General features: G+C 37.6%; 1 protein-coding gene and 1 long non-coding RNA gene across 2 annotated transcripts; one reads left to right on the forward strand and one right to left on the reverse strand.

Annotated features, from left to right (window-relative positions):
* Positions 1-54,249: 54,249 nt before the first annotated feature.
* On the reverse strand, positions 54,250-68,731 carry LOC139668977 (uncharacterized). Its single transcript, XR_011697155.1, has 3 exons — positions 68,629-68,731; positions 56,677-56,771; positions 54,250-54,694 (listed from the first exon to the last, which is right to left on the reverse strand). It is a non-coding gene; the product is annotated as an uncharacterized lncRNA (long non-coding RNA).
* A 9,948-nt stretch (positions 68,732-78,679) lies between these two features.
* On the forward strand, positions 78,680-121,376 carry NOX3 (NADPH oxidase 3). The gene is made up of 13 exons (XM_071549275.1): positions 78,680-78,724; positions 79,390-79,485; positions 79,682-79,792; positions 81,582-81,666; positions 90,063-90,208; positions 93,277-93,458; positions 96,211-96,340; positions 103,515-103,607; positions 104,675-104,928; positions 108,889-109,051; positions 115,802-115,948; positions 119,158-119,282; positions 121,250-121,376. The coding sequence occupies exons 1-13, from the start codon at positions 78,680-78,682 to the stop codon at positions 121,374-121,376; spliced, it is 1,704 nt and encodes a 567-aa protein (XP_071405376.1).
* The last annotated feature ends 520 nt before the right edge of the window (positions 121,377-121,896 follow it).

Consider the following 121,896-nt stretch of genomic DNA (forward strand, 5'->3'; position numbering starts at 1 on the left):
CTGGAAAAGCTGGTAGCCCACGGCCTGGACAAGTGTACCCTCTCCTGGATTAAGAGCTGGCTGGAGGGTCGGGCCCAGAGAGTGCTGGTGAACGGAGCTGCATCCAGCTGGCGGCCAGTCACCAGTGGTGTTCCCCAGGGGTCTGTATTGGGTCCAGTCCTGTTTAACATCTTTATTGATGATTTAGATGAGGGGATTGAGTCCATCATCAGCAAATTTGCTGATGACACCAAGTTGGGAGGGAGTGTCGACCTGCTGGAAGGCAGGAGGGCTCTGCAGAGGGATCTGGATAGACTTGAGAGATGGGCTGATTCCAATGGGATGAAGTTCAACAAGGCCACGTGCCGGGTCCTGCACTTTGGCCACAACAACCCCCTGCAGTGCTACAGGCTGGGCACAGAGTGGCTGGAGAGCAGCCAGACAGAAAGGGACCTTGGAGTACTAATTGACAGGAAGCTCAACATGAGTCAACAGTGTGCCCAGGTGGCCAAGAAGGCCAATGGGATCCTGTCCTGTATCAAAAATAGCGTGACCAGCAGGACCAGGGAAGTGATCCTTCCCCCGTAATCTGCATTGGTGAGGCCACACCTTGAGTACTGTGTTCAGTTCTGGGCCCCTCAGTTCAGAAAGGATATTGAGGTGCTGGAGCGGGTCCAGAGAAGAGCAACAAGGCTGGTGAAGGGACTGGAGCACAAGTCCTATGGGGAGAGGCTGAGGGAGCTGGGGTTGTTTAGCCTGGAGAAGAGGAGGCTCAGAGGTGACCTCATCACTGTCTAGAACTACCTGAAGGGAAGTTATAGCCAGGTGGGAGCTGGTGTCTTCTCCCAGGCACTCAGCAATAGGACAAGGGGGCACGGGCTTAAGCTCTGCCAGGGGAAATTTAAGTTGGATATCAGAAAAAAATTCTTTCCAGAGAGAGTAATCAGGCATTGGAATGGGCTGCCCAGAGAGGTGGTGGATTCACCATCCCTAGAGATTTTTAAACACAGATTGGACGTGGCGCTGTGTGCCATGATCTAGTAAATGGACTGGAGTTGGACCAAGGGTTGGACTCGATGATCTAGGAGGTCTTTTCCAACCCAATCGATCCTATGATTCTATGATTCTATGAAGGCTTTTGTGGACCACATGGACACATGGACACATGGACACAATGGACTAAGCATTGAAGTCTGCAGAAGTGCATACACTCAACAACAAAACTGAAAATCAGGAAATGGAGGTGAAAGGTTGTAGAGAAAAGTGTGTGGCTTTCTTCTCTTCAGTGGTATTTGTGAAAAAAATTAAAAAAGAATTTTTTACAGAAAAGCTGGGGTTTAGGCAGAAGTATTTTTCATTTATTAATTCAGTCTTCATAATGGGGCACATTCATCATAACTGTATTATAATTAACTGAAGTCATTCAAGGTTACTCTTGCCTAATCATTTCAAAGAAAAAATGAAACTCTGAGGGATTTGAGAACATTTTGTTCCAACATGAACACTTTATTTGGGTCAAATGTTTATGTTTCATCATTCCTCCCTGTTGTATGTTACTTTGCTTTACATTCAGAAGATGAAGAGGAGCAAAATTCCTAAAGCAGAGTTGTAATTTGACAATGCAATATTTTATATGGCATCTTTATTACATCTGAAAGATAATACATCTGTCTTACAGTGAACTGCAGAGCACTGAAATGGATGGAGCCCATAACCTGGGACAGAAACTGTGAGTGCCTACTGGGAAGTGCCATGGGATTGTTGATGACTCTGAGTGGGTGGTCTTGGGTTTGTATCTCATTCAGCACAAAGGGCACTTGTGCTGCTTGTTGAAGGCAGCTGAAGAACTTGGCTTTTTGCTAACCATGGCATTAACAGGACTCATGTGTTTGTGCCATGGGAGTACAACTGTTTGGACGCTGACCAGATGTGATCCCGTGTAGCTTCCCATGACTGGCCAAGTCACAGTTCAGACCAATGATCTCTGGCTCTATAAACTTTAGAGAGGTGCAGGAGCCCTTCAGATTTTGTTCATCCTCTCAAGTGTATTACATGATAAAGAAACAACAGTAACACATGTAATAAATGTTGAGAGTAGAACTATTTCAAGAATAGGAAGAGAATGACTTTCAAATGAAAAGGGAAATTCTATCTAAACCAAATAAATTTTAAAGCCACTATTCTCTTTAAAAAGGCATTACATGATCTTGTAAATGAGAGATGAAAACACTAGGATCCTGATAAAGACTGTATAGAACACAGGATGTAGAAAAATATGCAAAATCTAACATGCAGGCTGTATCTTACAAATGCCTGTTAGACTGACAAGACAGAAGCTGTGAAATACACAGCTCTGGTACAGGCAAGGTTTGTGGGAAAAAGAATGTATTTTATCCTCTTATGATATGTGGAAAAAAGAAATAACCTTTCTCAAACACATAAGTACTTCATCAGGACTGAAACAGAAGCTTAAAACAATAGCTTGCAGTAATAAATTGGTGGCTTATGTTAATTTTGAGACCCAAAAAGGCACATTGGCTTAGGTTTGCTTTAAGAGTATCTGAAATCTCACCAAATCTTGGCATGGCTGTCAGAGCTGGTACTTCTGTGTTAATAAATAAAGTGGAAGAAACAAAACACATTTCGTTAGAAACTATCAGACTTTCTTTTCTTTATGACTTCTGTTTTGACTTCAAATTATTTTATTCTGAGTTATTTTCCATAATTTAAGCAGGAGGAAAAGCTTTGTACTTCATGGCCAAAAAGGCTTTATTTCCTTATAAAATAATAAAGTTAGGAGACCTATTTAAAATGACTCACAATAGTTTTGTGGTCATCCCTGTAAATAGTCCAAAGTGGTGAATAATCCTAATGGATCTGCTTTGACTTTGGTTGTCTAGAAGGGGCTTTTATAGTGTTCTTGCTCCACTGAGGTTACTGAGCTTTCAGATTTCTACTCAGATTCTGTAGAGAATTAGAAAAATGTTACATATATTGTTTCATAGCTGTACTCACAATGTGCAACTCAGAACATCAGTTACAATTTAAGGGTCCATAAAACAGAGAGCTTATTTAACTCTTTGCTTCAGTGGGTGCTGAACTTGCAGCACCCTGTGACAGTGCATTTTATAGTTCTTTATATTAAAATATGACAAGCCTCAATATATGCCCTGGGACATTAGAACTTTTTTTTCATGAGGATACTGGACTTCAGGCAGCAATGTTCTGTTGGTATCTCAGTAGCCAATTACAAAACCATATAAAACACTGCAAGTATAAGTAGAGCAAAATCTATTTCTAGAACTGATTTTTTTTAACTGTGCAAACGATCAAAACCCCCTTAGTGCTGTTGAATTACAATCTGGCATTTTTGCCAGAATCCCTGCACAAGGTGTGGCAAAAAATGCAGGGAAGTCTGCTGAATTTTCAAATATTGGCATCTTAATAGGCTATACGAATTGCGCATTTGGGTACTTACATGGACACTTAGATGTGTAAATGCCCACTCCGTGGCTCTAAGTACTGATCTGAGCATTCATGTCTGAGATTTAGACAACCCATTAAAACATCCATATTTGATATTGGACCCATAGTGTGTGTGTGTATTATTAATGTTTAAATAGAGCAAGAGCATATGAGCTAGCTATGTACCTTATATTATACTAGGTAGCTGAATAAATTTCTACTGCATATACACATATTGAATGTAAGAAAAAAACACCATGGAGGTTCCCAGTAAATGTACAGACAATGCCTTGAACATACCTTGCATAGAGAGAACATGAAATATCTGCACTGTAAAATAAAAAGAATTTTCAAGATACATTTTTACTTCTAAATACACCATAATAATGTTAGGAATATAAATAGTGAAATAAACATTGAACCTTGTTTTTCTGTGCACCATTCTACTAGAATCTGGAGAAAGGTCACTTAGTGTAATAAAGATGTTCACAGTTTAAGATGTTTCCCTAAGCAGCAGTTGCCCAGAGTATTGGATATTAAGGATTCTGTACATACCAGATGCATAGCCTCATTTGGTCAGGAATTCATGACTCTACCAAGCTTTTTTATGCCTTCCCCTCTTGCTCATTGAGCAATCTTCTTTTATGTTTCTGTGGGGCTTTCCAAGCATTCTTCCATGTACTCTAGCTTAAACATAATCTTCTGTGCTAGGAGCACTTCAGGCATTAAAAAAACATGATTAGACAGGAAAAAAAATTACAAACAACCCATCCTCCTGTGGAACTCCTGAGAGCATTGCGCAAATCTTTGTATTTGGCTTTTAGTTCCAATGTGCAGAAGTGGTTGATATTAAGCTTGAAGGCATAATGAAAATACCAAATTACTGTGACAGGTTTGAAGGAGTCTTTCAAAAAAGAAAGGACAAACAAAATCCCCTTGTTTGCAGAAGGACTGGTCTCTTAAGTCTAGCACAGACATCCAGGACCTGTATTTCTATGGAAGCCCTGAAGCATGCTCATCCTTGAATCAGGTGGCTCAGGGACCCTTTTCATGGCAGCCCTGCCTGGGGATGGAGAGAAGTGTTGGCTTCCCCTTAGTTGCGGAGTCCCAAGGGTGAAGCTGAGAAGAATCACAGCAACTTTACATATAGAAGGTGCAGCTATTCTCTGAATGGCTTTCTTTTTATCTGAAATGGGAAGGTAGAGCTGTACCAGGCATTTCCTTGGGATGTTTACAAGCTCCATGATCAATGGCTTCCTGGGCTCCATTTTTTGCAGAGTCAGAGCAAGATCTAAAATGTGCATCAGATATGAGAAAGCAGAGAGCTTGAAAACAACATGGAAAATTAAAAGATAAGGGAGTGTGTGGGAAACCACATGGGTCTTGGTATTATTGGAAAAGTGGCAGTCTGAAGCAGACTGGAAGCAAGCATACAAGAAAAGTAAACCAGCAGTTTACAATGAAAAGATCTTGATTTCCACAGGGGAAAGATCAATGAAAAGTCAAAATCTGCTCAAATTACCACAGAGTGAAATAATTTTAACAGTTTTAAGAGTTTTAATATTTTTAAGAGTGTAAGTTACAATTATCTTAAACAATCATTCAGGTATAAATTGTGTTAAAACTCTAGAATTTGCATCAGGGAACTCTAACTATTGGTGATTTTTCCACTGTTCAGTTTATGGTAGCTGGGAATAAACAATGATTTTTATTCTTTTCAGATACACTAGAGGTTGCCTAAAATGCACTACAATTAATTCCAGGCAATATTTTTTTAAAGTCAGAAGCTAGCTTTTTTGTTCTGCATAGCTTGCAGGATATTTTAATGCTTTAGTTGACATTGTAAAATGTATTGCAAAGCTGTATTTATTTCTGGTGCAAACAAATACAGGGTTTGAATTGTTTTGCTTCTAAAAGGCCTAACATTATGACCACTTTCTTCTAGTGAACGTTATGACCACTTCTTCTAGTGAACATTTATTTTCTCACTGAAGAAATTGTCATCACTTGTGCATAAAAGCATAATAGAACTCAGTGGTAAACGATATTCTTGATTAATTAAACTTTTTAATTTGCCTGAGAAACACTGACTTAACAAACAATAGCTGTTGCTGAAGAAATATGTTATATCAATAAAAATGTATTACCTTTACATTACAATATTATTAATTTCAAGCTAATCATCTACATTTCAGGTAGGACAAGACCACAGAAAGTAATTTCTCTTTAAACGTAAATTTTGGATCACACAGTTTATATGATTTTAAAATAAATACCTGAGTTTAAGAAAGGATTTAAACAACGACATGAGTATGAGGGCAGTAAGGACTTATAATGAGGCCTTCCTTTCTGTAGGTATTGTCTCAGAGTTTTCTGCTTTGAATGTCTTGTGAAATAGTCCATGGCTAAAAAGGACAATAAAAGTTGGCTTTAAAACTTCTGTACAAAATCTCTGAGGAAGATGAGGAGGCATGTTCTCATTTCCAAAACAAGATATTCTTTTATGTAATGGTGAAAAGAAAAGATCCTTTTCATTTCTTTTGCTTTGCACTAAAATATACATGCAATTTTTTCAAAGGTTTTAAAACTTTAAGAAATGTTCAAGATGAACTTTTCTGGCATAGGAATTTGGGTTTTTTTGATTGCTTTTTGTAGAACTATTAATTAAACAAGACTCTCATTTATGCATGGCTCAGACCCAGGAAAATAATAAATTTGTTTTCCCAAAATATAAATAAATTACCCTGCTCTGTTTGCGGCTTGCAGGTCAGGAATTGCCAATATCTTCTCTAAATGTGATAAACCATCTAATAATAGAATTCACTTAAATAGAGTTAATTCTTCCTGTGCCTTTCTTTCCTGAAATAGAGATAGGCTGCTCCCTGTTTCCTGACTGCTGAGATGGGCTGCTGTTGCTACAAACCTTCCATGCTTTAAAGTAAGATTACTGCAATGCTGAATACAAGTAGTGTAAAAGGAAATACAGTGCGATAAAGTTTCAATCTGAAAATGTTCACCATTAGGCGTCTTTCAAACCAATCCAAGTTTTATGAGGATTTTTTGTTGTTTTTTTTGTCTTTGGCATTTGAAGATAGGGAATATTATTTGTCCCATCTACTACATTAAATGTATGGATTCTGTATTCATCTCTGAAAGGGACAGATTGTAAAAAGAAAATATGTCTATGGACCTTAATCATCCATATATCACTATTCTGCATCTCATTTCGCAACTGCAACTGTCGTGCAATTAGCTAACAATCTACTCAGAGTCTTCAAGGAATCTTACAGGACATAAAGTGAAATTAAAAAGAGAAAACCAGCTTCTTTAAACTTCTAGATGGTTTATAAAAGCTTGGGAAATCCTTTAAAATGTCAGTGCTGTCCAGCTTAATACCGCGTGAACAACCAAGGTTTCATAAGTGTTAAACTTGATGAATATTAATCCGAGTCAAGCACTATGCATGAGACTCTTTTTCTTCCACCTGAGAATTTTTTCAGTGAAATATTGCACTATAATGAAATATTAATATTTTTAAAGATGGATCAATGGGAACATGAAGATGTATTTTTATTGCAAACTGGTCTGTTTATAGAGCATGTTGTTAGAAAGGCATTAGTTTCAATGACATTTTCAGATACAACCAATCAGTTAATTAATTACCTGGCACATTTAAATTTACCTCTGAGAATTCTTTTTTCTTCTTTTTTCCCCTCCTTTCTTTCAGGTCATAAAATTGAAAGAGCATTTTGTTTATTCACATTGTAGCAACAGATCTGGATTTCAAAAGGCAACTTGTCATCCCCCTCTTTATCTTTCACAGGATATTGGTTCCTCCTGTGGGGGATGAGATCCAAAGCTTCTTCAATGGAAATCTTTTCTGGATGGTGGTATACCTACTTCTGTGGTTGCTTTTCATTACCATACCACCCCCCCACCCGCCCCCATTATTAGCCTTGTGGTAGTTGCCCTTTTTTATTTTATTTTTTCCCAGGCATATTCCACATATTACCTTTGGGGCAATTTTTTATTGTGTTCAAATTTTGGCAAAATAAGGTTACTTGATTACAGTTTATTTAATAAGCTTCTGAAGACAACTTCACTTCATCTTATTGAACAAATTATTTAATAGAAACTGTATCTTCTGCTGGTTTACAACAATAATTCTACTATCTTGACATTTTCTGGTTCTCAAATGCTCTACCTTGTTGCTCAATGTTCTTTGAAGATACAATATTTGTGTGGAACATGCCAGTAAACCTGTGTGCAGATACAGGTAATTTTTACCTTCAGATCCTTTCAGTCAGAGATTGAGGTTATGAGAGAACCATTTCTATGTTAAGGGAACTTTGATCATTCCTTCATCTAGCTCAAAGAGGGGTTTTTTTGCCCTGCTTTCATCTGTGCTTGAAAGTTTTGAAGCCCTTGTATTGGTAAAGTATGTGATCTTTTCACACTTTGGGGGGGAACCACTGGGTGTTATATTGCCACCAGAATGGTATAAGTGCTCTTTTGCAAGCATAAGGTGTGTTTCCATGCTGTGAGGTTTTCTTGCAAAAGCTAAATAGGCAGACAGGTCCAAAAACTCAGTCAGCCGCAGGAGGATTTTAAGACCTTTTTCAAAATACTAATTTTGACTGCTATGTCAAGTACTTACAATGCTGACAACCTGTGCAAACCAGGAGAAGATGATACTTTAGATATAAATGCTGTCTTTTTCTGATATGTGGCCCACAATCTCCCATACTCTTCTGAGTTTATGCAGATTTGACAATATTCACTTACCAGAAATGCTGCACTCTTTAACTACACCTGTGCTACATTTCCCATTGTACTTGTTGCATCTAATATAGCTGTTCTTCCCCCTGCCATAATTCTAAAGCAGATGAAAAGTGCATTTGCCTCTGCAGATTTAAAACAACATTGGCTGTCTTGGATCACACAGGGAAAAAGCTAAAGGAACAAAGAGAGTGTAGCACATGCTGAGTGAAAGTGCAAGAAATAAAGAACTGACAGTCAGGTATCTCTGTCTAATTCAAAGGTCCCAGGGAATGACCTATCATTTTGGATTAGGTCAGACCTGGAGGCAGAGTTAGGGCCCAGTTACTCTGATTTCCAAAGCTGCCTTCATGGCTAACTTTGCTGATGACATCACACTTACATTCTGACTTACTGTTATATCATAACTGTCTCACTCACAGTAATGAGCAGCAGACTGTTAGGCAGCAGACCTGAAAATATGAGGAAAAAACTGGGAGAAAAAGGAGAACTAGGTAACGGATGATTCAAAGAATAAGGAGAAAGCAAATAGCAGAAGATAAAGCTGGAAATAAAATTCAGAAGTATTTAACTAGGAGATGGAACATCAATTGAATGGGACTGTGGATAGATAGGCTGTTAGGTGACTGCACAGTCTCTACCTGTTTTAAACATGCCATTTATCAGTGAGGGAGCTGTAGCCAGGAAGGGTCTTGCAGAATGGAGAAAACATTGCTAAGGCACTTCAAGGGATGCCTTGAGGTACTCTACCAGTGAGTAAGACCTCTTAGTTTTCTATCTTGTTTCAACAAGCTACAGCACACTTAAGATGTGATTTGGATGAGGGCACAGCATGACTAAGTTGCATGGCAGTGAAAATTATACATCCTTGAGTATCAAGGAGAAAAGAGGTATAATTTGATTGTTGAAGGGAAATTTCTCAAAGTTGAATTGCAGGAGGTAGTAGCTTTAAAATCTGCTAGAACTATTTGGAGAAGCCAGTGGTGTTTTTTAATAGTTTAAGGTAGCTATACAGGTGATGTTTTCTTGTTTCTTTGGAGACATTTCCCTTGCCATCTATGTTTTTATTCTGTACTTTTTGCTGGACAGGGCTTGAAAAGTGGTTCAAGCTGGAGGCTGGCAGAAAAAGAGGTCTTCAAAAGATGTGTTCCTGATTCTGATATGAATTGCACCACAGATATATGGTGAATTTATTTATGTCAGTTCAAGACCTTTAAAACTGAAGTACTTTCTTCTATAATGCAGAAAACGAAATAGTTTTGTTCCCAGAAAAGAGGTAGTATAAGGGTGGGAGAAATGAGATTGCTCAGGAAAGGCTTATTACTTAGAATAATACAGTGATGGGTTGTAGGAAGAATTAATGACAGAAAGAGTAATAGCACAGCTTAGAGATTTAAGACAGATTTTTACTTTATTGTTTAAGTAAAGAGTGGACAGAAGGAAATTGAATTTTTTAAAAGATATGTAATTTCCTCAACATCTAAGTAAATATATATCTCATTTTTCTAAATTTTCACCTGTCCAAATAAAATACTGGAATTTAAAACATGCAAAGTTATCAAATATTTTCATAATCAATATTAAAGAAAAAATCTGAGTTTTCCAGATGTGGCTGCTATCTTGTTATTTTTTTACACTTGTTAGCCCTAACATGCTTCACAAAGTACTGAGTTACTTACTACACACTCACTACAAAATGGTGCAGTTTTAATCTCTGTATTTTATGATTTTGTCTGTCCTTATTCTGTAAAAGCTGAGGCTCTCTCAGCACAGTTGATCATGCTCTTAAAATGTCATCTTCCTTGACCTCTTGAACCTCACATGGTTCTAACTCTCAAGATTTGTCTCCCAAAGAAATGCAAAAAGGAATTTTTTAATCCCTTGATTACTTCTTCCTTTTTGTTACAGAAAATGAAGCTGATTCCCTTGTCTATGATCTTTTCATGTTCTTGCACTGATGCTGCCTTATATTCAGGTACTAAGTCTTTTTGGTCATAGTCCATCTTTTCACCTGTTCATGGGCAGGACCTTGCCATTCAGGAGACTTGTCCTTTCCTGGTTTTCTTAGGGGCATTACTAATACAGTGAACTAAAATCATAAGTCTAAGGTTTTTCTAGTCTACAGGGAAGGGAAATGAATACAAATGAGTAAATGGTCAGTCAAAAAATAAGAGAACCCTCCTTAACAACAAGGAAGTGACAAAAAATTATTGACTATGTAATTACGAGTACAACCAGGGAAAAATATTGCCTTTGCAATATATTGTGGAATACAATTTTTTATTAACTTAACTTTTATATGTATCTTACAAGACTCTAACTGATTGCTACTCAACTAAATTTTTATGATAAAGATTATGTGATTTATAGAAATCCTTCCAAAAATCCTCTTACTGTTTAATTGAAATATTTTCACTTCTAATGAAAAGTAGAATACAGGAATATCCCAGTTTTACCAAAGCTGTACCTCTCACTTTTTTTTTTTTTTACAAACTTGCTTTTCTTTGTTTCTCTCCCTCACCCAAGATATAAACAAGGCTGTATCTGAGGAGCTGTGTTTATAGGGTGAGGCATTCTTCTTTGCAGATTTTGCTCTACATGACATTTTCTGGATCAGTTAGTTGCTCAAGACAGTTTATGTGCATATTTATGAAGTCTTGACCTGTCTACTGCAGCAACCTACATGCTGAACACACCCTACAAATGAAAGAAATGCTAGCCTCAAGTGAAAATGAAGGTTTGCTGTAGTTGTAGCACCCCATTGTTGGAAACAGGATGGCAAATCAGTCATGAAACTGAATGTGCCATATTTCTCTTACAACATATCATTGTGAAAGTAGACTGGTGAATCCTTGACTGACAGAAAAAAGTATGAGCCAAGATGATTAATTAAGTAGTCAATAGCAAACTCATCCCAAATGTTTGCAATAAGCAATATGACTGAGAGTGTAGAAGCAGCATTGCATTTAACCCCCAGATACTTATCAATACTGGTAGAAAGCACTCCAAAAAATTGGATGCTGTTTGTAGTGGATCATTTCAGCAGTGATTTATCAAATGCTATCATGTATATCTGACAGAACTCAAAACTGGCAAATGTTCTAATGGAACATAATAACAATGATGAGTCGTTACATTTGTAGCACTTACTAAAAAGAATTCCAGGATTGACAAATTAAAGAAGCAATGTTGGCAGACTGAAACCAAAGCATTTGTACAGTATATACAGTACTCAGAGATGTGGAATAGATTCCAATATGAAATGCAGAGAGGTTTCCTAACATCTTTCTCAAACTTCATGCCAAGATGGTGCCTAATTTTTATCATGTCACTCACAAACCCCCTTGCATCTGCTGTTTCAAAGTGTGAACAGTGACCCGGTTCAAGCTGCTGCTAAAATTTGAGTACTAATTAATAAGAGAGAAACTGGCTGATGGATAATTAAGATTAGAGAAGGAAATTCTGGACAATGTATTTGCAAAACTGCACTTGGAAGAAAGATGTAGTTTGCTTTAGAGAAAAATAAAGCCATTTTGAAAAGAGAAGTAGCTGCAGAGAGTATCACACATTTTGATTACCATAGGAAGCTCCTACCCTTCACCTTCCTAGGAAACTTCACCATAATCATCCCAGCTGCTGGACTGGCCTTGTACTTGACTAAGAGTTGCATCACTTCTCCCAAGAGCACATAACCAAAGAGCAACTTTTAAAGGGCTCTAACTCATCAGTGTTACTCATAGTGGCAAATCTAGAACAGGTGTAACTGCTAATCTGTCTCTTCCTGCAGACACCCTTATTGGGAAATTAACAGAGGGATTCCCTTACACCAGTATGCCTGAAGGCCTCAGCTTTATATTGTTGTTGTACTGCAGGAAAGTCTCATTTCATCACCAAAAATTGCTTGAGGCACAAGTACTGCACTTTTATGCAGGCTTTTTGTGTGGAACTTGGAACTTTCTATGGAACTTTTGTCTGTTTGTCCAATATATTTACAATTTATTTCTCTATGATAAATCCTAATGGGACACATTATATTGTGCTAATCAATTGGGTTTTGCCGTCTTGTGTCTAATAAAAATTTGTCTTTGAAATTACTATCTATTTTTTACCTTATCCTATCTTATTTCTCTGAAGCACAATAGAGGAGTAATCCAGATTAGAGCTTTTCACAAAATAAATGGAGTTTTATATGTAGCTTTACAGAAAATATTTTGCAATGTTTTTGTCCCTGAAGATTCTTTTGATCTACTGTTTGTTTCATTTTAAAATACAGTTTCACCAGCAGGATTATCTGAATTTTTTTAACTGTTGGAGGTGATCAAGTTAAGTGGAAAAATTGTAGCTATACACACACATATACAAATTAGTTTACACTCATTCATATTTTGATTGACATGTAAAATCATGTTAAGTAACAATTTTATTCAAAGGCCCTCACCATAGGTAAACTTACCAGGCAAAATTCCCTAGGAAATAATCCCAGGCATTTTTTGAGTAATAACTGCTGGTTTACACTGCTACACGGATACTGAAACACATGAAGGCACAATTATTGGAAGGCACAAGAAGGGCTCTGGGATTATGAGTGTATCAGCCGTATTTGCTTGGCCATGTGATACCAGGACGGGCACAATGCTGGAAAGCAGAATTTTCTATCAGACCCGTGTACTGCAAAAACTGCTTCTTAAAGCACTGCAGCTGCTTCTTGCATAGGTCTCAGGCCCTAAAGAAGATGGAAAACAAGATCTGAGCACATTGATTGTAAATTCTCAGTAAATCCAATTAATCTCAGCAAGTCCATTTATGGTGTATGCTTTGATCAGTGTCACACATAAATGTCCACACACATGGTTATAAGTGCACCCTGACATTCGATCCCGTCAGATCTCAGAAGCTAAGCAGGGTCAGCCCTGGATTAGTACTTGGATGGGAGACCTCCTGGGAAATGCCAGGTGCTGTAGGTTCTAGTCCTGAGGACTGCACTGGCACCGTCCAAGGTTGCTTGGCCGTGGCAGATGAACCTCAGGACTTAAACGGTGGGGCCAGTTCTGCGCACGCTGTACCTCACCTAAAATCCACTGCGCAGGCTGGAAGGGCACACCCACGTGGGGACAGCCCTTCCCAAATCTTCATTAGCAAAGTTTGGCCATACATACATGCAAAGTACATTTTAGGAGGGAAAGAAATAAAGACACTATCAGAAATAAAGTTGTTGTGTACTGAACTAAATGACTGGCTTTGTTCTTTCATTTTCTTAATTTTCTTTCTTTTAAATCCTAGCACTCAATTTCTAAACTTCACTTTCAACAAAGATGCCTTAATGGTCATTAAATATTGCAACCCTTCTGAAAGGAGGATGGTTTCTCCTTCTGCAAAGCACAGGATCTGGTAGAGCTAACTCTGCAATCACATCAGTGTGATCTTCCTTACGTATCCCTGCAATCTGCCATCACAGAAATACATAATTTTGCATTTGAGTGCCTCTGTGCTGGTTTAAACGTAAACCAGCAGAAGAAGTGAACCCAACTCAAAAAGAGATTGCAAGTCAGAGTTACAATTTAATAAAAAAGATTACAATAAAAGATAGAGTGGAAAAATTGGTTTTAACCCACAAAACCTACATGAATAACCCAGTAACCTGGAGCACAAACAGAATGGTGTTTGTTAGCACCTGGGTTGATCCCCAAGTAATCCCCCTGAATGCAAAGTAAAAGGAAAGGGAAACTTGTTGGTGAGGATGATGGTCACAGCCTGGTCGAGAGTGGCAGTCACAGTCCTGTTGAAGTTCTGGTTCTCCCCTGAATCCAATGAGTGGTACCAGAAGTCCCAAAACACAAAGGTTATATATGCTCAGGTTCAGGTGGGAATGCCCAGGACCTCCCCCAGGGCGGGGAGTTTCACACAGTGATTTAACTCTGTGAGTCATGGGATACTTTTGGAATCTTTGGTGACCCATTAGCAGACATGACCCCTCAGGCTGGATGTGAACATGCTAACGACTCCCCAGAGGGGAGTTATCATGACTGAGTCATTGGTGTGAAGACAGGAACACTCCTCTGTCTCACAGGGTTCTTTGACACCCAGCTGGTAGCCTGAAGTGTCAGGTGTGCCCTGGGCAGCTGCTGCAAACAATCCATTATTAACAGTTAGTCAGAAATGCATGGAGGGTGTAGAATACACAGTTTTGGTTACACTCACACGTGATAAGCTGGTCCTGGCCACTGTAACTAGGACAACCTCATTCCCAAAAAGTGCGTAAAAAAAGATTTTTAAAATTCTGTTTATCTAAATAAAATATAGTTGTTATTTCATGTCAACTTTTTTCAGGTCACGTCAACTTTTTTCTTTCTTTGTAGCCCTGTGCTTGCTGTTAGGTTGTGGCAGTTGGGTGATATTTTGGCCATATACGCCAAACTCAGCAAAAGCAAGGAGTCAGAAGTATTGGCCTTATCTGAGATATAAAGGATCCCACCTATCTGAGAGGCAGAGACTCTGATTTGCAGACAGGGATGGATTTTCTCTCTAGTGACAGGCAGAGCCTTCTGGATCTCCATTTCTTCCGCAACCTTGCCATGGCCAAGCGGCAGAGACTTGGTCTGCAGCAGCACATCACTGAGCTCAGCAAGGTCCAAGGGAACGTCAAGTCAGGCTGGGAGGGAAGCAGACCTGGCACATGCTGCAGACCTGGAGCCTGCTGCTTTACACAGCCAGTAGAAAGGCAGAGGGAGAAAGGGCTTCTGCTGAGCTCCTCCAGGATTCCTGTGTGAACCACCCCTGCAGGGAGAGGCAGAATCATCCCTGTGTGGTGGTTCAGCATCCTGCCTCATCACTAGCAGCTCTGGACAACAGGGCCTCTTTCTAAGGCTTGGGAAGACATGCAACATGTAAACAGCACCTTCCCAGGGCTGGGAAGGTTTTCATTTCTTCTTTCCTTGAGCAGCAAAGTGAGACACCAAAGCACATAATTTGTTACCTTTATGCTTCTGTAACTCAAAAGCAACTCCTTTACAGTAAAGAGAAGATGAAAACAGTGAGTATCAATTCCCAAGACAGTTGGGAGGCTGGGCAAAAAAGGAGAAATCTGCAAATAGCACTGTCCCTGAACAAGATGTCTCTTTTCATAATAAACATGAATGCAAATTTTATTTATTTGCATAATCCATGTAAAAATTCCATTTGTAACAAAGATCACTCAATATTTATACTATTGACAAATACATTCTATGAGGTGAAATGGATTATTTTGGTCAAAGATCCAAAATTATATTTTTATTTTTTAGTTCATCTTGGAAACTAGAACTCTCAATATCTATTGTGTGAAAAGTGATACCTTTTTTCAAAATACTTTATAGCCTTAAAAGAAAGATAATATTATTTGAGAACTCATTTCATTTATTTCAAATATTTTAATTTCTAGATGGCCTGAAAACTAAAGTTGTTAGTCCTAACTTCTTTATGCTTTTGACTGAAAGGTGCTGCTGATATAAAACAGCAAACCTCTAAAGGCTATGAAAAAAAATCTTTGCAGCAGTTCTATTCTAGCAGTCTACAACAGGATGGGCTGGAGAACTAGGGTGAAAACAAAACTGAAATATTGAAAAATATACACTTGCATTCATTTCAAATAACCATAATTACCTAAGTTTATAATGACATGTAATCAAAATATGATTTGTAAAAGGTGTCTTTGTAGCTATAAAAACCTTTTCTCACTGAAAAACATAATAATAACCACATTTAAAGACAATCAAGATGCAGCTGGATAATGACTTGATATTCTCTTTGATAACTATTTCAAGGTGTCAGCACATCTGAATATCACACTTTCCATGGGAATTCATTCTGCTTTAACACCACTGATGTTAGGGTGAAGGTTTTAACCTATTGTGCTTGGTTAAGAACAAAAGGAATATGTTTGTGTCCAGCATCTGCTGGAAATGAAAGGCCTGTGGACTGCTGACAGGCACTGTTGACAGCATTGGCAAAAGGCAAGAAGTTAGAAGGAAGGACTGCAGATGTCTTTCTCCCTAATGTTAGGGTAATGGAAAGATGAAGAACTAAATTCTTGGCGCAGTGTTGTGTCCCAATCCTGACTCCCTCATCACAGATTTTGTTTGATAATTTCCTAGGATTTGGGGGACTGTGGAACTTCACATCCTTTGACAGACCTCTGCAGATCAATCACTCTTGAACTACTGTCTCCAGAAAAAAATTACCCTGTTTAAAACTGTTCTGGACTTCATTCTTGAGAACCACATGAAAATGTTTCATTAAAACCTCCATCCAGAATATTTCATTGTAATTTGAAATTTTTTGGAAACTAGAGCAACCCTCCAGGCTCAGAAATTCAATACTAGTCAGGAGAACCAGAGGGGACTTGGGTAAGAGAGGCTGTGTGATCACTGAGTTATCAAAACTTCTTTTAATACCAAAAATGTACTTGCTTTCTGCTGTTAGGCTTTATTATGCTTCTCCTTTCTAGTGTCTACAGTTTGAAGGATCTTTCTGAGCCTCAGCTCGCCCATGACAGTTTGAAGGTGGCCTCTCTGCCTCTCTGAACCAGTTGGGAAATTTCCCGGTTCACATGCAGAACAACTGATAGTGTTGTGTCCTCTTCATTGACTAGGGGGTGGAAGCACTCCATTTTCCAGATTTGTCCTGATGGGAGAAATGGTCTCTACTTAGAAATTTCTCTTTCACCAAGAGCTTGGGATGGGAACCCCCTCATTCATTTATTTTCATATATAACTCTCTAAAAAACCAGATCTCAGCCTTATGAGCACAGTCATGGCATTAACCAGACAAGGCACATAAAACTGAAACCTCTTTGTGGTTTCCAAAGTCTGGGCACTCTTCTCTGTAACTAGTTCAACCTGCCACAGACAAAAACTGTAGGTAATATTTGTTGTATTACAAGGAATTCTTTGTTTACTGCCAGAAAAGTATTAGCCATTATACATAAAGGAAGGATCTGAAAATATCCTCAAGGCAGCAGCATTCAGAGGCATAAAAAAGGAGAGAAATGGATTTCTGGGAGTTGTGCATATCTATTGAAATCTAGCAGGCAATTCACACCTCATACCCCTCTGTAGTGGCAGTGCTCCTTCAGATTAGTGTTTAAAAGTATCTATACAAATATTAAGCATCATGTCATCCTCCTACCCAGTGTGCTTTGCACATGGAAGGGACTGGACCCACAGCTGAGGTCTGATGCAGTAAGGATGTTGAAGAAGAAATCAACAAGAGCAGCCCTTCCCTGAGCAGACACATACAGCACTTCTCATTATAAAGTGGCAGAGCCACAGTTTTCCACTTTCTCTATTCTGCAGTGAGCTGTTCCCTGGAGACTTCAACTTGCCAGAGTACCTGCTGACAGTACCTGGCCTTTTAAGCCTTACATGCCCTCAAAAATGTGTGTGCATGTTGTTGCCAAACTTTAAGTATGAAGTCTGTAATTTTTAACTGTTGTTTAGTCTTTCATACAGCCATACATCTCCATACTGTAACCATCAGAGAATGAAAGCAAACTACTTACTCAGCAGTATTAAAATATAGTAACTTCTGAATATTTTATGGCAATGCTTTAGGTGTAAAACTTTATCAAAGGCTGTTATAAAATAATTGTGTTAAGGAAATGAAAAGAACAAGTGGAATACAGCAGGAGAAGGGTATAAATTGAGTCACTCTTACAATCCTTTTCTATTTCCTGCAACTATTTAGGGATGATTAACATCAGTGGCTCGTTAAAAATTATCTTTTATGACATATAAATATATTTTAAAAATAAGCTTTCTCTGTATAGCATACGTGTAATAAATTGCCATAGCAGCCTGTATGAAGCAGAAGATGTAGAACATCATACAGTATGTGGTGGGGTAGAGGTATAAAATTCCTTTCCCCCTAAAGCTCAAAATGAGCCATTTCCCAGACTTTGGTGGCACATTCTTTATAGCTGTAATGTGATAACACAGTATTACTGTGGTTTATGACAAATTATTCTAAGTTTCTATATATATCTATCTTGACCTTCTGTGTGTTGATCACTTGGACCACTGGAAATTTTCAGAATGTTGTTGCTTAACTGAATTTTCCCACATGTCCTTCAAACTTATTTGGAAAACATGCAGTCAAAATATGTACAATAATTTTCAAGTAAATTAATGCAAAACCAAAACAGAAAAATGCACAGTGAAGTTTAAATATGTATGGCTGCACTATCAAATTCTTCCTCTCCACTATACCCTAAAAATTATTTTGTTAATTTTCCTTTACCTTCCTGCTCTCTCAAAATTCCTTTTTGTTGCCTTCACTTTTTGTGATTCAGCTTTTCTACTCTTCTCGTCAGAGATCTTTTCAACCCCTGGATCTTCTCTTTTCCTGATTTAATGAAGATAAGAAAAAATAAACCCTCAAATCTTAATTAGTTTGGCAAGATATTCACACTGAATGCTCTTTATCAGCATGATTGGATTAATAATAAAGTTCATTAGCAAAGTATTTGTGCTACAATTATTTTATTTGTTTTTACAGAGGATGTTATCATTAATATTCAGATCTAACAGTCAGAGGAAAGCCACAGGGTAGATAAAGCTTGTCAGTTATTTTGTGTGCAGAAACAAGCTCCCCATTGCCATAATACCCTGTGTGCAGGCAGACATCTGATGGTCTGGTTTTGAGGTGAAAATACTCAGTGTGTGGTAGATCTTAGGGTTATGCCAGAGTGCAGCATGTGTGAGGTGAGCAGCTCTAGTGCAGTCGATAGCTGAAGTGCTCCCCGTTTCCTTACTCCTCTTTTGTGGAGGTAAAATGTGTGCTTTCCCCAGTCATACTAATTTCTTTAAATTCTGAAACAGCTTGTTTTAAGCCATTTTAAGGAGCTGTGCTTTATACAGCACATCACAAAACATTTTCAGACACAAACAGGGTCCATAAGAATTTAAGAATTGTTCTTCACTTGTAAGAGTAGCTCACATAGTGTATATCAGTCTGGTCCACTGGTTTACCATCTAGACAATTATCATGTATTCAATTTTATACAAGACAACATCTGAAACAGCTACTGAGACCTGGATAAAATGGTGTGTGCCTTTCACCTTTGTGTATATCCTACAAGTTGCCTGAATTGCACAAAAGTGACTTCAGAAGATGATTTCACATTTAGATAAAATATTTATCATACTAATGTGAGGTAACATACCAAGACAGAAAAATGGCTCTAGTTAGAACATATTTCATTGCCTAAATAATGAAGTTTTCTTCAATCTGTTAAAACCTACTGACTAAATCTGCCTTGTCAGCACTGTCATATTACACAACTTTGCAACTACACAGTTAAAACCCCTCACAGTTAAGTACCTTCTTCTTTCTGCTAATGGCAGCGTGTGTAGGAGCTGTGCTTGACTTGCAGTTATTGCTGTTTTCTGCCTCTCCCTTGCACTGCTCAGCCTTACAACAGCCCCTTATTAGGGTCTGATTGCACTAATGCCGTGCCTCATTTTCCCACTGCTGCTGGCCCCACTATCTGTCACCAACTGCACTGTCAGGGTCTTGTCTGTGCCCCACCAGGAAGGGTTTCAGGGGAGGACAGTGTGGTGACTTCGAAGGATGACACCTTTGATTTCCTTACTCACCCCTGGGGGTGCTTGAGGACAAGACTCTTGAGTGTATGGCTCTGCTCTTGGGTAACTCCACAGTAAGTTTGGCATGTGATAAAAGTTGATTTAATTCCTACTTCTTCAGACTTCACAGCCTGCTGGCTAATCTGCTAATTGGGTTGGAGAAAAGGGGGGAGGAAGTGGAAAAAAGGGAAGTGGTGATGAGAGAGGGTTAAAACCCATTGCTGTTGGGATCAGTAACAGGTCCGTAGAGGAACGGGTCTTCAAAAGGCTTCTGAAGAACCAAAGTTTCCTCAGACATGTTTTAATCACATAAGAAATAGCAACCTTTCCAAATAATTTCTGGTCATTCTCTGTATTTTAAGGGAGGCAAAATAAATCTCCCCAAGCCCTAACAAAACATTGCCCCTCTGTCACAATTTATGCAGCCATCTAGATCAGTTCTTTAGTTGCAACTATTTTCAAATCAACATTTTATTATAATTAATGTGATATTGTACTTTCAAATATCATTTATAAATATGCATAAACTGAAATAATCTGTATCAGAAAGGAATTGGGAGTAAAAACATTATGAAACCTGTGCCTCTCCAATATAAAATATTATAATATAAACATATTGCACATAATTACATATAATGACAAATGTGTCTCTGTGTGGTATGATTAGTACCACTGTAACAAAAGAAGAAAGAAGGAGATGATATCATTCTAGCTGTCAGTTATGTCAGAAAATATGTACAGATGAAGCATCTCTCCCTCACCCTTTTTCTATTTACTCATTAAATAGTCACTACAAACTAACCAACAACTTGTATTCAACTATAGAGTTACATAAGTCCGAGAAGAGAATATAATAAATGATCACCCGTATCCCTTTATTGGTGACAATAGGCTGGATTCAGATTAATATATCTCATTTAGTCTAAGAACATGTGCAAATGACTTGTCAACTTCAGAAAGAGCAGAGAAGCTTCACTAGTGTTATTTAGAAACCAGATGACAAATTATGCTCTGAGCATGCCTTCAAAAGATTATTCTTATGGGGAGACCTAGAAAATTGTTGAAGAATAAAATCTAAATTGTATTAAGCAAAAATAGGATATTGAGTAGCTCTATGAAACTTTCATCAGAAGTTTCATGTGAGACACTTTTGGAGAACATACATATATGAAATACTTTTCTGTGAATGTCTGTGGAAAAATCAAAGCAGTTAACCTTGAGCTAATGATGCAAAGGTGCCTGGGATATTTTTACAAATGTTTCAGAAATCTCTGCAAAATTTCTCAAGCCCTGCCTGGGAGAAAATCATTAGTCTGAGGGCAAACACCAATTCCCCGCACTTTGGTGGGGTGGAAAAGGGCAAAATACAGTCCGTGCTCTGAGTAAAGTAGGTGAGTGGGATAACCAGTGAACTGTTGGCTAATGAATGATGGCTCAGTCTTGCCACCTCATTTTTGTAAGAGATTTCTGAAGATCTCATTTTTATCCAAATATGTAACCATCCCAGCTTCTAAAGCTTTACTATTTCACAGAACAGAAGCTTTGTTTTCTGGACAATTTGGACAAGAGCAAGTAACACCAAATGCTGAGATGAACCTAAATGTCCTGGAAATAGAATGATAAAAAGTGGTATATTGGAGTAGGCATGAAGTTAGAGCAGATGCGAAGTACCTTTTAAGAAATATAAGTAGTCATATGTGTGTCCAGTCCTAGTGCTGCATTACATTTATAGCCTTCTAGTCTGTTCAGGAGTGCTTATGAAATACATGCATTAAACCTTTAACCAGCTACTCACACAGAAAAGGAAAAAATACTCAGTGTTCCTTTCCACATAAAACAACTACTGTGACAGTATAAGTCAGTAAATGGTAAACAGAAATATAAAGGTAAGCCAGATTTTTCTTGGCACACATAGAAGTAATTCAAGTAAATGTAGAGGCTGTTTATAAGTCTAAGTTTATTGCTGGCTAAATGTCCACAATAATTTTCTTCAGACATGAAAAATGTATACTGTCTTTTTGAAACTGTAGACTGAAGCAGAGTGCTTCTATAATTACTAACACAGTATTAGAGATTTTCTCGCTGTCAACACCACTGAATTGTGGAAAAAAATATCCATCTATGAAGTATTTTGTGGGAATTATATATCTCCCCTTCCCTCTATCTTCCTTTATTTTTTCAAAGAAATGAAGTAAATCATGAAAGGCCAAATGAATATCAATGAAGAAAACACACTTCTATGTTTTTTTCTGCACACAAGAGATAAATGATCAGAAAGCAATGTTTACTACTATGATTTCGTCCCATAAGAGCCCTTGATTTTGCAAGAATTGAAAAATGCTCATCATCTGCCTACAAAATCACATTTTATAAGCTAAACCAAAATATCATGGGAGTGATAAAACCTGCAAACAGAGAGTTGAACCATGCAACAGTGAGGCCAAAGGGGAGTGAGGAAAATTTCAGAAGCAAAGAAGGACCTTCCCAATGTGAGAGCATACCCTTTCTTTTGCTCCCCCTGAGGGAAGAGAAGCAAGTATGCATGGGATGAGGGAGGCTGAGCCTTGTGTGCTTCGGTGGTGTAATTTATTGATCTGGAGAGACAGACCATTTGGCATAGAATGGGATGCTTGCTGAATCTGTCTTTCATCTTTGAACTTTTACATGAGGTCTGTGGTACCAGATACAGTTTAAAACAAGTCAAGATAGGATTTTTTTTTTGGTTTTGGTAGAGCTCTTCCTCCTTGCTTTCTATTGTGTGCTCTTCCTCTCCAGGTGGTACCCAAAACTACAGTAAACTGATTCACTGAGCTATGATAGGAGTTAATGCTGAAACGACTGGCCACATGTCCTTAATTCTGACAGAGGAACCCAACACCTCCTTGGTAACTCAATGAATTTTGGTGGGGAAAGAGTGGAGGATATTGGAAGACTAATGTCTCTTCTGCATCATTGTTTCTTTTTTCACAGTAAGGAAGAGTGAGAAGGAAGACATCATGAGTCTTCCTTCAAATGAAATAACCTGAAAGTAGTTTTGGCTTATTTTAGCAAAAAGAAAAAGGTATCAGAAGAGACTGAATCAACCCAATCAATTTTTGGCTTATCTAGCACTACAGTCTAGCTGGGCTGGCTGGAGTTCCACATCCCCTTTTAAAGCCTGGGATTCAGAATTACACTGCAAGGGTAAAGCAGGAATATTTTCATAGAGTCAAAAACCTTTACTGTCCAAGGAGTAGCTTGAGTACATCTCCCAAATGGGAAGGCAGAAAAACCATTGCAATGACAACCAGTTTTGCCTTTGCTTTGTGATAAACTTCTGGCTACTGATAACAGGGGCAGCATCTCAGCACACATTCATCTTGCCATTACAAATACTCCAAGGAGAAGCAGGGCTGTATTCTATATAGATCTTATCTCTTGTAAGTTAGACTCAGCTCTAAAGCCTACAGCAATCTCAGACCTCTGGGATCCTTTGTTTATTCTTAATTGGCTTTTAAGATCTGAGAGGAAAATTTCAGAATGTCATTTTTAGTCAATACAAGGCTCACATTTCTTAGTCCCATTTGTGAGTGTCAAGATCTTCTAAATTTTTTAGCAATTCCATTTTGGATTATAGGCTTAAAGTGGTCATTTTGGAAAATTCTACTTCAACATTTTATTTAAAATGTACTGTGAAAAAAAGAGTATGCTTTCAAATGCACTTTTTCCAGACAGCTTTTCCTGAAGTTTCTGGAAGAAGATTTCAAACATCTAGTGATATCATGACTTAAAGCATAATTTTATGTTAGATCTGTTTTAAACTCTTCTGAAAATTAAATTTGAGTCCCAACAAAGCCACTATGAGGAGACATGGAGCAGGAAGATGCTGCAATGCTGGAGCATGCAAGTCTCTATTCAACCCTGTTTTCCGTCATAGTTGCACTTGAGATTCACTGTCCGAGTGGAAGAGTCTGGAAACACTGCAACAGGCAGGTGTACAAGGTAAGCTTCTGCTCCTAACCCATTAACTACAGGTTGCCAAATCCTACCAGCCATGACAATTTTATCACATTCAGAACTATTAACTTTAACTCTTTTGCTAGCATAACACTGGGTATTTTTGTCACTTGTTAATGTCGTTTGTTTGTGGCTTGTTATGTTTGGTGTTTGCAGAGCTTTCATAATTTATTGCCTGATTATGCCACTGAATAGCATACACAACTCTTATTGACTTCAAGGGGAGTTTCACACAGAGAACATGGCACTATAATACAACACTTCTAAAGTGCTTCCTATAACTATTCATGACTTTGTCTACATTGGTGTTAAGATGTAAACTGAAGAATGGAAAATTATTCTCAGTAATTCTTTTTGTCATACCCTACTTTGTGTGCTATGGAGACAATAAGAATTTGCAACATTATGGTTCCTACCAGAATGGGAGAAAGCAAAATATTTGCCAGTAAAGTCCACTACAGAAGCAGGCCAGATAGAAATCTATATAAAGAGTTCTTGGCAAACATCAAATTCAGCAATAACTGACCAAAACTGAACAATGAATGGAAAATTGCAAGTGCTGAGAAATCTCCAGCAAGAATATGTGATTGTAAAGCAATTTTCAGACAGTATATTGCGAGCAGACATTTGTAGTCAAACATCCCCAGTTCCCTGCTGAACACAGGATTATGGGTACAATTAGATCATCTAACACTAGTTTTAATGGTTGAGGCACTCTTTCACAAAGGGACTTATTGCTCATTTGCTGCATTTGAGAACAAATGTGTGAGAACATCGAACTAACCTCAAGGAAGGTGGTCCACCAGCATATGAACACAGAAATCCTGAGGACAATCAACTCCAGGGCTCAAAAAATGTTGAACTCATCAGCCTGGAAAGGTAGAATCTGATGATGAAGTGACCCAGAATCAGATAGAAGATTATTCACAGTGTAATGCAAGATGGCTGACTCCTCCAGACCAAGGTTTCTGAATTCTTTTCCAATACTTGTTGATAGCATATTTCCCTGAAGGACAAAAGATGATTTACAAAGGTGTCTGCTGAAGGATGAAGAAGTACTGGTTTGCCCTCTAAAACAGGTCAAGAAGACACTGTGATAGTGATGCTCTGTCAAGAGAGTGAGAGAGATATATCTCAATATACCTAAGCTGTAAACAGCAAAGACTGATGTTTTCTTAGCATAGATGAGAAACTAACTGCATTATGTTGGTAACTTGACCTAGGATGCAAATTATTCCAAAAGTATTGTTTTACTTTGTTGTAAGCTTTGATTTCAAATGTCTAACTACTCCATCTGAATTGAGTCAGAGCAATTGGGAAAAAAAATCTGAAGGGCAAAAATGCCTCCTTACCACAGAAAATGATCATTGAGGACAATGAAGCAAAAATACCTCACTCAAAAACAAGGCAATTATAACTTGGGAGTGTTATCAAATGTAAGCCTTTGAAAATCCTCTTGCTAAAGAGAAGTGTATTCAGAATAGGCAATACAAGGCAATGTCTCTGCAAGGATAAAAGTAAATGCTTGGGAACACAAAATGTAGATTCTTGTTTCAGGAGTTCTTTGATTCTATGTGCAGAAAAAGTGAGACTCAGCAGAAATTAGGAAACCAGCTCTAGAGACAAATAAGATTGCATGAGGTGCCAAATTAGGAAAATAATGTTCTTAATTTAATATTTTCATAGAATCACAGAATCACAGAATAATAGAATGATTGGAGTTGGAAGAGACCTTAAAGTTCATCCAGTTCCATCCCTCTGCCATGGGCAGGAACACCTTTCACTAGACCAGATTGCTAAAAACCCCATCCAGCCTGGCCTGGACCACTTCTAGGATGGGGCATCCACATCTTCCCTGGACCAGTGTCTGATAACTCTCACAGACAAGAATTTTTTTCCTAATATCTAATCCAAACCTACTGTGTTTCAGTTTAAGGTCGTTATGCCTATCATTACATTTTTTTTTCTGATAGGTTATCTCAGAGGGGTTTTTCAGGAAGGATACCGATGTATCAACACTTTCCACTGTACCATAACCTCTAATGTGTCAAAGAGGACAAGCAAAGCTGAGTTATAATATTGCATGACCCTTTCTTTCCTAATTTCCTTTCTTGATCCTTCATACTTCTTCGCCTTTCATGATTACCCTACCACATCCCTCTGTTTCTCATCAAGGGATGAAATAAGGTATCTACCACCAGGCATCAATATAGCAAAAGAAAAAGGGGAACTTCTGCAATTATAGAAAAACCGGATATTTTGTTTTCAAGTACTTGAAGAAAGAATACTGCCCTAAGACAGGAGATGTTATCAAAAAATATTATACACCTGTTAGCTGCCTTTGACTGCTTGTAAAGCACCTTGTTGCAATGCTGGTGAAGTTAATGGGTGAAATTCTCTTCTGTAACACCTGTGAAGTCTTCAGTGCTGCTTCATGTACCTGGGGATAAAAAGTGATTCAAAGTGTCAAGGGTATTATGGAAGAATGGTTTGAACATATTATGATCTGAATTTAATTTCTTAATTTTAACTCAGAGGTGCAGATGTAACTCATATTTTGCCATTCTTTTACTAAAAAATGCATTGTAACTTGATCAATTGAAAGATAAGATGGAAGGAATTACTATAATTAAAACTCTAAATAGTAGCTTTTGGAGGCTGAAAGGATTAATGGGTTATAGTAACGTTCAGCAAGTACTATAACATCAAAACTTTTTGTAAATGCAGGACAAGAGTTAGGGTCGTTCAAATTACCAGTATCAAAAGGATAACTTCCAACACAAAAACTGTACATGCACAAAAACTCAAAAATACACAGATATATCCTGATCAACATTCTCAAACATGGGGAACAATTATCTCCTTTTACTTTACAAATTATTTTAATTATCCTACCTGTGGGATAAAAAATAATAGAACTATAGACTGAGTTGACTTGGAAGGGATCTTAATGACCACTCAGTTCCAATCCCTTCTTACACCTCCTCAGGTTGCTCAAGGCTCCATCCAGCCCGACCTTGAACGTTTCCAGAGCTGTTCCAGTACTTCACCATCCTCATAGTGAAAAAATTCTTCCTATTATCTATTCTAAATCTACCCTCTTTCAGTTTAAAGACATTCCCCCTTGTCCTATCACTCTATGCCCTCCCCAGCTCTGCTGCAGGTCCCCTCTAGGTACTGGAAGGCTGCTATGGGATTTCTCTGGAGCCTTCTCTTCTCCAGGCTCAACTGCCCCAGCTCTCAGCCTTCATCATAGTAGAGGTGCTCCAGCCCCACAATGATCTTCATGGCCCAAATCTGGACTCACTCCAGGAGGTCCACATCTTTCTTCTGCTGTTGGCCCCAGAGCTGCACAGAGTACTCCATGTATTGCAAAAGAAAAATAAATACACTGATGTTTTCTGTTACCTCCAGACCCTTCTTCGCCATATTGTCTTTTGTTATAACAAATTGGAAAGCAAAACTAAAAGTGGCAGCAATCTATTTACTAAACAGGAGATTTTAAAATAATAGTCTTAAAGTTATCTGTTGTCTCATTTATACTGCCTGGCTGCTTTTTTTTTTTCATTCTAGAAAGTCTGTGCCAAAAATGTTCCCAAAATTTGTCAGAGTTAACTATTTCACTAAACTTAAAACTACCACCTCTGGTGATTAATCAATTTTTGCTCTAAATAGGATTAATTCGGGTGTATCTGTGAAGAAGCTTGTCAGAGTGCACGTCCCTCTTCTCATCAGTCCTCGGGTCTTTTTTTCTTGCTGAATTTAAAATGAAGCTGGAGCTATAATCTTGCATGGCAGATACTGGATCGTTCCTTTGATAAACATCTAAAATGCTAATGAATGTGGGCTGCAGTTCTGAAACAGCAAAGCAAATGATTTGACAAGAATCTGGAGGGTAAAAAAAAAAAGGAACTTTCTGACTTAAAAGAAAAACTCTTTTTGTTCACATAGAGTATTGTTTCCCCAAGAAAATTTTTTCTGCTCTGCAGAAAACAGAAAAAATCCTACTACATCAAAATGCAGAAGCATGAAAAACTGATGAGCTTTCAGATTGTCCTCTTTTGCATGCAAATCATATCAGAAGTTCTCATTAGCATAAATGCATGAGCAGCTCTAAATGCTTTTAATTTCCAATCTCAGCCAGCAGAGGAGTAATTTGTCACTGTCAGGGTGAAAATCTAAAAAGAAAAAAAAAAAGAGAGAAGGACTCCATGCTAAATTGGAATCATATAAATTTTTGATTTGCTAATTGACTGATGCTGCAGTTCAATCAGCTGCCTTGAAGGTGTAAATAATTCAGTATACAGTCAGAAATAAAAGCATAATGTGCTTCTACTGAAGTCATATTAGCATTCACTGCACCAGGACACACCTGACCATGATTTTTCCACAGATACCCTTTAGTTATGTTCTAGCTCTATGCTGGCAAGTGCACTACACTAATAAATAAAACTACCTCTAAAAATATTTAGGCTTTAATATTAAGAAACATGATGCAAGAGATAGTTTAAAATATTTTCTCTCCAAATATTCTAATAAGTCAGTCCAAATACTTGCAGAAATGCTGGAATACATTTGTATAACACTAATGCAATTATAAAACATAAAAAGTGCACAAATGAAAATTCAACATTTCTATCAACTTTTAATTATCCTTTTTCCTTAATCAATCACTTTAAATGTCATATGCAAAGTGTATTTCTTGCAAAATGCATCTCATCAGTGTTCATACAATGAGGGTATTGTAGAATCTATATAGGTAGTTGCAATAGTTTATGATTTACAATAGAGGAATGATTTTCAGATCCTTTGTACCACTTGTGTTAATTAAAAATGTTTCTTTAAAAGCTGTTGCTTAAGTAAAACTTATTTTCAACTGGCTAGACGCTTTCCCCTCACCTAAATGAAGGATTTGTAGCCATTGTATAATTTTGAAATGCATTTATACTTTCTAGAACATAAATTAAGAGCTAACAAAAATAGCTTGAATATACAAAAAGCCTCATCTGGAGTATGTATGAGTAAAAGATCCAGTTTATTGTTTCCCAGATGCCTTAAGTTAATCATTAATGTCTCATCGACTGGTGGATCTGAAAATCAAATATGGCTACATTGAACCAAAATGTGAGCAGTTGCCTTAGTTGTGAATTATAATTTGCACAAATTCTAGTTATACTACTTTTTTTGCATAGCACCGAAATTTGCCAGACACACCCTATGCCTCAATAAAGCTGTTTTCCCTGTCCTTATCCCTCCAAACATATATTTAAAGCAGGTTCAGTTTAAACAACTTATATGAAGAATTTATCCCAGGCAAAGAGCAGATTTAATTGCCAGTAGCAGTCTTGCAGTGGTTTTTGCAATGGAAATCTAGGTTTCTGATAATGAAAGGCTTACACCAAATTCCCCAGTGTTTTCAATGTGGATTTAATCTGAATAAAGTGTGCAAGATGAGGTTCGAAGGTGTTTGGTTTGACTGAGCATTTGATTCTGCTTTCAAGTGAAATCAATGATGTCATTGATTCAGTCATTCACACCTTTTACTTGTCATAGATTGAACATTTCCTTTTACAATAGTGTTTAAAAGTGAAAAGCAATAGTCAAGTAGTGGGAAAACATGAAATATTATAATGGGTTGAATACAAACTGCCAGGATTCAGTTTCCAAACAACCAGCTCTTGCTTACTCTGATAGTTGACTAAGGAAGAAGGATAAGTCCTGTCAGTCTGTATTACTTTCGAAAAAAATTTGAAAATCAGTTTTATGAGTATATTGGTTTATACTTAGGGTTCTGAAAAACCTGAATCAAAGGCAAATCCCCAGATTCCCTACTAGACCAAGAGGAAAGCTAGAGTAGGAAAAATCCTGTGATAGGAGCCTAAATATCCCCCAATGCTCAGCCTAAAGACCTAACAATGAAAGCAAAAGAGGCAGGCAAGCAGGCAGAGCAGATACCAGTAGAGGTCATGTCACATAACAGAAGGTGTATAGCAGAAATTATATCTGCAGGTCCTGCTTCTCCTTCTGTGTGCTCTTTCATGTTCTGGCATAACAATAAGAAGGGAGTGTTATGGGGAAAGCCTTACTAAAACATGGATGTCTCACCAGTGTTTGGTTCACCATCTGAAAGACAAGTTGTTTTATTCCTCTGGTCAGGGTAAGTTACTGCCTTAGTCCCAATGGGAAGAGAAAGGGATCAGCAAGGGGAAAATGAGCTGGCTCACTGGATTAAACAGAGAGGAAGTGTCCTGCAGTATCATTTAGACTGCAAGTAGGAATTAAAATTTTGTTCTAAAAGATGAAAACAAAAAGTATAGAAATGTCAAGGATTTTTTAAAGTTTTTCAAATTCCAATAAAATATTTGTAATTTGGTCTTTTTTATCTCTTATTATGTAGCTGCCTCTGGTTCTCTGGTGACTTGTGCATCATTCTGGTAACAGCTGCGACAGCCTTCCAGATGCAGGGGAAAGGAGATTGAGTTAAATTCAGCTTTGCTCTAACCAGTTGTCTGTATGTATATTTTAGATGTTCATATGGAGTACAACTACCATCTCTGACAAAAGCATGGCAAATAATCATGATTATGGTAAAGCTTAAGACTCGCATTAATACATCTGCTTATCCCTATTACATAATTACTGTGAAGAACATAAGAAAGAAGGGAAAATTTGGAAACAGATTTTGCGAGCAGAATCTCTACTGTTTGGAGAGCGGAGGGGCTCAGACTCTTCAGCTGTAAAATCCTGTTCAGGTTGCTGCCTGGTCACTGGTACAGGTCTGAGAGTTAAACAGATTTTTCAGCCCTGAAGCCCCTGGACAGTCAATCCTGGATGGAGGTAGATGCAGTTATGCTATGTCAGCATTGCAGCACACCTAAACAAGTCTCCTGAGCGGAAATACTGCAGTCCTGGGATATCTCCCAGATCACACCAGTAGGAGAATGTGTGCTGGACCAGACTGTGCTGGTTGGTGGATTCACCAATGGGCTTCACAAATACCAACAGAAAGACATAATATATTTGCTTCTCATTAAAACAAACAAACAAATAAACCCAGTAAAACAAAACACTATTTACCCTCTCTTTGCCCCATTTCTCAAATGAACAGCAGAAATAGGTATCTTCATTTGCACTGCCACTGCTATATATGAAATACTGTAACCTTTCCAAGGTTGCCAAGCCCATTGTTCTCCCTCTCTCCCTCCCTCTCTCCCTCCCTTTCTCCCTCCTTCTCTCCCTCCCTCTCTCCAGTGATTTTTTGCTCCAACTCATTGCATTAATTTTTAAATTAAAGTTAAATAAAAAAATAAGTTGATTGCAATCCCTTAGAGCTTTGGTTGTACCCTTCTGCATGTCCAGAAACAAAGATAAGGCTCTGACCCTGGTAGGAAATGCAGAGCATGGTCATGAGGCACACAACTGCTGTAATCCCATCAATACAGCACCAGGAGGGATTGCTGCTGCTGCTGCCTTCCAAGGTGTGTGTGATCTGAATACGGTGCTGAATTCCAGAGCCAGGAAGGTGGCTGCTCCCACCCCAGAGCTTAAAGTGACTATTTTTGGAAGAGAGGAATCTAAGCACTCTTCAATGCATTGCTTATCCGGCCTCAGTAAATTCCAGGGTCGGGTTGTGCTAGACATGGAACTTGGGGAGCACCCTGGGAACATCACCAGCTATGGGGAGCATATGTGCAGAGCTCAGTACGGATCCTAGCTCATTGATGTGGATTTAGCCCCCAGACAACATTATGATGACCAGACACACAAAACAGGATCCTGATTTACCATCAGAGGGAAAAATAACCTTTTTGTAGCATGAATGTTTGGGCCTGAAACATGTAACATGACTTTATTTCACCTTTCCTACCCTTTTTTTTACTTATGGTAAATCTCTTTTTCAGCCTATGGTAAATCCTCTCTGTTTCAGACTATCTTAGAGCATTTTTTTCCATAGTAACATGGTTCACTCTTGCAGAAATGTATGCAAATTAACTTTTTATGAAAAATGGAGGCAGAAATAAAACATTATGCTGCTCTTGCAAAATAAAAAATCATTAGTGATTGCCAAAAGCAACAAAGTTGATCTCTTGGCAGCATATTGAAAATAATTACAAATTTTCTATTCTGTTTCAGTCCTGTGAATGGCAGACCAGCCCTTTCACAGACAGGACACAAAATAATTCTGACCCCATGATAACTCACTCATCTACCTCAGCCCGACCAGTTTTACAGAAGCATTGTTTCAGACAAGCCATATTTTCAGTGGAGCTTTGAGAATGAGGGAGAGAGCAAACACTCTTCATTACTTGAAAAGTGCCAAGGATGCTATAAGCATACCTCAGGCAGATTTAATTGTAATATTAATTAACTGGTTCACTTACTCACTAATTAATCTGCGGCCCCATCTTTTTCACACTAATGTATTTCAGAAGCAGATTCAGAAGAAATGTTAGCAGAGTTTCTTATGACAATCTCTGAACTGAAATTTTCAGAAATACATGTACAAAAATTGCATTAGCATCAGAATGGCAATGCTTTATCTACTCATTTGATTAGTCATTTAAAAGTAGGAAAAGACAGCTACTTATTGACTGGATAGCATGACTAAAAGACAATCAAAACATATCTTAAGAAACAATTCTTAGGGTTGCTATACACTAATAAATATAAGTACTAGTGATATCTATATAGCACGTAATGCTGTCATGTCGTCAACTACAAGCATTTCTCAACCACATGTATTAATATTCAGCCAGTACTATGAACTAGACAAAAAATTCCAGTGGCTGTATCCTGCACACTCTGCCTTATTATTCATCTTTTCTGCAATATTTTTTCAGCTGTTCCATGCAGATAACTGCTCCACTGTCTATGAAAGTCAACCTGCAGGAAAAGCATTCCCCCACTAATGACATTGCATTTTGCAGATTTGGAAACAAGATATTTCTGCTACCAGAAAGAGGAGACTGCCAGCCTGCTGATGAGATGCACAGCACTGTTACTTGTTCGTAAGGGGTGATGACACTGGAGTTTAATCTAAGGTACTCATAGATCAGGCTTAGAAGCATTTTCAATATATTGGTTACAATTCCCTTCTGACAGGAAACCTTTCTTAAGACAGCTTCAATTTATAAAGAAATAGACAAAACCAAGCAAATAAACAAATCCACATGTTTTTCTTGCTGCTTTGCTAGTGCAAAGATGAAGTGCTTCTGAAGGAGAAGTAGAGAAGAGCATATTCAGACCTCCTGCTTTAGGCTTTGGGAGGTATGTAACTTCAGTGCTAACTAAAGGGCCAAGACAAGGTTTGCACATATTGCAGCATGATAAAGTGATTGTAGCACTAAGTGCAAACATCTTTTATCACCTCTTGTGAGTTAAGACCTGTGAAAAAGGAAGACCAAAGAGACTAAATGACTTTCCTAAGATCACACAGCAAACCTGAGGGAAATTAGGAAGCAAGTCAATGTCTTCAAGCAGGTTAGCACAGGCATATATTCTGCCTTTAGAATGTTTTTAGAGGTAGGCAGAATAAATACCATACACAGAAGAAATGATGGCATAACATGATGTAACGGATTATTGATAAAATTTTGTGACAGGCTGCATAGTGTTATCATGGCTTCAAGACACCAGGGATAAACTATTTCCCAAGCCATGATGTATTTCTTCCTCACTAGAATTACTTAGATTAAGAGACAAAATGCATCCTGCTAATATGCATCGTTAAACTGTTTTACATGGATAGTCCAATGTTTTGGCTCAGCTCTTACTCTAAGGGCTTATTCAAGCTTATGGCTCCAACAATGGTGAAGAAATAATTGTTCATTCTTCAAGTGAACTGCCTCTGAGACTGTAATAAAGTTAAAGCACTTAACACTATCTTTTTGCTGGAAAATTTTTCCCTATCAAAATTGAAGAAAAGTTATTTGTTTTACAGCTAAAGATGTTAACTTTATTAAATGTGAGGTCCTAACCGTCTTTCAGTGCACATTATAAAACAGCCAATGATTCAATTTACACTTGTAAACAGGAGAAATTAGCTGGGAATAACACATCAATTGAAATAGGCTCAAAATGGTCTAAAATATGTCAATGAATATATGTTTAAGACTTTTTTTGTTGAATAACAACCTGATCCCACTATATTCATACATTTTCATAAAAGTTGTGGCTGAGCAAGACATGCAGTCATTATTGTATATAACCTTACAATCATATATTGATAAAAAGAAAAATAATTCTGAAATTTGACAAAATATTAAACCAAAGAGACAAAGGGAAAGCAATGCAACAGTAATAATAAGTTACATTTCTTCCAATTCTTTCTTTGTATACTGGCTCAAAATTTGTTGGTGTTATCAGCCTGCCAAACTGATACACTTCTTCCAAAGTTGTCCAAGTAGAACATTACACTTTACATTAAAAATCTTTCTGGAAACATTACATTTTTGCTATCTGAATTGTTAATGTGCATTGCGAGTAACTCATTCAATTGTCAGAGAAGTAAAACACTGTCCATTTTAATGTAAGAAAATGCTTTTGAAAAAGATACAAATTATTATATGAAGCTACATTTCAAACTAAATACATTTACACCACTTGTTTTGGAAGTCTTTTCTCCAAATTACATCTTAGGTTCTTGCAGTCATTAACAAAGAAGCAGGAGGAGACTTCTGTTCTGTTTGTAACAGCCTTTCAGAAAGGTCTGAAATGGTAAATGCTCAGGGTAATTTGGTGTTCTGCTTTGTCTCAGCAGTTAAACTCTTTCAATAAAGTAAACATTTCATTGACTATAAATTGACTTTTTTCTAAGTAAAGTGGTAAATTTCTATTTGTATCACTTTTGTTCGCAGACTCTATTTATAGAACAATTTTGTGTCAATTTTTCAATCTACCGGACTGAGATTGTCAGTAATTTGTGTAGACTTGGGGAATATTCAGCATCTTGCAATGTCTTGCATCCAGCAGGGAAAGCAAACAAGAAGGACATTAACTCACAGTACTGTGTGATAATTCAGCATGCACCAGCATATCGCTCTCTCTTTAACACACAGTACACAGCATAAAAGAAAATTTTTCAGAGCACACAAGTCAGAAAATATGATTATCTGCAAATGTCTGGGAATCATCCTTGCTTTCTGGATTAAGAATTCACCATGCTTTTCTCCACCTAGTAACTGCCTCATTTTAGGAACAGTCTACTTTTAGTTTTGTAACTTTTTAGAAAAGGTAGTGGCAGGTTTTCCTACAAGGCAGTAGCAACTCCCTTCTAAATAGCTAAAAAGCCAGCTTTACTTCTGTGAAATAAAAGAAACAGTGTGTGTGAGAGGCAGCTGTCATAAGAATTGTATCTGGCCTGGTACACACTTTTGTTGCTTTTTGGATAGAAGAGTCTTGAAATGTTAAAAATTAGCCCTTTGATTCAGCCAAGGCATTTTCCTGTCCTTTCAATGATACTGTGAACATCTTTTGCTCACGAAAAAGTGCATTCCAAGGCATATGAAATGATTAGCTATTGAAGTCTGAGTGAAGAGGGGTATTTGTAACCATCTGGTTGTGAACCCTATAGAGAAGCTATTGATGGGTCTGCTTGTTATTTAAGTGGTAGCCATATCCACACTGAAGTCCCAATTAGGAAAAAAAGAAGTCATTTAATTGGAAAGACAAGTTCACACATTTCAGAATTTTATGGCAGGCCCAGATGAAACCAAAAACTAAAAACCAAAACAAAACAAGAAAAAAAACCCCACACAAATGAAAACCTTAAAAAAAATAGTTATGTCAAAACTGTATTTTTTTCAAATTGGCACAGACGTGACCATATTTTACTCAAAGAAATTATGGACTCTCCTAGATGGGATGGGGGAGGAAAGAAAAATATTTCATCATTTTTCTGATATAAAGAGGCAAGAAAAAGCATGTGTACTCCAAAATGGCACCTTTCCAGGAACCTGATGAAAAATCTGTTATCTTTTGAGAAAGAAATTAATTTTTGGGGTCTTCTAAAATGCACAATGCAAGACTTATATATTTCCAGTATTTTTAATTCTCTGCATGTTGGAGAGCTCTTGTTGTCCCAGTTTAAAAGGCAGTCTATATTTGCTAGACCTGAATGCATAAACTGCACCTAAGGCAGAACTCTTATCTTATTCAGAGATCACTGACTGATTCCTTTCACTTCTGCTGCAACTAACTACCTAAAGTAAGTAATGCACAGCTACTTAGATCCTTTTACCCCTGTACAGACCAGATACAATTCAATGACATTTTTAGTAACTTTATTTTTAGCAACTTATTTTTAGCCGTTTTCCTACAAAAGTGTGTGATGCTGTAATTCTCATGAGCATTTTGTGCATGGTTACTTGAAGTATTAAGACTGTAGTAAAATATTAGGCCAGTATTATGGCTACAGGAATCAATACTTAATAGATTTGAATAATTTTATTATTTATATACTGCATTTGTTTCAAGAGGAAACAAAAAATATCCTTATTACCTAGTAATATTATAATCAGCAAAGGGATTAAAATGTCATGAGGGCTTCAGTCTGAGTTTCATTCTACCAGTGCAAGATAATGTCATTTGAACTCTAAATATAATAATGAAATTACAATTAATATCTTTCATGTGTTTTGGATTGCCATTAGCTAGACTGGTCTGTTCAGTTTGCCCTCCAAACTGAAGACACCTTTTTTCCCCACATACATCAGTGGTAAGTCAGTAGCTATATTTTTAGTATAGATAGATAAGATTATACTGAAAATAACACACCACATTTCTGTTCCTCTCACCTGCATATTAATGTGGGAAATTTTGGGCAATACTTTATATTCTGCAGCAATGAACTATCTGAATATGAAAAATGGGGCAAAAATCCTTATTGCCTAATATACCAGGTTTAAGTAGGTGTTTTTCCCAAGGCAACTATCAAAAATTTCTGGCACTGAATTAGCCACAAAATAATATTTAAACCAACAAATGATACTTGTTGAAAGTGTAAAGAATGTATGCTGAATTCTGAAATACTAAGGATCTTTTCCTAGAAAAATGGGCAGCACATCAAGGGAAAACAAAACAAAACAAAGCAAAACAAAAACCCCACACAACTCCCAAAGAGGGTTTTTTTCCCAATGTCTTTGTCTAAAGACATGTAAGAAATGTGTATTATTAAATAAGCATGTGCTGCAAATCTTCATCGGACTCCTAGGGTTAGATATACTGCAACACATGCTGGAATCAATGTATCTCTAAATGAATGCAAGATAGCAATAGAGGTGTTTGAAAATTTTCCAATACTGATGTCATACCCTAGAAATATATTGGCATCCGTCTTCTGTGCTCAGGTGACTCGTTATGCTGTCTTGTTACAGACTCCACCTTCCCTGGCTCTATTTAAGCAAAGAGGTCAGAAGGCAGAGAGGCACTAAAGTAACTGAGGGTTGCTATAAATGCACCATCATGTTACAATACATGAGGGGTAACTTGCAATGGATAAGCACTTGGCATAGCTCTATTTTTCTTTCTATATGTCAGCTAACAGACCTGAGACTTTAAAGAAGAAACTAGAGTTTAAGTGTGGCTCTGAATTACAGCCTCTTTTCTGATCTGCTCATGGGATGCACTACTTTCAAAATCGGAGTAAAAATTGTAGACTGTAGTTTAGATCTTCCCTTTGCAATCCAAAAGATTCATCCATAACCTACAATTTGTCATCTATTTTTTTGATTTGTACATGTAGTATGTGTTAGCCATAGGTGTTGTAAGGTCAGGCAAAATCCATTTTTATATCCATAACTTCAGTGTGAATTTCAGTAAACTGTCTCCTGTGTCCAAGAGCAAGCAACAGGTGCAGTGTTTGTATTCTTACTGAAACCGATGGAAATATTTAAAATATCACAATGGAGACCAGTAAATTTCAAAAAGATGCATTTTAAAAAAATTGTATATTTCTTTATATAGAGGTGGTCTATGAAGGAACTAACTGACAAAGGAAGAAAAACCCTAAAGATTGTCCAAACGCACAAGCAGTGTCTGCTTAACACTGGAAGGTCTCAGTCCCTAGGAAGAAAATTTCTGGTGTTGGTCCTTCTCAATGCACTCAAAGATTTGACCTCAGGAGATTTCATCAACAAGGATTGCCCACTTTACCAACTAGGATGTATCTGACAGATCAGCCCTTAAATGCAGCAAAACACAAGGGAAGAAGCCTGAGATGAGAGTGACCCAGATTTATTTATATCCTTCCTATGCTGATTTACATCATGTAACTCCTAGGAGCACATTCAGAGCACCAGCTTTTGATGCACAGCAAAGTAACTGCCGTTAAATTTTCTCATAAAAGCTGTTTTACTGTATGTACTTAGGAGACACAAATATTTACTTGAGCAGGATATCTAACTTGGATCTCCCAAAAAACCATACTGTCTAGAAACCAAGGCATTTTTCCTTCTCCTTAGCCAAAGGAAGGTGATTTATTACAATGACCCTGATGTGGAAGAAGATGCTCTTGTTTGCCAGGAGGGCAGCATCCTCCTTCTTCACATTTTCTATCAGCTAGCTTAGATGGCCTTCTGTTGGGCCCTCTGTAACTTGTGTTTAGGTGTCATTCCAGAGGCAGCAAGTGCTGTCATATTATGCACATATTCATACTTGGATCTAGATGGTGATAAGGATGTGGTTCAATCCAGATGGTATATTGTTTACCTGCTGTGGTGGCTGCAGCCTCAACAGGCCATCATAAAACAAAAATGTAACCTATATCTTACAAGAAACCTAAACATCACCTTCACTGAAAATTACGCAACTCATGCCAGTAGCAAGAATCACTGTAGCATTTGCATACAAACCAATCTCACCAGGGCAAATATTTTCCAAAAGAGTACTGTCTAGGAATAGTGTACATTTTAAATGTTGTACTCTTTTCTTCATTATACTCAAATTCACAGATGTTATACTAGGCTATGCAATTGCAGATTTTGTCACAGAAAAATAAGGTAAATTCAGGACTCTAATTAAACGGGTTTGATTGATAGGATTTGGGCTTCATTAGGTTCTAAGAAATCAAACACTCAAATAAATGAGGCATAGATATATAAAGAGAGAGTTCAAAATGTGCATAAATGTAAATTAACTCTGAGTTTTAATGTGTTCCCAAACAAAAAACCTGCAGAAATGGAATTACTAAACAGATCAAAATGTCTGATACTTGAACTATATAGCTTTGGTTCGTTGGCCATCAGTGTTTTGTGCTCTATTTAAATTGTCCACGTTTGTTACAATATTTCTGTTAAAGCTGAGAAATTTTCCTAAATAAAAAAGAATAAGAAAATAGTTAATGAAAAACCCAAACGAAGCCAAACTTTGCATGGAAAATAAAAATTTATTTTTCTGTCTTGGCCGGGCTTTCTGATCAAGAGCAGAGATAAAAATCCCATAAGAGTGAACAATGTCTCAAGGAAAAATGTTATACTGAATACAGGGTTATGAGAAGAGCAATTGAGGACCTTTGTCTTGGCTATTACCATCTCAAGCAAATGCTTTAAACACAAGACTGCTGGCCACCCAATAGCCAACATCTTCTACTCAGTCTGAAAAAAACCCTGTGGTCATGAGGTCTGTTAAGCACAGAGCAGAAGTCTTGAAAAATCACAATTCAATGGGGTAAAGCCATTGTTTCTTGCCCAGTTCTATTCCTTAAGTGTTGATCACTGAATATGGAAAACAAAAAATTTGATGCTCTGACATAGTTTCTTAAAATTTATTCAGCTAAAAAATTTACAAAAATTAAATTATTTGTGAAACAATCAATCAAAATTAGGTTTCCAGTGAGCTTCTTGTGTAAAATACACAGATCATTCATTTGATCTAGGACAACATTCCCTATTTAACATTGTAACCTATTTCTAACAGTGCTGAGGACCAGTTGCATGAGCAGGTAAAAATCTAGAAAACAAAGGATAAAACATAATTCATTAAGACGTAGTATTTTATATCTAATATTATACAATATACAACTCATTTTAAAAAAAAGCAAATTTTCCACCATTGTAATCTGAACAGTATTTGCTTTAAACATTACAGGCTCACTCTTTATACATGAGCAATTTTTTCTGAATAAAAATGAAAGAGACTCATCCAAAAGTTTTAGTTTTGCAAAATGTCCTTGTATTTCAATGGAACAAAATATGCCTGCTGCTATTTCATTCAATAATGACCTGTGTGCTCTCAGCTCCCGATGGCTCTCCACGTGATTAGTCCTTCTAGACAAACAGGATTGTTTCTCCACTTCTGTAATTGATTCTGATGTGCAGGTCTGGACATTGCTTCTGTGTTGTGCCACTTTGATTCGCCTATTTAATTGAAAATGTGTTATGTTTACAGAACATCAGAGGGAGTATATAATCCGTGCAGAAAAGTCTGTTGAAGCAACTCTAAACCACGAGATGGCACTAGTGTTAACACTTTTTCATTAGCACTTTGCTTATGCTCTGTTATATAACCTACACCTCGGTTTATGTTAAAAAATAATTGCGATTCCAGTTCATATTGGCATCGTTAAATCTCTAACCTTATATCCAAATTTTTAGCCATGACTTTCACACTAGCAGGGAACATGCAGTAAGTCACACTATGGAACCCATCCTGCTACCTCTGTCAGCCACCTTTCCCAAGCCAAAGGAAGGAACAATGACACTGGTGTATAGAGGCATCAGTTGGCTCATTACAAGGCAGATTGAGTCCAAGTGCCATGATTCAAGGACTTTGGAACACATCTGAGCTAGCATAAATCTACTGGTCTGCATGGCACTGTGCTTTACCACGCAGATGGACTGTGTGTACTGGGGACACCCATGAGCTATACCTACACCTCACTGCTCTATGCTGGATATGCCTCAAAGAAAGCAAAGCCAAAAAAACCCTGGCAGAAATTCTATGGCAGTGTATAATGAGCTTTCATATGCTCCCTGGTCACCTCACTGGGTCCTTCCATCCCTTCCACTCCTTCTCCTGAGCTCAGGCAAAGCAACACTAACTGCCTCACACACACCTATGGCTCCTAGTGTGGGCTGCTTCAGATGCAATTTTTTTTTTTCACAGAGAGACTCATTTGCTAACATTGATTTAATTTATTGAATAACATCCTAATATCCATACTTAACTATCTCTGAAAATTTAATCCTCTATGTCCTTTATATTTGCTGGGAAACTGTCTAACTTAGTTGATTAGTAGACTTTCCATCCTAAGGAACTTAGGTCTTAAGGCACACCTCTCACTGTCTTGAGACACAATCTAAAGCGTGCTGAAGGGAATAGAGTCACTAACTGATTTCAGTAGGATTTGAAACTCCTGACATTTAGTTTCTTCCCTGTGTCATTGCTCCTAGCCTATCCTAATTCCATAATGAAATTTTCATATATACATATAATATTTGAAAACACGTAACAGAAATAGTGATAACGAAGAAGTAGCAGCAGAGCAAATACAGAGTGATCAAAGCAGACTCCTAACTCTGCAATGGTAACTACCTCAATATGGAGTTTAGAAGTTAGTTTTTTTACTGACGTACTTCAATTTGGAGTATAAGATTTTAGGCCAGGGAATATTTTTTCTTATTTTTTTTTTCCTGAAATATGCCTACAGTGCATACATGGGACATGAGCTTGCTTTCCTGATGTCCACCTTTCTGCTCTCTGTTATACTATCTGTAAGGCAAAGATTTGGTGAGGTTCAGAATAAATTGTCTTATAGCTTACACATGTTTGTGCATTAAGACTGTTTATCAGAAACTTTTTGGTTTCCTGATGGATGTGATGGATGTGCTCTACAGTGTCTGCCTGTATATACTCAGTCAAAGGCAGCTGGCATTTTTCCTCTATACAGATTGTAGAATCCATCTACATGAAAGAAAGATTTCAGTATCTCATTCTAAGGCTGAAGAATCAAGACTGGATTTTCAATCCAATTTCTCACCCCAACTACTTCAGTGACCTACTGTAGCACATTTTATGCCACAGCTTTCAAAATGACTGGTAATCTTGGTGCCACACAGCCTGACCTTCAGACATGCTAAGCTCCAATTTCCAGCTTAAAAATTGAAGACTATATTTGAAAATTCTGCTATTGCCTCTGGCCCAATATCCCTGTTTGTAATAAAGAGTTAGCTTATTTCCCAAGAATGCTGAGAATTTAATTACACAATGTCTGTAAAGCAATTGGAAGAAAAGCACTATATAAGTGTTAAGCATTTTAATTGTATTAAATGTGTTTGACCAGTATTGCAGGGAAGGGATGTGATTATCTAATAAGCAATGACCTCTCATCACCAATAATAAAAGACTTTGTGAAGGCCACAATGTTGTGCTGGCATAGGCTGAATCAAATGCCTAGAATAACAGCCAGTGCTTTTAAAGTTTTCATTGCACAGAAGGTTAAAAGAATTTGTGTTAAAACAGGCACTTCCCAATCAGAATATTCTCAGTACTACTGGTTTTACAAATGCTGGTACAGATATTAACTGGAAGAGCTAATTTGAGACTATACTCTGTCACCAGTGCAGCTTCAGATGAATGAATTTTAATCTGACCCTCAAGAGTCGGTCTAGCTGAATAATAACAATGAAAAATGCATGAGAATAGCAATTTCAACATGGCTATTTCACAGACAAGCTTATTTTATGCATCAATAACAAATAAATCAAGAAATTGGATGGACTTTCTGAAAGTCTTTCACTGTTCTAAGTAGATGTATCTGACCAGTGTAACCATCACTTTTAAAGATTGGAAAGTAAACATAGGAGGAATATTGATTGATTGCTTTATTTGGAATGGAATTCCTAACATCACCTTTGCCAGGAGTTTAGCTTACAGGGAAACTTAGCATCATGTTGCTCTAAGCTGAACTATAAGATATCCTAATTGCTAGCATTTGGATTTCCCTGATTATCTAAACATAAACTGCATCTTAAAACACGAGCTGTGCAAATTTCACATAAATACTGTACAGTATCAACTGACTGTTACCAACAAGTTCTCATACAGCTCAGTAGGAGGGACTAATGAAGTCTGTCTTTAAAAGGTTTCCACCAAATGTACTGTAATGTGTCCTAATTAGTAACAATGGGAATCACAAATTATCAGAGAAAAATAGACTAGTTTGTTCAAGTTTAGGGACCTAAAACAATAATTCAGCACATTCTGGAGCAATGCTGGGGTCTATCAATTTTTGCTCTAAAAGTTTCTCAGTGAGAACATACTGTGTGCTGTTATTAGGCAAAGAAACAAAAATATTGGTTTTGGTGAGTGATTTATCTGCTCCTAATTCTAGGTGTTTAGGTTTAAGTTTCAGTACCAGTCCCTTGGACATATTTCATGTGATTTGGAAGATGGCCCAGACCTTTGTTTCAACATGAAATAGAAAAATTTTTATATTAGTGCTTACCAGTGTGTTCAAGTGGAGTTTAGACAGTCCAAGTTTCATTAAAAACATCAAGTCCTAAACAGTAACTTATAAAAACAAAAGATCATATTTTGTTTTTTGAGGGGAAGTTTGACATATTTTACTTGAGGAGTGTTCACTTTTACTATATAAAAATGGATGGAGCTTCAGAATTATCTTCTTTAACATCAATTGCTTTATAAATTTCCATATCTGAAAATATATATCATCTGATGATTTTAAAAATTATTTTCACTAAAATCCTCAGGCAGGTACACATACATTCAGCTTCATAAAGATTTCCCTTCTATTGAATGAGACATTATAACTGTTCTATTAAGCACTGACAAGTTAGATAATTGATGTATTTTTATTCTTTAGCAGATGCACAGGAAATAACTCTGGAATGTTATGTGTGGCATTGAATGGCACGGACTAAAGATTATGTTTGTGAAGTTTTCAACAAAAGGCTTGTTTCATTTACTCTGTGTGGATCTCCATTCCTGTGGGCAGTTTAAACATGATATCAAAATTATAGAAGACATAACATACTGCTCATGGACTTCAAATTGTATTGCTGAGAAAGAAACTATGCAAATGTTAATGAAACTGTCCTTTTCCACGTCTTCAGCAGAAAGGTGATATGAAGCTCTCTTGGGTTTCATTTCCAATATTTTTCTTCCCTTTTCCTGATATTTGCAGAGTGATACAGGTGAGAGAGAAATCCACATGGGCTATTTGAGATAAATGAGCCTATTGCCTTCTGAGTAACTTCCTCTGTGAAACTGAAATTGTGTGATAAGCCAAGGACCCACTGGAGAATGGATCTAGCAGAATAGTTGAAGGAATTATCCAGTGCTAGTTGACAAAAAGTGTGAATTCAAAAAGACAGCAACATGTATACAGAGAGTTTTGTCTTTAATGGCACATAACTAAAACTAAACATATAATGTTTCTATTGCAATACAGACATTCCTGAAAGCCTGACTTCATAGGTTCAGAAGAAAACCAGAATCAAATTCCATAAAACCCATTGCCATATTTGTACAAACAAGACCCCTCTCAGTGAAAAGATAAATTTCTATGCCATATGTTCCTACCACATCATTAACATCACTTTCATCTGAGAGACTAGGAGGCAACATAAGACCTGCTCTTCATAAACTGGAGAAAAGAAATACAAAAATACAAAAATCCTCTGTGAAAATCCTGGTCCCGGTGTGTTAAGGAAAAATAACATCATCAAATGAAATAATGAAATGTGTTGATAATCTATTGCTAGCTGTGTATGGCTGATGCAACTCAGAAGCATACCTGGGTTTTGTCTGAGTTAATGTCTATTTTCAAAGAGTGTTATTGCCTGTGAGCCAGGATGACTGTTATCAACAGGAAGAACATTCAAAAAGGTGTCTTGGAAGGTCGTAGTGAAGATGAACACAGAGATTCAATAGGAGATTCTGGTCCAATGTAGCCAAAGCTTGAGCTTTCCCACTTTCAGTGGTGTCATTAACAAGATTTTCACAGCAAATATATTCAGCATTGTAGATCTCCAGCCCTACCTCAGCTGGAATGACTGCAATGGGTTATCCATTTAAGACTTTCCGTGTTCAGAAAAGATGTTCCAAAAGTATGATCACTACGTATCATACTTAGATCACCTGCATCTTGTTTCTGTCAAGCCAGGATTTTGAGGAGAACCTGAGTGATTTGTTAGTATTTTGATGTTAGTGATGAAGATTTTTTTAACTAACACATTTCTTTTTGCAGTGCAGTATCTCTTTTTTACATGCTGTTTAAACACATCTAACAAATGTAGCGGGAGGTTGGGTATTAAGATGCCAGCTTTGGAAGTATTTTCAAAGAACTATTATTTTAATCTCCAAATCAACTAAATGATTTATTAATTAATAAATTGTATTGTATTGGCAAAGCACAGATTCATTTTGCACTTTCAGCCCAGAATCATTACAATCACAGTGTTATCATTATTGAGCACAGTGTATATATATCACACAGATGCAAAAGATTATGCATCACATTTTGTCACTGTCAAAACAATATTTCTCTTGATATAGTCCAAACACATTTCACTTCTAACAAGTCAGCACATCATAAGGTTTACTACTCCAATTAACAAGAGAAGGTGGCTTTTATGTCAAGGGTAAGAAATCTGTATTCTGTTTATTCCACAGTCGTTAAAGGTTGAAGTTTGGTAGAAAACAGGTAGCTTTTTGTCTCCCTAAAGTCCAACCTTCTCTTATTATCTTTCATAAAACAACTAAATCCCAAAGCTTTACACAGAAATGAATCCTGCTCAAGAAGAAAGGCATCCTTCAGTCACAATAGCATGTATACATGCATATAAATAAGGTAGTAGAGTTAAGACTCTGTGGAGCATTCTGACTTATATTTTCACACTCTTGAATGCTTTGATCTACTACCTTTTAATGTAGGTGTTTGCTAATACAATTAAGGAAAAGCCATAAACAATTTCACCAAGGACAGAAGCTCAAAGATCTCTTTTCAGGATCCTACAGTGAACTTATCACTGTGATAGTTTATGCAATGAAATGTGCAACAGACATGGAAATTATTTGCTTGTATATGATTTATCTTTGTGTCCTGGGTTATTCTTATTTAACCTTCTGCCTGCCCTCCCACTGCTGTAGTGGAAATTTAAGAAAGGTTCTCTGAATAAATTAAAACAGGTAAAGCTGTTCAGCTTCAACTATACCAGGTGTAGATTGACTTTTCCAATACTGTCCTGACCTGAGCTATGAAAAAGTTCATTTTTAGGTAAGGGAAGAAACTCATTGGAAAAGGAGGCTGGTTATCACAGACTATCAAAATGTGTGGCTATTTATATAGGGCAAAGAATGAGTAAATCAAGTCTGCAAACAATCTACAAACAATGCCATAAAATACATAACAGAAGACAGAATGCAGAAGAGAAGTGGGCTTATTCTGTTTAGAATGGAGTAGACAAGGTGTTCAATTCAACAGAAAAATGAACATACAGACTGCATGTATTACAGCAACTGGAGTGTAGTACCAAAGCTGTGTACTGCCATGCAAATGTATAATTTTTATCATACTGTATCATGTTGTGTCTGAGCCAGATACCATATTCCCAGGTAATACCATGTCCTAACTGCTGGATATTTCAGACTAAGAAGTGATCCAGTAAGCAGTATAACTGAAAGCACTTGGTTTGGAGCAGGGAGGAGGGAGTTTTGCTGGACAGATGTAAGCCAGGAAATGCAATTTCCCTGATGGCCAGGGAAGAGATTGTGATCTCTGTTGTCTGTTAGTGTAGTTATGGCCACAAGTCCACACAGTGAAATAGTATTTTTTCAGTCTTGTAGAAAAATACTTTTTCACCCTATTGATCATAGGTTCCCTATGCTAAAAGGCTTGGTTGTTGAGGGTGGAAAGGATGGAAGTGTTTTAATTTTTCATGGAAAGATTCATACCCATTCCAATATCAGTAAGTAAACAAGACTTTTAAGTTTATCTACCAGAAGATAGGAAGATGAGAAAGAGAAAACTATCCCACTTGTTATCAGAATTGTTCTGTGGTCAATACTGAGTAATTTTTACTGTGTTTTCTATATGAATAAAGATTCTCTGTGGTCTAAGCAGGGAATATCTGATTAGCAAACCTCATGAAGTTCTTCATAGTTTAATATAAATGACACTTATTTGCCAACAGCCATCCTTCTAGTAAAGTGAAATAACTTAATGAATAATTGAAACATTGTTGTTTGATACCTGCTCAATTATTTAATGGTGAGACACAGAATATAATTTTTTTGGTAAACATTGCTACCCTGACTTTGTTTCGCTGTGGTGCTGAGATCACTGTGGCAGTTGGTTATTCCAACAGGCTAAAACCATTCTTTTCAGAGGCATTAACACTGGGGGGGGGGGGGTGTGTCTCACAATGTTTGTGAATTTGGGGCAAGATAAAAAACTCAGAAGGGAGATGAGGCATTTATTTTTCTTTTGGCTTTGCCGATTGTATCTTAGAGAATGTTCCTATTTCATCACCGAGCACTGCCACTGAGTATTCTGCTCAGTTACTGGCAACTGGATTAAATTTCCAAGAAAAAGGTAATGTGAGAAAGGTAAGCTACAACATTTAGATTAAGGATTTGAAGGAATAATCAATTTAGACCTTAAAAAAAAAAGAAGAAAAGAAAAAAGGGCTACAGTCACTAAGCTGCACAAGTAAACTGATGACCCACAATTATAATGTACAGATATAGTGCATATCAGTACATACAATACATATATTTAAAGAGATAAAACTTTCCAGATAAAATTGAACAGTCAACATTTCATATCAGATTTTTAAAATCCGACTAGAAGACTCTACCTACCTAAGAAATCTAGATTTCATCAGCCAAAAGTTCATATACCAGAAGAGACATCTAATTACTTGTATAGGGGCCTAGGTGTCTGAAAGAGCTTTGGAGTGGTTGTGGGTATCCCCTGCAAAAGATGACTTCCCCAGAGGCCGTCAGATCAAAATAAGAAAAAAAACATGATTCAAAGGAAAAGTGGCAAACAAACTTACCACTGCAACAGTTACACTATCACAGTGAATGTTACAACTTACCATGAGAGTCTTTAATAAAGGAACCAAATTTTTACAAAGAAATATATTTTAAATACTCTGATCAGACTTCTTGGAATGATATTTTCTATCACCACCAGGAATCAGACAGAACTTCAGACTTGTGTAACAGGTCAATTAAATGTTCTGAACTTTTCCCTGTGTATAGGAATCAGATTCTAATGCTGAAGTCCAGTTGCTTTGTTTCTACATTTTTTTTCTGTTCTAACTTCACCAAGTACTCCCCTCTGTGCAATATTTTATAGTAATATTTGCTCTGGAATAGGTGGAAGTGTAAGTTATTAGAGATGCATTTACTTAATAGACATAAAATTTTGATGTCCTTAATCTCTATTCCTGTAGGTGTAACTTTTGGGTTTGCTCCAAGAACAGGAGGGCCTAGCAAAAAAATTGCTCACTGTTCAATAAAAGATTTTGTTTGAATTTCTAGATTTCTTGCAAATGTTATTGGCTAATCCTTTCATTGCTTATTTTAAAAATGACAAAATATTGCAGGAAGCAGCATAATGGCATGAGTTCCCAAAGTAATTTAATCGACCCTGATGCTTTCCCAAGTTTTGACATCAGTATCTGAAGAAACAAGGTACTGCTTCCACAACTCGATGATAATCCAGGACAGCAATAATTGAGTTTTAATGTCCTGCACATTTGCTTGGCATAAATCCTCTCTATGTGAAACCCTAACCTCTAAAGTTAGGCAAGATTAATGGTTAACAATGTATATAGTATTTATTAAACCTGTTTTTATATTGCTTGGCAATCTGTGCTGCCATCAAACAACTTGAAATAATTGACATTTAGCGCATCAACCTTCTTTTGACTAAGAAGCATGACATTCGTGTAGATAGTAAACATTTGGCAATTGCTGCAAATGTCTCCAAATTTAACACCATGACCTTTTCTCAGGTAAATGTTTTGGGATAAAATGTAAATAGTCATTTGCTGTATGTCAAATATCATGCAACATCAAGTATACTGTCTTATTAATCTTGAGAGGTTTGCAACTTGATTTTGACCTGTTGGTTCATCTTTTAAACTTTTGTAGAAAATACACAGTTGTGAGTTTTTTCAGTCTATTTTTATGATTTGAAAACTGTAAGAAGTTCAGCAGATATTTTGGTGGAGTAGTTTTACTGTTCTATTGACAAGAACCCAGTAAAATTACCCCTAAAATAAATGAGAGACATAAATTTTAGGTAGATGACTTTAGTAATGTGTATATATGAGTATTTTAAAAAAAATATATAATTACTTTTTTTTTTCATCTTGTCATATACTCTGAAGACAATGCTCCAGAAATAAACAAAACAACAAAATTCACGCTAGGAAAAGCAACTGAAGAAAAAATTGCTAGAAAATACAATAGATGCTGAATTCATTCAGGCCAAAGACACATTACTATGTTGTGGTTGAACTTGGTCCAAAATAAGCACAGCAGGTTTCTGACTGCATGTGATGTCAGCAGGTAATTATTTATATTTAACCACTTTGGAGTATAGGTAATTTGGAAAGAAAAACTGGAATATATTTCTGTATTTGCCAGTGATTTAGAAATGGAGGCATTTGGTTACTAACACAGTTCCTACAAGTTAAAACACATGTAAATGAGAAAACAAGTTCCTGAAGTGAGAGGAACATAGGGATTTACTAAAAGATCTACTTTGGTGAATGGGGAACTAAGGCAGGATGTTATGAGAGTTGAAACAAGAAACATGCATGTCTGCCTCCCATGACTTGTCTTCCTGTTATCATATTCCATTGCCATTTGGCTTAGCTCCACACATTCCTACAGACCCTGGATCACTTTGTGAGGCCCATAGAGGTGGGAGTAGCAATTTCTGTGCCAGGAGAAGCCTCAGCTGTTGTCTGAAGGCAAACCAAAATCCTTCTGCTATTGTTGTTTAACTGCCATTTTACCCTTGAATTTGGACAGAGATTCTGATATGGAGGTCTCCTAAGAATAGCCATAGAGCAGAGCACATAACTTTCTATGATCCAGTTGTCATTGCCTACCATTATCATCACTGGTCTGTTGTCATCACCTTTCTCTTCTGCAGGATGATTCTGGTCCTCTGACTCATTTAACCTGCTGCCTTCGGAACATCAGTTTACATGGAAAATTCTGAATAAGGCACACAAAGCTTCAGGAGCTTCAAGAACTGCTCCTGTAAAACTTTCTCATCATTGTTACATCCATTTCAGTTCCTTCTTCCTGTACTTCCACAAAGAGTTGTAGGACACATAACGATCTTGGGTTGTCATTAAAGAGAAAATCCTTCCTCAGAAAATTTCAAACAAGACCAGATACAGATATTTTCTTCTCAGCCCAGCTGCTAAACTTGTGTCTCTTACATTTACTTTCAAAAAGCAACCAGCAGTCTCTATGCCTAATCTTTCACTCTAGTAAACAATATATGCGCCAGAAACAGGCTCTTCCCCAAACAATTTATTTCTCTACCAGTAGTCACTAAAGCTTTTCCTCTGCCTCTGTAGGCCAGCAAAATCCTCTGCATGGGTAGCCAGATGTGTTTGTTGTGATAATTAAGCCTTCAGACATCTATTCACCTGTCTGTGCCAGTGTCGTATTTAACAGACCTTCTTACAAACACATATACTATATAAAATAATAATAATTTAAAAAGCCCAGCTGAGGATAGCTGAAATAAAATGGACTACCAAGACTCACTTGTCTGAGTATATCTGTTTGTTGATGAAAAGAGTGTGAAATAAATGCCATCAGAGTGGGAGGTGCACACAGCAGAACCCATTCAAACTAAACATCCCAACATACACTTCAAACATTTGGCAAAGCAATGGACGTGCAATAAAATTTAGAAGAAGTCATTAAGTCTGCTCATTAACCAGAGCATAACCTGAGAACAATATCAGCCATTCTGAAAAAAGTCAAACATATCTGTCAAATAACAAGGGGTAAAAGCCTCATCCTAGGATAAACACAACTCAAAAGGCAGAGTGCAGGATGCTCTCTTATTTTTGGCTTACATGACAGCTGATGGAGCAATAGAGATTAAGCATATTCTATCAGTTTGTTGCTAACTGTAGACTGAAAAACAAAAAAGTGTGGATATGTTTTTTAAATAGTAAAAAATTATCTTTATATCCATGGCATATTCAGTGACTGAAGATGTCTATCCCTTAACTACATATTTGCAGAAAAGGCAGTATCAACCTCATTATCTTTTGTCTCAAACAACAACTAAAGACACTGATGAGCAAAAGACCTAACTTCATGAAATTCTCAGTAGCTATAATCAGTTACCAAAGCCATAAGTTTGGACAACAAACCATAAGCGGGAAGAGAAGATAGACAGCCATTTGTAACAGTAATAATGATCCTATAGTAAATAATAATATTGCAGACATGTAAAACTTTAGTTGGATTTTACCAGCTTCCAGCTTCCTAAGATACTCTGCTTGAGGATCACATTGAGAAATTTTGACCTTCCTTATTGATTAAATGGCAATTTCATATAGCCAATGATTAGATAATCCAATCTTATCTGCCAAAAGTGATCAACCATATATGAAATAAAGGGCAGAAGTTGTGTAATTTACAGTACAAATGAGCTGGTTCCTGTGGCTCTGATTAAATAAAACAAAAAAAATCAAATTAAACAGTGATCAAATTAAAGGGGTGGCACTCCAACAATTTAAATTTTTCATGATTCATTTAATTTGAGACAGCACTTAAATAAAAACTAAATAAAAAAGAAAACCCTTTTTACTCCTTCTTTCTTTGAAGTTAATTAGTCTTACTTAAAACTATTTCTTGAAATGCCATGGAGCTATTTTCAAAGCAATTCAAGTATTATATCTACACCACACATAAAAGTGCTGACAACATCCTCAATGATAAATTTAATTTGGGAATAATGCTTCTGCTTTTTAAAAATATTTTTCACAGGCTGTTTCAGTCCATTGCAGAGGTTGATTCCATTACAGTACTGAAATGACATCTTCAAAGCATCAGCTCATTTTATTATGTCCTGAACTTCACCAGGCAATTCAGCCTGGAGAACTTAGGTGACATTTCCTCTGGGAGAAAGGGAGAAGGCAGGTGGCTCCCCCAGGACACCCTCCTCGTGGAGGGAGGAGAAGGAAAGGTGTCTGTGGTCACTGATCTGTGTCAGGCAACAGATACAGGTACAGGTGGGTATGTCAAACATCAGGAAAGTGATGCATGCACTAGCAGAGCTAGTTCTGCAGATGGACAGACTACAGCTGTGCCTGTCAAAGCAGGGGAGGGAAATACTGTGAAGCTACCTCTGAGGAGCATGCATCATTAAACAGCATTGTGTGACATAGACAGTTTCCACTAATAAGGGAATTAAATTCTTTGACTGAAAAATTTGTATTAATATCCTGCCCAAAATGACATGTGGAGTACACGGTCCATTTTTAATCGAGAACTCGATGCCAAAAAAATGATTAAATTGTCACTGTAGATCCTATATCCAGATCAATAGGTCAAATGTACACACAAATGCACAGGTGGTCATTTTTGACAACCAAGATTCAGAAATAAAACAATTACTGTAAGTACAGCATCAAAACTATGCTGTGGACAAACTTGAAATATTCTGAAAATATTGCAAGTGATAAATCTGAAAACATAAGATGGGATGAAATAAAATGAGAGTGATTGAGGTATATTTGGTACATTTTTGTTGATTTAGAGTTGAAAACAATGTGAAGCTAAACAGTGGTTTAAAAATTTCTAAAGAAAATAGCTAAATGGAGGTGCTGAAAATATGACAACTTGTTATAATAACTGGTTTCCATTTATAGTAAAAATACTGATTAGGTAGAAGGAATGCAAGGTTCTTGAGAGGTTCTTGAGAGGTTCTTTTGTATCTTTGTTGTCTGACTAACACTGTACCTCCATGTCCTGTACTTCAACTATTTGGGGTCTAAATAGTTCACTATTCTAGATTCTGTGTTGCTAGAAGTCTTTCTGATCCCTGGACTCAAGATTAATGCTGGAACTGGTTTTCAGTTGTCTGGGAAAGTTGATTCTTGAAGACCTATGACTGGAGTGAAGAAGAAAATATATATATTTACCATTTCTTTACCATTTACCATTTATTTACCATATACCATTTCTTGCTTTGCACATTTTGGCAATGAGAAAAACAACACTTTATATGAGAACAAAAAAGAATTACTTCTACCTATTAAACAAATTCTCCGTGTCTCCTCTTTATTCCTCTCCACTTTTATTTTTTTTTCTGTAAATTCGATAAGGTAGTAGATATAAAGTAAATACTTTCGAAAAGCAATCCTTATGTATGATGGTCAAGGTTCAACATAAGATCAGCAAACCTAAATTTAAGCTGTTTTTGTCTGAAAGATAGACTAGGATGCAGCTGCCTGGTGTACCTGTGGATGTACCCTTTCAGCATCAAACTAGTTCTCTGGCTGTCTACACATTATTTTCAAGCCAATCTTGGGAGAAGGACCTCCCCATAGTAAAGTATGCTTCTACCAGGGCCAAAATCTGTCTGTCATTCTAATTAAGCTTCTTTTTCCTTAGGACCACTGAGGAATTGATGCTATTGACTCAAACCTTATGGACAATTCAGTATAATATTGGTACCATTGTTTATCTTGAAATAATTATACTTTTAAGAGGCTGATAGAAAGCTATAAAAAAATCACTGCAGATAAATATAGGCAGATGGTCATCCATGGAAAAATTTTGGGGGCAATACTATAGGAAACTATGTAGAGTTAATCAGTTTACAAACCTATGAAACTCCAAAGGCCATGAAGAACCATGGAAGTAGATAGCCTGAGTAAATCAGGTAGTGATCTATGTGGTTTCAACATAGTTGCATATAACAGAATTTGGTTCTATATTTACATAACATACAAAAAGAAGAAAATTACAGTTGCAAATTTGAGCACATCAAAGGTGATTCAGTCTTAAATCAGCTCCCATTTATTATATATTATGATATAGTCTTTAATGACATGATAACGTACCCCTACCTCATTAAGTGTGCAGAATGTACTGTGATTAAAGGGAGAATGTTTTATAGTAGGAAAAAAAAAGCACCCTCTGTTACAGCAGAGGATGAAAGCCCAGGAAAGCTAGATGTAATTGTGGTTCTATCACAGACTGCATATGTGATAGCTATCAGAAGGCAGATGAAAAAGGATTTGGAATATGACTGCATAGCAAAACTTGCTAATTTCTGAATACTTTAGATTTTTCAGAGGTATCTTTTGCTTAGCATCATTCTCTGTATAAAATAAGACCAAGCAAACTACAAGAAAGTTATGAGATGCTTAAGTAGTCTTCTGCTGGTGATAAATGTTTTTTTATTTTATTTCAATTACATTAAAATACATAACAGTTTTTAGGAACAGTAACCTAGGATAAGTAATTTTTACCACAATGCAAATTCAGTTCTAATAAAGGAATGTAAACCCATGAGGAAATGAAAACATTCTCATCCTTTTAGCTCATCTGATACAGATTTACACATTGAGTCACGAAATAATAGAAGTTTTCAGTATTCAAAGTGCAAATTCACTTAAAAATTGTATGTGTCCTGTTAATGCTTTTCTGTACAAAGCATTTGTTGGCAGACAGTCCTACTCTACACAAACAAACTCTAATTCTAGACCTAAAAATATCACAATACAAAGTAAATGGTGCCTTCCGTAGCTAACCCACTGTAGATACTTTCCAACCAGTTCTTCATTCAAACACTTCCTTCCATGTTTGTTTTCAAAGCATTGCAGAGCCTCTTTCTGAAAGACAAGTTGAAGAAGGCACTGTTGCAATAGTAAAAAATACTTCTTATACATAAGAAGCTAGATAAAGAAGATGTTAAAAGAGTAATTAATATACTGAATAATTCATGGTCATATGTTAAAATGTATAGAAAATCACAGATCTATATTCTCTGGTTCACTACTATCTCATTTTACACAGGAACATGTTATACATTTTTCAAAATGCTAGCTGAATTGCAACTGGCACTTGAAACAAAAGATTACTGAGAGGAAAAGCTTTCATCAACTGCTAGTGCAGCTTAAATGAGAGCTAATACTGTAAGTATTTTTTAAAAATTACAAGGTTAAAAATTGAGACATTTTAAACTGGAAAAATCTCTTTGGTTGGAAATAAATTTCTCCAGTTGCATCCTGAAACTTAACACTATTTTTTGAAGTCAATTCTATTTTTACTGCAAGCCAAAATGTACATAAGTGCACACAAACACCACTTACAAATCTGAAAAATAAATGTTTTCAAACCTGTAATGCTAAGGCTTTAATATTGTAATGCTAAAGAAATCTTTTAAATAATATTGCAAAAAGCAAAAATCTATCACAGAAGAAAATGAGAAAAACACACGTGAATTCATTTCTGACTTGTCAACAATTCTGGAGTAATATGATATACAGGCTGTGATCTACAATTATTAATGCCCAAATAAACTGATTTCCCAGTAAGTAACTAGGGCTCCACTGAAAATATCCAGGCTTTTATTGAGTTCAATATCAGCATTTGAAACTCATTTTAGGATACTACTATATATGTAATTTATTTCAGCCTTGTATCCCGAAATACCCCTGATTTTCTGCATATATTAATAATTTCAATCAATCGAAAGGACTAACTGTTCTTTGAAATGTGAAAAACAACATAAAGGTAGTACTCAGCAAATGTGTTAACTATACACAGTCAGTATTTCATCTTCATTAATGAGGATTTAACAGCATTAGCAAATGTAACTTGAATACTGAGGTTTTGGTATTGCTGCAAAATGTAAAAAAGATTTAGCACATCTTGGAATGTGGACTGTAATACCAGAAGTGCAGTGAGATACTTGGTAAGAATTTATGAAAGATTCTAAGGTAAAAAAGGGGCTAATTAAGTTATTATTTCCACAGAACAAATTGTTTCCCTGCCACAGATTTAACCCTTCTTTTTCTTGCTTTAAAGCAAGTTCAAATCTGATTTTCTGCTAAGATGAATCAAGCTTCTTGCTTTCATATTTCATGTGAAATCAGTATTCAGGACACTTTGAGGGTTGAAGGCTGCCTACCAGAGGACAAAAGCTCTTCATTTCTCAGGATGGCTGAAAATGGATGGGGCTCTGCAAACAATTTGTAGTTTATAACTGAGGGGACTAGTTCACATTAAGTGCTTTTAATTTAGGGATACAAGATTAAGCTCCATGGAAGTGTTTCTGGCACTGGTTCTTGCTGCCTGCCCTGCTCATGCAGAGAGCAGCAAGCAGCCAGCTGCAGCCGGGGACTGTGGGGGTTCCTTCACAGCCCCCTGCTGCGGAGGTTTCCAGAAGAAAGCTGTGCAGCTTGGGTGAAGCAATGCACTGACGGCTTCTTTCAGGGCTGTGGGCACAGCAGGAGAGGGCGATTTGCATCCTCCACCTTCCACTGTGCACTGAATGCAGCTGAATCAAGTCAGAGAATATAAATCTATGCTGTGCCTGCACACATCCTGTACATAAGCAGTGTTGTAACATGAGGTGCAAAAAATTGCATGGAACAATATTCCATATTAAAATGTAAAAAATTGAGACTTTGGGAACTCTGTTAGCATTAAAAATGCTTTCAATAAGGGGTTGTTAGCAGCACATATTTTTTTGTTTAGACAACTCTAATCGCTTCTTAAACAATAGGGGAGATATCGTTCCTGTCCTAACCTCTGCAGGAACCTTCTATGCCTCAAAGTGCTTATAGCAAGTTATGCAGCAAAAACTTACATATTATTAGGTAGGTGGGTGGCATCTTGGTATTTTTTCCTCCTCAGGATTCCTCTGATAATGAACTGAATGTCTGCCAACCTTTGGATGAGCACCTGCATGACAGAATGTTTCTATATGAGTGTTGAAACTATTCTTAGACAACACTTGTTTAAATATTCCCTTTTTAGTAGACTTGCTTGTGGCTCTAGATTGCTAAATACATCTATACACTGAATCATCACCTTATGTGAGTTTGGGGAGCATGATTTATTTACTAAACTTTTTAAATTTAAATTCCATTAAAAATAAAAACCTTTAAAGGTTTGTTATAGGCTCATGCATCTATTCAGTTTAAAATGAAGAGCTACAGGAATCTTGTAGTCCATAACAGCAGAAGTTATCCTATTATACTTCCTGGAGATACAACAGAACACACAGCAATGCCCTTCACTAAATAAGGTGAAGTCAGGAAACTTTCATATCCCTTTTCCTTTAAAGTCTCAGAAGTTTTTGCTTGTATCCACAGTCTCTGTAAATGCTGGAATACATAAAGAAATTTGTAGTCAAAGGCCATTCACTTATAAACTAATCCCTAGATCTTCAAATATCTTCAAATATCAAGCTCCTGAACTTCCATTGACTCCCAAAGGCTTTAGTGACCTGAAGTGCTTCGAAGTGACTTATTTTTTTTTCCTTCACACCAGTCCTCACAAGAAAATGTCAGTTCAAACATACTTGGCACCATCAAGTATTACTGCTCATCGAAAAAAGCAGACTCTTGAGTATAAAATTTCCTCTCCTAGGGGAGGAATGGAAATGAAACCTGCAGAATGGGTACCTCAAGCCCAAATTTGTCACTGTCTCACAGTCAGGAGGGGAGGGTGGCTACAGGGAGGCCAACACTAGATTTTCTTCTGCACAACTGGCTCTAGTGACATTTTGCCTTTCTTTTGTGCCACTGTGCAAGTTACACAAGAAGGCTTGCAGTGTATGCTGATTTGAAGTTACTGAAGACTCAATGTTTTCTTATTAGAGTAAAAATTCCCAGAATAACAAAAAGCTATGATTGCTTGACAGACGGCCATATGTAACAAAATAAAACCACTTTAAACTTGTGTTCTGTTCCAACAGAAATTCTCTGTGCAACAGAGAGTATTTGGGTAATAAATATATTTTTATAAAAAGGGCAGAAATAATTTTCAGACATATCAAGCAAGTTCTGTGGAGAGATGCCACGATAAATCTTTAAAATAAAATAAACAGCAAAATTAACTGAAAGACTTATGGTTACATTTTAGATAGATAAACTAAAAAAACCCTACTTCAGCTCACTGGCAAAGTTGAATGCTACTTCTACATTTTTTCCAGTTACATGCACAAGTTTACCTCACTGAGGTCCTAGGCACTTCTTGGGACTGATTAGCACCAAAACCCCATGGAGTGTCCCTAACTGAACACTTGAGACAAAATGTCGTAGTTCAGAAACTACTAGGAAAAATACTTAGTGGATGAATAAAAAAGTTATGAAGCTGCAACTATAAATAGAGCTTAGAACATCTTACTTCTAGCTCTTTTTTTTCAGCGATCAAGCAAAGCAGTTATTAAGTGCTAAGAAATTACCAGTTTTCAAATGTGGTTATTTCAAGTACATTTACCCAGTAATCGCTGTACTCTTTAAGTTAAAACGCATGCTAGTAAAATGACTATGAATTGCTAATGATTAACAGAAAAAATATAAAAGGGTTCTTTTACCTTTGTTAGTGAGCTGATGATAACTAGTTTTTATAGCATTCCAAATACATGTATTTAGAAACAATTGTGAAGTGAATGTTAGATAAATAGGATTATAGAAAAATGTCAAAATTCAGAAATCGGCAGCAGTTCAATCCTTTCCTTTTTCATTGGATGAACACAGGAATTTGCTTTATAACATTAAACACTTTACAGTGTATTGCACACAAGAATGTATAAAATGCTAAAAAATGATGGCTAATGATTTAACTTGTAGGATATGATAAGCATTTGATAAAATTGACAGCATCACTAGGAGCTTCAGAAGAAGAAAGATCAGACTGTTAGCTATCAGAGTCAGATTTCTTCCAGCTGCCAGGAAAATTGGGGTCATCGAAACTAAGGAGGCTGAAACTTGCATAGCACAAGTCCTGACCATATAGTGTCTCTACAGACAGGTGCACAAAACTTGGTTGCAAGCATTGAATTATCTCATGGGTCTCAAAGATGACTTCTTTTTCTTGTGGTGATATTACGACTGGATAAATGTTGGAGCTCTGAAAATCTAAATAATTAGGCTATTTTGGAGCAGAAAAGTTGACTACAATATCCCATAAAACACAAGGAAAGTGGAAACAATGGGAAAGACACATTTCTTCTTCCCCAGTGAAAGTGACCTGCAAGGCAATTAGCCACAGGTTTCAGTGAAATCTGAACATCTCTCCACTATAAGAAATTATTTTTATTAATTCAAAGACTTCTCAAGAATGCTGCACTCCTTAAAGACTCTCGTAGAGACCCTAGTAGCAAATGGAAAGTCTGTCCTATTTCTATGAATCCTACAGTAGATTGGTTTAGTAAACCAAAATATTTCACCCTGCTTGGTATGCTTGAATAGTTCATTAGTACATTGTTTAAGTACTGGAATTACTTTCTCAGATGGAGCAACAAAATGGAGTTAAATTACTATGGCTCAACTACTTCAGTTTTCTGTTGTCTGGGGTTGATCTCAGCATCTCTCTTCCCTGTGCAGTCCTTATTTAGAAGCAGAAAGATTTTGACAGAAATTATTTGCCTTTTTTTTGTTCATTCCCCCCCCCCCCCCCCCCCCCCCGAATATTTACAGAAATGTAGGATTCCAGCTTTCAATTCTTGCACCTAAATATTTTGTTGTGAATTCATGGTCAGCAGATGAATTTGACCTATGACTGAAAGCATCTGAAATGATTGCATGACGATGTTATGGAAATGCCTAACATTCAAAGCCACATGACACAGTAATTTTCAACATACCTTGTCTGAGAACTAAAGATGAATTCTCAGTTGTATCACCAACAGACATATGGTCTGAAATCTGTGCTGTGAATGTGAAAATTTTGGCAGTGCAATTTATAATTATTTTACAGATTGGATTAGTTGATAAGGTATTATATTTGATTTGTTCATATTGACTTTAAATCCTTGCAAAGAAAACAACACTGTTTATACTATAAAGAAATTGTGACATTTTCACAAATCAGCCAAAGTGTGGATTAGACATATACTGTGCCCTCTGTTTAAGCAAATGATTTGTTATTAACAAGAGGCTGTGAATGCAGTTGTTGGTATCAATTAATCTATGGTTTACAGAATGGTCACTTCTGAAGCAGAAGTCACCCCATAGAAGATGAGTTACTCAAGTGGTGAAATATATGTGGGTCACCAGTGAGAAATACATGTATTCAGTTCCCCTCTGCGCCTTTTTTTTTTTGGGGGGGGGGGGGAGGAGGGGGGGAAGGATAGAGATGAGAATGGCTAAGCAGGAGGAAGCAGTGTCAATTCTTTCAGCACTGTGACTAGAAAGAACTAATCTATTTCTACATGGAGGAGGTTCATATACATGTTCTATAATGGGGATGAAGATAGAGGGGAAGAAGGCAGAAGCTGTGACTCAGTTTAAAAGTATTATGGATTATTTTTAATGTCTCATCTATTCCAATTCCTTAAAAAAGTAAGAAGCCAGAATAAACCTCTCCATTTATTACTGCAAGATTCCCAGTCATAACCTGGTGTCTGAGAGGATCTACTTTTGAGGTGGGAAAAGTAGATGAAATTGTCTCTTCTGAAGCCCCCTGCGTAGAGCTCTGCTTCTCAATCTTTTTTTCTTAACACGCTGAGGTAAAATGTTTATTTCTAAATGACTGCATGTGTAGACAGAGGCCAAAAGGCAGATTTATTCTTTCTTCAGGCAGCAAGAAGTCTCAAGCTTATTCACAAAAGTGCTCTTTTCCACCAAAGTTGAACTGCATATACCACAGTCTTTTTTTTTTTTCCCTAGGAATCAGTGATACAGAAATTCAAAATCACTTCCAAACAATATTTGGCACTGATCTCACTCTTAATTTGAAGCATGTGGTACAAGCCAGACATGTGATTCTGTAATCAGTTGCCCTTTAAACAAATAGACTTGAAGTTTATAGCAGACACATTATCAGTAAAATGAACCATTTAATTCCACTTCACATAGGCTTATTCATGGCGACAGCTTATCACAAGAAATATTAACTTTTCCAGTTAGTGGAAGGTGCATCATCCAACAACAGTGATACATCCCCTGGATTCATTCTCCTTTGGGCATGATGTAACACAGTCTTCTGCCTCTGTTATATTAATGTATAACCTGTAGGCTATACATTACACTCAGAGGAAGTACAAGTCTGGCAGAGTGGTGCTGGATAGTTCTTCATTCTCCTGATCTGCACATTTCAAGGAACCTGTCATGTTTTTTAGTAATTTACGAGAAACTCTGAGCAGTGCTACCAGTCAATGCAGCTGTCTGCAGTTTGTGCTCCTTTCCTTACATCATTCTGAGGACAACAAAGTCTGATATTGATAATAATTTCTCTAATGCCCTGATTTCACTTAGAGTAAACAGCCAAGGGCAGTGAGGCTGATGAAAAGCAAAACAGATACCTCTTGGTGTTTTATACCTTTTCTCCATCAACATGTGGTTTTCCTTTATAATAGGTTCACTTTCATGAAGAAAAAGTTCTAGAAGGCTCCCACATAAAACATTTATTTCTAGTTCTCAAATGAATCATGGCATCTGACTCACAAACTAAGGCTGAGGATCCAATTTTCATCGAATCATGGAAAAGTTTATGTTGGAAGGAAGCTTTAAAGGTCATCTAGTAAAATCTGCCACTTACTTTACACCAAAGCGCCAGTTTGAAAATATTTCCTTCTCAATCTGGGGAATGCTGTTCTGCCACCAAAAGTCCTAACTTCCTCTCCTTCTTCCTCTTTTCCCTCCACAAGATAGGAAGCACCTCTGAACCTCATTTTAGCATCTCCAAACCTTTCCAGACAAAACAATCAGCTCCTGGAATCTTTCTCGAGAACCACACATTCTAGTTATTTCCCAGAGAGAGAGGTGTCCCCATGTAAATTCCCAAAGCAATTCTGCTACTAGGAAGCATTTGCAATTATCACATTTCTAAATACTGGGGTGGAGAGAGGTGTGGAAATGCCTGCCTGGACAAATTCTATCAAGTTCCCACTCCTCAGTTCAGGTAAGTTGACATTAGGATAACCAATATGCCTGTTCAGTCAAATAGCACTCATAGAACTAATTCAAAATTAAACATTTGAATATTATCCTAACGGATTTAGGTTCAGTTAGATGTTTATACAGATTAGTATTACCATAAATTTAAACCAAAAAGGCATACAAATTACAGAAGTATTCAGGAATAAGCTCAGTAGTGTTACAATTGATCTTTCCATACTGCAGTAAAGGCAGAATTGTAGTTAGATGTGAATCTTTCATTGTTTTGAGTTTCTGAACTAATACTCTTTCTATTTATCTCAGGAGGACATAATTTAATCTAATGATACATTAGCCTTTGAAATACCAGAAATGCCAGAGCCAAAGCATCACACGTGACACACAATATGAAGCAGAAAGAACACAGGCATAGCCTTATCTACCAGATTTATTCTGTAAAACAGAATACAATTGAATTACTTAACTATCAGATTTCAAGAGATGCTGTTCAGTACCTTTTATTCTTACTAAGGTTACCTAGTGTCTTGAAAGAATTTACAATTCAGAAATTAAGGGGCTTAAAAATGTTGCTTCTTACATTTTTCCTTTATTGCCATTTTTTAGAAAGGATATTGGAATAGTTGCAGTTTTGTCTCCAATTTCTTCACCAGTTTTATGTAATTTGATTTTCTCTTAAAGCCCTGATACTTTCATGGCAAGTTGAAAACCACTGGGTGATAATTTTGCTCTGCTTAAGTCAATGATAATAAGAGAATTTCAATCACTGTGTGTAGGGCATATTTTAAAATTAAATGTTTATACTTAGTAGCTCACAGAACTACTAGCTAGGTATATAAATCACTGTGATAGTAATTTAATATTACACATGTCAATACAGAGTGTGTCTTGAAGGCCCAATTACAAATTTAAATTGCTGAAAGGTTGTGAGTCAAATTTATGATCTTTTATACTGATAGAAATAACTTCCTAACTCCAGCTTTGAGTAAAAACTTTTATCTTTTCCTGTGTGAAAACTCATTAACTGGACTTGTTGTTTAATGCTATTAAGTCATGTATTTGAACCATCATTAACTCAAGATCTTTCCCTAACCAATTCATAATAAATTGTGAAATAAAAGGTATCCTTCTGGTTTTATTTGAAAAGTCACCAAATTTGAAGCTATCATAGTGAAGCAGACCTTCAGTAAAACCAGATAAAGTACTGTGACTGGAAAGTAGGGTGCTAAACTGTGCAAATGGTACCAGAAATCAGCAAAGTCAGTAGTGCATATTTGTAGTTTGACTCTGCACCCTGTATACTGTTAATTCATTAGGAAATTTACTATGTGCTTTTTATCACAATGTACATTGACTAAGAGATCATTGAATGATTCCAAAATCAGATAATATCACTGAACAAAACCCTCTAGTTTACATGTATAGCTGCAAAACCCATAGGTGTGTTCTTTCCCATCTGACTTTAGCTATTAGAGAATTGTGTATTAATTTCACAAAGAGAGAGAAACATCTTTGTATTTCCAAACTTTTGAATTTATCTCTAGGCATTTACAGAGATTACAGATCATTTTAGATGATTGAACTCAGGCCAAGCCTGTCAGTCCTATGCCTGGTGTATGACTGACTTCAGAGCTGTGAAAACAACCCAAAAAAATCTGGGAAGAAACCTCTTGTGGACATCTTACTTCCACAGATGTAAAGGGCTGTTGTGTGGAGTACCAAAAAATTCCATAAGATGTCTTGCAGAATGTTAATATTCCAGGTTTTATTTGTTTTTAGCCACCAAAGAGTAAAAAAACTACCTCAGTAGTACCAAGTAATTGTATCATATGAAAGACAAAATATACTACTTTCAATTTGCAGAATCTCAGAAAATTGGATGAAATAATTTCATTTAGTAATTTACCAAACATACCTTGTTGAGGTTATTTTCTGATAAAAACGATATATGAGGTCATTTACTACTTATACATACTTTCAACTGGTCTTAAACTGAAGTAGACGACACAAAGATGCCCACTATTGCTCGCTTGAATTGAAAAGATTACAAATTGTATTTTTTAGAAAAGAATTACCAAGTTAAGGTTTTTGTATCAGTAATATAATTGCAAAATGTAATTACACTTTGTTTTAGGTATAATTAGTAGTCATATAAAAACCTTCTGGTTAATTTGATAGTAAATGGAACTAAGAGAATCAATGTTCCTTTTAGAATTCATTAAAAACAGGAATTCCTGGATTGTTCTCAAGTGTTGAGAGTTCTATAATAATTTTTTACAGTATAGAAAAGCTCATTTAATAATCTCAATCTTTTTGTGAAGTTATATCAGCATATTAGGGAACAATTTCTTCCAGTGTACAAGTGATTCCTTACAAGGAAATAATTTATGCCTTAGTTGCTGTTATCATCTGGAATGCATACCAAGAAGTATCCATGAGCTATCATCTCCCTCACAGACATTAGGGATTGAAATGAAGGGCACAACAGACATTTTAGCAGGTCAAGGAGCTGATGTAGTTTAGTTTCATCAGCTACGGTAGAGCTGGAGATGATGAATCATCACCCATCTTTGTCTGTGATTTTGGAAGGAAGCTTGGATAGATTTTCTTTTCTCCTCATTTTCTTGAATTTTTCTGCTGCCCATCAAACAGTTGGAAGTAGGGTAGTGTTGTAATCAGATGTTCCAAAGCAGGGAAGAGCTCATTCCAGAGGAAACACAAGCTATGGTTCTGGTACAGGTTTTGTTGGCAGAGCTGACAACTTGACTGGTTTCCCCTTTTTGAGACTACTTTCAAAGACAGTGGGAGGATAAGCCCCCTGCTATGTACCTCTGCCTTAAGCCTATCTGTTTATGAAACCTCTTGATTAGTCTGTTAGTATCCAAATATAATACATTCATTTCATACCTTAAAATAAATAAATTAAGAAGAACTCACTCTTTCAAACTTAACATAATAGACCATAAACCAGTAAATAATTAAAAAGGGGGAGGGGGGGGGGGGGGGGACGGGGAGGTTAAGTAGAAATTTTAAACAGGGAAAAGTTCTGACATTCCCTATCTGCATCACTCTGGTAAGCTTTTGGAAGTGTCATCTGACATTACGCAGTGAAATGATTTCCAATTGCTCTTCAGATTTCTGGAGCCTGAGAGGGCTCAGGGCTCAGTTGTCATTATCTTTTTTTTTTCCTTTTTTTTTGGTGGTGGTGGTGGGTTTTTTGTTGTGGTTTGTTGTTTTTTTTAAATACCTTTCTTAGGATATGTAATTTATTTTGTGGTGTGCTCTAGTCTTTCGACTTTCTCAAAGACATGTGACATTTCTGCAAAGATCAAAACTTCATCATGTCTATGATAGTTAGGGAGTGTTATATTGATTCAGCTTTCATTTCTAATCAATGGAAGTTCACTGGAGAAATTGTGCCAAACCAGTGTTAATTCCCCCATCATGCACACTGTCAGAAGGCGACGTTTACACTTTGTCCTCTAATTGTGCCTGCAGGCTGCCCCCGAAGCAGCCCTGAGGGTGGGCTGGCAGAGAAATCAGGCAGGAGCTTGTGTGGAGAGAAGGAACAGTTCTTTAAACTGTTGTTGCAGAATGTGTCAGCAAGCAGAATCCTTGCCAGTGCAAAGTCAGGAAGGTTACAGGAAACTAGAAGTAATATATGGTCTAGCTCTTTTTTTTAAGTCTTAGAAATCTTCAAGATTAAATGTTTTCTGGATTTGTTTTTTCCTTATGTGTCTAGGACTATGAATAAGGATCTTGTTTAGGATAAGAATAAAAAAAATACCAATACTTGTAATAGGGGAAAAGGAAAAAGGATTTGAAAATAACTTGTCTAGTTAGGAATCTCCAATTGTGCTAAGTCATTATTAAAGAAACAAAAATAAAATAAAAAAGATTTGGGTCCACTCAGACAAGAAAATGATTGTACATGAACTTAATGAATGGCATTTACAGATTCCATAAGAATACTTAAAATATATCTGGGGAAAATATTCATAAAACTTAGGTCCATTTTTCCACCCAGCATGGGCAGTTTCACAAAATTACTCTTTTCACCAGCATTAGATGTAGGACAAAAATTTAATTGCAAGACCGTCTTGACAAGCAGAACAAGAATTTCCAAAGAGACCACAACAGTACTAAAGTGAGACAGGCTATCAAGTTTTCTGCGTGAAACTATGATGGTTGCAAGTAAATTAGGAGAGAGCTTTAAAGGCATGATTATTGTATTAAGAGCTTAGTGGAAGCCATTAGTAAAAACTATTTTCCAAAAGTAGCAAGTTATATTTTCGGGGTATTTTTTTCTCTGCTTGTTTTTATTTAAAATGAAATACTCCTATGAAAATTTTTGTTGCTTAGGAGTACATTTGTTCCACAGGGATTTTTATTTCAAGTCAGAAAAAAGAAGCAGCAGATGATAAATTCCTATGTGTGTATTTTTATGCAAATATCTCTGGTAATCAATAGGGAAAAGTGATAAAAAAACATATATGCTCTAGAAATAGAATTATTTCTATAGAAAACGTTTTCAGAATTTCCCAAGAGAAGACAGTAGTTTTAAAAGTAAGTTGCAAATGCCATTTTTAATCTGAAAAAAATAAATCTATGGCAAGATTTTCACAATGTATTTATGAAAGGCATAGAACTAAAGATTAAAGGGTGCACACACTGTCAACCTTAGAAGCAGTACCCATTAATTAAATATATGCACAATTCTAGCTATTGCATTGAAAACATACCTTTCTAAGAGCATCTGGCTCAGCACTCCCTTCTATCTCATCACAAGGTTGCCATCAGGGAGAACAGCTACTCTCTCACCCAAATATTTTAAGCCTCTAGAACTTCAACAGAGCCCAAATGCTGTCTGTGTTTTCTGCCCCTGCTCATTTAGAGGATGTTGCTGTGCTGGTTAGGACCCTCTCGATTTTTACCTCAAGAGACACCGTCTTCTTGCTTTGTTCCTGTCAGTTGTTTTTATCACTCTTCCACCATATGCCAAATCTGTCCTTACCCATTATTCCTGTCAAAGCTGCAAGCTGACTGGTTTCCACTTCAGATCTCTAGAAGGCATACCATAAACATACAGCAAATAGGGAAATGAAGCTACAGGTAGATACAGATGCATTATAGATTGCCATAATGGATCCCATCTGCTTGCATCATTACTTATTATTCAGAAAGATAAAGCTGCCAAGTCATTCAAAAACAAACCTCCAGAAAACAGTGCAGTTTGGGCCATTTCGGCCTTCTCAATTTATCCATTCATGTTGAAGAACACATGTAAAAAAAAAATCCTGGCTTTTCTGCCCTGTCTTTGAAGAGACTTGTGGCATAATACTCATAAAAGAGAGGTCAAACACTTCCTACATGGTCTGTTCTCCACTTTTCTCCTTCATCATCTTGAGACTACTTTTCAAATTATTGCATTTAGTTCAACCCAGTCCCTTTGAGGCACCTTTCTTTAGACCAGATGCAAAGAGACTTCCTGCCATTGCAGAGAGTCAATGAGATGTGCTCAGTTTTCCTCAAGGCTTAATGGAGCACACACAACTCATGGTGGATATGCAGATAGGGGTATTTGTTTGCACAATATATTGGAGCCTATCAGCTCCATACTATCATGCCCAACTACAAGGCAATCTTGAATCTAAGGCAATCTTCTCTGTCCAAAGAGCAAGATTCAAAATAACTATAAATAAAAATGAAACTGCCTGTGCCCCTCTTTTACGTATGCACATTTCTTCCACCACTGCATAACCCACTTCCCCTGCAGTCTGACTCCATCGCCCACTGTCCTCCAGCAAATAGGTGCTGGGTAGTAGGATGCTGATGAGAATTCATAAAACTTGAGTTCCTCTTCTCACAAGGATGTTTTTGCTCATAGAGGATCTATGCAGACAAACAGCTCTTAGCCTGTCATCCAAAAATACAGACTGGCCATATCTTTCCAATCTTAATACTCCAGGACAAAAAACTGGCTTTATGTTCAAGTTAATTTGTTGAAAAATTCTTGGCATCAGTCTTAACTCCTAAACTGTGGTTTCAGTTTATCCCAGCGGGCAGCTGAACACCACACAGCAGGCTATATGATGACTCCCTCTCAGTGGGATGGGGAAGAGAATCGAAAACAAGTGGTAGAACTAGTGGACTGAGATAAAGACAGTTTAATAGGATGGAAAAGGAAGAGGGAAAATAATAATGATAAAAGAATATATAAAACAAGTAATGAAATTTCTTACCACCTGCTGAGTGATGGCCAGCTAGACCATGAACAACAGGCTTCCACTTCTCTCCAGACAGATCCCCCTCAGTTTAATTGTTCTCCATGACATCATATGCCATGAAATATCCACCCCTGTGGCCAGTTGCAGTCAGCTGTCCTGTGTTTTCCCTCCTGGGTTCTTGTGCACTCCCAGCCTACTTGCTGGCAAGGCACTTATAAGAAGCTGAAAACTCCTAAACTTAGTGTAAGTGCTTCTCAGCAATAAAACATCAGTATGTTACTGGCATTATTCTCATCCTAAACCCAAACCACAGTACTGTACTAGCTACTAGGCAGAAAATTAACTCTATCCCAGTCAAAACCAGGACAGGTTCCATAATTAATTGTCCCAAGCTTGTCATTAATCAGGTCAGGTCATATCCCTCACTGCCCATTGGGCAAGGAATAGATAAGGTAAAAACCAGCTCACCTGCAGTCCAGCCAATAAAGAGAAAGAAAATTTTAAGCAGAAATTCCAAGACCAGTTCAATTTCAACAGGAAAATAATTGACACCAGGCACAAATAACGCCTTGAGTTCTTGCATGTACTTTTCACACTAAATAAAAAAAAAATTTGCAAAATAAATGGATAAAAGTCAAAAGTAATAAACAAACACAGAGACACAATTATGAAATCTTTATCCAGCATATGTCTATAGGTGTCACATTCAGTGAGATGTGTCACATTTATCAAACATACCAAATTATCAGTTATTCTTTGCACATAAACAGTATTGCAAAAAAAAAAAATCAGATTGTAGAATGCTTAATATTCAAAACTGGGTAAGGAAACAATTTTAATGAAACTCATCTCTAAATCTTCTTAAGACAGTTAAAATACTTTAATTATCTAAAATATAAACATCTGACTATTTGACTAAAATATAAGCATTTGACTGTTTTAATGTAATTCCTGATAACTTTTCTTTTCAAAGAGAAAAATAAAAAATTAAAAATTCTGAAAAAATTACATGTTAGTTTAGCATATTTTTATTACAAAATATCAGTGTAAACAAATATTACCAAATATAATATAATTTTGACCAATACATATTCAACCTAATAGTATTCTGTGATGGAAAATTAAATACCAACAAATTTTCTAATGGTTTGAGGACCAGATTTTGAATGAAAAAGGACTGAAGTAGAAAAAAATGTACAACTTAGTATTCAGTGGACATTCAGACAGTGCAATTTACATGTATAGGAGATAGAAGGAAGTCATTAAAGGAAAAGCAAATTATGGGATGGTCTAAGTCAAAATCTGTTCCTTTAGAACTTTAATTAGCTACCCTCATCATTGCTTTTCTCTCTTAGGCGCTTCTGCCCAATTTTGTTCAATCTACACAAGTTTAATACATTACCTAAATTCAGGAATAAATTACATGTTTTAATAAATACACTCATTCTGTGGCAGGCTTAGTCTACAGCTTGTCACTCTTATGATGTCACTAAACTTAAGCCAGCTCTGATGGAAGATTCACTATTTTACCACATCTGTTCTGGAAGCACAATTAGAGAAAAAACTTCATACAATTTTTGAAATGCAGTAACAATTTTATGGCAAATATTTTTTTATGGATTATTTTCTTGATTAAATATAGCAGTCCATACTGTTGTGCACAGCATGATTTATATGGTGTGTCTGATATTACATTTATTGCATACTGCCCATGTAGTTTCAGTTTTCAATGTGCCATAGGCTGTCATTTGTAGGTTTGACTTATTATATAAGACATTTCACGTTTCTCAGAAATCATCTTATGCTGTCTTTAAGGTCCTAAAAGCATCACTATATCAGTTTACCCTTGATTTATATTTTTAAGGCAATCACCACAACAAGTCTAAGATGTAGTTTATTTATTTGTCAACTGAAAGCTGAGATTCTTCAACAGTGTTCCTGGCGAAGGAAAAATATTTGGAACTGGGTTTGTGTAAAAGTTTTTTGAATGATGGCTTTACCCTCAGTCCTGATCTTTGTGTCCATCTTCTCTATTGTTACCAATTTTCTCACATCGTTTTTGACTACCAGTTTTGGGTGCATTTTCACGCATTGATTTTACTGATGCTCTAAAGCATGTCATATCCCTTCTCCTGCTCAGGACTTCCACAGCCAAATAGCCATTGTTTCACTCAGCCAACTCACTGCATTAGGAACTGAGAATGAGTCAGTTTTCTGCTCTAGAGTATGAACCTTTCCGAAATCACTGCATGCCAGGAAACAAAGATTCATCCTGTGCATACAATTTCATTGTTACATACAGAGATCAACATTCAGAGTCCTTTTGGTTTGAAATAGCCAAGGCTGCAAGATGAACCAGCCTGCAGGGGTGGCTGGCATACCCTCCCCAGGCTGAGCAGGGGATGGACATGCTCCCTACACAGCTGATTCTGCCCCAGGGACAGATCCCAATCTCCAAAGCCAGCATCAGCCATAATGTCATGACAGGGACACTGGAGCAGGTCCCACAAGTTAAGGTAGCAGCTTCCCAATTAGCAAGTAGTGATACATGGGATGAAAAAAGACTTCAAAGACAAATAATGAATTAAGCAATAAATCTTTTGTCATCTTCCATTTTGTTTCTCGCTGCCACTCTCTCATATAATCTATCAAATCACATTAAAAACACTTGAGTCTAGTGATAACACATTATAATTTGCTCCACTATAATCACAATTAATTTAAGGTTCTGATATATGAAGAATGTTTCAGCTTTTTTCAAAACAACATAAAAAATAGTAAAAGTTTCATGAACTGCTTATGAGACATGACCTTGTTAACAGTTGCTGTGACTCTTCGGGAAGTTACTTCATCTTTCCTTCTGATTTTTTTTTAACAACTCATCTTTGCCTTACAGAGTTTGACTAAATATAAATGTTGGAACAGCACTTTTAGTATGGCAAGAGCTACCAAAAAATGAATGTATGTTTTGAATGAAAAACTACTTATTATATGATAAAATTATAGGATTATAAGCTTATATCATTATACAGTAAAATATATATAACTCAAATACTAGCAAGTAAATATTGAAGTAAATGAAACAGAGCATTTGAACTAAATTTCTGTTAAAACAATTTAACAATTAACATGATTTGTAAATAGGCTTCCCTAAAGGCTCTATTTCCATAAAATAAATTTTAAAAATTTTGCCCAACTTTTAAATTAATAGCAGTTTATGGACAGTCCTTTAAGTGTCTTTTAATTTCTTTATTTTCAAACCATAGGCAGTGGTTAGAACTTTTATGAGATCTGAAATGAGCAATATCTGAACATAAATGAACTTAATCTCTTCTGGTTTAAAGCACTATATTGGAAAAACCTTTTAAAAATTGAATTCATTAGCTTAAGTTGCAACTACAATATAAACAGGCATCCATTAAATACTATAATCACCACATCCTTGCTGTTACCTTTATGTTCACACTTACAATAAGGCAGATTTACAGCTCCACAAAAACTGCAGGCATCTCAAAGCCTTGAAGCACTTGTAATGGAGCAAAATTATGTAAGAGCTGACTTTCTGGAGCCCTGGTGAGGGGGTGATGCCTGTGGAGAGCAGGTATGGCAGGGCTAAGGCCGTGGGGCCAAGGCAATGGGCTGGTGCTTGTGGTGGTGCTGCATCAGCCGGTACACTGCTGGTCACTGCCTGGCTGGAGGAGATGGCAGTTAATTTTGCTGCTTGTGCTGCTTTCTTAATAAAGCATGGCAGGAGACCAGCCTGCATATATTGTGGATAGGAGGAAGAAGTCCCCACACCATGCCCAAAGGGGAGGGGAGAAAAGAGCATGAGCTGTTCTGTTGCTTTCTTCTCCACACAACCTCAGACCCCCATTGATTGGGAATTCACTACAGTTGCAAATGGATGAAACTGGGGTCTTATTAGAAAGAATCACTCAAAATTTAACTGCAAATGATGAGATGCGTTAAACATGTGCAACTACTTGGTCTTTTGTGATAGATTTTATGTCCTAAAATGTCATTGCTTTGTCCATAGAAAGTTAAATTAAATGCATCACAAATTGCAACTAGAAGAGTTTTTACTTACGTGTACTATTGCTGTGAGACACTGGAGAAGTCTGGCAGCATAGGACTAATTATTTTTGGTTGCTAAAACTTAAAATGCTTTTAGAATACATTTAGGAGAGAGGAGAAAGATGTGGGGAGAAAATGTTGAAAGGAGAAATAGATAGAATCATGCATCAATTGGAAACCTTTGCTCACAAGAGTACTCTTGCTTAGACTATGGAAATACTTTTTGAATGTCATCCTCTCATTTTGTCTTTATTCATTGTTTCTTCACCTCTTTTTTGATATATTCAATCTTTATTCTCCACTCCTGCCTATGCCTCTTCATGGCTTCTTCTCACATCACAGAGATACTTCACAGACAGTGCCACCAGCTCATTTGAATTTTAGGTAATGGAAGAAAATAACATTTTAGTGGCAGAGAAATGAATCCAGAACACTTACAGCTTATGCTTTTATATATTGCTATACTGCAGTGTTAAAAATGATGGCCTGTAATTACTTTAAAGTACAATTTCCAGTTTGAACATCCTAGAAAAATGCTTTCAACTAGGGGAACTCTTAGCTCTTGACCTCTGTTCTTGTGCACAGTTGTGAATAGCCATTTGGAAAGGCCATACGTATTGCAACTCTCCTGCATGTGCATATGATTACTGACACCAAGGAGTACACAGGAGTGACCTTTTAATGCTTCTATGTTGGGCAAACTGTATTTTATTTCTAATTTAATATGAAAGAGGGTTTAGTAATATTCTCAGAATGAATTTGGGAAGGAATATAAAGTCTAAACAAGGAGAAATCATTCACTGAAAACCATTTAGATGACATACAGTTTTATCAACTCTGGTAACTTTACTGCTATGCAAATTAGTAATATACATGGTGATGTGTTTTTTTAAAAAATTATTTATGGCACACAGTTGTAAAAACATACCTATATAGAAGTCCTTATATTAATTACATTGAAGTCTTTATTAGTGTCATTGCTACTCATGTTAAGGGTATATGAAGTCTCTTAAGTACTATAAATATGTATCCTTGGTGTATGCATTGAAAGTATTTAAGACTGCATCAACCAAATTTGCTGTAGATATTCTACTGAAAATATTCGATCTAGCACTGCAAAACATATCACCCTCATAAAAATGGACTGCTAATGGGATCACAAAGTTCTGAATTAGAGCAGAAATAAAATCAGACTAATCTAATAACTTCTTCATGAAAATTTTAACAAAAGACAAATTAATTTAGTTAAATTAAGTATGCTGATAGTCTAGGGTAAAAAACTTCAGAATGCTCCATTCAATTTGTTCTGTAAAACTAAAATGAAATTGCAGACATCCAAAATGTCTGACATTGGAAAGGACCACTGGAAATCTCCCTGTTCAACCTCCCTTCCCTGAGTTTCAGTTTGTACCCATTGCCCCTGGTCCTGTCACTGAGAAGAGTCTATCTCTGTCTTCTTTGGACTCTCCCAACAGGTATTTATACATGTTAACATGATCCCCCTGAAACTGTTCTTCTCCAGGCTGAACAGTCCCTCAGTTTGTCCCCTCATGAAACATGCTCTAGTCCCTTAATCATTTTTGTGGCCCTGACTGGATTAATTCCAGCAAGTACACATTCTTCATGTACTGGGTAGACCAGGTCATTGCAAAACCATGCTGACTGCTCCCATCACCTTTTCCATCAGGTGTCTGGAAATGGTTTCCAGCTAGATTTGGTCCATCATCTTCCTAGGAGTTGAGCTGAGGATGACTACTTCAGGTTCTCCAGACCCTCCTTCTTGACCTTCTTGAAGACAGGAGTGACACTTGCTCTCTTCCAGCCCTCAGGAGGCTCCCTAAATGGCCATGATCTTTCAAAGAAGATTGAGAGAGTTCACACAGTGACACCAGCCCTGGTGTATGCCCATTGGTTTAAATATTCCCCAACCTGACCCTCCTCCACCAAAAGTACACTTTCCATGCTTTAGACTTCCCTGCGTGCCTAGGGGGCCTGGAATAACTGGAGGTCAGTCTTACCAGTAAAAACTGAGGGGAAAAAGGGATTGAATATCTCAGATTTGCAATGTCCTTTATCAAAAGTTCTCATCCCTGATCTGGCCAGTCCTAGAGAGCATAGAGAGGATTATGCATGCGCAATAGTACAGAGGATTTTGTTGTGTGATGATGTGGAAACTGAACCCTTTATACCCATATGGGCTTTCTCTCAATATTTTCTCCATTGAGTTGGTGATGCCTTGACTCTGGGGGAGGGGAATCATGGATGCTAGTCATGTCTTTTTAACTCCTGCTCCTTGTTCTTCCCTTTTCTCAACTCTTAAACAGCTTAAACTAACTGTTTTCCACAGCTTTCTACCTGCAAAATAGCTAAAAAGAAAATTCTTCTGGGTAACCTGTGGATACATCTATTTGTACAAGATTTCAACTGCTTTGAAGAGGTGTTCCAATTTATTAAACTGGAAAACAGCTCTTGTGGGAAAACCAGCATTTTGCACATATAATTAGGAAGGTATGATACTCTATTTCTGGAAATGCACAGTCAAGAGCTGGGAGATTTTGGAACTTACTGAAACAAATAGCTTTTGAACATGTGAAATTGCTCCTGAATATATTTTGATTACAGAATGTGCATGGCAATAAAAGAGTCCCTTGAGAGAGAAAAGAATTGGATTTAAATATTAATATTTGGCTGGGAACTGATTAACTTTCAAGCTAGAGCTGTTGGGTTTCTCACTGATAAACCCTTCTGTTTGCTTGAGGAAAGAGTCAGAGCTGGGATTGCCCTCTGCAAACAGGGTGCCAAGCCCTGTTTCAGGCATCAAACAACAATTGTTCCCACACTGGTCAGTGACAAATTGCCTTTTGGCCTCCAACATGATTTTTGATTTTGATCTCAGACACTTTGCATTTTGCCATTCGGTTGACTCCTGCTCTTAACTCCTGCAGCCATTACTGGCATACACTGCAGTTCCAGGTCCTGGCACTGTCCATCAGCTGAGGTACCCTTAATATTAGTATCAGGTCTGTTAAGAGAGGGAAAGAACCTTATTGCACTGTGTCTTTCTATTGCAGCAGCTTACAGAGTTCAAGAGGAGCTAGACCTACAACCAGAAGTATTTTCTTCTTTTTAAAGGAGTTCTGAAATTTTGTTTTGCTTTTCTGGATAGAGACAAAAGTTTTTCTCTCAATTTTATGCACTGTGACAAATGACTGGCTTTGTGGATGTAGTCAATACTTCCTATACCCTTGCTAATTCTGCCAGATGCATCACAAGTGTTTTGATAATTGCATTTTTGTTTTTGTTCAAGCCCACTTCTAGGCACAAGATTTTTAATATTTTATTAAAAAATAAACACACTGTTACTGAAAAAATCAGAAGCCAGATGCCCTTGCAGTCTCAGTACTCAGTACTCTTCCCCAAACTACACATTCTCTACTTTTTACTTTCATAAATTTTAGAATAATCTGATTATTTTTGAATCTTTGGCACTGACAAGGCTGATATTACATTAGTCTTTTAGAGCTTTAGGGATTTTATGAATGTTCTCAAACTGCAAAACAGTTCCCCCATCCATAATGTGAGTACAGTTCATAAAAGAAAAAAATCCATTAACATTAATGAGGTAGTTAAATATAAAAAAAATAAAACCCACTATAAGAAAATCTCTAAAAATTATATAGCTGTTTTTCTACTGCTACTCACTCAGCTGCTATTTACAGACATTCAGTGTTCTTTTGCAAAGCTAGAGTCAGAGCACAGAAGAACAATCAAAGCTGAACCTTGACCTGTGCTCCTTCACAGTTGTCTTTCCAGGGAAAAACCAAATTAAACAAAAACAAACAAAGAAAAAAACCCACAAAACCCCTCCAAACCCCACAAACATGCACAAAAATCCCACAAAACCCACCACCAAACCAAAAAGCTAGATCAAAAAAACGCCCAAAAACCAAGCAACCAGCCAAAAAACAACCCCCTTCCCCAAAACCCAACAACAACAGATCAACTTCAGCAGTTTCTCTCTCCACAAAGTTTGAATGGTATATCTAATATTTTGCATAGTTTCTTCATCCAACAGACACAAATATGCTTCACGCTTCTTAAACATTTTTTGGAAACTTTATGTGGAAATAGTGTACAGATTAGAGAACACAGCAGCAGCACCATTTTGTGCTGTCTAACACAAAGCCTACCCTCTGATACAGTCAGCGATTAAATGGCTTCAGTTGGTCTGCAAAATTAAAGCAGTCTGATCCTCCGGATCACTTGTTTTCCTATTTCCATCTCTGTAAGTATCATTGTGAACCTTATTAAGTTCATCCAGGTTCCTAACAGACATAAAGTCAAGCACACAGGAAAACTATGAAAGGGCTAGGGCAGAGTTCAGAGTCAACTGAAATTATTTTGCCTTTGAGAAACAAGGCATGCATATCCAATAGTAAAATTAGGATAGCCTAGCAAAATGAAATACATATAGGTATATATATGCGGTCTCATGCTAATAATTAATTTGTCTTGTAAAGGGTAAGCACTGTTGAAAGTACTTAGAAAAAATTACTAACAACCTCAGATAGAGGTTGCTGTCAAATAGAATAGAACTAAATGTGATTGAGCTCTGTAGCAGTAATTGACAAAAACATTGACATTAATGCTGAGATACTTATATGGAAGAATTCAGCACCTCATAAACCTCTTTCCATGCAAAAACTGACCTTTTAAGCTAATGACCGAGTTGTCTGTCTCTTGCATGGGAACTCAGCATGCCCAGCACTGCTTTTTACCCAACTTCCAGAATGAATCCCTTTTTATCCTTATTCTAAACCCTTTTTAGGACAGTTACAGCTTACTAAAAAACAATAACAAAATGGAATACCATTACAACTTAAATCAATAAAAAGTCCTTTCCTGAGTCTTGTCTGAACAGTTTCTGCTAGAAATTGGCTGAGATCACTGCAAATAAGTACAATAAAATGATGATGACCAGTTCCTTTGCACAAAATGAAGCAATAAAGAGCTTTTCTGTTAGCTTTATGTTTTTATTGATATATACCATACTGGAGACCACACACATTACTGTTATATATTAGAAAAAACATAGTTGTTTAAACAGACAAAAATTAAAGTGCAGTTGATTCATTGGCTTCTTTAAGAGGACTGGCATCTGGACCACATGCACTTCAAAGTCAAATGTTGTACTGAGATGTGCTGCTTTGAAGTACAGCTGCTGATCCAGACAAATTTTGGAGCCTCAACCAGCATATGAATCTGCTGTACTCTGAAAAAAAATCTATTTCAGATGCCAGTTTTAACTCAGTTTAGAAAATTGCTGTCTGGATCGGCTGAACTTCAAAGCAGAACATCGCGGTGCAGCATTTCCCTTTGAAGTGCAGCTAATCCAGATAGTGAGTTTTCTCTCCCTCCTTTTTTTTTTAAGCAGTTAAAATTGGCATCTGACCTTACTAGTATTTCTCATCACCATCTGCACATTCTTACTCCCTTCTCCCTTATTTCCTCATCTTTTGACCTCTGAAAAATACGGCAAGATTCACTGTCTTGTTAGCTCCTGCATTACCAAAGCTACCATAAAAAGGGTGGTTGTGGGGACAGCCTATACCAAGTTACATAATGGACACTGGCCCATTACTGCACATGGTTTGTCATAAAGTTTGTTAATAAATCATACTTAATTTTACCATCCAAGAAAAATAAAGCTCAAATTAAATCCCTTGTAAATGCTTGTATTGAGAGCATTCAGAACCACATTCTCATGGTTCTGCTAACTCATTTCAACGGTCATTAGCATTGGTTTAAAAAGTAGCTGAGCTCGATAGCATTCCAACTTTAAGAAATTCTAAGTTATTTTGTCACAGAAACGTCTCTTTCACAGGCAAGTCATCAAAGCCCAAAGGAAAAGGTTTTACTAGAGCAAGAATGAGATTACTACAGGCAGAATTTGCAGAGCTTCTGGCAAGGGGAGCCAAGGGTAAATGCAGTGCCCTCACCAGGACACACTCCCATCTTATAGATACATAGGGATGCTGTGATTTGCTACTGAATTAAAAGACAAACCATGAAGAAGTGCTGCACTCTGTTCAAACAATGAAAATAAAGTAAAAAACCCCCACCCAAATACATACTAGTACAAAAGGACAATTAATTGACAGCATCTCTCATTTCCTGAGAAATTACTCTGGAGAGAGAAAGAACTGGACAAAGACCAGCATTTTATTTACACAGGCCATGAGACATGTCACTAGGGTGATCTGTTCTTGTCAGGCAGTCTTTAATTAGAAAATTCCTAGAGAGAGCTCCTGCTCCCACTAGGTGCTTATTAAAAACTAAAGACAAAAGGGGTTAGTAGAAAAACCTAAGGAATGGATGGAGAACTCAGGTTACATTGGAAGAAGGCAAGAGTCAGCTGCTGCTAGCATAGGGAGAGGCACTCAGGATGGGATGCTGGATCTTGAATGAAAAACTTTCAGTGCTGTTATTAGTGAGTATTTTTAGCATTAAAAATCTAATTGGATATATATAAATATTTTAAGCATATTTAAAAGACATTTTATGGTTTGCTTACTGTAATACTCCCAAGCTTCATGTAAAACTTGCTATAAAATATTCAGCAGCCTTTTTATAACTAGTCTTAAAAACAATTTAAAGTCTTACTGTGTTATTTTTAATTATTTTTAAGTCCATGTACTTTAGTCACCAGATAAAGGAAGCAGGGGTTTGCAATTCTATTTCGAATGATATTCTGAATTATTTTCAGAAGCTTTGATGAATTGAGTATGGAGAGCAGAAAGGAATTTCCTCAGCTCCTAACTCCCTCCATTTGTGTAATTCTTTAATTTTACCTTTTATTGCCTTTTTAGAGACCAGGTTAAACCCTGTGTTTAAGAGCAAGTTTACCATGACACAGTAAACGTCTCTTATATCCTCTACTGGGGATATGGGGATAGGACTGTAATCCTGCATTTGCTAAAAGATAGCCTCATTCAACTAGGCATTTGCGCTTTCTATCATCTGTGATCAAGAACTGCGTTGTGCACTGATTTTGAAACATCTCTCAGATACTCTTAAAACTATAACTGTAATCAGTTTTATATGCATTAAAAAATACTGTAAGCGTCACTAATCTGTAGCCTCTCTGCTTTGTAGCTGGTGTGGCTGGGACTGAATTTCTATTTGTTTGTTGATACCTTCCACTGGTATGAAGATGACAACGCTTACATTTATACACGGATTATGCTGGGAGTAAGTTTGAGTTCGATTGTTAAAGGGCTTTGCAGTAAGACTGTATTCATAATCTGATTTTACTTGCATCCTTCATAAATCTTTTGGCGCTTCAATAGTAATTTTTCCATATAAGAGTATTATATTAATATTTTTTTCTTTTGCACTTCCTATACCAAGCTTGTAATTTAATTTCTTTATACTGTTATATGTACAGTCAACCCTGGCTTGGGCAAGAGCTTCTGCAACATGCCTTAATTTTAACTGCATGCTAATCCTGTTACCAGTCTGTAGAAACCTTATTTCATTCTTAAGAGGAGCAAGCATCGTAAGTACAATTTCTCAAATAGCCATATTATCCTCTTTCTTATTTCTGTAGTTCAGCAGTATTATCCATATCAAACATTTTCCAAGGAATTTTAATTTTTGATAGAGAAGTCTGTACACTATTGCCTAGTTATTACCATTTAAATTGTCAGCATTCATGACTGAAGAGAAACAAATGGCTTGTTTAACACAGTGCTCTAAATGCAACACTGATTTTGGCAGCTGCTGCATAGCATGGTGTCATGAAGAGAAAAGTGAGAAACTACAAAAAAGGAACATAATAATACAACTTGGCCAAATAGAGAAAATATATATCCATCATGTGTATTCTGTGTAGCTGAAAAGTGAAAATTGGAGAAAGAAAATGTACAGATAGATAAAAATGCTCTAAGGATAATAATGTGTATGTTTAAACCCTTCTGTCTGAGTAGCCACCAGTCAGGTCTTCGTTTGTGGTAAACCTGATTTTGTAACAGAGTGGTCATCTGCTCAGAGACATTAACATTAACCTTGGAATCACTCATAGGAAGTACTAAACACTTTAGTTCTATAACTGCAGCTTCAACTTGTATTGAATTATCACAGTCAGAGCAATTTCAATGCCAAATGCTTGGGTAAAAAAAACACTGATCTCTTCATGACTCCAAGAACAATAGGAATTTAGAAACGGTAATATTCAGTTATTCTATTGTAAGCTGGTTCTTGTTTCAGTTCTGCCTCTTTTTTTCCCTTGATTCTTAGACTTAGCTGTCAAGCAGTCTTTAAGCTGGGGAGCAACACTTATGTAATCGAGTATAGGAGCTGAGCATTTCACAAAAAACCAGTCGTCTTGGCCTTCTGAATCAGTTTGTGAATTTACATAAAATATATGCATGCCCACTTAGATGCTGAGTAAGAACTAAGAGAACTGGAACTCTTCTCACAGATAATACTTTGCTCTTGAGGAGCATAGTACAGAGCAACTTGACAGGCTCCAGCATGGTCAGCACCCGGCTGGATCCAGTGACTCTGCAAGGAGGTGCTGTGGATATTGACATTGCACCCTACAGTGCTCCAGATTTTTGGAAGACTTATTAAATGAGAAGCAACGTGGATAAATGCCAGGATCTTTGGCATGGGATCATGCCAGATCATGTGAGCAATCCAGACACCCACACCACCATTCAGAAACTGAATTCTGTCCATGAGGGCTGTCTAGGTTCCAGCAGAGCATGTTAGTTTTGGCCACTGAAGCCCACGGCTGGCCCCAGGCTGGCTCTGCAGAGGCATCCAGCTGGGCGTGAGCACATAACTGGCGAGCACTTCCAATAATGGAAGCCTGCTCGGTAACACATCAGCATGCAGCCACCTGAGGTCTAGACAGCCTCACCCTCTGGGGTGTGCACTTCATGAAAGCAGAGAAAATGTTTTCATTGCAAGCTGGCTCTGCCAGCAGTTCAGCTGTGCTCATACAGCTAAACTTGAGCTTGCAAAGCAGTGGTGGCTCAGTCTGGTGTTCTTTTAAAGAAAATTAATTAATTGCCAGCCCAGATAAAACACTCAAAAATCACAGCTGAAAATAGCAGAGCTTAATTAAGCCCTCTTTTGAGCCACCTACATAGGGTGAATAGCTTCAGGAACCCTGGAGCATCACTATGTGGGAGAGTTACCTGAAACCCCAAACTAGCCCAAAACTTCCACTGAATTCCTTCAATATTCCATTTTTAAATGTACTGAACTCTTCTCTTCTCAAAATGTGAGTTCTAAACACTAAAAGAATGTTATAAAACTAGTTCTGCTTTTTCACCAAGTGCTGTGGAGGAGCACTGAAGAGACAGCTTGACAAAAACATCACATTTCACAAGATGGTTGCCTATGGAATAGCTGTAAATGCAAGTAAGCCTTTTTTGGTTTTATCTTTTTTTCTTCTTTGCCTTTGAACTGTTTTGAATTTCACAGTGTTTCTGCCTAATGCTGTAATCCCCATCAGCTCTGAGACATGCTATTTTAGTGCAATCATTTGTTGACTGCAGCTTTAAATATGTGTAGGAGTCCCATCTGATTAACCATTTATAACCTTTTCTGCTTGAAAAAAGTTTGACTGTTAAGGCAATAAACCTTCAGGCTGAATTGTAACTACCAGTTGCCACTTAATAAACCTGACCAACTTGTGTGCTGTTAACATTTAGTGTAAATAACTCTGCGTAAATCCTTAAGGGTACATGTTTGGGGGGATGACATAGGACTACTGTCCGACTTCCTAAGGAAATGGTGCTTACGAGCCCCCCCCCCCCCCCCATCTGTTCACCTTTACATCTTCAATAATTTTTCAACTAGGTAATAAAATTTAATCTGAATTTGAAAGAGGTAGCAGTCTCAAAAACAATTAATTCTTAAATATTTATTTTAAGTGGGTTATGGGTATGCGGAACTAATAGCCCCCTTGAGGGAAAAACAGCATTTTGAGATCAAAATGTATCTGTTCTGTTGGTCCTAGTGACTTACTGAGATATAGGTGTTTGTTCACCTGTCTGGGAAGAAGAATAGCATCTTCCTATTCCCCAGGTAGTTAAAGGACGTAGGGAAGACTGAAGCTTGTAGGAATTCAGAAGACATAAGGGGAACTAGAGAAAGCATGAGGAAGAGGGATGTGCAGAGAAGAATGCACAGAAAGCCAATAAAAAGAAGGACATGAACACATAGAGATGGAGAGGTAGCTGAGACAGATCTCTCAGAAAATGTGAAGGAGACAGAGGAATTAATCAGGGCTATTTGCAAGCATAAGACATTGCAGGGTAACAGTTCTATCCCCAGGCTGTCAGGGTGGATCTTCATCCCAATATGTTTTTTCAACCTGAATGAGGGAGCTGCTGTTGAGTGTATAGGCTATTAATGTCCTCATGCAGTGAGACAAGAATATGAAGTCAGGATTGTCAATAGGAATCAATAGCTAAAGTTTGTCTTTTGCATGTTGTGCTAGAGAATTCAGCAGGGATGGCTAGGGGATGCAAACATTCATCTTATAGTGTATTATGATGATTTACTCATCTGTCATGGCCATTCATTTACTAGAGCTCAGTTTCAGCATAAAGCAGATTCCTACAGAATGCAACATTGCTTCTTTTATTAATAAACCAACCCTGAAATGTAAATTAACCAACTTCTACTTGGTGTATAAAAGGTCAGGCTCCAGAAAGAAAGTAAAACTGCATAGTCAAACCTTTTATGTTTTTGGTTTCTACATTCATATTAAAAAGTTTGCTAGTCCATTAAAGTGGACAATTTGGGAAGTGCAACTCTATCAAAAAAGTGATTACTTTATGGCTTCAGTAATTCCAAGGAAAAAGACACAGGAGCTGATGTGAAATGACAGGAAGAATTATCATTTAATTCTATCACTCTCTAGGGAGAAAGTGAGTGTTTGTTGTTGTTATTTGGGTTGGTTTTATTTGTTTGTTTTTCTAAAATATCAAATAGACAAATAGTTGATGAGATATTTGAGGAAGAAAATACAGTACAGGGAAATGTAATGAACAAAGCATAACAACTTATGAATTCAAGCTTCCCTAACAGGGAAGTGAGAAACAACCCATATTTGGGAAAACATTACACCACTGTATAGTGAGGCTTGGGTAAACAATAGCCAGAAACTCAATTGTCTGAAATTAAATTCCAAATGCATAAAAAAAAAATCTACAGCATGAATTGGGACAGCAAGGGAATGCTTCAGAATAAGGTACCCCCACAAGTAAACGAAATCCCTTTTAATAAAATCTAACAGTGGTAAAATGATGTGTAAATAGATGCCATTTTCCTCTCAACTGACACATTATTTATCCAAGTACTACCTATATTGCCTTTTATTACACAAAAACATAGTCAATTCCTATCAGTCTATTGCAATTTAGTAATTCTTAGTCAAATTAATTATGTCCCCTGTATGATCAATAGCCTAAATGTGGCAGCAAGAAATTAAACCAATCTGAAGATTAGATCAGTAAGCTTAGCCTCCCAAAATAAAATTGTAGACTCGTTTATTATTAGAGTAACATATATTCTCATCTTGCCAGGTGGTGTTATTCCAGTGTATTTATTTAATAGCATACTAAAAATAGTCAATGCAACATTAGTATCGTCTGACTTCTAAGAGGCAGCCAGCTCAGCTGAGGTGTGTGTGGCCTTGGGAAGAGTACATCTGTACCTTTAATTTTTCATCAGCTCTAATACAAATTCAAGAGCAGACTTTAATTGGTCAGGTCATAAAGGGATATAATAGAAACTAGTGGAAGAGGGAAGTTGGAGGAAAGAGAGAGAGTAAACAATGCTATCTATAATCAAGGGCATCATTGAAAATTCAGTAAAGGGAATTCTGCTTAGTTTGGCTTCCTGTGTTCTGCATGCCTGTCTGTGATAAGAGCTGTCTGGGAGTTATTCAGCCACTAATAAATCTTCCTTATAGACCAGTAACTTTGCTAGAATAAAATCAGAGTTTCATGCACTCTCAGTTTGATCAGTGCAAATAATGTTGTGCTTTTTAATGCAAAAGAGACTTTTCAACTGAAAGGCAGTGGTCTGAAACTTAAAGATACCTACAAGAAATAGTAAATAATGTTATGTATACCTCCTACTTCTTGTTGTTTTTACCCTCTTAAGAATGTGCATTCATACATTTTCTGATGTGGGGAAGATTGAAGGGATATTTTTTTTACTTTGACATGTTGTGCAGGTCTTGAAGAACAAACCAATTCTAGCATTGTTTTGATGTTTGCAGAAAGGTTATGTAGATATTTTGCCCGAACAAGCTTTAAATTATGATATTAATAAACTTCTTTTTAAGGAAAAATAGGGGAAGAACAGCAGGTTGTTTGTAGTGAAGCTGTTTGAAATGGTGGTTCTAACTCCTTAAAAAATCCAGCAGTGTGATTTCTTTAAAAACATGCAAAATGTAGAGAGAAGTACAGTGATGCCAGGCTTCTGACAAACACTGAAAAATCTATAGCTACAAGTACCAGAAAACCTTTCCATTTTCAACCACTTTTTGGTGGACTATGTGAAAGGGCTTTGGTGATCTGAGTCACATTTTTGTGTAAGCAATTAAGTTTTCAGGGAACCAGATGCTTATCTTCAAAAGAGGTTTAGCTGGTATCTCAGTGTTATACTTCCAGAAAGTACAGAAAATCAAACTTCCATTAAACCTTTTTTTCAGTCAGATTGTTTAAATCCAGACTTAGTGCAAGCACTAGGAAGGAAACAATATTAAATTAAAGATTTTAAGTTTCCAGCTCCAATAAAAAATGGTCCAAGTCATGTTCTTCTTTGATGTTTATAACCATTACTAAAAAAAAATCCTATATGTGTGGTCACTATTTTAATTTTTACACAGCTTGTGCTTTTTTTAGTCTACAAACAAAACACAAAGTTAAATTAAGGATTCTGTTTAGCTAGAAATAGCACAAGGCAGTGGATGGCAGGAAGAACCCAAGCTTGGTTGGGGACAGAATTCCTCATGCCTGGGTTATCTGCTTGGAAAGCTGTTCTCTTCACTGTGGGCAGAAAGGCCAGGATTTGACCTTTTGACTTTATCATGATAGGCTGGTTAACCAAAACATTTAACTGCTAGCAGCAAGGTCCAATTTGATTATTATCCTGTACAGGCATGCAGAAAAACAGAGAGTGAATTCTTTCCTCAGATAAACACATGCAATTTCTTTTTAGTTCAAGGAGAGTTGTGCATGCTTCACTGAAGGCACAATTGGCTGAATAAGAGTAGCTAAATTGACCAGACTTTCAAGATAATTTAATTACATGTCTTTGTATTTAAGAATATGTACAGTAAACACCATGCTTTAATAGCAACTCTATTCCTACTTCTCTCCTTCCAATAAAATCTTTTATTTGATCTCAGAGGTGGACAAGATAGAACAACTCAGGGTCAAATACAAATTAATGGATGTTAAGTGCTTCAGAGGTTCCAGATGTTGTTAAAAACAACATTCAAAATCCTTCAGTCTTCATGAGCACTTATAAAAAAGAACTTTGTTTGAAAGACTGGATGATTTATCCCATATGTTTCACTTGGTAATGCAGAGTGAGGAAAAAATTGAATTGAAGATCCTGAGATGTAGTACCTTAAACTTGACTTTCATGATTAACTTATCTAAGTGGTGCAAGAAAAAAAAAACCAACTGTTGTAAGCTCAGATTTCAGAAATCTGCATATTAATTTTGGAACTGCAAAGACCTTCAAAAATGCACTTTAGGGATGTAAAATATTTTAGTTAATGGCAATGTGTTCAGTGCCAAACTTTTTAGTCTGCTACAACTATTCTACATTAAATGAACCACACTGAAAATGGAATTAGCTCTTTTCATTACTCTTACCATCCGGGTATTTTTAGATTGCATCCTTTTTGCTTATTAATCTAATAACTTTTGTTATCTAATAACTTTTTGTTATTAATCTAATAACACTCCAGGCAATATATAAGTTCATGGGAGACTCAAGTAAACCAACATATTCAGTACATCATTAGTTTGAATGCTAATATTTATCAATGTATCATTTTGCTCTGTACATTAATATCTACCAAAGAGTAGCTTGCAGAAAAAAAAAAACCCTAACAACTCTCTTGTTCATTCTGGAAGTCTTCTACACTTGTAATATCTTCTACCTGTCAGATGAAAACTTGAGAGAATGTCACCTAGAAGGGAAGATGTGGTAAATCCCAAAGAAGAAGGTATGATGATGTTTCCATTAACAGAAACACAGTGAAACAGAACAATATGCATACGGAAAAATCAGTGTCCTTCAACAGCCTGCAGAAAAATCTGACTAGGTTAGGTTGCAGAAAGCAGATCTCTCCTTCCAGGGAAAAGTTGTAACATCACTATTCTTCATTGAACCTTAGGCTTGAGACCTTCTTGAGAAGCTGTATCCATTCAACCTATTTTTTTTTCTGTCCAAGACTAGACTCTGTTAGGAAATTTGGACTTCTGTCTGTCTGGAGGAAAATACCACCTTATTTTATTCTCAGCACGCAGCATCTACCAAACAGCACTAGAATTCATGTTACTGCTGACATGACTAGGATTTGTACAAATCATATATAACCCTGCACTTTGAGGAAAGTGCAAAATGTTATGACCTTTTAAACAACAGAAATGTCATCATTTCATGTGAATACTTCACAGTTTGCAGCATCACTTTAAAAAATTCTGTTTGGAAGGTGAAAGGGAGAAAGTGCGTTTTGCTAGGAACACAGATGCAAACCTCCACATCTAGTCGATGTTGCTATTTTAAATGAGCAAGGACAGTACAAAACCTCCAACTGAGAGTCTGTAGGGAACCCTTGGTAAACCACCACTATGGATCCTAACTGTGTGAAACTCACATGGCCCCAAGGTTGTGGTGACTATTACATCATAGTTATAAAGAGCATCCTGCAGGTATAGAGGGCAAGTAGCCCAAATTACATTAATCATGAGTGATGCCAAAATAAAAATGCTTAGTGGAAGTCCACTCAGAGATTAATTGTCAAGGCTTTCCACCCTTTGAAAGTTTTCTCTCCTCTTAGGCCAGTACCAGACTATGTGCACCATGTAACTCCACAACTTACCAAAGACAGCAGTCTGTTACCCCACACTCCTGTCCTGCAACTGAGCTCTTTTAGGTGTCAAAGAAATCAGGTCCTCATCAAGCAATGACTTGGTTCTCTTCCAGCTGGATCTGATCCTTACCAGGCCAACACATCTCTTCTGAAAGGAGCCCCTTGTAAGAACAGTTCCTCTCTTCCCACTCAGCACTTAGAAGGGCTGTTAAACTTAAATACATCAACAGTGTTTATATATTGCTTATACACTGGAGAACAGATTGTCACAGCCCCCACACAGCTGTCTCCTAAACTGTGCAGCTCAGAGCTTCTTGGGATTTGGGGTTTTAACAGTCTGAATCTACACAATCTCACTCACTGCTTGTGGTCTAGTGTAACCTTCCTTCCAGCATCCCAGAGCTGCTGAGGTGCTCGGAGCACCCTCATGTGCAGGCTCTGGGAACCATTTCCTGCCTGATGCCGGCCAGACTGTTTCACATGCAGCACCTAATCCATAAGAAAGTACTCAGGACATGCCCAATCACTGAATCCAATACTCATGCTCACAGTCACACTATATACACTATTTCATAAAATGACCAACCTTCACCTGAAAGCTGCTTAGATTGCTTGATCCCATTATCCCGTTTATTGAAAGGTTATTTTAGAGTCTCATTCCTTTGATGGCTTGAATCTGTCTTCTCATTTCCAGGCTCATTTTATCTCTGTGCAGTTCATACCCATTTCGATTCAGTCTCCATTCTGCTGAAGCGATTGCAGCTTCTATAAATAATTTATTTGTTGGGCCAAAGATTAAGAAAAAATGGAAGCCTGATTTTGCAGTTTGGGTGCTCAAGATGCTCACTTGGGATGACCGTGTCAATAAATGCATGATTATTTTTATGAAGAGTTTCATCAGGACACAGCTGAAAAGAGAATATCCAGTCAGCCCAGTGACTAGGAAATGTGATTTGGTTAAAGCCTTACTTTACATTTAATGCAGCAAGGATTTTAAAATAGGTCTTTCATCTCCCAGTGAATATCTAAGCATGTGGCAATGAGGTGAAGCAGGTGTCAAGGAGTGGTGGGGGGAAGTCCCTAAGCTAACACTATATTTTGAATGAAGTGCAACCTGACAGTCAGCCAACCACAGCTCATCTACTGCTCTAGAAGAATTGCCTCAGAAGTAGAGTGAAAATAGTCTCTCTCCAGCCTGGACACCTGGGATAACCTTCTGCTGGGGGGAAGAGTGCAATGTTCTACCTTTTTTTGCGCTGGCTGCTTTAAACACTGCCATGGCCAGAATCCTACTTTAACTCATATTTCCATGCACACAGCTCTCCCCAGGTGCTGCAGAGGAGCTGGACTCCAGCATGTAGAGTGAGGGAGGGTAAGCACATAAAACACTTAGCAACATTAAAGTTCTTGGGCAAAGTCCTGTGTTCTCATCCATGATTACACAGTGACTAGCACAGTAAGACATTAAATTCATGCACATAGTTACAATTTTTGAAAAAAGGGAAAAAAAAGGGGAGAAGAGGAGGAAAGAAAACAGAAAGAAGAAAAAAAAAGAAAAAGAGAAGAGAGAAAAAGGGAGAGAAGAGAGAAATAAGAAAAAGTTTAATTATTTTTTTTTAGAGAATATTGTTCAGAGAAGCAGGTCATATTTGGTTTACTACAACTACTGTCTTTTAGAAACATTTTTTAAATGGTCAGGGACAGAAACATATAACCACTGAAGGAGAGATGATAACAGGAAGCTAATTATTACTAACAGAAATAGCATATCCTAATAGCTCTACTGTAAACATATAATTATTTTTCATTGTCATTTTTTATGCTTTGGCTTTTAATATTTTGCATTAATTACAACTTTCCTGTAATGGATTTGAGAATCTCTCATATTAAAAAATGAAACTCTGCACCTACGACTTTATCTATGTTAGCCAATACAAAAATTAAGTTCTTCCTTTTCCACTCTTGAAATTATCCTCTTTCCAGCCAGTAAAATAATTACAGGGGAGTTCTTACTTTAGTCTAAGGCATTTTTCTAAACTGATGATTTCACATACCTTTTGAGAGCAGGCCAGAAGTAGAGGCAATATATGATGCTCAGGACAAGTCAGATCTAACACTGGGATTTGCACTTCTCCCTTGAAGTCATAGTTCCTGTGGCTTCCCCAGGCTACATCTACATAAATTAATGCTACAGATACTTGTTAATAGGGAACAGATTTTGAGTGCATCTCTTAAATATCAATTGTGTAAGTTGCAAACTGGTCCATGCCTAAAACAGTCAACTCAGTGTCCCGTGTAGCAAGGGTAAACCATGGTGCATCACAGTATATTAATAAAAAAATAGGAATTTTAATAAATTTGCCTAATTTTGAACAATTTAAAATCAGAGGCAAACACTTCTCTATCAACCCTCAAGAGGTCCTTCTTTGATGAGTGCAGGGCACTTGACTGTAAACCTGGGAGGTGACCCTGGAACTGTTGCTCCCCTCTCCAAAGGGAAGCAGTTGCTTCATATCAGACAGGCATTTGATAAAATTCTCTTTTTATTGTCAGCTTAACCCATGCAAAACTCTCAGTTTATGCCCAAGCTTTTCAAATAGTTCAGAGTATGCATAATGAAGTTCTTCTGGCACTGTGGACACATACAGCGTGTCTGTAATTTCACACTACTCTTTCTCTCATGCAGCCATCCATATTGTTGCCCACTTGATCAACATCGAGCGGTATCATACCAGCCAGTCGAAAGAAGCTGGGGCATTACGAAATAAACTTTCTGGTCTTGGCAAGAGCTCAAATGAAAGCTACTTGAACCCAATCAGGACCTATGAAACAGTAGGCTGTCACTTTTTGGTTTTCCTCATCTGAAAAGTTTTCCTCTGTGGATTCTATTGCCAGTAAAACTGTATTTCAAAGCCTTTTAACCAGAGCAAGAAGGTGCTGCCAAAGGTTAACCTCAATTTTAGCTGAAAACACTTACTCAGAGCTGCAATTTTCAGGTTATTCAGCTCAAAGCAATGTCTACAGTGTTTTAATTAGTTTGTCAGGAGACAGCTGGTGGGGGGAGGATAAAGGAGTGTTGTGAATAGTAGGCAAATAAATGAACCTGCAAAGAACTAAAAAAAAAACCAACCAAACCAAAATTATCAATACGTGGAACAAACACAATTTCTTTTCAGAAAGAAAAAAAACCAAACAGCAATGGCACTTCACAGTATTTCTTTCACATTTGCTATTTGCCTCTTCCCATGGTTGTGCAGCATCTTCCCAATCTAGGGGTTGATTCTGCCTCATTACACGTCGAGTGTTGCTGCCCAGGGAAGAGCACATTGAAAACCACACAAAGGCCTGCTGCATATAGGAAGCAGTGTAGTGGGAAGCTAGTGCTGTTGTGTGCTCTTCAGAGCCTAGCAGGACTACAGGCTCCTCAACCTTGCAAATAAGTGGTTCTGTCTGCTTTGGGAAAAGAACTGACTGTGCCTCCTGTCCGCTTCCTTGGATACCCCATAACAGCATTATGAGCTTTTCCTTATAATATTCATGCATGTAGAAAAACAGAGCCTTGCTGCAGAGTAGCCATGTAAACCATGCAAAAGTTAACAGCTTTTTTTCCTTATTCCATGGTAGTATACATCATATTTATGTTATATGTTTCCTTGTGTATCCTGTTGCATACTGTTCCATATTACAGGGTTGAAATGGCCCTAGTGAGACGCCCATACATATAGTTTCTGCTCTTTAAAAAATTTCCACATAGTCAGCATGAACTAAGGACTGCTTGAACACCATGGAGTGGGGCTCTTTCAACCAGCAATGCACTCCACGGAAACAAGAAACAAAGTGAGATGATGGCTGGACAACCATTGGTAGGATTCACTAGCACTTTTCAGTTGCCAGGCTTGTCCTGCTTTTTCTTAGCTCCTCTCCAGTTTAGATAGTGTGGGGTTTGCATCTTTCAAAACAAACAAGCAAACAATTCTCAAATTTGAAGAAAATCAAGCAAATTAATGTAGTCAGTGGCATGAATGGAAAAGTCTTCATGTTAGTGTAGACAAAATAGTCAGGTTTATCAGAACAGGACAGCAAGCCAAGGGCTCAGCTACACAATCTTTCAGTACATCCAGTGACCACTTTCATTGCATGTGCTTGAGGTGTTCCTCAGGAGCAGAATAAAACTCAGAGCTTTGAATGGGAACTTACCATCTTTCAGCATGCTTTTTTTTCTCCACTGAGCATTCCCATGGTGATATAATCATGCAGGCCACTAATCAGCATTAAGATCCTAAATACCCTTGAGGAGGAAGGCTAGACATTTTTGAGATCCTTTCCCAGGTATCTTACAGTAATATACTATACATTTACCTTCCAATTTACAGTCTAGACTTTAACTTCTAATATTTATATTTCTTTTATCACCCACTTGTGTTTCAGTAGCTACACTCAGAATTCAAAAATTATGAAGGAAAGCAAACAAAAGATTGCTTCTAACTTCAGAGAAAAAAATTCTAAGATCAACAACTCAGGCTTTCTTTTCAGTTTCATCCTACCTCCCTAGAAGTAATATACTAAGTGTCTTTGACATTTTTCCTTGTTTCATCTCAAAATTCAAACTAGCCACTGTAGTGGAAATGTTCAAAATATCACCTAGATCAATCCTGTTAATATGTAATAGGATCTGAACACACTCTTCACAGGTACCAATTTGAAAATGTACTGTGTGCTGTCAAGTATGAACATTTGAAAGAATGATTTTACTGTAACAAGTGACTGTAAAAATGGCATTGTGGAATTTTTTCACCTCTACAATTTCCATATCAAATAAGTGCGCTTTACAAGTACAATATAGGGTGTTTTTTTCTGCTAGTGTTTGAAGCTGTAGAACCAACTCAGAATCCAGAAGACATGCTGAGCTCCTGCATTCATGTGCACAAGCACCAGGAAAACAGATATACACACTTTTCAGGCCAAATGGGGACTTAATTTACACTCTGCTAGCATATTTAGCTTGATTCTCATCTTGCATGTGAGATTTTTATTGTTGTTCTTCACAATTTGCACTTTATAACTGCAATCAACATCTGACTGTTGCATTCAAAATACCTCTTCACTCTCACTTCAGTTTATTTTGGTGGGTTTAGACAGATGTACCAGATCTGTGCTGATGTCTGTGAGTCATGAACAAGAAGGAACATGTTGTAGCCCAGCATGTTAATGCTTCGCCACTAACAAGCATAGAAATGTAAATATAAATATGTATTTTAAAAAATAAACCTGAGTATTATGCAATATATCTCCAAATAAATGTAAGGAAAAAGTAAACAAGAAACATTGAATAACAGTACGCCATTTTTGTGCACCATTCGGGGCTCCTACAACCTTACAGACTTTGAAGTAAAGTAAGCACAAAGGAGATCCACACCTTTGTGGTTGCAGCTGTCTTAGCACCTCACTTTAACACTCTCACATTAATAAGCTGGTTTCTAGTGCTGTTTTGCTTATTACATTTCTAGGTTTAATCTTGTAATTTCTCTAATTTTTTTTTCTCAGACCCTTTTACATAAGTAAAATTGATAAAAGTATGGTTGAGACTGTCTAAAATCCTCCTATCAATTCCTGACACAAATAAGTGGCAGCAAACATTTACATATCCATTTGGGAGAAGCGTGAGTGGAAATGGAGCAGAGGGATGTTTTTCTATGCTGTTCTGTGATGAAATGATTTGTCTTGCCTCCAGGTCTTGTTCTGGTTTTGTTACTATGCTGAAAATATGTCTTACATTTTGGCTTCACATGTAATAGAAGCAACAATAGTAACAGTAACAGAAATAGTAATAAAAGTAACAATTATAACAATAACTAATACTTATTACTTTTACTAATATTAATAATGTATTCTTATTCTAGAGCACAATAGGAGAAGTACTAACCACCATAGCTGGAATAACTGGAGTTGTGATAACTGTGGTTTTCATTCTGATCATTACTTCATCCACTGAGCTCATCAGAAGGTCATTCTATGAGGTGTTCTGGTATACCCATCACCTATTTGTGATTTTCTTCACTGGTTTAATAATCCATGGTATGGGGTAGGTGTCTGCATAGGGTATATGTACACAGTTTGAGATGAAACACAATGCAAATCTAGCAAATCTATAATCCTGTGCTTTTTTTTCCTATTAACAAACTGCTGGCATCTTTGCTGGGAGACAGATTGCAAAATGAAAACATTTTGAAATTAAAATATACCACTTTTGTGAGGGCTAAAAGTGCCACCTAGTTCTTTCAGCTGCTCTCCTACCATCTTACAACCTGCGCCTTATCAATGAATGAACTTTCATGCCTGGGAACTGGGGGCATTACACATAAGGAATCAAATCTCTGTGGGTTCAAACTAGTAATTTATGCTTTTGCAAGAAACCTTGTAGAAGCTTGAAAAGCTTTCAGCATGTCATCTGCCCTATGGTAGATATCTCTTCATCCATTCTCCTCCATATCCATAAATGGAAAGTTATTTTGACCTACTTTCTCTGGAAGGAACAGAACCCCAAATTTCCTCTCCAAAGAGATATACTATGTAGTAGAAGTAGGTACTGTATTACAAACCAAGTTTAAATAACTACAGTAACAAACAAGTTTTTGACTAGCCCAGTCAGATGGCTTACATGGACATGGATGACTGACCTATTGCTCAGTGTCTCCCTGTTACCCAGTACAAGAGGAAGGTCTGTCCTCTTGGTAGAGGGTTCTGGTTTCTAAACTGAGGGACAGCAAATGCGGAGGACCATCCCTGAGAAGCTCAGGGACTAATAAATCCCCAGTCAGTGCAGAGTGAGAGCAGGAAGGTTCTTAGTGCTGAAGACATTTCCATCTTCTGTTTCCAGCTCCATTGACATCTTCTGCTTCTCCCTTGCATGCTATCCTGCATTTCCTTTTCTCATTTCTGTGTAATAGTGTTCATGTGAATCTGCAGTGGTGCATCTACATTCACATTTTAATTCGGATAGTGAGTGTGGTTTTATGGCAAATCTCACGGTCTTCCTCACTCCCTAGATTTGGCTCATATCATGACTCAATCCCTGGGCTGCATAACTCAGTGTTTGGGGTGTAAATACACTGACCAAAACACACTGCTGTGTGCCAAGCATTAACAAGTGATCCATTCACAGGACCAGCTCAGTCCTAGTCCCAAGCCCTAGGTAACCCTCAGTCATGTCCACTGAAGGCCCTCAAAAAAGATTGCTTTGCTCCATAGATCTTTCCCTGCTGACTAGCTAGTGTACAAATGGCTGCAAACTGTAGTAAAGCTTTTCAGATCTGAGGGTGTTCACAGAACCACAGAATGGGTTGTGTTGGAAGGGACCTTAATGATCATGTGGTTCCAAGCCCTCTACCATGGGAAGGGACACCTCTCACTAGACCAGGTTGTTAAAAACCCCATCAGCCTGTCTTCATTATCATAATGCACTTTTTATGTCTATTTCACAAAACATTTAGGTGATATAGCCCACCACTGAAGTACATACAGAGCCTTACTCTTTGCACAGAGAAACTCTTGAACCCCCACCAGTGTGTGCATGTGCCTGTTCTCTGGAGGTCATGGATGGCATCACCATGAGGCAGGCAACAGGCTAGTACAATATTTTGTGGTGTGTTACTTTTCTCACCTCTTGCCTTGTGGTTTGGGGGTTGCCACATACAGGTTGGCTCTGAGTGGTCCTGAAACTGGCCCAATTAGTCAATTGACAGAGGCATATCTGCAAATAAATGATCAAAACTATGTCCTGGCCTGATTAAAATGCCCCTCATCCCCCCTCTCTCCAGCAAAACTTTTAGAATCTAACTTCAAACAAGTATAATGAACTCTCTAAAACCTTCAGCTTAGTAAGCTCCCTCTGCCTAGACAGACAAACAACACTCCCCAGCAAGAGACTTCCCTGTAAAGGGAAAACTTATTTAACAGCCCTGTCGATACCATTCAACCAGCTACATGCCCCAGGCTGGGAGTGCACCACAACAGAGCAAGCTTCCTCTGGTCTCAGCACATCCCTAGCACTACTTCATTTATGAAAAGCAGTCAAACCCCAAGGTTTCATCCATTTCCCACTTCTTTCTCCTTACCAAGTGGCAGAACAAAACTCACTCAAGCCTACCTCCCTCTCTGTCTTTCTGCCTAAACTGGTGGCAGAGCTAAGCTAAGTATGGAAATGGGAATTAAGACAAACAGTATGAAATAAACAGGATTTCCCTTTAAAAATATTACTTCTGTACCTATAATCAACACCAGCTGAAACCCATTTAAACGGAACTGCTCAGGATTGATATCTTTGGAAAAATTCACATCATTGATGTTCTCATAAGTAAAGAAGTTAGAATTTAATATGTTTTGGGAGTATACATCTAATTACACTCCTCCAACTTTATTTGTAGCTTTAAAAATGCATTTAGTAAAGGAAAAAGAAATTTGTCACTACTAAATGTTATCATTTTACTAAACAATATCAGATGCTCAAATACAGAGAGGTCAAAGAGCCTGCTCAAAAGAACTTGGAAATCAAATTTTGCCACCTACAGTAAAATGTTAATTTTCTATGAAAGGACTCTCTACAGTTCAGCTGCATTGATGCATACTAATCCTGTAATACAGTTCTTGCCTTTGGTTAAAGTCATGGCAAAACTAAAGGAAAGGGAATGTGTACAGGAGAGCAGAACAGGCTTGAAATGGTCAGTTCTCAAACCTTCATTTATCTCAGAATTGGCATTTGACTGCTAGTGCAGAACCTAGAGATGCACAGAAACCTTGGCAAGAAGCATATCACTAATGAAAATTTTTGTTTTAAGTCAGCTTGTCCGAGGTCAAACACCTCAGAGTCTGCTGCTTCACAATGTCACTTACTGTAAAGATCACTACTGGGAATGGGAGAACGCCACTCAATGCCCTTTACCGCAGTTTTCTGGCAACAAACCTGTGGTAAGAGTGATGTTTGTCTTCTGCTTTTAATTTAATGTCCTTCCTTGAGAGGCTAAATGTCTTAGGGAGCTGGAGCATATGCTAGTACTGGCACTTAGTGTCATATTTAGAGAGGAGTTTCACATTCCTGTTTCATAACATCTCCCCGTGCATCAAGATCATGATACCAACCTCCTTTATAATAAGTATAAACAGGTAGAGATGAAGACTGTTTTATACACTTTTGGTGTCATTAATAGTAGAAGATCCTGGAAGATCCTTTAGCTAGTGAACATTCTCCTTGAAGGGTATGAATATCAGCATTGTACTCTACTTAAATCTGTTGTGTATTTTGAATTATTCAGTATCACAAATATCCTTGATGTTTTCATTGCACAAAAGATAGCCTGCAAGTGAAAACCATATGAGGGCAGATATACAGAAAACACAATGGGACTGTAAAGCTGGGATGCAAATTAATATTATTATTTTAACTAATAGTTCTTTAGTATGGATAGTTTAAATACCAAGGGAGAATAAGTTGGAGAGAAAATTATGTCCTTGCTTTGGGGCACACGCTTCATATTGTCCAGCCTTGATCTCTTAAGTTAGGTAAAAAGGAGAGAATTTGAAACAATGAATTATGAAAGGGAAAGGCAAAAGGCAGGAAAAATGTCCCATGGAAGAGTGGTTTTGCTAGAACAAGATTGCAAATCCACAGGGGGTAATTAGGTAGCAGACTTGTACAGTATGTCAGATGTCTTGCATACAAACAAAATCATTTAACATTTTCAGCTCAAGATTTAGCTTGCTCATATGCAAGTTTTTGTTGTTCCTTCCAAAAAGAGAAAACATACCAAAGGAAATCCTAAAGAAAAGGAGAAAAATTAGCATTCAGTGTGTGGTAGCTCTTTTAATGGCTGACATAGATTTTTCTTAAACTAAACTATTGTTACCCACTACCCAACCTGCATATTAATGAGAAAATGAATGCCTCTCTAAAAATTTCAGCTACAATGTCGCCATAAAAATCAATACATGGCTACACACCGTGAATACAGACACAAGTTTGCTTCCAACAGCATGTCTTGACATTCATTATCATAAAACTAGCTGGAAAGAACTTCCACTTCTCTGTGTTAAACCTATTTTGTCACACTTTCCTGCCTATCCAGGGCCATACTTGCAAAGTCACATTACTTTAAATGAATTATGATAATACCATATGGCATATAGATCATCTATACGAACAGTGCCTTGCTGGATGGGTAATGTGCTGTGGTTTGATACCTGCTAGACACCACAGACAAATAGCGCAAATTCATTCAGAGGCTAAATAGCCATGGCGAGGCTTGCACAGCACTGGCAGTGGTAGGTGCAGGTGGGACTGAGGAGGGAGGAGACAGCCTTGTGCACAGTTGAGATTGTGTGAAGTGACACCACAGTACACGCCCTGCTGGCCATGGCTCCTGGGGGAGGCTACCATGATGGAATCCCTTTCTAAGTCATGCCACGTCGGCTCCCCTGCTCCATATTTCAGTAGGTAAGAAGGAGCCCAATCTGGCTCCTGCTGAGGATGATGAAGCACTTCTGTTGCACCTGGGACACCTGGCTTTTATCCTCACAGCCTCTCCTGAGCCATCACTGCCCCACCTCAGTTCATTCTCATTATAGGAGGAAACACTACTTGAGCAAGAATACTGATGCCCTGATTAGCCACCCAGGAGCCATGTTTCTTAGGAGCCCATATCTCCTGGTGGATGACCTGTTGTCCCAACCTAGCCAAAGGATATCTTGGACTGAATACTCCATTGCACTGAGTAATGGCATATTTAAAATCTCAGCTGAGCTCTCTCACAGGGTAGCTTGCAACCTTATCATTCCTGTCACATGCTTTTATTTACAGGTAGCACAAATGGAAGGGAGAAAAACAGATCTCATCATTATTGTTGCTTCATATATGCAAATATATTCAAGACATAAGATTACCCACTGTGCAGAGACACCTGTAGTGTTTAGGGGCAACGGATATGTTGAGTTTCTGCTTTAACTGAGAATCTTTTGGCTTATGCTGGTTTCTTCCCATTATTAAATCATGGAGGTTCGGTTGTTGGTTGTTTGTTTTTTTTTTAATTTAATTTTCAAGACTTAACCTTGGGAAATTGCTGCTCCATCCTCTTAGCGCTTTTAAAGGAAGCCACATAATTTTATGGCTTGCTTCTCATAAAAGATACTTTATAACCCCTGTTATCCAGTTTGTGGAGCAAAGTCAATGTTTTAGCAGGTAAAGTTCCTCTGGAGATTTTAAGCCACATTGTGGAGTATTCAGTTTGCTAGAATGAGCTGTGTAATTTCATCATCATCATCATCATCATCATGGCTAGGCTTCGCGAACAAAGATTTGAGAAGGGCACTACCCACGCTTGCTGCAAGCATGCTGGTGGCTAAAAAGGCCGATACGGGATAGGCAGGTCCGGTCACAAAAGGCACAGCGGAACGTCTCCCTAGGTGACATTGGCAATGAACGGTTCTTTCTGCGTTGTCTTTTCTCCTCAAGACTGACTCTCCGTGCATTCTCAAAGGAAGCAGCAGCGTCATGAATGGTGTGTCTCCATGAATCCCGATTGGCGGCCAGAGTGGACCATTGATGGCAGTCAATATGGCCAAGGCTGAGGTGTTGTTTCAGGGAGTCCTTGTATCTCTTCTTCAGGGCTCCTCTCTTGCGGCAGCCGGTGGCGAGTTCACCATAGAGCACAATCTTCGGAAGGCGGTGATCCTCCATCCTGGAGATGTGCCCTGTCCAGCGCAGCTGTGTTCTCATCAGCATGGCCTTGATACTGCTGACTCCTGCCTGCTCAAGAACAGACATATTGGTCACGTAATCAGACCAGTGGATGTTTAGGATTGAACGGAGGCAGCGCTGATGGAAGCGTTCGAGAAGCCGCAGGTGGTGGCAGTAGATGACCCAGGATTCAGACCCATATAAAAGAGTAGACAGTACAATGGCTCTGTAGACACTAATCTTTGTACTTTTCTTCAGGTGTTTATTGGACCACTCTTTTATGGAGTTTTCCGAAGGCTTTGTATGCCTTTGCTAGCCTGTTGTCTATCTCTTTGTCAATCTTACCATCTGAGGAAGTGGTACTTCCCAGATAGGTGAACTGCTGGACTGACTTAAGCTCTGAATTGCCTATGGTGATGTGAGGATGATGGAAGACTTCTTGAGGTGCAGGTTGGTAGAGAACTTCCGTCTTCTTCAGGTTGACTTCCAGCCCAAAAAGCTCAGCAGCCTCTGCAAAGCAGGATGTTAAGCGCTGCAGAGCTGCTTCTGTGTGAGCAACGAGGGCGGCATCATCAGCAAAAAGCAGCTCACGGACAAGGTCATTCAGGGTCTTGGTGTGGGCCTTCAGTCGCCTTAGGTTGAATAGGCTTCCATCGGTACGATATCGGATGTAGATGCCGTTTTCTTCATCGAGGTCTGCTGTGGCTCTTTGGAGCATCATGCTGAAGAAGATTGTGAATAGACTTGGTGCAAGAATGCAACCTTGTTTCACACCATTGGTTATCGGAAAGGGCTCAGACAGTGCATCGCCATATCTGACTTGTCCACGCTGATCCTCATGTAGCAGGATGATCATTTTGAGGAACTTGGGGGGACATCCTAAACGTTCCAAGATCTGCCACAGGCCTTTTCTGCTCACAGTGTCGAAAGCTTTGGTGAGGTCAACGAAGGTTACATAGAGACCTTTGTTCTGTTCCCTACACTTCTCTTGCAGTTGTCTGAGAACAAACACCATGTCTGTGGTGCTCTTATTGGCTCTGAAACCACACTGGCTTTCAGGTAGAAGATCTTCTGCAATAGTGGGTACTAATCTGTTCAGAAGTATTCTTGCAAGGATTTTACCAGCAATGGAGAGCAAAGTAATACCTCGGTAATTTGAGCAGTCTGATTTTCCTCCTTTCTTCTTGTACAGGGTGATGATGACTGCATCACGGAGATCTGGTGGTAGTTCCCCTTGTTCCCAGCAACGCACAACAAGCTCATGGAATTTGGTATGGAGTGCTTGACCTCCATGCTTCCATATTTCAGGTGGAATTCCATCAACCCCAGCTGCCTTGCCAGTTTTCACCTGTTGTATGGCCTTGAGTATCTCTCCCATAGTAGGGGCTGCATCCAATTCATGTTTCACCGGTTGTTGTGTAATGTGCTGAATTGCTGAGCCTTGGACTACACGGTTGGCACTGAAGAGAGTCTGAAAGTGCTCAGACCATTGGTTCCGGATGGAGGTTTTATCTGTTAGAAGCAGTTGACCATCTGCACTTAGTAGGGGGCTTTGAACCTGGTGTGTGGGTCCGTACACTGCTTTCAGGGCCTCATAGAATCCTCTTTGGTCACCCAAATCTGCGCATAGTTGTGTCTGTTCTGCTAGGTCGAGCCACCATTTGTTCTGGATGTCTCGAAGTTTCTGTTGAAGCTTACTGCATGCAAGACGAAAGGCAGCTTTTTTTATATGGCAAGATGGCTGAGCAAGGTGTGCTTGGTGAGCAGTTCTCTTCTTCTTCAGCAATTCCTGGATCTCTTGATTGTTCTCATCAAACCAGTCTTTGTTTTTCTTGGAGGAGAACCCTAGGGACTCTTCAGAGGACTGCAGGATGCAACTTTTAATATGTTGCCAAAGCGCTTCAGGAGAGGGATCCATGGGATTATCTTTAAATCTAGTTTGAAGGTTTCCCTGGAAGCTGTCTCTCACTGTGGCTATTTGAAGATTCCTGACTTGGAGCCTCCTTCTTGGAATGCTGCCTCTCTTGGGTTTGGGCTTGCAGCGCACAAGGCGGTGGTCTGTTTGACATTCTGCACTCGGCATCACTCGAGTATGACGGACATCACTGACATTTCTCTGTTGTACTAAAATATAGTCAGTGAGGTGCCAGTGCTTGGATCGAGGATGCATCCAGGTTGTCTTCAGGCTGTCTTTCTGTTGAAAGATAGTGTTGGTGATGGTGAGCTGCCGTTCTGCACAAAACTCTAGCAGGAGACGTCCGTTGTCGTTGCAGTTTTCAACGCCATGCTTGCCCAGGACTCCTTTCCAGGCTTCAGAATTCTTACCTACTCTGGCATTGAAGTCACCAAGGATTATGATCTTATCATCTGCAGGAACATTTTGGGTGAGGCAGCGCAGGTCTGTGTAGAATTTGTCTTTTTCCGCTGGGTCAGCTTGGAGAGTTGGGGCATATACGCTAAAAAGAACAACATGTTGCTTGTTGTGTGGAGGGAGGCGTAAGGACATAACGTGATCAGAATGACCTGTCGGCAGATTTTCAAGTTTGGAGGCAATGGAGTTTTTAATCATGAAGCCAACTTCTGAAAGGTGTCTTTCCGTTTTGGGTTTGCCTGACCAGAAGAGTGTGTAGTCAGCACCATGTTCTTTAAGGCTGCCTTCCTCATGAAGACGAACTTCACTGAGAGCAGCAATGTCAATGTTGAGCCATGACAGTTTGTGGGCAATTAGAGCAGAATGACGCTCAGGACGTCCACTATCCCCAGTATCAAGTATGGTTCTGATTGTCCAACATGCGAGTGCTAGTTTGAGCACACCTTTGCAGGCAGGTGTATGCCTTTGAAATCTCTTTGGTTTTGTTTGACCGCATGGAAGATGCTGGTTGGCCGCGGTTATCCAACCGGGTGTGGAGATGAGCTTTGTTTAGGCCACCTTTGCTAGGCCCCTCTCCGTGTGGAGCAAGCAGTGCTGTCCCTAGAAAAGGCTGCTTGGTCATTCAGGATGCTGCCGCAAGAGACTGTCATCTCCGGGGTCAAGTCTCTAATGACCAATATCCTAAACTGTCTGCATGCAGGGCTGGGTCTGCGGCTTCCAGCTGCTTCCTATCACCTGCCGTTTTCGACCCTCCCCTGTCGCTACAGGGCTTTGCAATGTGGGTGAACCCTTCAAGCCTGTGCAATGGATTTTTTAGGTGAGGCACAGCGTGTGCAGAACTGGCCCCACCCTTTACTCCTAAGGTTCATCTGCCACGGCCTAGCGAGCTTGGACGGTGACAGCGAATACCTCAGGACGTAGGTTTGGTTAGAGTATCCTTCTCTTAGATGAATGGCCTTACAGGGCTAAACGAGCTCCATCTGCCCGGGTTTAGGGTTGGAGTTGTCCTTCTCCTAGGATGGTTGCCAGACGGCTAGCGAGCCCACCCTGCCCGTGGACACACTTTGTCCGACCCTTCAGCTGAGACCTGTCTGCCATGGGAGACCCTACCGGCGGCACAAACCACCTCCAGCATAGCACACAGCCTCATGAGGGCACGCAAGCTTCTCCCCCGCGACAAGGGGGTGTCCCCAGAGAAGTGTGTAATTTAAAAAGTGGATATAAAACAATATGTCTTCTCAGGAAAAAAAAAGAGATTATTTCTAAATAATGAAGATGTAATTATATCTAATTATCTTAGCTATCAGCGCAACTCAGTGAAATCAGATAGTATACTTGAAGAGCCAAGTATCTCTCATTGTTCCAGTGACCAGTACACACAATTAGCAAGTAAAAGCACAGCAGTCATCAGCAATACTTAAGGTATAACCAACTTAGTATCGCAGATAAAAACCCACCCCAACCCAAACCAAACAAAACCACATCACTTACTGATACAGAGCTGCCCGATGGATTAAATGGAAACATATCTCATTGTTCTAATTGAATATTTGGGACTTAACATTTACCCATGTGCCATCAGAAAATTCACAGCTGACAATAAGAGTTACTCCTATCTGACATCTATGAAATATTTTAGACTCTGAAGAGAAAAAAAATAGTAAGGCTATGGGGAATACTGTATAAATATATGCATCTATATGGCTTCAAGTACAATGACATCTACATGTAACACCTAAATAGATTTATCTTTTTGCCTTTTAGCAGGAAAAGATTTTAAAGGGCTCTTCTTGGCCAGAGAACAGGTTGATATTAACACCACTTCTGGAGTGCATTTGTGAGGGAGTGCCATATGTCTGTTCCACAAGAAAGCCAGAACTGCACCAGCAACTAAAAATGTCTATTGAGAAAAATGAACCAAAAATCACAAAAGAAAATCAAATAATTTCATTTTAGGCTACCCTCTAAATGAAACCAGAAAAGCAAAGTATTTTTGTAGTCATTCAAATAAATGTTGTTTTTTAATATGCAATTTTCTACAGGCTTGGAAATGGGTTTTAAGTCCTATGGTGCTGTACATCTGTGAAAGAATTGTCAGGCTTTGGAGATTTCAACAAAAGGTGGTCATTACTAAGGTATGTAACATAGTTTGCATGTCTTTATAAAAAAACCCCAGTATTATGTCCATGGTTTCTTTATCATTTTTAGGTAACTCCTCTATATTAGGATCTAATTTTTCACTCTTAGCTTGAGCAACATTTCCATCATTACCAAGTAGTGATTTTAGGTTTCGCATTTATTCCAATATCAAGTCTGTAACAGTATTCCATATGACACCAAACCTGATTAATGAAGTACCAGACTTTACACCACCATAACATAAACATCTGTGCAGAGGGTCTCTCTTTTTAATTAACTAAAACCATGTTCCACTGTGGTTAATGCCAGAGACAACCTCAATTTCAGTAGTACATGTTTTTTACTTGAAAATCTGGAGGCTTCCAAGGAGATGAAGGGTTATATTACCAGTTAGCATATAGAGTCAAAGCTTCACTAATACCACTCTAACAATTTCTCCCAGCTGTAAATATCTCTGTGTGCCAAGGGTCTGTTTCAGTCACAGTAGACTGGATGGAGAATGCTGCTACTGAAGCAGAGTCTACAACTATCAAACTGGGGATCAGAAACAGGCATATCTTGTGTGAGTGGAACAGCACATCAGATAAGTCTTGCTGCTGATTTCACAGAATGGCTGTGATCTGAGAATCTCAGTATACTATGTATGATATATAAAACTGCTGCTTAACTGAGATTGCCTCTTTATAAAAGTATATTAGAATTGAGCTCACTGTGCTTTTTTCTTCATAATCCCATGTTAGTGGTGTCACATGAGAGTAAACCTGGGGAATTTTTCTAATCAATTAAGAAATAATTTTGCACGGTTTATACTAAGTAAGTTGACAAATTGTTCAATTGTTACAACCTTTCCTCTGCCTCTTATGCTCAGAAGGCAAGTAGTACATTGTCCCACAATACATACTGTACATGCTCTTAAGCTATTGGGCATCAGCAACACTGTAACATGCAGGTTAAAAATCATTGTGCATCCCAATTTGCATTAACATAATTGCAAAGTCATCTGTAACCTAAGGAAAGTGAACATTTGTTCTTCTGAAAGAAAGGTCCTTTTGTTATTGTTTAGGTGGTGAGACATTCTTCTGGCGTCCTTGAGCTTCACATGAAGAAACATGGCTTTAAAATGGGACCAGGTCAATATATCTTTCTACAGTGCCCATCTGTCTCTCAGCTGGAGTGGCACCCCTTCACCCTCACCTCAGCTCCTGAGGATGACTACTTCAGTGTTCACATACGCCTTGTCGGGAATTGGACTGCAGCCCTTTTCAAGGCCTTTGGAGCAGAAGAAAAAGCTTTCAAGGAATTGTGGATGTTACCAAGGTTTGAATAATAAACAATAAATTTTAAAATGTTATTTCTACCTTTTAAAATAAATGTTAATGTTTTAACTTTAATTAATTTTGTGTGTATTCTTTATGATACAGTATTAGATTGTACTTCTGGGTCCATAAATACATTATGCCAAAAAATACCCCCACAAATAAAGACCTATGAACTGGGGCCAGCAGCTACCAACATGACTAATCCAAGATTTATAGTCCATGTCAATATCTATACCTCTGTTGCTACCATCTAGATTTCTAATATTTAAATCTACACCTAAAAATACCTATTTTGACAGATGGATGTTTAATAAGTGAGTTAAAATTATGCTGGAAGCTATCTGTTAGCTTTGTGCCTGCATGCTTATGCTCCGTTGGTATCCATCACCTGCAATCCGAAATTCCAGTTTTCCCTTTCAGTTACTTAGATATTTTGTGGTCCCTGAAACTTCTGCCTGAACCTTACTTCTTTAAAATAGCCTCCCTCATCCCTGTCTACACTTCCCAAATCCTTCCCCACTTTATAAATGTTATTTGTGTAGATTGCTATTTTGTTCAAATTCTGTGTCTGTGGCATCTTAATACAAGCAAAAGTTCATGCTTTGTTGTTGCAAATTGGCAGGGTTCCTGTGAAGTTAATGAAGCCATCCTGACTTAACCAGCTAAGCATCTGGCTCTATATGTAATGAATTCAAACCATGTAGTTCTACTCCTGCACTACTCACAGGAATAGGGGAGATTTTAAGCAAAGATGAGCCCAGCACAGGATCATTTAAATTCCAGTGGAGTGTGTAGGACCTGGGACCAGAGAGACTTATTTCCCCCTGGAAAGCTTATAGACACCATCGAGCTACAGGGCTATACTAGAGTGGGCACAGAGAAGAGAGTTTGGTCCAATACTTGTATTATATCAGTTAATAAGAATTAGAAATGAAAACTGTGCCTTTGTTAAAGGCAACTGGAATGAGATGTATGACACTTCAGCAGAACTGGAGCAAAAATAGTTCAAAGTGATTGACAGCAAGTGTAAAAAGTGAAAAAAGAGAGAAATCTTATCAAAAGTTGCTTGCCACAATGCAGGGTTGAAATTAACAGCACTGTCATATAAAGAGTCTTCTTTTTAATCTTGTTAGGGTGCCTAATGACATCATTCAGTTGCTTTCTTGCAATATACTAAAAAGAATATTTCAATAGTTAAGCTAGCAATAAAGCAAAAAACAGGTCTTTTTCTCAGGTTTCAATATCTAAAGATAAACATAAATTAGTTACTCTATTAAAAAATAACATATAGCAGAATCTGAGCAGAAGAGAGAAGATGTAGCAATTGAATGGTAAGGTAAGGTTCTAAAAATAAAATATGCATCTTGTAATTAATAAAATAAGATTAAAATAAAATGTACATGCATGTATATAGGTAGCAAAGACAGCTGGTTGTGAAAATAATCAAGTCCTGTATTATACATACCTTTTTCAGGCTTTTGGCTCACTTAATTGCTGTTTTAGTACATTGTCCCACAATCTAACTTCTGTGGGGGTGAGTGAAGTGGTTAACCAATTCACCTTGCATACACCACAGCCTCTCATTGGTCACAAGCCACCACACATACTCCAGGTAGCTCTGTTCTCTTTAAGGTAGAACTCCAAAACAGCTTTCCTTAAGGGATGCACTTACACTCACCCCCACAAACTTCTCTTACCATCACGAGTACTACACAATCATGCTGATCAGCAAATGTTTAAATTCTAAAAATAATTAATGTTAATGATATTTCTTCAAAACTAAATATTGTTCCTGCCTTCCCCAAAAGTATAAGGTTTTTAAATAATGAAATTGTGGACATGGACACAAAGAATATGGACAATCCAAACCATACCTTGAAATTCTATATCCCTATTTTCTACTCCTCCTTGGCAAATGCAAAATTTTTTGACACTTTGTTCATGGTCTTCCTACCTTCCTCCACTCTCTCTAGATCAAATGACTGAGTTCATAGCTCAGTTTCTCCTTCTCCTCTTTCTCCTCCCTACTTCTCTGAGACTTTGTATTTGGCTAAGCTCTCTAGCTATGGCTGAGCAAGGCATTAAACCAATGACAAGATCTCTGTCACCTAAGGATTCAGGAGCAGACTGACAAGACAAATCTCTCTAAGGAATGATTCAGAAATAATTGAACCTGTCTTTTAGCACAGAGACAAACTAGAGAATCTCTTAAAATTCCTTCCAGATCAATTTTTTCTCAATCTACTGACAATAATTTGAATTGCTCCCAAGCCCACATTGCACTACATGGAAAGCTTACCTGAAAGCTGTTCTTAGGCACTTTACATATATATCAAAAATTAAGCATGTTTTACAGGAAATTTTGAGTGTTCAAAAAGCACCAGGGATGGGCAATAATCTAATTAACAATGCATATTAAAAATAATTTTTGTTTATGTCTGAGGCTGGATTTCCAAGTTATGCCCGAGTAGCTGTTTTTTGTTTGCTACCATACTTACAGGGCATTTGGAATATTGAAATAAAAGTACAAATGAAAGGGAAAATGTTTGCCAGAACTTTTAAGAAAGCCACAATAGGGTTTGAGATATATCGTGTTCCTATATTTGTGTGCAACATTGCTTGGTGGTCGCCCCTTTTTCCTGTAAAAACACATTTAAATTATGTGTGCATATTTGTTTGCAGCATGTAAGCTTAATTTTAAGCATGAGTAATGCAATAAAGAGCGCAAAACAAGAGAAGATCAGGGAAGGAAGGAAGGAAGGAAGGAAGGAAGGAAGGAAGGAAGGAAGGAAGGAAGGAAGGAAGGAAGGAAGGAAGGAAGGAAGGAAGGAAGGAAGGAAGGAAGGAAGGAAGGAAGGAAGGAAGGAAGGAAGGAAGGAAGGAAGGAAGGAAGGAAGGAAGGAAGGAAGGAAGGAAGGAAGGAAGGAAGGAAGGAAGGAAGGAAGGAAGGAAGGAAGGAAGGAAGGAAGGAAGGAAGGAAGGAAGGAAGGAAGGAAGGAAGGAAGGAAGGAAGGAGAGAAAGAGAGGAAAAGAGAATGAAAGAAAGAAAGAAAGAAAGAAAGAAAGAAAGAAAGAAAGAAAGAAAGAAAGAAAGAAAGAAAGAAAGAAAGAAAAGAAAGAAAGAAAGGAAACCTCTTTTTTAATAAGGACTGAGTGCTCTTCCCGAGCATGTATTTTGTGTAAGGACAGTCTGGAAAGAACATTACAAAGCACAGTGTGTATTTACATTCCACATTGCTAAAGGAATGAATCTGATTACTCAATAATCTTTTTCATATCTAATTTTAACAAAATTAATTTCTTGGCATCAGCAACTTTGATTATAGGAGGTAGTAATATAAACATGCATTTCTCCTCACACATTTTGTCTTTACATCAGATATTGAGTACAGTATTATTGCCAAAAGTGTATTCCTGAAATACTGCTTTTTCAGAAAGATCTGAGAAAATAGTAGTCTCCCTCCATATGATGACCTCTTTCTTGTCTTCTCTGTTATTACTTTAACTCAAATACAGAACTTTTCAAAATTATTAATATAGTCTGTTCCTCTTTACTTTGATATATAATACACCAAATAATGCTCTAAAACAGGATGCTTTTCAGTAATTCATAATTAAATATGCAAATTCCACAGCTAAATTTGGACATGCAATTATATGACTAATCACATTCCAGAAAGCCAGAAAATTGCAATTGCATGCTTAAATAGATGGCCAAGCCCCAAATCCACATGGGCGCTCTTGTTCTCTTATTTCAGAAAAGACAGTTGCTTTGCTATTAAATGGCACCCAATGAAAATTAAATATATTTGTACAGGCAATTTATGTGCCATCTAACACAGCCTTTTCTCTTTTATTGTGACAGAAATTCAGTTTTGAAAATATGTAGCCCAACAAATGTTAACCTTTCTGCATTTTATATGTTGTTGACCCTTAACTAAATGTCTTGTTGCTGTAGACTGGCTGTGGATGGACCATATGGATCTGCAACCACAGACATCTTCCACTACCGAGTCAGTGTGTGCATTGCAGCAGGAATCGGAGTCACACCATTTGCCTCTATTTTAAAATCCATTTGGTACAAATGTTGCAACCCTAACACAGTACTGGCACTGGAGAAGGTAGGTGAGAAAGTTTACTGCTTCATTAAAAAGTTACGCAGGCAGAACAGGGTGCCAGGGCAGAGAAGCAATTCAGAGCTAGAGCCTCACTTGAGTGCTTTAACTCGCTCAAAGGCAGCCACTTGCTTTCCAGCTGCCTCAGGAACCATTCTGGGGTAGAGTCTCCTGAATTCACTGACATTCCCTGAGAAAGAAGGTAGCCCTAGCTGCAGTATTTTTAGTAAAGCTGAAGAATCAGATTTTCAAAAGAAACTGGATATAAATGTAAAATGTCTTTCATAGGTAGATAGAGAGCTAGAAGAGAAATTTACTCTCTTTCTTACCAAAAATAAATCCTGCAAGTCAGAAGTGAAGGACCACACAGCTGCAAGTTTCATGAGGGTCCTTCAGCTGCATGTCCTGGACCAGAATGCCACATTCAGCAACCATTAGCTGCTTGTGGCATATTGCAAAACCAAGATATTAGCCAGCATAGAAGGAATTAAAAAAGCCTATAAGATCTGGATGAGATGCATATGTCAAGATGCACATGTCAAGATGCACATTACTGCCACAAACCACTTTTTTGGTTGAAAAATTATATTTGGCTCTATGAGACATGGTAGGACCAATTAACATACTCTTGATTTTCTAACCTGTTATAAATTGGGGTGAGAGACAAGAAAGTAACAGAGAAAAAAAATCAGCACTAAACATTCTCTTCCACATCCATCATGACAAGTGGTAGATTGTGGACCTTACAGCTTCTTTTAGTTCATTTTTCAATGTAAAAGCTGAATCAGGAACCGTTCAACATTTCACATGTAAGGACAATTGTCGAAATTGCATCAAACTGGACAGATCTCTGAGAGGGTCAATACATATGGAGCTGATTGCAGGACCAAGGGGCTGATCTTTTTAAATGGAAGAGTGTTAAAACTGGCATCTTAATGACAAGCTGCCACTGAAAAAGCATCTGGGATTTTAGTAACTGAGGAGTTGAGGACAGGTTCAAATTGCCAGGGGGGATCTGTGAGGCAGAAAAGGCACTGAGAGGGGAGGAAAATAAAAATGGAAATATGTGCTACATGTGAAAAGAAATGTATTTGCAAACAGTACGATGGTACCAGAATGATCTTTGCCACTGGAGGGAGAGCTATGTATATGTATATACACTTTATATATGTACATTATGTATATTCCACATATATATAAGTTAAAGTGTTATTATTGTCATTGCTGTTGACCTCTTAAGGGGAAAGGAACAGAATTTAACTACGCATTGATAGTTTACCTGAGGGTGTTCATTCCTAGCTTAGGGAGGAATCTTGGGTAAGTGTGCCTGCAAAGATAAATTCATGGTGCATTCTGCCATGGTTTTCTCCTATAGAGTTCAGTATTTCTGAATTCCCCTGAAATACAAAATTATCATGATTTCTACATGTCTTTTCTCTATATTTTGGCTTCCTTATTGGTGCAGTGGGAATAATAATGCTTATTTTTCACAGGTGTTATGAGACTAAAGTTCATCAGTGATCGTAAAATATTTTGAAAGTGTGGATGAAAGGTCTTGGGGAAGTTCAAACCATTACTTAAAAAAATTTAGCAGTCATCTCAGTGAGAGCAATTAATCTCAGGGTAGCTCCACATTTTTTCTATTGGTTAAAAGCTTCCACTTGTGGTATAATTACAAATAATTTAATCTTCCTCAAAGTATTCAGCACTCTCTTTCTGCCATGATGAGCACCATAGAAATGTCTATTACGGAAATAAATAAGAGGTTTTTCTCTTTTTTTTTCACAACTTCATTTTGATTTGAGTACAGCTATCATTACGCTTATTGAACTAATATTTCTTAGTGTTGCCCACATACGGTGGAGATATAAATACTTACAGCTTCCATAATGTCTGCAGCTGTATAATTTAAAAAACTCAGCAAATCAAAAAGTGTACACATTTATCTAATTGATTCTTCACAATTAAATAGCCTTAGAGCCCTCATTTCCCTATCATTTTTTGCAATGAGGAAGAGCAGTATTACTAGTCATGGCTGGAAAGTTTCTACTGGCTTTACTTATGCATAATATGAATTTTTTTTCACATTAATGGTCTCATTTTTCAGATCAATTGCTGCTGAAATTGATAAAATTGTACCAATCCATCAGATCTAATATTGGCAAACATCCACCTTCTCTTCCCTACAAAAGATGTAAGAAAGGTCCTACTCAGTAAGAGCAAAGATCCATCTAGCCCAGCATCTTGTCTCCAACAGTGGCTCTTAATGAACACCTAGGAAAAACATACAGACCAGAGAAACCATATGGTGACACTTTCTCATCTTTGAGTGACTTGTAGTTCAGTAATGCTGTGATACAAGAGCTGTACCTCTGTGTTTAATATTCCCTTCATAGATTTTTCTTCCATGAATTAGTTTAATTGCTTTTCAAATTCATGTAGACCTTAGACAACCACAGCATGCTGGGCAGAGAGGTCAGCTACATACTGAACTGTGCAGAAAACAAAATCAATCTCTTCCATTTGCTCTGAGGTCAACTGCCCTGCCCAAGGTAAACTTTTGCTTCAAGTTGTGCCCCAACCCTTCTCCACAAAAATTTTGTCTTGAAGACCTAAAGACCTGGGCTCTTGAACCTTGTCATGCTTTTATACAAAAGGCTGCTTGCAGCCACCCCAGCTCTAAGTCAGTGCCTCATGCAGGGTGCCAAACACCCATCTCCCACATGGTCCAGGCTGCAGGCACTGCTGTGCCTTACCTGGAGTGGCCAACTGGAGCAATCAATTACACTGAGGAAGATCTCTGATTTTACCTTCTTGTATGCTACAGCCCACAGGTAATGTCATATACTCTAGGGCAGGAAGAACTGGATGTTTGCTGTGGGATACCCAGTGGCAAGTGAAAGAGGGTTTTGCAAGGACTAGTCATGCCTAAGAGGGAGCAGCAAGAGTCAGGGGTGAGGGTTCCTCCCTGGGCATCCTCTGCTTCATCACCTTTTACACCCCTTTGGTGAAAAGCTGGCTTTGCCCATAGCTGCAGGTCCAACTCAGCCTTCAGGGATCAGGGAGAAACAGATTGATGGTCAACAATAGATAATTATTAATGACTTTCCACATGATAGCAGCTGATTTACAGTGTTCTTTGACCTTACAGGAAAGAGGTATCAGAGCTCTTGCTCTTGTCGTACAAATTTCAGGATGTGGGAAACCAAAGGATAAATATGCATGAATTGCAAGGGAGCAGAGCATTACAGAAATAAGTGACTACTCAAACCCCTGCATTACAGATCTGATTAATAGCAATACTGCCTCTAACTCAATTTGAAAAAAGATCACTGGAAAATTTAAGACAGTTTACTTGGGCAAGCCATCAAACTGATGAATGCAGTCAACGGGGGTGGGGTGGGTGGAGACTAATGAAACATAAATCTAAATCAGATTTTTAAGGGTTCTAAATAATTGTAGTCAGTTAATAGTATGAGGCTTACAAGAAAAAAACAGGATTCAGAATAATTGTTTAATTATAGAAATGCACTGGTGCTGAGTTTATTCTACTGTTTTAATAAGGATTAATTTTATTGTGCATTTATTGTATTCTAATTATACATGTAATATGTTGTGCTATGCTACAGGCAGTCAGTGTAAAGAAAGGAAGACTTTTTTTTTGTAAACACCATTTCTTTTAACATATTATACTAGAAGTCCTCTTTGATCTAACGGAAATGAATTCCTTTTACCCACAGGCCATCCTTCTTCACTACCTTTTTTCTTTCTAAGATTATAATCACAGCCAAAAATACTCCTTATAACAACACTTTTTCTTCATTGCCAAATGCTCTCCATCTCTAACATGGGAAAATCAAGCAGTACAATGTGTCCTGCTTCAGCAAAACTGTACCAGGGATGAGCTTCTGGAATTTCTGTAGCTTCAGAAAGCTATATCCTTTCTCGAGGGGACTGTGCCAGAGGCAGCTTGACCCAGTCTGGTTGGACTGGTTGTTACTCTGACAGCTAGGTCTGCAACCAGCTAAAAACATTCCTTAAAGTACCATAGTCTGGAAATCAGTTTCCTGATTTGAAGACCATATTGTCTTAACTCATTGGCTAGCTTTTCTTCCTCCGCCCCTGAATGTGCTTGGCTCCCAGTCCTGCTCACATGCTCCCAGCTGCTACCCAATGCAAAATTCCTTACTTATTTAGAAATACATACCTCCTCTCCACAAACACATACTAAATATACATCTCCATAAAATGAACTGCTGAAAGGCTTGAGAAATAAGATGATCAAGGAGGAAGAAATTTCTCACTACAAATCAACAGCCATGGTGTGATTCAGACTGACAGCACTCAGTGGGATGATTTTCAAGGTGCTGAGGATGTAGAGCAAATGGGGACTCAGAATTCAGATGCAAAAAGCTACATAAAGGTTAAGGCTATAAATCTTACCTAGTTTTAGTAATTTAAAATAATGCTGTTGTTGGCCACAAAAAAAATGAAATGCTATAAAGTCAGTGGGTTTGCTTTTTCCTCATAGTCTATGCCAGTGTAAATCAGCAGCAACTCCCCCTCCATAAAGCAATGAGGTCTTATTTAAGGCAAAATATTGAAACAGAAGGGAAAAAAGCAAACAGCCAATGTGGTTGGTACTAAAGTTCTGCAGACAGTCCTATTCCTGGGTTGTAAAAATATCCTACTTAACCCTGAATGCTTCATCTCTGTTTCTGTGATCATACATCATTTATATTTCTTACAGAAACCACAGATGGTCCCTTATGGTACACTCAGATATAGGAAACATCTCAAATTACTGTTACTCTCTTTCACCAAATCTCCACTGAAGCATGGTATTACCACATTTTTCTCACACCACCTTACCAGAAGTCTGACAACCTAGTATATTAAATCTTTGGGAAATCTTTTTATAGCTTTCTGGTTTCTTTCTCTGGTTTTTCACTTCCGAAAGGTCCAATATGCATTTTTATCTTGATCCTGTGGAAAGGGGCTACAATTTCCAAGACATCAGGGCCACCACAATGATTGCCTTGGGGACATACCTTCTAGATCACCTTTGATATTGTGGTACAATAAAACACAGAGGAGCTGATGAGCACAAAGAGAGACAGGCTGGAGAAGACTAAGAGATTTTGCAACAAAATAAAGATCAGTCACAATAAAATAAATTCAAATTATCCAGTTATTATAAGCTTATATATTGTCCTTCATGCTGTTCCTTTTTCATCTGAAATAATTTTATTTTAGACTTTCTCCAAATTTGTGAATTATTTCTTTAGACACCCTATAAAAATAATTACACTCAAGATTACATTGCCTGCAGAGGCCCATTTGAGGTCTTGGCACCCTCTGGTCAAAAGTAATGGTGGAGTGTGTGGCAAGAGCTACAGAGCACAAGTAAAAAGAATTGCAATCAGATTTGTCTTGTAATTATGGTTCAGACTGGGGTCAGGGTATTGCCTGGGCAGATAACCCTGGAACTTGAGATGTTCATCCTCTGGGTGGTGCAGGAACTCACTTGAGTCATCTCCACAGCTGGACTGAGACATGGGACTGAGCTGAAACCAGGGAATGAACTGGTCCCACTTCTCTCCACAGAACAGCATTTCTAGAGGAGATTTCCAGGTGGGAAATTATGATTGTGCTAAAGACTGCCCAAGGTAATTCCTGATGGGCCTAAGAGAGCCTGAGTCTCATCAGTCTCCTGATGGGGGGAAATCTCATCAGTTCTGAGGCTCTGCAGTTCCTGTTGCAAATGTTTTAACTTGTACACAGATATGACATTTGCAAATGGTCATCAGAAACAATTCCTGCAGAAGGAGTCACACTAGGCAGCCTTTTATACATAGAAAATTAGTTAGAAGGCGCTTTGTACACAGTTAAGACAATAGGTCACAACAGATCTTGCACATGCTGGAGTGGTCACAGTGATCCCTGTCACTGTCTCTCAGTGACAGATCCCAGGAGTGTTTGGTTTAATATAGAGAGGATTATAGGATGACTTGATCCCAGCTTCTGAAGTCTACATGGGGAACAAAATCTTAATAACAGGCTCTCCAATATAATAGACAACAAAACAAGATGAAAAGTGAAATTAGAGAAATCTGTATGGATCTGCCAAGTTTTCATAGAGAGGAAGTTTTCAACAAATAGAAAACTGATCATATGATAGTGGTTCATTTTACACTTTGGCAACTTAAAAATTATAATGCCATGTTTCTCTAGGAAGCATATGCTCCAGTTTAAAAATTTAATACATTAAAAAAAAGGAGTAGGCACATTCTGTCACCTGTTTTATACAAGGTATCTGACTTGAAGAGCATAACTACTTTTGACAACATCAACTCTTAACCTATGGCATAACACCTCGAGAAACAGGAATTCCTTTCTTCAATGCTGAATGGAACTGAAATTAAACAAATACAAAATTTGAACTAATTATCAAGTTATTTGCAAGAAATGAAAGGCTATGAATTATAACTCAAAGTGAAGATGCATGGGCAGGGGGAAACCTGTTCAGTGCCTAGACTTGTTCATCTTCACTAGCACATTAATATATTCATTCAGTTTAAGAGTAAAATTAAAATTTTAAAAGACAGAAACTACATCATCAAAATGATGTGTAATTATGTCTAAATTTGCAGTGGAGAAGAGTCACACACTATATGGCTAATGAGTTGAGCCAGTCATTAGGAAGTTTTATTGAAAGTTTGCTTTTTGTTAAATCTCTCTAATTTTATGTTACAGGTTTATTTTTACTGGATTTGTCGAGACCCATCAGCTTTTGAGTGGTTTGCTGATCTTCTGTTCCATTTGGAAACAAAAATTACTGAAAAATGGAAAAATGATCTTCTAAGTTATCATATATTTCTTACTGGCTGGGATGAAAGTCAGGTAATAATGAAACTGTTCCAAGTCTGAGTTAATGTACCTTGCTTTTCCAGTATGTTAATAAATGGAACAGGAACAGCTGAATAAATGATAGATGAACCAGAGAGACAAAAAACTGTAAATATGAAGACACTAAGTTGTCTGTTGGCACTTCACATTTAGGAAAACAGGAATGGAGAAATCAAGCCAGTGATTCTTGTCTTGTACGAAGGTGATTACCAGGTGTCTCATAGGAAAGTGCATAGAGCCTTTCAGGAGCTTGTGAAGGGATGTTTTGTCCACATGTCTGGAACAGTCTGTCATTAGATTTTGGCATTTTTTTACAGAAATATGGAGGACTGTGTAAAAAATGTCAGTTTTGTTTACTCTTATTATTTACTATTACTTCTGTTGTTCACATATATGTCCATTGCACTTTTGAAACCTGCTGTGCTTAGAACACTTTGGCAACCAGCTCTATGGTCTAATTCATGTTGTTCGACAAGACATTTTCTCCGACTTCAAATATGCCATCTCATAATTTCATTGGATCATCTCACCTCAGTCACTTAATTCTTTGACTGGGTCAATATTACTCACATTCTTTAGTCTTTTCCTAAACCAATATGTGTTGAATTTCTCTCTCTCTCTTTTTTTTTCTTTTTTAATGGATCACTCGGACCATGCGGTGATCAGTTAGGCTCCTGCCAGAAAATCTCTCACAGAAAAGTCTTTGCTCTACTGTTTTATTTCCTGCTGTCTCTGTTGAATGAAGGACTGTCTAGTAGAGAGGAAAAAAATTACAAATTTCATAGAACTTTTTCTTTTCTTCCTCTGCTGATACAAAAACCCCATTGTTTCTTTCTGCTTTCTTTAGAATTTCTGTCAAGTCAGGAAATATGTGCATAAAGCTGTATTCCAAAAAATCTGCTCCCATTGTGGAGCATATGGCAGTTATGGAAACCACCAAGCTGCATTAGTAATACTACAGGGTATTACCTAAAACTTACTGTGCTCAGTAACAGCCTCATCTTCTTCAGACATCTAGAAAGTTCCCTCATCTTACAGGACTTACTAATTTTTAGTAAGTTCCTGTTCATTGCTCCTTAAAATTTGAGCCACAGCACCAGTAATATTTGGACGATACTTTACTTTACTTCTCCCTTAGCAAGAAACCAAAACTACATTCTCTGCATTCTCTCCCTGTTCCACCATATAGATTATCAGTGGTCAAAGGAAGCTGAACCCAGAAAAGATGGGCAATTTACACCTCCTATTACACCTTTCATTACTGACAAGTGTTTAGTCCTTAGACATGTTTGTTCAATGCTTTGAGCTCTTTGCAGATTCCAAGTTGGCAACAGATGGTCAGGCAGCTATGGCACATGTCTGCCTTTGCTTGGACGAGGACTCATGTTTCAGTCTTTTGCTCCTTACAATGTCCCTGAGATACCTAGACAATTTTAATGCTGTGAACAATAGCAAAGGCTAACACCAAAAATCCTGAGAAAGTTCCACTTAATGGGAACAAAAATAGCTTATCTGTTCAGTGGCACAATTTTGCTGTAAGCAATTAACAAATCCTGTGGTTTTCCACCTCCCACTCTCACCAAACACTTTCCTTCTTAGACTATTCCAAGTCCTTCAAGGCATTGGCCAGACTAACAAGAACCAGCTAACCTTTTAGAAACATGACCTCTTGTGACAACTGTGCTTGACAAGAATAATTCTGTTGGTAAGGAACATGGAAGACTCATTAGCAGAAGAAATATACAGTATTCCTAGGAAATGGATCTAAACTTCAGCAACTGCTTCTGCAAAAGATGATAATGATACCTAGTTCATGCTAAGCCTGGACTAAATGCAAAGCCCATTTTAAACTTAGCTTTGCTCTGGCAATTTCTTGAAAGTGATGGTAATGATGATAGTCTGTAGTGGAAACATGCATATTTCTCCCACACACCAGCAGTACAGTTAGGAGCGATGATGGGTTTTGTTTATAATGCATCTGGGAAGTACTCAGCATGGTAATAGGTGTAGCATAGGAGATGAGGGGCAGGAAATGCCCGTGAAAATCACAATTTTTTTTGTTGGCAGTGGGAGCTGTGCAACTCTTTAATTAAGTTTTTCACCTGAGCTGATCCACTTTCTGCACCTGCCTCCACCTGAGGAGAAGAGCAAAAACACTGAGCACTTTACACAGAATCACACAATCCTTAGGGCTGGAAGAGACCTCTGGAGATCATCTACTCCAACCCTTCTGCCAGGGCAGGGTCCCCTAGAGCAGGTGACTCCCAAAATTCATACAGGTGAGTTTTGAATTTCTCCAGAGAGGGAGACTCCACGACCTCCCTGGACAATCTATTCCAGTGCTCTGCAACCCTCAGTATAAAGAAGTTCTTCCTAATGATGAAGGGGAACTTCTCGTGTTTTATTTTATGGTTGTTGCTTCCTGTCCTGTCCCAGGACACCAGCAAACAGAGTCTGGCACCATCCTCTTGGCACCTGCCTTTGAGATATTCATGTGCATTAATGAGATCCCCTCTTAGTCTTCTCTTCTCTAGACTAAACTGGCCCAGCTCCTGCAATCTCTCCTCATATGAGAGATGCTCCAGACCACTAATCATCTTTTGGCCCTCTACTGCACTCTGTTTTTATCTCTTATGAGCTGATGTATCCACTGTCTTTTCCATCAGCAGCAGAATGCTCTGGACTTACTTAAGGTGCATGTAATTCCTAATTTTTAGTTAAACTCTGTTATAGTAAACTTCAGTCTCTTTCCTAAACTCCAACTCAGCTTTAAAATGGTGACTGGTCCCTTCAGGAACTGCAGTGAAGGAAGTGTAAGGTGAGATATTCAAAGGCTGGGAAGAGGTTTGGAAATCCAAGACGTGACTGTAGAAGTGATTGAGACACTAGGCCCAGGTCAGTGAAGACAGATATTTAATCTCAACTGATTTCAAATATTTCATATCAAGAAACTGAGTTCCTCCTGAGGTCTCGGGTATTTTTGAAAGTGCTTTTTACAGTTCCAGTGATATTGAGAACTTTTGAATACTCCTCCTGTTTTCCCTCCTCACCTCACCTTGCCCCTCCTCTCCTACCACTTGATAATTACACAGCTTCCCTTCCCTCATTCCATCTTGCATGGCAAAGCAGCATTATTGCTTTCTACTCTTACTTGGAGTATACGCTGTTGACTCTAAATTATTATCTTGTAAATTTGCCTTTAGGCTACTCACATAGCCCTACACTGTGATGACAAGATGGATGTAATTACTGGTTTGAGACAGAAAACCTGTTATGGAAGGCCAAACTGGGACAATGAGTTCAAGCAACTAGCTGAAAACCATCCTAGGTAAGGCAGGCTGGTTTCTAACCTTGTTAGGTAACTCTTCTCTCAGCGTAAACAGTGGGAGGAAGGGAGAGCAAACCTTTCTAAATGACCCTTTTAAAATAATTTCTTCTTTTTTGCTGTGTGGAAAGAAGATTTATGCTTAATGAAGCCTTTAATGAAGAAATCTCGGAAAGAGAATGCCAATAAAATCTAATTTTTGGACAAGAAAATCTAATATTTAGAAGTATTTCAATATCCTGGCCTTTGTCCAGATATAATTGAAACACACAATCCAATTACTGTTCTGCACAAAGGACAAAGTAGCATTAATTTCCCTTGAAGATGGTTATTAAAGAGATAAACTGCGATTTTTTTCTTAGGATGTCAAGGATATGTTTGTTCCCCTAACATATTTGGCTACTCTTGCAAGACTATGCTATTCTGTTATTAGTTCATCTCTGTTGGCAAAGACAGTTCATTTAAACCTGGTGCATTTGCTAGTGGTCTGAAAAGAAAGCTTCTTTGTTCCTGAAAGCCTTTGAAGCAAGAATTTGAAATATTTTGTGTTCAGCAGTATAAAATTCCAGAATCTTTGTGACTCTTTATGATTTCCAAACATTTACCTGCTAATGCAAAATAAAGGCTTGCACTTGGGAGACAGAGATATAAAAAGGAGAAAACTTTTTTTTAAAAGATGAAAAAAACCTAAGAAAAAGCTGAAAGGGAGGAGATCAAAGAAAATACAGTAAGCTACAAGAATACCATAAAATTGCAAAAATAACAGTAATAGAGAAACCACTTGATGGAGGTCAAAATAAATACAATCAGGAAATATGAAAGATTAAAACCATAAAAAGGCCAAGAATAGAAAATATGACTTTTGAAAGACCTTTCATAGGGCTTCTACTGCATAAACAGAGCTTTTTATGTTATCGTTGAAACATTACTTTTTGTTAGTTTTTTTAAGCAGAAGTGAGATTAAAATGGTTTTCTCTTGCTCAAGAGGGAGATGGGCATTAACTTTCTTTACTGGATATTGAGGTGGTTCCTTAAAAAGCCAGTGCTAAACTGACAAAACCCCCTGCATTTGCTGCTGAACCTAGATGCCTAAGTTTATGGTCAATATTGAACATTTTAAAGAAAACCTTGCATGAAATAAGGATTTCTTATGAGAAAAAAATACCCTGCCTCTTCTTGCTCTGACTTATCAAATATTCAAGAGGCAAAGAAACTGAAGAGTTTCTACAGTGCGGTGGAGCAATCAGCTTTTACAAGCTGACTAAATTTTGGGTCCTTGCACCTTGGTTGACAGATTTCCCCTTGGCTGCAACAGCGTCTTTTAGTAGATGATTAGCAGGAATATACCACTCCAGGTTCAATTTAGTGCAATCCAGCAGCAGTGCAATATGGTTACTACATCTGGGGGCTTTGGCTCAATATGAACACAACTGTTTGTTACATTTGCCTTGTTATTATTTTAATAGAAGTACCTATTTACAAATGTTGTTATTAAATCAGACATTTAAAAATCATTCATAGGCAGAAAAGTGTTAAAATGGGGAGAGGAAGAAGAAAACTCAAAAGTAACCAAGCATTTAATGTATTTTTTAGGAAAAAATTAATTCAGGTAGAGAAAAAGAATTTAAAATTTTCAACGCAAGTGGTGTGTTTGCTTCTCTGATTAAAAAAAGTTATGAAGATTAAAAACAAAGAGCTACCATTTAAAACAGTTTGTGACCTCTAATATAGCAATCCTAATAAATAATGTAATAAAACATAGTAAACACTAAAGTATTAAAATAGTTATACTGCAATATAGTAACTCAAATTAATACAGTGCAAAACACAAAGTATACAGTAATACAAAATTTTCTTAATATATTTCTCAAAAAAATAATTCCAAATATGCAAAGCTGGAGGCAGACAAAAGGTACAGTTTATCCTTTTACCATGCCTCTCTCATGTTTTTGTTGTTATTGCAATTACAGCAACAGTATCGGTGTATTCTTCTGCGGACCCAAGACTCTCTCTAAGATCCTGCAAAAGACATGCAACTCATACTCCTCACTTGATCCACGAGGAGTTCAGTTTCACTATAACAAAGAAAGTTTCTAGGCTGTGCTTCCCAACTATATAAAAGGTATTACCAAATTGTGTAATTTTTTTCTCACCTTCTCCTGTCCTCTAGTCATTCTGCAGCATTCAGGCCAGATATTAAGAGCTGTGAATTGAAACAGATGTATTAACTTCAGTAGAAAAATGCCATCCTATGCCAACTAAAGATTTGGACCCGTTCCTTATCCATTGCCTATTTAATGATGCTGTGAATCTCTCTACACCTGTGTGAAAACAAGCACAAACCACTAACACTTGAGGAAAAAGGCATAAGTAAATGAACATTTAGAACTGTACTTCAGTGTTGTATATGATAGCAGGCGATACATTCTTGCTGTTTAAATCATGCCGCAAAAGAATTTTTCTTCCTGGCTTCTGATTTTACACTCCTGTACTCTCCCACTGCACACACATCCATATCTACATCACCTTTTGTGCCGTAGTAATACTATTTATATGCACACTGTTCAACAAATACTTTCTGCCCCACCAAACTAAGCACCGTTTAAAACCTGTCATT

Source organism: Pithys albifrons, chromosome 2 (genome assembly GCF_047495875.1).
Source record: "Pithys albifrons albifrons isolate INPA30051 chromosome 2, PitAlb_v1, whole genome shotgun sequence".
In the NCBI taxonomy this organism is placed as follows: domain Eukaryota; kingdom Metazoa; phylum Chordata; class Aves; order Passeriformes; family Thamnophilidae; genus Pithys; species Pithys albifrons.

Coding starts and splice junctions, on each gene's coding strand:
- NOX3 (XM_071549275.1), top strand. CDS start 78,680: ATGGGATGCTGGATCTTGAATGAAAAACTTTCAGTGCTGTTATTA. Junction 79,486..79,681: donor ATACACGGATTATGCTGGGA/GTAAGTTTGAGT, acceptor TTATATGTACAG/TCAACCCTGGCTTGGGCAAG. Junction 81,667..90,062: donor TGGAATAGCTGTAAATGCAA/GTAAGCCTTTTT, acceptor TCTCTCATGCAG/CCATCCATATTGTTGCCCAC.